Source organism: Anastrepha ludens, chromosome 4 (assembly GCF_028408465.1).
Source record: "Anastrepha ludens isolate Willacy chromosome 4, idAnaLude1.1, whole genome shotgun sequence".
NCBI lineage: Eukaryota > Metazoa > Arthropoda > Insecta > Diptera > Tephritidae > Anastrepha > Anastrepha ludens.
Window position 1 is genome coordinate 34572510 of NC_071500.1, and position 144179 is coordinate 34716688.

Genomic DNA, 144179 nt, shown 5'->3' on the forward strand with positions numbered 1-144179 from the left:
ACAAGCGGCAAGCTTTTCAAAATTTCATATTTACACGGTTTACAGCTTCTCGCCTTGAGCAGTCATCAAAATGGGGGGGGGGGGGGGGGGGGGGTAAACATACACACAAGCATTCCCAAAATTCCAGCAGTATTAAGAAACCAAAGGAAAATATTGGTATTCACATCTTCATATTAACTTAACATTTTTTATTTTTTTGCTTAATTTCTTCATTCAACTTCATACATATTTCACTCACTCGTTTTAATATTCAATGTTCAATTTTTAAACTTTAATAAAATTCCCTTGCGGCCTTTAAGACGCATCACAACAACGCGACATTGTGGCTCGTAGACACAGAATTGGCCCAATGGCCTAAGCAAATTTCGTTTGCTATTACTGCTACACTTGGCTTTGTCTATGTTTGCTATTGCACTGACTGCCTTTGCTTTTCCGACGTCTGCTTACGAACACTCAGCCAGCGCCTTTTGAACTGATCTGTCACTAGAGTTTGGTGTATTTTAGTCCAAACATCATGGCAATGCGCCGTTCTTCCTGCCTCTTTACTGGCATTGCATTGTGTGCTCCGTGAAAGTTCGTACTTTTTGCGTGTGATAAACAACATGTGACAACATTCGTATTTCCTTTCAAGCTCTCTCAGCTAACAGTAGTTACGGCTAAATTAGCTCACTTCATGAATGAAATATGCCCGCTCGCGTGCGCAAACTCGCTCTAACTTCCATTTTCACACACTCTCTCCAACTCTTTAGGGATATTACTTTTACAAATTTTCCCTTACAAATCACTAGTGTGAGTCTAGGGAAATTTTAAATTCCCAGCAATCAGCTGTACATGAGTACAATTTCTCTTTGATTCATTTGAAAAGAGCTGAGCAACAAATACCTTGCAAAAACTCCAAAACGTTCATATTTCCATCAGTGAGACACAAAAAAATAAATGGGAGGCAAAGCAATAAATGGCAATGGACTATACTGCTAATAAATTCTCGTTCTAGGAACTTCAATAACTTCGATTAACTTATTAAGTGCAATTTTCGCTTATTCCGAGCTAGAGGACTTTGGATCATGGCAAACATCAAATAAAAATTAGACTAATAGATCAGCTCTTCTCATTTTTAATTTATCTATTTATTTATAAGAAATATAATTTTAAGTAATTACATACAGGAGTGGGACAACTAGCAGCCTGGTCTGATTTCAATTAAGATACAAAACTTCCCTCCTTATGTACAAGTATCTTAAGCATACATTTTCAATCTGGCCCTCAAAATAGTGGCTTACATATAATACTTGATCGAAAGGGTGCAAAACGCTAGTTAAAGAAAAACTAGATTGTTCTGCCAAATTAGTAATATGAATATACATATATGCAGTTCCTGGCATTAATCACCAATCTGATAGGCTTTACCGATTTTGGATTTGATCGATTAAAAGAGAACTTAAAGAAGGCATTTTCCACACTGACTTCTAAAACCCTTTTGATGCTGTTGCGCAATCATTTATTTATTTATCTATTTATTTCTTTAATTCCTTCTTTTTAATTCCTTCAAAGAAATCTCTCGTCCAATATTCGAAATAATTTTCAATGACCGATATTGCAAGCAGCTAAAATGGTGATATAATTATGACTAGAGCCTGGAAATAGGAAAACCCGTGAACAAACTAAAATTTGCTCACAATTCAGGCTTCTTGTGACGAACATTCTCAGCCAAATGCTTCAGCACACTGACGTAATAGTTCTTATTAACTCTGCGGCCTGGCGGAAGGAGTTCGAAATGAGCCACATTATGGTAATAAATTAAAACGAGTAGCAACTCCTTTATTTTGATTCAGGTTTCCTTGATTTGGCTAGCAGGGTATGAGGGACATGAACAAGAAAAAAAATCGATGAGGCAGAAGGAGCGAAAGGGCCAACCTAATTTCTTGCCTTTAACAAACACAACCTAAAACAGGAAACCAAAGAATGGACACAAATAAAAACCAAGGATTTCTGGAACAACAGAAACGGTCTTATTCACTCCAGAAAGTTCCCGAATTTTAATACCAATTGAGCAAAATCTGCTCTAACCCTAGACAAAAAGGGCCTCAGCTTATTCTGTGGCGCACTTATCGGCCAACTTGCCTGCAAGAAACATTTCATTCAGAACAATATAACTATCTAGCACTAATTTCTGCAATCTCTGCTGTGATGGAGAGAGGAGTCCATGGAACCTTTAATCACCAATTGTGAAGCATAAGGTCACAGGAGACAACGAATCCTGGGCTCGTACCTAGTAGGGGATGAAGACTTACAAAAGCTCCCTCCTAAGGAGCTGATTCAATTCCTTGCAACATTAAATTATTAAAATTAGGCACTTAGGGGCACATAATAGATCAGTCTGGTCGGTGTGCATAAAAGTCTTCGCCTAACCGATACAACCATTACCATTTTGTATCGTCTATATCGTGGATTTTAGATTTTGGCCCATCTGAGAATCGACATTCCTCTTCTTCTTGTCTTGTTTCAATCGCATATTCATAGACTCGTGACAGGTGTATTTTCTCACACCAGAGAAACATTTATAAAGCGAATACCACAAAAATGTATTTTTGCACTCTTGTCAAAGGCCGCGTCTTAACACAACTTCTTGGCCAAGTTTAATAAAGCGCGTCAGTCGTTTCATTCTCGTGCTAACCGGCGCCAGTTGCCAAGTCCTTCTCCATCTGATCTTTCCAACGCAGATCTTCCGCCTTCCTCTGATACCAACAGCTGGTACCGCATTGAATACTTTTAGAGCCGGAGCGTTTGTGTGCATTCGGACGGCATGACCCAGCCAACGAATCCGCTGGATCTTTATTCGCTGCTCTATGTCTATGTCTGCGATACTCGCCGTTGCCAACGTGCAAAGGTCCAAAAATCTTACGCAGAATCCTTCTCTCGAGCAATCCAAGCGTAGCTTGATCGGATGTTGTAATTGGCCACGCTTCTGCGCCATACGTTACGACGGGCATGAGGAGAGTCTTGTAGAGTGTTAGTTTTGTTCGTCGAGAGAGGACTTTACTACTCAATTGCCTACTTAGTTCAAAGAAGCATTTGTTGACAATAGATAGTATCCCTTGGATCAAGGCTGCCATTTTATCGCCGTTAATGCTGGTTCCTAATAAACGGGGTATCTTACAACCTCAAAACTGTCATACCTGTCAACAGAGACTTAGGAGTCGATCCACGAGTGTGCCGACTGTTTGTTTGATGACAGGATGTACTTTCGTCTTAACTAGTCACTTACCCGAAATATTGTCCATGAAGATCTATACTCATCCAAGTAAGGCAATATCAGTTGTTGTCCCGATGCCTGCACAGCGATATTTCAATGCAATTTGCCTCACGTTGTCAGTGTCTTTGCCAGTCGCAGGGATGGATAAAAGAACAGAATGAGGCAAAACAATATCCGAAGACCGGGTTGTAGAGTCTAGTCTGGCATCGCCTTTAGTCAGTCTTACAATGAGTACCCACTAAACTCGCAATTAATTAGTTTTTTAATAAAATATTAAAGAAACCTTTTTTAAATGCATGTTTAACATGGGGAAAATACTTTGCTTATAAAAATTAAAAAAAAAAAAAAAATTAAAAAACAAGACTTTTTAGGAAATGTGAACTAATTATAATAGCCTGAAAAAGTGGTTGTTATTTTAGTACTTCCACCTGAGTCTCACAGAGATTTAGAGAGCTTTTACTTTTTATATGAATGATTTTATAGGATTCTAATGCACCAAATATCCCTATACCGCGTGGTATTAAAAATACTGGGAAAGCATTTATTGAATAAACTGACTGATTGTAAAATATTTCTGCCAAATGAATAAATGAAACGAAATTAAAATATTCCTATCAGATTTTTCATAGTGGAATTAAAGCCAGATAACAAAACTGAGTCACCGTAAACCCAGAACCAACCAAAAATTTTACTGACTACTCTTCCAAGTGCGCAGCTTGGAATCTCCTTGCTTAAAACACCAAAAGAAAAAAAAGCTGGTTCTAATAGCGGTTGCCTCTCGGCAGACAATGGCAAGCCGCCGAGCATACTTCTGCCATGAAAAGACTCTGTATAAGAAACCACCTGCCATGCGAAGACTGTGAACCTTTATATTTGTGGAACAACTTAAAGACACACACCATAAATAGGAGGAGAAGCTCGGCAAAGCATACAACAACCGTTTCGTACTCCGTACCACTTCCTGGAAAAGTGATGTCGGGATTGCATTAAACTCGCGAAAAATATTTCCTTTTAGTGATAAGATGGTGGCTGAGTTTGCTTCATTGGCTCTCGTTTTGAAGTGTCTCTACAGAAAACAGTTCATAGAGGTAAAATTGAGAGACCTGAGTGGGCAGAATATGTCCACGAATCATATAAAATCATCATGGTCTCTCTGGCCGCGTGTGCAATGGCGTCAAAATGCTTACCATATGAAATCGCTCAATCATTTCCTTGCAGAAACTTTTATGCAAATTGGAATCGTTACGTGAAGCACTTGTATGATTTGAATTTTGATGTGGTGAATATCATTCCTCAATATTTCACGCACATTCGTTTTTGGAAGACCCATGGAGCCGCTCTATTGCGTGTGAACTGTTCAATATTCGCATTTATTCTCGGTGTCCAATTGGACCTCGGCTGTGGGCGGTGTACCTCCGAACTTGTTTCTGTCCACTGCTAACACAGTCTCCTTATCGCTCATACCCTCAGCGGTTAGGGAAAAACTTCAAATTTAAAACCTAATTCTGCCACCGGACAGCCTGTTTAATTATATACCCAGCAATGGCTACTTATTTCATATTAATTTCAAGCCCACGTTTAATATTAATATTCCCAGAAATCCCAATATTCTATAAGGAAGCAATCCTTTCGGCACCCTTCTAAAAGAGAGCTATAGCGTAACGAGTTGCCTTAGTTAGGTTTGGACAAATGATGAAAGAGTAGGTAAAATTTTAACTTTTTACATTGTTTTCAAACATCATAGTAAATTTGATACGGTCACTTAATTGCCAGTAAACTCTGCTCTTGGTCGAATTCGATAAAAAAAAATGTTTATAAAATTTTTGTTGGCGATGCAATTAAAAAAATTGTTTTCGTTGGAAAATATTGAAGTTTGAGCTAGTTACAGTGAACAACTGGAGATGCCTCATCTATAACAAAAAGAAAAAACAAAGTGCATTTGATCAAAGAGTTGTTTCTCGAGGTATCCCTGGGGTGATTTTTTCGATTTTTCAATTTCTCATGGCACTTGAAAGCTAAAAGCCCGACTTCCGCTAAAATAAAAACAAAATCGGCAAATTTGTTCTTGTTGTAAGATTATATAACATATATTGTTGCTAGATTATATAACATATATATGATTATATATATAATTGGCACGTACACCGTTTTAGGGTATTTAGCCGAGCTCCTCCTCCTATTTGTTTTGAGCGTATTGATGTTGTTCCACAAATGGAGGGATTACAGTTTTAAGCCGACTCCGAACGGCAGATATTTTTTATGAAGAGCTTTTTCATGGCAGAAATACCATCGACCGCTATTAGAAAAATATTTTTCTTCATTTTGGTCTATCACCGAGATTCGAACCTACGTTCTCTCTGAATTCCCATTCGGCTACAGCGGCCACTCGGCTTAAGGCCATGGTTACAAAAACACAAAAAGACAACCCTCCAGAGATTAGCGAGTGAATTATAAGGAAAAATACTGTGCAAAATTTTAAAACGATTGGCCTAGTAGATTCTGAGATAGGACGTGTACAGACTTCAAAACTCCAACCTGGAGAAACGCAAGCTCAAATACTCATAGATTTATTTTGTGAAATTTCCATTTAACATTTTTTATTTGGAATAAAACTCAGCACGACAAGCTTGAATGTAGTTTTTATTATGATCCGATTACTAAACATCTGCAACTACTTACACTCTTGCGCAGTCCAGCTTTTGAATATTACGTATAATAAGAGTAATATATTATATAGTAAAGCTGTTGAGCAGCCCGGGCGTATGAGTAACGAGTACCCGCACACCTATTCAATGCGCACTACTCGTAAATTTTCGATCTTGAACTCAGTATTTCAAGTTTTTTCGGGATGTTGACTGTTTCGATTATTTTTAATTTTTTTGTCAGCACTTTTTTGAAGTTTTTTTTTTTCTCAATCAAACTCTCTACTAAAGTCGCACAATGGCTCAGCCCCATACATTTTGTGGATAAAACTATAAAAATGAGCGTAGTGCATTTGCACATTTTCGTATTTAACTTTTAAGCGCATAAATAAAAAAAAAAATGAGAAATGGGTGTGATCGGATTATTTTAAAGCACACCTCTCATACAAATCTAATCTCAAAACGCCTTGAAAATGTAATACAAAAGGTGCTGATGAATGTAGGACTCCGAAATTTCGTCTATATGTTTACAATAATATAATAAGTCCACATGCAAAAAAGTAGCAAAACCGATTTACATTAACGGACACCGCCCTTAAAAGCTAACCTCAGAAACACCTATAAATTTCATAAAAAGCGCTCAGAAAATTCGCATTCGAAAGCTGAAACTCTATATGTAAAGGGTGATCAGATTGGAGACACTCTTTCCAATAGGGTTTTTTTTGACAGATCACGCGCAATCACTGTCAAGCAAATGATTTTTTTCAGTATTCATTGACATTTCATCATGGAAAGGCTTACGCCTCAACAACATTTACACGACGTACAATTAAATTACGAAAATCGACGCTTTGTGCAAAGTGTTTATCGCGCGCTGAGACCCATTTCTGGCTTAACGGATACGTCATTAAGCGAAATTGTCGTAATCGGGCTGAAGAGCAACACGAAACTATTCATCCACTGAAAAGAAATGTGTGGTGCGGCTTTTATGGGAGAATCATCGCCCAGTGAATGGCGAACGCTATCCCACCTTAATAAAAAACTTTTTTTGTGGGAGTAGTAAATGTTTTATGAATAAACCAGCTTCGATTAAAGCATGGGAAGCCAACATTACTAAAGTTATTCACGATATATCGACCGAAGTCCTCCAGCGAGTCATTCAAAAGTGGTGTTTACGAATGGCCGAATTACGGCGCCGTTGCGGCCAACATTTGGAAGGAACTATCTTTAATAAAATAAATGCTATGAATGGTTATACACAAAAATAATAAAGATTGCCCAATCAGTTTGAGTTGTCGTTGTTTTATTTCACTTTAAAATCCGACACCTCTAAATTGATCACCTTTAAATAAATGGTGGCTCACGGTTGATAACATTGCACTCCCTCAAGTTAAAAAATCACGCTTTGATGGGGATTATTGCGAGACGCTCGACCACCGGAGTGAACGACAGTACTTGGCGACGAAGTCTCTCTCCCACAACAAATCCGACACCGAATTTGCTCTCCTTTACATGGCAGCTATAGTAGACGTCGCAAGGTCCTATGTTTTTTTTACCTTGCCCCGTCCATCGCATCTCTTGGATGTCAGCCTTTACTCTCACGAGGACATCAACCAGCCGGGCAGAGGCACCTTCCCCATTATGGAACCGGACATTCCAGGTGCATGCCCTCAAATCATATACCTTATTTCGTTTGCAGGGGTCGTCATCAGTAAAGGCAGTTCTCATCCGAGGCTTTGCAGTTCTTTTCATTGGGGGGGATTTTTAAGTGGCGGGTCCCAAACCCAGCGCAAAACCAGCTATCCTGGATTTCTTCCCCTTCTCACGTTAGCTCACCCCCGAATGGGTGTTCGGAAGCTACCCAGAGGATACGTGGGCTAACCCGGACGTTGTGAGCTGCTTGAACCATATGCAGAAGAATCGTCCTAGCCACTCCCAAATTCAAATTATTCAAAAATTCGAAAATTTCGAACAAACACTTGAACAATTAAGCAATGAACGAAATTCAAGCGATTATTGAGCTACTACTCTAGCTAGACTACTCGATGCCCTGGTATCTAGAACTATAATACATATCACTTATATATACATACAAAAATTTATCGAGAACATTTTCGCTGCGGATTGTATTTACTTACCAAATACTGCGAATCTCCTACGATTCTAAACACACCAAATACTTATATAAGATGTGAAGAAGCAAGAATATGCAAACTAGTCCCGTCCTGATTATATTTCATCATTTGGTGATATTCCACTTCTAATAATTTTGATTGCCTTCTACTAAAACAACGACGTCAGAATAACCAGTAATAAACTCAGAATATTTTCTTTGTTATTTTAAATTTGTTTTTGTTTTCTTTCCAAATCACTCTCCAAATGTTAAGTGGTGACCTTTATGCAATATGTAAACAGCATTCTAAAATTTTAATTCAAAAGTGTAAAATAAATTGGCCAGACCTCGAAAAGCCTTCATTTAATGGTCCTTGACATGCAATATTTATTTTGCCTTCAACATTCCTCATCAAGTGGCCAAAGCATCTAACAATATAACCATAACACAATCCCCAAAATCAGTAACCAATTAGAGACACTCGAAGTGCTCGAAATGCACTGAAATGGTTTTCAATTCGACTGTAGGCTACGTAATTTTTGCCGAAGCTTTCCATTAATCTTGTACAACTTGTCCCTGGCCTGAGTCGCAAGGTGTACCATAATACATACAGCCTGTCTAAAAGAAGGCTGACCGCTATAACTTAAAAACAATTTGACTACTTCGATTGTAGTCGATTGCATTGCATGGGCTTATGATATTTAGTAAACGCAACATATTCATTCAATAAAATCTATAGCCAACGCATATAGCTACGACGGCTTCACATCCTCAAGCCATATTTGTGTTAATTTCTAGGCAAGTTGTGGAGGTAATCGGCTCCAAATTAGCTGAGCTTACCTTGATAACTGTTCGACCAACCATATTTGTTTTCCTTTAAGTTTTTGCTTTACTACTTCCCAAACAATTTCCATAAAGTTGGCATCAGGTGACTCTGAAGGCCAATCCAACATTTCATCCCATTTTGCACTTTCCACTTACACTCTTTTGGTTTCAATGTTTATCCCAAGCAAGTTGTCTTCTTGTAAAATCCAAAGTTGACTCGTTATTCCAAATGTATATAATGAATTTTACTAAGTTTTATTCATCCAAACTGCATTCAACTTGAAGATAAACACAAATAAGAGGGGACGGCTTTTAGCAAACGGTTAAGGTTTAACTGGATGAAGTTCATTGAAGTTGTCTGTTACAATTCGCCTAAAAGAATGATCCATCCGTGAATATTACATTTACCCAATTCCGTTTACAAGTTTCCTTAGCCCTTGCAAGACTTTTTTCAATGTGTCATAATGAGAGCAGCGGATTTTTCAATGTGCTCCGGAATTTGAAGTCCTCTGCATGTAAACGTCCTCGAGTCATGTTTTTAGATACACCAACACCATCATCGTCATCCATCACTTCGAAATTATTCATTAAAAATAGTCCCCTTTGGCCTCGATACACTGTTTTGCGCGATCTAAAAGCTTTTCGGAAGAGTGTTTCAGACCATTGACTTGAATGTCCTTCAGGATGTCGGTACAAGTCTTTTGGATGGCCTCTACGGACGCAAAACGGTGAGTGATTGATGGTCAAGATGCGATTCCTAGTCAAAAAATTTGTCACAAGGGTGGATCGGTGCATTATCATGCAATAAGCGCCAGCTTCCTCCCTCACGGTATTCAGGGCGAGTTCGGCGAATGCGATGCAAGAAACGTTTCAAAACGCCAAGATAGAAAATTTCATTGACGGTTTGGCCCGTTGGCATGAACTCCTAGTGGACAATTCCCTTAGAATCGTAAAAACAAATGAGCATCGACTTAATTTTTGACGTCTCCAAACGTGATCGTCCCGGGCCTTTCATTCGGCTCTTTCACGGCTCCGTCTATACTTGTAAAGTGCTTAAAGCTATGGCTATTATGCATTACGTTTACTTTTTCTATATATACCCGGTATCCGATTTAAGAATTAAAAGCTAAAAAAGTATTACTAATGATAAAAATTTATTTAATTTTTTTTTCTTCTAAATGTTGACCGTTACGTCAAATACACCATTGGAATCTGACTTCCGTATTCCATGTTATTCGCTGAAGAAGTGATGCCGGGATGCCATTAACCCCACGAACGATATTTTCTTTTGGTGCTGAGAGGGTCGCTGGATTTGTATCAAAGACTTTACTGGAACTCTGAATGGTACGATAGATGGACAGCGAGGTTAGGTTAGGTTAAATGGCTGCCCTAGCTAAAGGGCTCACTTGGACAAATGTTAGGAAATTCGTCCGTTGTGGTGCTATACATGGGAGAGGAGGAAGGAGATGGGAAGGAATAAGGAGCCTTGGGATTAGATACGATGATGACCATACATTTTTACGACGGCGCCGACGGGGGCTGATTTGCGTTCGTAGTTAGCCGTAACAAGCTACTAATGAACTTCACCAAATTTATGATATCTACACCGGCTATATCCGCAGGCGTAGCGAAAAAGTGAGAGCCCAGATTTCTAAGCCTTTGCCAGACGAGAGCAGGGCAGCTGAGAAGGAGATGTTGAGATGATTCCACCCCGTCCTCCAGACAGTTTCTGCAGAACGGACTTGAGGCAATCCCAAGTCTTACGGCGTGAACACCTAACGGACAATGTCCGGTAAGGATGCCCACCAAATTTGAGAGCTGGGGCTTTGTTAGCCTTAGGAGTTCCCTTGAGCGTCCCCGATCTACCCGTGGCCAGAAGGATCTCGCGACCTTGCACGTTTGCGCACTAGCCCAGCGCTCGCTGAGTTGACTCGAGGCCCATCTTTCCAGGAGCAGACCACAGGTTGTCAGGGGAACGCCAATTCTCTCATTTCGCGACGAAACCGTCTCCAAAGTTCCCTGTCTAGCCAGCTCATCAGCCCAGCAGTTTCCCTCTATGCCGCTGTGCACGGGAACCCAAATGAGCCTGATGATGAGTAGTCGGATGCAATCGAGAGAGAAGCCAGACATTCCCCGACCAATCTCGAACGCACAAACAGCTGGACAGCGAGACTAATACCCAATCTTAAAAAGTGAGTAGAAAGAATGCACGGTGGGTCCTTTCGTAAGTATTTGTGGCGAATGGGAAAAGTGAGCCTACCAAACTGCATATGTGGAGATACTAAGTATGATGATGCGGAGCCCACCTTCTTTAATTGGGAGAGGTAGAACATAGAGAGAACAGGTCTGCGACGAGCTATTTGTGTATTTATACCTGAAGAAATTATCGAGAAAATGATGATAGACGAAGAAAGATGGAATGCCCTCACAGATTTCGTGGAGGATATTATCCGAAAGAAGAAGAGTGAAATGGAAAGTTATGCTGAAGAGCATTGAGCATAGGTGTCTCAAAACAGGCAACCCTGGACTCAGGGTGAGTAAGTAAGTATCCTTTTTAAGTCGCCGTCTTGGCCCTCTACCTCGAACCAATGCGGAAGCAGTCCCGGAGTGGAGGGAAAAATCTAAGAGAAGAGGAGGGATATTTTTAGTGGATTCACCACATACGTAGTAGCGACGGTTACTATATGGTGCGAAGGCAATTTTAACCGAACCTCATCGCCAAAAACAAAAAAAACAAAAACAAAGAAAAGACTTTACTTTTCAAGCACCCCGGCAAAAAAAGTCCTTGGAGAAAAGATGGAACAATCTGCGTGGGTAAGATATATCACCTAAACGGCTTATCCATTTGTAGGGAATAAATTACGCAGTATCGCCATGCTGCCTCTGGCCATGTGTAGCGGGGCACCATCTTGCTGTACTGTGTTTGCACACGTTTTTGTACTGAAGAAAGGAAGCTCTCCCATTATTGACAGATAATAATCGTTCAACATGCGCCGTTATCAGACACTCTCCACAGAAATTGTCGTTGCGATTTTAATGGCGAGTTTTCTAGTTTAGGTAACTAATAACGACAACTACCATTTAAATGAAAATGCGCTTCATCACTCCAAAAAATAGCGTTTATCGTTCCTTCATTGTCTAGACGAAGTTATTACGAACATTTTAATCTTTAGACTTAAGCATCTGGATCGCGGCCGCGGGCTGTTTGCCACCAAACTTGTTCCCGGAACCTTCGCGCTCATAAAGGAATCAAATCTTCACTAGGGGCATCACGACAATATTGCAACTGGACGAGAACTCTACGACGAGAAATTGCACAATTGCAATCATAGGCCTTGAAATGCGTTTCGTTTGCGAACACACCTTGTTCACGCGCCTACTGCGATATCGTAACTAAATAACACGCACGAATAACGAAGCTAACGCGGCCCCTTTAAGGAAAAGGAAATTTTTTAAGTTAATAAATACTTATAAGAGCAAATACTCTTGTATCTAGCGGTATAACTTGTAGAATTTGGTTGTTAGCTGAATAGAATTTGCGAAGGACTTAGTTAAAAATGGCATGTTTTTTAGGTTACTGAAGATTTGGTTTCTACAGGAGGAGTATTTTGAATAGGTTTTTAGTGAGGAATCGTATTCAATTACCGCTATTATTCTGCCGATAAAATGCCGGCTTTTTAACTGGAGTGATGGGACTTCGGTTTTTCTCCAGCCAGTTGATTGAGGTCATATTTGACAAAAGCTGCCTTAATCTACAGTTAATAACTTGAAATCCAGTGGAAGCTTTCTTAAAGCAGAAACAATCCACGTTACATTGCTTAAATCACTTTTGTATGGACTAGTATATCGATATCGAAGATATTAAAAATACTGAATTGAACTCAAACTTAATTAAACGCTTCATTAATAAGTCACTTTATTTAAAATCTTAAATAATTAAAAAAAATAAAATTTCACATTCATAATGACAAAATGACTGCTAAGGTAATTTGTTAATAAATATTTTTCGCCCCCCAAAGTCCCTGAGTCATTCACTGTCGTCATCATCAACTGTCATCACATCTGCCAAAATCCGCCCACTTCGAAATCCATATGCCTCTGTCTGCAAAGAGAGAAAAAGAAAGTAAACAATTAAGGAAAAGTTTTATGAAATGGCAAGTAAATTTTCAATATTCTCGGTAAAACACACAGTTAAAAAGATTTTTGCTAGCACCTAATTTTATTCAAATCTGTAAACATTTCATCATTAGCTTGCAAATATTCACTTAACTGTCACTCACGTGCATAAGTGACTGCCAAAGTAACGAAAGCTGATGAAACTTTTGCTGTCAACTGGTAATTGCAACTTTTTACATTCTATTATCTCTTTGTCTGGGAGTTTTCAGACAATACATTTTTATATTTGATGCTTTGCGCTTTTTATACCCGCGTGCGCTCGTGCACAAGGGCATTCTAATCTTGCTCACGTAACGGTTATATACGAGCATAGCAGCATAAAGCGAAAAAAGTGAGATAGATATAAATATATACGGGTATATACCAAAATGCTCAGAATGTTTAGAGACCATCCTTGGCTTATTTGTAGGCTTAAGTATAAGAAGCAGTGAATGGAAAAAAAGAAAGAAATTAATAATTTTGAGATCTATTTAATATTGAAAATTTTATTACAGTGCTCTTGTAAGTGAAACATCTTCGGTTTTTTAACGTTTTTATATTGTATATTAGAAGTTTTTTTTACTTTTTAAATAATATATTAGGGAAAAATAATATTTTTGTTCTTTTTTAATTTTTGTTTTTAACAAAATAAAAATGTGTCGGAAAAATATTTTTATTTTGTGATTTTTGTTGAAAACACCTACCCTCAAATTTTTTTGTAATTTGCTCATTAACAGCTGAGACAATGCGCAGTAATCTCTAAAAGTTTTATAGTGAAATTCCCATAACTGTGGCTTAATAAAATTCGCCCAAGTCTGATACACGTATTGCTTCCAAAAATAAATAATTGACGCGTACACTTCTGTTAAAGGTTTGGCCGAACTTCTCCTTCTATTTATGACGTACCTCATGATGGCATTCCACAAATGGAGGGACATTTAGTTTCAAGCCGACACTGAACGGCAAATGGTTTTTTATGAGGAGCTTTTTCATGGCAAAAATAAAGGGTGGTTAAATTTTAAGGGCCGATGTTGAATGTAAACCACACCTAAACGTCAGGTTTTCTTTGGTATTTCATTTGACATTTCTCAATTTCAGACTAACTCAATTTGAACCGTGGAAAGATACACAATCGAGCAACGCGTTAAAGTTACTCAGGCTTATTATGAAAACGGGCGTTTACAACAAAATGCATATCAAAGAAAATAGTCTGCAGTGATGAGGCACATTTTCACTTCAGTGGATTCGTCAATAAGCTGAATTGCCGCATTTGGGCGAATGATAATCCAAGAGTGATTGCCGAAAAACCAATGCACCCACAAAGAGTGACTGTTTGGTGCGGTTTATGGGCCGACGGCATCATTGGGCCGTATTTTTTCCAAAATGAGGCCGGTCAGACAGTTACTGTGAATAGTGTTCGCTATCGTGAGACGATAACGAACTTTTTATGGCCCGAGTTGGAAGATATGGATGTGGACGATATGTGGTTTCAACAGGACGGTGCCACTTGTCACACAGCTAACGAAAAAATGGCTCTTTTGCGCGAAAAATTTGATAGCCGAATAATCTCACGTCGCGGCGATGTCAATTGGCCGCCAAGATCATGTGATTTGACACCGTTGGACTTCTTTCTTTGGGGCTATTTGAAAGAAAAGGTGTACATCGAAAAGCCAGCAACAATTCAAGAGCTAAAGGATGAGATAATTCGACACATTAACGGCATAGAACCTCAATTATGCCTCAGCGTCATCGAAAATTTGGACCATCGGATGGAGGTGTGCCGCCGAGGCTGCGGCGGCCATTTGGCCAATATTTTATGCCATACGTAATTGAGCCATACCAATATTATCATAATAAAGAGAAATGATAGTAATTTTTTGAAAAAAATGTACTTTATTTAAAATCAATACCGGCCCTTAAAACTTAACCACCCTTTATAAGGAGTGATTTTCTTTTAGAGCAATAATGGCAATGTGGTCTAGAAGTTGGTCTGCAAAAAAACGAGGTGGAAAAATGTTTATCTAATTTGGATGATGAAATAATGGATGTTGATGACGCTGATAGCATTCTAGACTTGTCAATATGTGACGTTGAATGTATTACAAAAAGTACGCGAACTACACACTGAGGCATATTTCACCCAATAACTTTTTTAGATCTGCATAAATCCGGTGCCCACCAACTACTAAGGACTTACTGTGATTGCTGCTGTTTCATGATCTTTATTTTATATTAAATTCAATTAATTACAGTGGTATACTAATATATTGCGGCCGCCGTAGCCGAATGGGTTGGTGCGTGACTACCATTTGGAATTCACAGAGAGAGCGTATGTTCGAATCTCGGTGAAACACCAAAACTAAGAAAACGTTTTTTCTAATAGCGGTCGCCCCTCGGCAGGCAATGGCAAACCTACGAGTGTATTTCTACCATGAAAAAGCTCCTCATAAAAAATATCTGCCGTTCGGAGTCGGCTTGAAACTGTAGGTCCCTCCATTTGTGGAACAACATCAAGGCGCACTCCACAAATAGGAGGAGGAGCTCGAAAAAACACCCAAAAAAGGGTGTACGTGCCAATTATATATATATATAATATATATATAATAAGAAATAACAGAACTACCACTATAACATAAGTTGTCAATCGGTGATATAATAAATAGAAAGATTATTTTGGCACATAGTTAATTTTTTCTTCTTCTTCAACATTACTTAAAGAGCAAAACTAACGCTAAACTAAAAATATAAATAGAAATATAAATTAGTCAGTATACAAACAACAACAAGCAAATTATGAGAATTTATTAAGAATAAGGTTCCAGTATTTGAGGCAGCTTGATAAGAATTTGTACAGAGCTTTGAAATAAAATCTTTCAAAATCATATAAATCTTTAAGAGATCCAATGTCTTTTCACCAAAACGTACACAACTAAAATTTGTATAGGCAGGACAGCTCCCATCACATGCTGAATATTATCTGGGACATCCAAGTTATGAACTGGACAAGCGGTAGAATTTACTTTTCTAAAAGGCCTTGCATTTTGTTTAAGGAGCTCACCCCTTGCACTAAAGATCAGTCTTATAGCATAAGTAGACAAGTCGTAACTGAAATATTTAGTTCATGCTTGTTAGAGACAGACCAGGATAAAAATCGTGAGGTGTAGATTGTTTAACTGAATTTAAAAATACCGAGAATTTTATGAGATTTAGTTTTTCGATAAACTGTGGACAAGTCAAGAAAACAGAAGAAAAGGCAAGGTTCTATTTATATATTCAAAGTTCGCGATAAATCTTTCCATTTTTTACTCAGTGTACACCCAGGCGCACAGCCTCTTTAGCAAGGATATACGGAAGTCTGCAAGGCATGTGGAAGGCATGCAAATATTTAAAACACAGCTAACGGCATACTTCGAGATGTTAGAAATACACAAACCACAACCAATCACAAATTTGTTGGGGTAACTCACACCCCAGGGCGTCTAACGAAGCCTTTAAACAAAACATTTATTAGACAAAAATATCAAATATTTGCTCAGCGCCTGTCTCTATGGTATTTTACACATTAAATAAATTATTAAAGCTCAAAAAGTCTACTGTTTATAACTTTTTTAAGCTCTGAAAATGCACACATACATGCATGCAAGCGTGTATATACACGCATACTCATGACGCACTCAAAATTTTAACTTTGCATAAAATGTAATTACATAGTATTCATTAGGGCGGGTCGATTTAAAAATCGGTCATCAGAATTCGTTTTAGAGGTATGGTTCCTTTGGCAAAGTTTCTTATTTTGATCCCTTGAATATGATTTTCACAGAGCAATGGGCGATTTTTTTGCCTCCCCACAAATCGACCCGGCCTAGTATTCATGTATTTCAAGACTGTAGGTCCTTCCACATAATCAAAACGTAAACGATGTATGCGACAATCATTTATATATACCATATACATAGGTATATATTTATATGTGTGTGTGGTGGCAAAACAACAAAATGCTAGACACATAATAAAACAAAGCAACAGCTGCCTTGCTACACACATACATGTGGGAAATAACGGACGCGACGAACGGAAATAATAGCAGACAGTAGGTATAGTGGGTAACCAGACTAATAGGGATAACAAATGTGACGCAACAAAAAGGACTGCACTCGCCATACAGTGAACACAACCAACAAAAGACGTTGACCGTACGAACGAAGGACAGATTAATCAGTGGTCAAATGATCACATCAGCGAACGTACTACTCGTCACTGAAAAGCGCATATTTCGTACTATGACATATGGGAACGAAGGGATGTGCGTACTCACTGTCATTCGAACACCGACAGCCGCCCGAAAACCATCGAATTTAACCAAAGATGTAAGTAAATTGTAAAAATACAAAAAATATTAAAAATATTTTTTTTTCTAATAAATTTATTATACGATTATGGGGCGAATTTTAATAAGCTCAATACGAAAAGTTCTGATGTGGGAGTATATGGCCAACAAACCTAGCTTGGCCAAAAATAAGCTACCGAATACAGCGCAAGGTAGAAGTACCTACCACAAATAGGTTTTGAGAGAATGCTATTGGGCCACCAGTTAAAGATGACAAGATGTGGAGGAAGGTGTGTATATAAATTACTGTCTGAATTTTAAAGGAGTTTGGATTCAAAATTGAACAGACTTGTTCTAGCTCAAGAGAGAATGCTTGCAATAAAAGAGACTGCTACTAGAAGTCCTACGCGGCAACTTAGGGAAATAAGTACCTATACGGCCACTGTCCCGCATTTTACAACAGAGGCATGTACTTCGATACAACGATCCTCTTCATGCCCCTTGACTCCATGCAATCCAGAGTCGTGCTTGACAAGAGGTACAGTGTGGTGCTGCCAGAGGCTCAATTGTAATCAAACTCAGAAAATGAGCCCGGCAAACACTGTTCTCGCATTTTAACGGATGGCTCCAGGACCGAGCACGGCTCCGGCTCTGGGGTCTACGAGGAATTCAGCGGGACAAAACTGCACTTGACTTTTGGAATGCGTGCATCTGTGTTTCAAGCGGAGGTGTATGATGAGCTTTGTTGTGGAAAACAGATGGAGAGGCAGATCTGTATGTGTCTACACCGAGGCCAACGTCCTTGGCCCGGAGCCCGTTCTGTCACTCCTTTCTGCAGCCATCAAAGCCACGGTTAGCAAACAGGTTATTCGAACCCACAAGCGAGCTTTGCAGGCTGAGAGAGGTTGCAGATGGATAACGAGCGAGTCCTGTTTTACAACACAGAAGAAGGCCCAAAAAGATACATACATAGAGAGGAGTCCCACAAGGATCCGTTCTAGGGCCAACACGGTGGAAGGCAATGTACGACGGGATTCTTAAGATTGTGATGCCAGCAAACGTAACTGTGGTGGGTTACGCAGATGATATTGCTCTAGTGGTAACTGATAAATATAACGACTGGTTGAAGCATGTGGGAAATGATGCCGTTGCGAGAATCCAATGGTGGTGAGCAACGCTAACCTAGAGCTGGCAGCGCAAAAAACTGAGCTGGCCCTTATCAGTAAATGTCGGCGGAGCGAGAGCCTTACTATGTCGGTTGGAGGGCATGTCATTGCATCCCAAACATGGATAAAGTACCTTGGAGTACACATCGAAGAGAAGGTAACATTCAAGGAGCATCTGAAAATAACCAGTAATAAGGCAATGAGAGTGAATAACGCACTCATGCGTATGCTAACAAACGTTGGAAGACCCCAAGAAAGTAGAAGAAAGATTTTTTCAATGGTTACTGACTCTTTTCTCCTATACGCCGCCCAAGTGTGGTCTGGAGGATGAACGAGACGTTCAAAGGAGGTGATACAAGCTAACAGACGAACGTACGCTAGCAAAATGGCAAAATAGATGAGATCACTCCTCTAAAGAATTATGGGTGCATAAGTTGTTCCCCAAACTAGATGAATGGATAAGCAGAAAGCACGTGCCTGCCCAGAGTGCCACAGCGAAGATGAGAGTACAGAACAGGTGACTTTTCACTGCGCCAGATTTTATGAAGGACATCTCGAATTCCCAAAAGTCCTCGGCGTCGTCCCAAACCAGAAAACCTTGTAACGCAAGTGCTGAACTCGAAAGAGAAATGGGAGCAGTTTGCAGCAAGGATATTAATAAAACTGCGAAACTTAGAATGGAAGCGCAAAGCGGAAGCAAAACGAATACGACCGATATAGAATATCCTAGAGGTGCCTAGATGCGTCACCTAAAGAAGCCATTTTGAAGCAGATCTCCTGTGGGGATGACTCCATTGATGGCAAACCAATGGATACTATCGATAGCTTATAACCCCAATACGCACTTAAGAGAAAAACCTGAACGCAGGTACACGGTGTGTCTAAAGGGCATAAACACGTATCCACCTTGATGAAATTGTTATAGGGTTAGTGGGAACATGCCCCACATACTATTGGAGTGATGGCGCCTTTGATGGGGTTTCTGGCAAGGACATGGAAAAGGTGGGCATCTTAAACCGTGCACTGTACCCAGCATATAGAGAGGAGAATTAGACGGCGCACCACTTTCTGTGCGCCTGTCCCGCCTCCGCTCGAATCAGGCTTGAGGCCTTAGTCTGTCCCGTCAAGAAAACAAAACAAAGGTGTGCCAAAGGATTACTCTCTTCTTAGCTACCTCCGCACTATTCTTTCAACTCCATCCCTTTCACCAGAACTCATATCTCAAAACAAAGTTAGATCCATGGTTCTATTTGAGTTGCATTTATTAAATGTTGCAACAGTTTTCACAGTTCAATGTCATTGTGACCTAAAAATGTGATACAAAACATTGTGGAACTTGAAAACTATTTGAATTCAAAATAAGTTTCGACGTGTAAAATGTACCGTGGCGCCACAATGAAAAGTCTGCCGCATATAAACAAAACAAAAGCAGATGTTCTTGTTGCGAAAGCAAATATTTATTTCGTTCTGCATTAAGCGGTTTTCGTTTATCGTAAAATATTTATATTGTAAAATTAATTCCCATTGAAGTGAAAGAAGGTTTTAATAGAACTTATGATAGTTGTGGTAGGTGCGAGCATAACTTGAAGATCGGAACGCGCATACATTTTTCAGGACAACTTGGTTAAGCCTAAGTAAGCCTACTCAGCCATGTAGCCTACTCAAACAGTTTAAATCTATTAATAAATCCAAAAACAGTTGTAGCCTTAACTTCCACCAGGAGGATTGGAACTATAATCATCACCGCTTCCCAGGTAATTTAGTCTGCGTCTGCCACTGCTGGGCAGTAGCATATAATATGCTCTGTTGTTTATTGTGCCTCTTTACAGAGTCAACAAAAATCCATTTCTGCCACACCAAATTTTTTCATGTGTCAATTGAGTTTACAATGGCCTGTTAGTAGTTCATTGTAGAGTTGTATGTCTTTTTTGCTGAGGTGAAGGATTGCATCGCACTTTATACGTTCTAGATCAATGAGTCTTTTCGATTGCCGCATGTCTGTTTGGGCCCTCGATTAAGACCCGTTATTCCTGCTCACGTAAAAACGGTCTTTTGAAGCTGTTGTTTACCCCGCAGAAAGGTTCTGGTCCAACGAAGGGAGTGTGCGCCCCCTTTTTCGCTAAAGTGTCCGCAATTTCATTATCTTCGTGCCCCTCAGAGTAACAAAGTTTGCTGATGCTAGAGTTTCGAGAATTAAAACATACCCGAACCAACTTTGATTGAAATCAGAGGCTATCTACCGATTTTAGAGCTGCTTAACTGTCAAAGAGAATGTTGGTATTCCCTGGCACACAACTCGGAGCCGTGGCGGAGGTCGGAAAAATAGAAGTCGTTTTTTCCCATTGCAATAGCCTCTTCGAAGTGTGGTCCGAATTTTTCAGCCCCGGTACTAGTGTTTTCTATTTTTGATCCATCAGTAAACTACACCTGTGTGCACTCGAGATATTTTGTTCTTCCTTAAACAATTGTCATTTTGCCGCACTTTCCGTAGACCAAAAGTTGAAAGTTGCCAGTTTTTGTGTATAGTGGCGTTGTGGTGCCTTCAACTCAAAAACACATAATCGATTTTGCTGTCAGTCAAATTCGTTGCCGCAACAGGCGGGCCTATAATACAGGCCGCCTTCAATTTTCAGCAAATATAACTGTGACACGACAGGATTTAACTGCTTAGAAAATCCAATATTTATTTCATAAGAGGCTGTGGGTAAATACTTATATGTGTACATATATACATAGCACGAAAATCATTGTTTTACTAAAAACATACATATATATATATGTGTATACACATACACACAAACATGCATAAAATTCAGATTCTTATCATCTTTTCCGCTGTCAACAAACTTCGAGTTGATGTACATATATCATTGAACTTTTCTACACCAACAAAATTTTCAACACCTTTCGCTTTGTCGCCGTTCAACAGATTTTGCGACAGTCTGTTGCTGAGTGTGTAATAAAAGTATATTTGCTGCTTGGATGTAATAGGGTGATGCTGACATTATGAATGTTGTATTTGTTGTTACTAATGTTTCTTGGTACGCCTGCATTTGACATATCACGTCGTCATATTGCTTTGACACATTCTGCGACTTTGGAAAATTTTCTTACGTAAGTATGTACCTATGTAAGGAAATAAAACTCTATGTGTGTATGTTGGTATATTTTGCCTTCAATTCTTAGGGAATTTTCGTCAGCAATAGATTCTATCTACCAACGGGGAACCTATATAAATATGTACATATATATATAAAATTGTGCTCACTTGCAGTGCCTTTATTGAATGACTGAGTTCATCCCTTCAACCCACCTCCCAGGCCCACATCAAGCTAGTGTATGAATAAGGAAACTATTTGACAACCCAGTCAAGACCAAGGGATAGGCAAGGTCACACTTCAAGCCTAAATTCTGCGCTCTGGCCTCTCTTTCTATCTACTTAACTTTCGTCATATCAGCGTCGTTTGAAAAGTTTTGCTTGCATTCGCATTTCGAAACTGTGTGGAGGAAATTAAGCTGGCACAATTTATCTTTTCCCAAAGTTGAAGCATTTGCGAATAGTGAAGTACATAATTACGTACTAAATGCTTGGTAAAAGTCAAGTAAATCGTGCTGTAACTAAGTAAAATATTGAACTTGAAGGGTGAAGTTGAAAATTTGGAATTTTTCAAAAGAATTATTTAATGTTTGAAAATTTACGATTGCATCTGAACTCCGGCAACAGCTCCTTATGAGAGTCAAAAGGACCTCACGTGGTGGAAAATGCATTTATACTTAACTGTCTAAGAATAAATAACTACATGGTCCCTCAAGCTTGATACTCCTCTTTCCATCAAGTTAAACACACATTTTTTATTAGTTTGAGGCTTAGAAATGGAATACCCAGGCGGCAAAAATCAACATTTTCAACACCTGCTCTTCTTTGGTTTTCATCGAGGTCAAAAAGCTAGCGAAGCAGCCCGGGTCATACGCAAGTTGAGGCGAGTCTTCAGCACGAAAATGGTATGCAAAGTTAAAAAAGGCGATTTTGACGTCGATCACACGTCCGCAGCGGAAGGTCTTCTGAATTCGATGAAGGATGCCCCAAAACACTTTGAACGAGAGCGATGGCCAAGCCAGTCGGAAATAGACGGAAAAAATGAGCTGCGATCATAAAACGATTCTCAATCACCTCCACTCAATGTACTAAAAAATTGGGAGCCTGGCTGTCTCACGAGCTCAACGAAAAAAACAAAAAAGTCGCCTCCAAGGTGCTTCTCTGCACCTCGCCCTCCATCGAGCAACTCGCAGTCATAATTAGCGCTTTTTGTACTGAACCGACATGGGAGATCAGAAATGCTGCCTATACATCGAGATGTAGCAAAGAAAGGAGTGGATGGCTGCAGAAGATACGCCAATACCGATATTCAAGTCGAATCTTCATCCAAAGAATTTTGTTTGGGTAGGCTATGAAAAGCTCGAAAAGAATGTCACGGTCAACAAGGAGCTCTACATTGCCCAGCCTCTAACGGTAGTAATTTCCAGTGATCCTTTTACCTTTTTATAAAAAATCCATGAGAATGACACCGTTCGCATCCCAAAAAATCTTCGACATGACCTTTCCGGTCGATGAGACTGTCTTCATCTTCTGTGCAGCAGATTCACAGAAAGAAATCCATTGTTTCGATTGCTACTTAGTTTCTGGTGTGTAATGATGAATCCAGGTTTCATCAACGGTGACAACTCGATGCAAAAATTCCTTCAGATCTCGCTTAAATTGCTCCAAATAATGTTTCGAAGTTATCAGCCGGATCCGCTTGTGTCCAGCGTGAGCAATCGCGGCAACCATCGGGTCGATAATTTTTTCATCGACAAGTTATAATGTAAAATATTAATTGTCGTCGAAACACCTATGGACTCTGTTACTTCGCGTACTTTCGCTCATCGATTATCGAGAATCCTGTCGTGGACTTTATGAATAATTTCCTCGGTAACCACGTCTGCGTCTGAAATCAGTCTGAGATTTGTTTTGCCGTCTTTTGATAGATGGCAGCACTCGATGCTAACACCAAGTTCCCTCAGGAATGCCCTTTATCATCAAACGCGGGTACACATTGACTGACCCCAACTAAAGGATCATGGCGAGGAAGAAGAAAACTGAGCCTGTTGGCTAAAAATTTGTAACTGACTATTTCATTCCGATCGCTGTAAAGCACTCATAACAACCCAAAATATTCACAATTCCAAATTCGAAATCGAACTCATTTTAGTAAATTACATCTGTCAAATGAGACGCCATTGAGGAGTAGTTAGAACTCACCTCCACTCACTCTGTAATTCAATCATAATGTCCGCCCTTTTACACCTCACAGGCATTTGTGTAATGTCTCTGCAACAAGGTTTAAAAAATATGTACATTTTCTGTGAAAAAGTTTACACCCAACTATTTTTAGTTTTCTCGTTCTTCTTCAGAAAACGTAATAACTTCTGTGTACCATATTTTGTACGAGTATCAGCAATATTACTTGCCAACTTTATTTATAAATTTACACAGCTTTCATTCACATGCATACGCAGAACGAGTTTCAAACATTTGCAAATATCCACTACTATAAACTAAAAGTATCGATTTCTTCAAAGTTCTTCGAATTTGTTTATTCCTTGTAAAAGCTGTGGGCTTGCCACAATAAATACAAAGCAATTCAAACTTCAACTGCTAGAACGAATCGAATCGAAAATTGCACAAGCCTGCAAGGGAAGATTTGTATGTAAATATGTGTATGTGTAAGTGTGTGTAGAATTGTAATAAAAAAACACAAAATATAAAAAACATTTGTGTACAATTTCCACTGAGGCAGTCAAGGCCTAAAATTCTAAAGGATAAATAATAGTAGGCAGCAATTTAAGAGTAATGCTAACATTCGGGGAATCGACAGTAATTGTTCAATAAATATTGAAAATTGCAACTGAAGTGTTCTAGGCAAACAAATGTTAAATGCGAGGATAAAGTTAAATACTTAAGGGCTTCGAATTTAAAGAAAAACAAAAAATTTAATCTGTCTGCAAATATTTTACTCAAAGATTTCCTGTTGAATATCTTTACTAAGAGTTATTGTGTAGACGGTCGAGTAAATTTCATTGTAAAAAAATTATCTAAAAATATTAAATTCAAATTTATTTGTCTTCTTCTTCTTTATTAAAGGACTAGCGGACCCGACAGACTTCGTTCTGTCAAATAGATTTTGAATATGGCAGTTTATACTTCGACCTTAAGACGTTTTTACTCTGCTGACCAGCCTATCTTCATGGTGACGGTTCTGTTCAGGAGAATTAAAGAAAAGGGTTAGCTCGGGTGACCTAAGTATCTTCGCTTCCACGAACTTTGGCCACCCTTTTGGGACCCACTAAAAACCCCGACTGGGATGTTTGCCAGAGGGCTTCAAACTAAGGGGGGAACTTAAGGTTCAAACCTGATTGAAAAATAATTTAAAGGGATAGTGGGGACAAAAAGGTGACAAATATTTATAAAGTGGGTGCTTCAATGAAAAAACATAGAGATAATTAATTATTTATTATTATTATTAACATAGGGTTAATAACCGATATAATAACGAATAATGAAATAAAACGGATATAAGTATTTTCAGTAATCGCTTTATTGTAAATCAAGTGAATCATAATTATTAACAAAAATCTGTTTTATTATTATTGTAGTGCTTTATGACCTACAATGTTTTTTGTTTGATTACCTGGTGAATATGCAAACAAATCTGATGGTTTTCCAACACGGGAACAGACAACATACAGTTGACCATGTGAGAAACATGGGTTTTCTAGATTTGTTAATAATGTTTATCTGTTGTTATTCATAAAATATGTTTGGATTTGTTCAGCCCTGCATGATTATTCTTAAAATTTACTTGACTATTTTTATTTATTATTTGTGAATGAAATCATTCCTTAACTCGTTCTGAAACTAAAACAAAAAGAAGAAATATTGCGAGACCAATCAACCCTATAGCTCTTACATTTATTTACTTCTCAAGATATTATCACTTTTGTGTGAACGCATTAGATCCTCCAACGCGAACACACACACACCCACGAACGCGCAATATTTGTATGGGAAAAAAAAGAGCTGTTTTAGGGTTTTCCCGGAAATTATTCAAATTTTTCTCGCCGTAAAAACCATCCTTGGACTCCAAGGAACATTAAAAAAAAAGAATTGTTAAGATTGGTCCATGCGTAGTTAAGTTATGCGCTTACCAACACATTTTCCGATTCATTTTTATATTATAGATTAAGTCCTGTTCATCAACAATTTTACACAGGAAATACAATTTGTTTGGTTATAAATAAAAGATAAGTAAATAAATACCAATTATCGATAGACCTGGATGTCCAACACTCATTCTAGAATTTGGTAGGGTATCCGGATGGCCCGGCAGTCCTCGGTTTTCCCCTCATTGCAGATTTAGCCAACCTATTGTCAGGCGGCAGTCACCGAATGGGTTGGTGCGTGATTACCATTCGGAATTCACAGAGAGAACGTTGATTCGAATCTCGGTGAAAGCAAAATTAATAAAAACATTTTTCTAATAGCGGCCGCCCCTCGGCAGACAATGGCAAACCTCCGAGTGTATTTCTGCCATGAAAAAGCTCCTCATAAAAATATCTGCCGTTCGGAGTCGGCTTAAAACTGTAGGTCCCACCATTTGTGGAACAACATCAAGACGCACACCACAAATAGGAGGAGGAGCTCGTCCAAACACCCAAAAAGGGTGTACGCGCCAATTATATATATATATATATATGTATATATATATAGTCAGGCATGCGTAGCACATGATTTTTCTACTCCTTCTTCGTCTTCGGCTACGCCTGAGAATGTCTTGCGTGCCACATATCTTCCTAATATCTTCGCTTCGCTAAAGATCTCTGGGAATATATCCTGTGTTTGATGTTGCCATCTCAACCTGGTGTTGGTTATTTATTTAATTATTTATTCATTTATTTATTTAATTATTTGTTTGTTTATTTATTTATTCATTTATTAAATTATTTTTTTTATTTTAGTCATTTTTTATTTTTTTTCTTTATTTATTTATTCATTTATTTAATTATTTTTTTATTTAATTATTTTTTATTTATTTATAATAAATATTTTTAATTTAATTATTTATTTTATTATTCATTTATTTATTTGTTGGTTTATTTATTTATTCATTTATTAAATTATTTTTTTTATTTTATTATTTTTTTGTTATTTATTTAATCATTTTTTTATTTTATAGTTTTTTATATTTTTGTGTATTTATTTATTCATTTATTTAGATATTTTTTTATTTAATTATTTTTTATTTATTTATTTATTTATTTTTTATTTATTTATAATGAATATTTTTTATTTAATTATTTATTTTATTATTCATTTATTTATTTTTTATGTTTATTTATTTATTCATTTATTAAATTATTTTTTATTTAATTATTTTTTTCTTTAAGTACTTTTTATTCATTTATTTGGTTGGTTGGTTGGTTGGTTTAAGGGTGACCCCGCATCGGAATGCCACATAGTCCGCAAGTTGGGTCCGTTGTGTTGCCCTAGAGCTCATTATGTTATATGATTTCCCCACCTAACCGAGATTTTTATTGTAGATTTTGGTCAAAGATATTATTTCGCTTCGAGAATTTGATGAGAGATTCGATTTTCAGGTTCGAGAGTACAGAAAGATTGTCAATTATTGGAGAGCCTAGAAGAGCGAGTCGACTTCTGGCTAGACCGGGACAACTGCACAGCAAATGTCTGCTCGATACTTACTCATCTTCGTCCTCGCAGTATCTGCACAGGTCGTTTAGAGGAACCCCGAGCCGACGTGCGTGAGTGCCCAAAAGGCAGTGGCCGGTGATAAGAGATATTATATGCCTTAGTTCGTGTTTCGAAAGACTTATAAGGGTTTTTGTCTGTTTCAGATTGTAGGATGGCCAGATTTATCTGGTCGTAACGCAAGTAGTTTCCACTCGCCACCTCCGATCAGCAATGCTGTGAAATTTTCGATTTATTCGAATTTATTTATTTCATTATTTTTTTATTTAATTATTTTTTATTTATTTATTTATTATATTTTTTTATTTAATTATTTTTTATTTTAGTACATATTTATTTTATTATTCATTTACTTATTTTTTTATTCATTTATTTATTTATTTTTTTTTTTTTTTTGTATATATTTATGTATTAATTAATTAATTTATTTATTTATTTATTTATTCATTTATTTGTTCCTTTATTTATTTATTCATTTATTTATTTATGTATTTAGTTAATTACTTTTTTATTTATTTATTCATATGCCTTATGTAGACAATCCACTATGACTTTATACAACAACAACGAGAATTCCAAAAACACTCCAAAAAAGTCAAAACTAGTCGAAATGTTGATATGGTATCAAATTAATCAAAACTTTTCCCTAATGAAATTGGTTGTTTCCTGGCTGTTCAAGGGCCAATATTTGCAACATTTAAAATACCATTATTATCACCCTCAGCCACGCCAACTGATATTTTTGTAATTTAATTCTAATTTTACAGGCATTCTGGCATTTTAAGTTTTTATGCCATTTCAAATTTGCTATTTTAATATTTTGAAATTCTATAAAATTTTAATATTTTCAGATTAAAAAGAACTTTCCAAATAACTATGCAAATAACTTTGTCTCAAAGCAAATAATTAGCTAAGTATGGACCCATGAATCAACAAATATATGTACATGTGCATGCATACACATACATATGCATATTGATGCTTCTTCTTTAAAACCCTTTCATTTCCAATTTCCCGCATGCTACACAACACTAAATGCACCAACGGCGCTAAACTAACAAATGCGCATGCATATGTACATACATATAGACACATTCAAGCCGATATTGTTGAGGGCGATTATTACCGCTTTCGGGCAGAATCTTTCATTGTCTTCCAATTATACACAAAAGGCCAATATGCTTATTTTTGCATTGAAATGGCGTTTAGTCCACATAAGCGAGAAGCCATTGCCCGAAAGCCAGTGCGTACGCACACGCATGTAGTTGGGAGTACACAAATGTATTAAGCACATATGTAAGCACCCATTTATACACTTTGGTACCTCCATACATGCATGTATAGGCATGCGTAACAAACACAGCGCCAGTAGCAATATTGAAAGTAGAGCAGAAGCGCATAGTGCTTAGTTTCAGCACAACTAAACCTGACTAAAGTCATTACGCTAGTGGAAATATGTCTTTGCATGTAGGTATGTAAATCAGTAGTGAGCGCAATTATGGATGAGAGTGCACTGAATCACAATGTTTTACACATAATATATATTACATTAGTACAAATACACTTACACATACGTAGGTTCACACGGTATTGGTACTGCATCAAAGAGCCGATTCAATTTTCTTTGCACACAGTGTTGCTCATTCCCTGGTCCTCTTTTGCCAAATGGCATTGTCTTTTTAATAAAGAGAGAGACAACGGCTACATCAGTGTAAAATGACACGAATAACTCCAGTGATTCGAATACCTCAGTGTGTTGCCACTCACTCAATTTTCTTTGTGGTCAAAAATATAGCAAATCTGACTGAAATGTAGCCAAATTTGTGTTCAACCTAAAATTCCTATTGAAAAATATTGTTGCGGTAAATTTGTTTATATTATAAAATTTATGTTTAACTACTTGTGAAACTTCTTCCTTATCATGACAGTCCTGGATGGACCACTAGATTAGATTAGATAAGATTTGTGAGGGGTTGGACAAGTCCAAGCCCTCAGTAAGGCAGACCAATGTATTACACCCAGGTAGATGAGTGTGGAAGAAATATAGGGACAGGATAGATACAGTAAGATGGTAAGACGGAGGGTTGGGGGTCACTCTTCCGCGCACCTTTTAGATTCATTGGTGAATCTTAAGAGGTCAAGAAGAGGAAGAGTACGAACTTTATCCATGCTCAGCACATCGCACCCATACAGCCTAAGTCTGATTCTAGAAAACGCCGGACAGTTTCAGAGAAAATACTCTGCAGTGAGGAGGTAGGCATATTGGGTCGTCAATGATTGCCATTGTAGCCATATGCTGACCATAGACATTGTTTTCTACTAAATTTTAAGTTAAGAAAGGTAGCTAATTTCCTGTTTGGTTCTTTCACAAAGCACTTAGCTCCTCTGCAGGAGCCCAATTCACACCAACGTATTCTTGGCATACGTATATAGATATCAACAAATAAATAATATTTTCAATATTTTCCAAAACCACTCAAATTTATTTTAAACAAAACAAACAAATTTCAAAGTTTTCCACATTTAAAAATCATAAAATTATACACAAAAAATAGGTCATTATATGACGTGAATTGGTAAGTTTTAATTTATTTCTTATGTTTTGTTTCTTTATTAATTTAGAAGATGAAAATTTTCTCTCTGCTTATAGTATACGTGTCAAGCGAGTACAAATGCCGGCATAAATGCACAGCAGATAGCTATAGCCTCAAGGCTCTCCACCATTGATCACCACACAAGTAGGTGCCAAGATATACATACGTATTTGAGCAGACTCTTCACCCGTTAACCCTTTCACAGCAGTTGGTTGTTTTACTGCTGTGCAATGAATGCCTCCTATACTTTAGGGTATTACATTAATTATGGATATCTTATTCTCTCCATGTCAATTAAAGGTGCTGCGAGAAAGCCTACAACCGCTTTTGTATTGGCAAAGGATGGACAGTGCAAGCATACAGGGTATTTTAAGCTCGAGTTTCTTTTTAACCGCTTTTTCTTTTGGCAGCTGTCACAGTTCGATGACTATTTTGGTTGATAGTAAGTGGAAAATCTACTATAAATGGGACCGATTTCATAGAACAAAAATGATATAAAATACAATACGAAAATGATGGACCTGAAAAATGTATTATTTTCGAACGTTTTAATCCTTCACTACATATATATACAGGGTCCGGCACTCGATGTACTGATGTACGGGCATAAGCTGTCTACACATAAGTAGCTACACGATAGGGTTTATTTGACCGACCGATCATACGAGAATTTTAGTCATCGATTGACGTCGTATCGGGCGTCCATGGATGTTTCAACAAGACTCGTCACCGTCCAAGAACCAAGAATAGTATAACTTTTTTTATATTAATCGCAAAAATATTTTTAAAAATGGATTTTAAAGCTGAGTAGTAGTACTTTGCGATACCGTTGTGGAAAATTAAAAAAAAAAACTTTACCTTGCTCAAAAAAAAATTTTTTAAATGGCCAAAACCTGCATTTTTTGACTATTTAACCTCAAATTCCAGAAGTCCTGACGTGCTGGAGCATTTACAAGGTCATATTCGTTTTCAGCATAAAAAAACCTTCAGGAAACACCCATAGAGGTTTTAGAAACTGTACCTCGCAGGAGCTGAGCTACATTTCCCTCTCCAATATTGAACCATTCTGAACGTTTGACAAAACGTAAAAGGTTGTTGACACCTAAATTGTATAGATTATCTATATTCATTAAGAAGCAGGATTTTAAAAATCGGTTCCTGCTTCTGGCTAGAGCTGGGCATGGGCAAAAAAAGGTGTTGAATTGTTTCCAACTCCTCCCCATTTCTGCAGCTGCGACAGAAATCATGCATGCATCTCCTTGCATAATTTCCTATGAGACAATGTCCTGTGAGAGCCCCTACTAAGGTCCTAATTTGAAGTCTTCTCAATTTTATAATATTCTTGGACAGACACAGATTTAACCTTGGCCATGTTTGCCTAGCAATTTCACAGGTGTTAACGCTAATCCTTCTTTGATTTACTTCTAATTTGAATTTGAAAAAAAAACTCACACTTGAAAGGCCCTGTATTTTTATAAATGCAGACGAAATCATACGAGTGAATGTGGCTGCCTGGGGAAATTACGTTTAAGTGCTGAATTCGCTTTGCTATTCGAATGGTAAGATGCGATTATGGAATATGTGGCCTAAGTAACTACATTGAATCTCTAAAAACGCCCACAAATAGAATATTTGCCCAGCATGAATTTTTCAAATATTAATTTTAATTTTGATGAATAGGCCAACTCAGTCCAAATGCTATGGCATAATTCACTAAAAGTGGTAATACCAATTATTAAAATTAGAAAAAAAGATACCCTCATTCATAGCTTATTGAATTTTTTCTTCAGCAGACTATATATATTATTTTGTTGCTGCTATTATATTTATAGCATATTCCTGTCCAGTTCAAAGTGTTTGCAAATAAAATACCGTATACCTCTCATCGTTTCCATAGTTGTCGAGATGCGCGTAAGCAAAGTAATCCTATAAGTGTCCACAGCTTCGGGCTTCTCAATAACCTTCTTCGATAATATCCCATAGTAAACGAATATGGAATTAACGAACTTTCTCTATTTCATCTGGAAGAGGGAATAGCTCAAAAAAGGTCGAATTCCACCCCGAACAAGCTCACTAAACTCCAAACAGAGGGATGAGAACAACGCTCACCGCGACTCTCGCGGCACTTCTGTGACATGACCCATTTTAATAGAAAATGCAGAGGCTAAAAGCTAATAAAACCCAACTACTCTCAGATCAATAGATCAGAAGGAAGGATTTCGCAATGCTGCTGTGCTTAACGGTAAACTTCATAGACAATTATAAGGTCTTCTTCCAAAATACAAGGTGAAGGGCAAACCAAACAAGACTGGCGTCATAAAAATGTTTTTGATGGCGCCTTCTTTTTAACGAGTTAGTGCGTTGGAAGTTACATCACTAGCTGACTTCCAGTAAATGTTTGGTGGCATTCGGTTATTTATTTACATATTTATTTATTGGTAGATATAATTTTACCACTTCGAGACTCAATGATCAATAACCTTCAGTGAAAGTTTGGCAGAAATTGATTCACTTAATTATCTTGCGTAAATCTTTATTTTCATCTTTGCAGACTTTTTGAATTATCCCGCGGCTAAATTCGCTTAAGTGTTAACGATACTTGTGTGAACAATAAAGAAATTGGCGTCACTGACCCATAAAACGCACCAGTCACGCAACAGTCCAATGTGAGATTTTAAGATTAAAAAACCAAGTCGCCCTAAAGGCCTGCACTTGAACACAAATACTTAGCAGTGAAATTGAATGTAAAAAAAGGATCACAATAATCCGCAATATGCTTCGCCATAAAACCTGCCATTTCGGGCGAATCCTTAATTGAGTGAAGGGACAAAAAATAAGAAGGCAAAAGAGAAGACAATTGAAAATTAGTAATTCGTTAAAGACAAAATTCTTGGCACGTTGTATGTGTATGAGTGTGTAGGGATGTGTATGGCTCGTGTTGGTTTGTAGTTAATATTTGCTTGCATGGTGAAGGGCTGAAACCTAAAGCTAAGCAGACAAAAAAATGTACTTACATATAAAATATTTCCATAAATGACAATCAAATGTCGCACACAACCGCAGCTGGTTTAACTCACTTTGCGTTGGTGGTATCTACTTTTGTAGGTTTAATTCAAATAATTATGAATAACAAGTTGGAACTGTTTCTAAACAAAACAAAAACAAAAAAAATCTACGCAGCAACCGCAAGGCATTGGCTGTTGTTAAATTATAAGAAAACATTTTCTCTAATTTGGGTTTTAAAAGCCGAGGTCAGGCTACCACCGGCTGCTGTTGTAGCAGCATCAACAGCTGGTTGCCATCGGTCAACATGGCTGCTAGTCCATGTACCAAAGGCTGCGAATATTCGGCTGTTTTATGGGCACAGTGCAGCAGGCACAGTTAAAAAAAAAATCAAATATAAGAGGAAAAAGGTGAACAAAAGCGAACTAACATTTTAAAGTTCAAAATTTTTAAATAGTATCTGTTCAAAGTGGTCGTTATGAGAATTAAAAAATGCTGAAATTAATAAATTTGATACGAGAAAGTCCGCATAGTCAGCTGAATTAATTGAGGCCTGTGCTCCAATCTATTGGAGTAGGTTAAAATTGTTCAAAATAATTTGTTTATGAATCCTTGTATCATAAACAATAAATACTTTTCACTTTCACTTTTTAGAAGCAGTTTTAAGCTCAGAACCCTGCCTTGTGATTACGACATAGGTTGCACACAATAAAGACTGGAAAGCGTTTACGGAGCTGATTTAATTTAATTTAGGAATCGAAAGCATCTTAGAAACAACTAACGAAATTGAGACAGCTCTAGCATTTTTTCCACAACACTAAAATTAAGTCAGTCAGTAAGTCGATATTGAAGATTATTCAGCAACACTTTGCGCTTCAGTTGCAATATTCTCAGTAGAAGTCCAGTTTTTGGTCTCCCAATCCGTTTTCTATTCTCGGAGGAAGCAGTTTCTTGAAATTTTTCCACTAACCTTTGAATTGTCGACGCATTCGGACGATTATTTCCACAAAAACAAATCATGAAACTTGCACTATATCATTCGTAAATATTAAAATGTTATACAAAATTATGATAAAATTTCATATAAATAAATAAAAAAAATATTTTGTACGTGAGGAGTAGTACTTGGCAGCGAATGGGTAAAAAAGTCGCTTAAAAAAATTTTTGGATGTTTTTTTTAGTTCACATAGAAGAGAAAACAATACTGAAGATAACGCACTTTGAATGAAATGGATAGCTCGTTTAGTTTTTTTGCAATCGTGTACATAAATTAGGTAAAATCGTGAAAATGAAAAGCCGAGAAAACGCGCTTCAAAGTCAATGGTCAATGGGCGGAGCACTACAACAATAAGCGCACGGTTGCTCGACGTCGCACTACGCTCGGCTCTGTAGCTCTGCAAATACTTGGAATTTAACTCTGAAAATTTGTGTCTCATGTTCTTGAATATCTAAGTTATTGATTTCAGGAAAAAAAAAATCGATTTTTTTGACCTTTTAATTGGCCCGCCGGCCTTAAACGATAGTAATAAGTATCACTAAGCTATGGGAGAAATGGCAATTGTTTTCAAAACGAAAATTTTTGCCATCCTAAAGGTATCTAAATGGATAATCGGGAGGAAGTGGAGCGGGAAACAGATTGGAGTTTTCAGTGACAGTCAGGCTGCACTGAATGCCCTGAGGGAAGTGAAGCAAACCTCAAAGATTCTTCAAAAATGTAAGAAGAAGCTTAATTCTGTCGCATGGCAGAACAGGCTTGTACTTATATGGGTTCCAGGACACTCCGGTGTTGAAGGAAACGAAATTGCCGATGAATTGGCCAACCGTGGATCAGCGGTTTTCCCACAAGGGCCAGTGCCAATAATCGGAATCAGTTTCGCAGGAATCATGAATTGGATCGGCAATTATGTATGCAATTACATAAAGAGCGATGGTCCGGTCTAAAACGTAACAGATCTGCAAAGTGTTTTGTGACAAGTCCGAACTGCAAATTGACAAACTTTCTACTAAAACTTGGAAGGAAAGACGTTCGGTTGTCGGTCGGTATTATTAGAGTACACAACACATGGGGTCAGTATATGGCCACTATAGGAATCACTGAGGACCCAGTGTGCCTGTCGTGCTTGCAGGAGGCGGATAGCACTGAGCACTTTCTCTGTGAGTGTCCTGCCTTTGCTAGAGCTATGCTACGAGTTTTGGGTTCCGATGTCGTTCTCTAAAACTGGAGGAAATTTACAGATTTTCCAAAGAATCTGGAAAGTTCTCACAGAACTAACTACCTCTGTCTCTGTCTTCATTCTTTCCTATCTCTTTCTCTGATACTTTCCTCCTTCCCTCCTTTACTATCTTCCCTCTTTCCAGAGCTCTAAATACAATGAGCTTTTTAGCCTGAGTGTTTTAGGAGGCACCAAATCTCTTGGTGCTCCTTGGCTCGACCTATTCAAATTTAAATTTTCAATTTCATCGACCAAACAATTTAAAGTTTATGCTAAAAAAATCTTTTTCTGTTTTTTATTTCTTCCATTTAGTTGTGAGTTACAGGGTGATAACAATGGAAGTCGACATAGAAAAAATTCGGTACATTTTATAGTTTCTCTTCGATAGAGGCGAAAATGCAAGCCAGGCCATTTACCATATGGCTGTAACAGTGAATGGCGTTTATGGTGCCGATGGTGCTAATTACGTACAATATAATTTTTTTTTTTCCATTTAGGCATTTTTGATGCTAAAGATAATGTCGATAATGTCGAAAATGTCGATGAAATCACAGCAAGCATCGCCTTGGAGCTAAAGATCTACCATAAAACAGTTTTAAACCATTTGCGCAAAAATGTTACGCAAAAATAAAATATTTCTTTTTCCTCAAATTAATATTTACCAGTATTTAATTTGAAATGCAAAAAGTGTTTGTGAAACCTTACAAAAGAAAGTCGATGACATAAAGACACCATAAAGTATAGTTTTAATACAATTTTATATTTTACCCTACACATACCTACTGAACCAATTAATTGTTTAGAACCTAGCTTGGAGCACTCTCTAATAAGGTAGTTAGCTTATTAGATCTAATAAAAGTACACGATGCAATCTCGTTAGTTTTTGTGGTTGTATGCCAGTATCATCTGCAATGCTAGTAGGCTAACACGAATGAAATAGTTGCCTTAGCAGTGCTAGCGAGGTGGCTGAAAAGTAGTAAGGCAATTGACTTCTTCCTAAGATATGCCAACATTAGCTTCGCCTGTTGTTTACAAGGGCAGTACATATGTAGATTGGCGCGAGACTAGTGATGACCGGCGAAGTTTAGTGAAATCGTTGCTACAAAACCAGCTACGTTCATTGCAGGGTTGCTAGACAGCCTTATCTGCTGCTCACCACAGGTGGCATACACACTTTGTAAATTTGCATACATTTAGGCGTGAAATAACAAATAAACGCCCCAGCATGGCTTAGATTTACTATTGTCTTCAAAATTTACACGCATACCCACGCGCACTTATGCACTGGGGTACAATAATTTTGTTCACGTAACGGTTATATTAGCAGCGCAAATGAATCAAGTTAAATATAGCACAAAATGCTCAGAATGCCTTGCATGCGCTTCCGTCAGTGGGCACAGAAACTCGGAGAAAAAATTAATATAATTTAATGAAACTGATTACATATTACACTTATATAAGGCAAAAAGGTAGTGAAAATGAGCGAAATCGGCCACCTCCCTTTGAATGATAATTTTCAATAAATCAAAATAAATGGTATCTGTTATAAACACAGCAAAATCACTCATATTTGGTAAAAAAGATGAATCGAAAAAAGGTGAAGGGTGGTTAAGTTTCAAGGGCCGGTATTGATTTTGAATAACAGACAATTTTTTTTAGGAAATTATTGTCATTTCTCTTTATTATGATAGCTCAATTACGCACAAAACAAAATTATGAGCCAAATATCCGCCCCTACCTCGGCGGCACACCTCCATCCGATGGTCAAAATTTTCGATGACGCTGAGGCATAATTGTGGTTCTATGCCGTTAATGTGCCGAATTATCTCATCCTTTAGCTCTTGAATTGTTGCTGCCTTATTGATGTACACCTTTTCTTTGAAATAACTCAAAAGAAAGAAGTCTAACAGTGTCAAATCACATGATCTTGGCGGCCAATAGACATCGCCGCAACGTGAGATTATTCGGCTATCAAATTTTTCGCTCAAAAGAGCCATTTTTTCGTTAGCTTTGTGACAAGTGGCATCGTCCTGTTGAAACCACATATCGTTCACATCCATATCTTCCAAGTCGGGCCATAAAAAGATCGTTATCATCTCACTATAGCGTACACTATTCACAGTAACTGCCTGACCGACCTCATTTTGGAAAAAATACGGCCCTTGATGCCGCCGGCCCATAAACCGCACCAAACAGTCACTCTTTGTGGGTGCATTGGTTTTTCGGCAATGACTCTTGGAGTATCATTCGCCCAAATGCGGCAATTCTGCTTATTAACAAATCCACTGAGGTGAAAATGTGCCTCATCACTGAAGATGATTTTCTTCGAAAATTGATCATTCACTGTTGCCATTTCCTGCCACCATTCTGACGCTTGAAATGATCAAGAGCCTTTAGTTCTTGAGTCAATTGCACCTTGTAAGCGTGTAAATGCAAGTCTTTATGCATAATGTTCATCAACGACGAGCGTGGGATGTGCAATTGTTGGGCACGACGACGAGTTGAGGGGGACGGCTCTTCAACCACGCTATCGCGACCAGCAGCAATATTTTCTGCAGTGCGAGCTGTACGTGCATGCACTGAAATTTTCACATCTCCTATAGGCCCGGTTTGCTCAAACTTTTACACAATTTTTCCGATTGTACGCGCATTTGGACGATTAAATTGACCGAAAAAACACGAAGTGCGCGATATGCATTTTGATTTGAACGACCGTTTTCATAACAAACTTAAATAACTTTAACGCGTTGCTCTCTTGTGTATCTTTCCATGGTTCAAATTGAGTTAATCTGAAATTGAAAAATATGAAATGAAATATAGAAAAAAATTGAAGTTTAGGTGTGGTTCACATTCAGCATCGGCCCTTAAAATTTAACCAGCCTTTAATAGACGCAACCCATTTGGATTTCCTATATTTTACATAGAACTAAATTTTCGTCCGAACCTCTGATATTGCTATATTATAAATTTAAAAGAGACGCCTAGATGCCACGAGTACTAGACGGTACCTTTTTTATCTCATCTTTTATATTTCTCAAGTAGACAGACCTAACATTTTACACGATAGATCACCGCGTTAAAATTATAGGACTTATTATGAAAATTTATTTCATTTTCTCCCCTCAATAGCAGGCGTACCGTTGGTGCTCTCTGGCAGAGTTAAGTACCTGGAACTTATCCCTGATAGAGGACTAACGTGAAGCCCAATCGGCAAAAGATGTGGCCTCTCATCAAAGTTACTTTTTGGGTTTATAACACAATGGAAAGGACGGCATCAGTTAAGAAGCTAGAGAGGTTCCAAAGGTCTGCTCTCTTTGGAATCAGTGGGGCGCTTCGGACTAACACTCAACGTTATGCCGAATTGCCGGACATTGCAGGAAAAACTGCTGCTGCACGCGCCGCAATCAGACTCAGGTGTTCGGGCCATTAACTAAACTTAAGCTACGGATACTCAAGCAGTCTTAAAAATGTTGGGTTCATCCCCATGGTACTGGATCATTAGTAGACCGACTCTAGGTCCAAGCAGAACTTCTTCCATTCATATTCCTTTAAGGGAAGAGTGGGCGGGTTATAAAATTTGGAGACAGGGCATGGCAAACATGTTTACGGATGGCTCGAAGTTGGACGGAGAATTGCTGTGGGCGAGTATTCCACGAGGTGCTCACCATTAAGCTCAAGTTTAGGCTTCCGGGCCACTGTAGTGTTTCCCAAGTGGAAGTAGTGGGAATTGGAGAAACAGTGAAATGGTTACTTGCTTCTGTAATTACTGCAAAGAGGTAAACATTTACTTCGACATCCAACCGGCATTAGCGCTTGGGGCTCATTGTTTGTGCGTTTGAAATTAGTCGAGGAATGTCTAACTTCTCTCTCGATTGCATCGGGATACTTCTATATTAGGCTCATTTGCGTTCCCGGTGACAATGGCATAGAGGGATACTGCAGAGCCGATGAGCTGATTACTCAGGGGAACCTCGAAACGGTTTCACTTCGAAATGAGAGTATTGAGGTTCCCTTGGGAACCTTTGGTTTGCTACTGGAACGATGGGACTCGCGCCGACTCAGCGAGCGCTGGGATAGTGCGCAAACGTGCAAAGTCGCGGGATCCTTTTGGCCTCGGGTATATTAGTTACAGGAAGAGTCATCACTTTAACAAACCAACCCACTAGGTTGGGGGCGCTCGAGAGCGCTTCTAAGACTAACAAAGCCGCAGCTATCGAATTTGGTAGGTATCCTTACCAGACATTGTCCGTTAGGTCTCCATGCGGTGAGGCTTGGGATTGCTTCAAGTCCTTTCTGTAGAAGCTGTCTACAGGAGAAGAATCACCTCAGCACCTTCTTCTCAGCTGTCCTACTCTCGTCGGGCAAAAGCTTAGACATCGGTGGTTCTGAAACTAGTTCTGTCGCGAATAAGAAAAAGAACTGGCAGACCAAACAATGTTGAGAATATTGCGGCTACAGCGCAAATTGGGGCCGAATAAACCTGTAGACGTGCTCAAGGTGGTTGTTAAACTATGCCACTTTTTACTTATGGTAAATAGTGAGAATATAATATACATACATATGTATATACATTACGCGGCCTCGGTAGTCTAGCGTAAGTGCACTAGCCGGCCATCCTAGAGGTTGTGGGTTCGAATCCCACGTAAAACACGGTCCTCGCACTTTTCCAAACTTACCTACTTTCCTAGTTTCTAAAACAAAAAGTTGCATTCCTCAATCCTAAACACCTTGTCCTTCCAATCCTTATTCCCACAAAAAAGTTAGCGCATTAATTGCATTGTGGCTGCTAATGCAAGCAAAAAACAAAGAAAAAGACACAGTTGCACATTTCATCAGTGGTGCCAGCAAGAGCAAGCGGGCAATCGCGGTAGAAGCGCAGACACACTAATATTTAACGAAGTCCTCAACCATCTGTTGTGTGATCCTTCTGACAGAAAAATGTGAAACACAGATGGCGCTCTAAACAGATAGTAGGCATTGTTCCCAAGCAACGGCAGATGACGCTCTAGACAGTTAGAAGGCGTTGTTCCTAAGCAACGGCAAGTGGGCATTCCCACTATTTTGGGGTTGGTCGGAAAGCAAAATAGATTAACGAAATTAACGCGTTTTGTCGAGGCCCTATGCTCCCGAGTAGAGTGAACAAGAAAAAAAAATTGAGTATGTATATTTGAATAAAAATAGTGAAACCTAACAGAATCTAAATTTTTGGATCTTTTATTTGATATGTTTTGAATGCCCCTTTATTATTATATTCCGATAATTCTCATATGGCGCCTATGCACCCGCGCACATATAGAATAAATACTTCCAAACAAGTGCAGCAGCACATTACTGAAATTTTCGTTTACGCACGAAAATGAATTTCTCTTTTTTCTTTGTAGTAAATATTTCATAGGTGGAAGTAGTTATTCACTTGTGCGCATAAGATATTTCCACAAAATGCAAGCGTTATAGATTCAAGCAACAAAAATGCTCCAGTAAAGTTGCATACATATATTTACATATAAATATATGTATTGAAAAATACCATGTACCTATATACGAATGTACAAACATACATGTGAACGAGTATGAATTTTTCCAATTTATGTGCACAGTGAATATCTGTGCAAGGTATTTACTGTGAATGATTGCCTCAATATTCGTCTATCTAATATTGTCCTCTTCCTATCATTTGTTTGCTGTGCTGGCAGTAGTGAGCTTGCCACTGATCGCTGAAATATGTCAACAATTCGTAGCATCATAAAAAAATAACAAAAAGAAAAGAATATTCCTGTAAACTAAAGCATGATGGATGTAGCATTTTTCGGTGAACCGCGTATATGGTGAGAGAGATTGAGTGCAATTCCAAAAAGTTAAAAAAGTAATTTATCAGTGACTGGAGGTAGATCAACTGCAATGTAACTAATACGTTTCTATTACTCTTTCCAATTTGTCGTATTTAAATAACTTTAATTTTGCCCCTATTACTAGAGCTCTTGTTGAGCTTAATAAAATCTATAGTTCCCTTGGCCTCGATTTGGCTATGCCAAAATTTTGGTTTGTGCCTAAGATTATATCTCTATAAATTTTAAATTAATCGGTTCAATTTTAATGGCCGATGTTGAATATGAACCACACCTAAACGTCAAGCTTTTTCCAGCATTTCATTTAAAATTTTTCAATCTCAGACTAACTCAATTTTAACAATCGAGCAACGCGTTAAAGTTATTCAGGCTTATTATGAAAAAGGGCGTTCAAATCAAAATGCATATCGCGCACTTCGAAGAAAATCATATTCAGTGATGAGGAACATTTTTACCTCAGTGGATTCGTCAATAAGCAGAATTTCCACATTTGGGCGACTGATAATCCAAGAGTGATTGCCGAAAAACCAATGCACCCACAAAGAGTGACTGTTTGGTGCGGTTTATGGGCCGGCGGCATCATTGGGCCGTATTTTTTCCAAAATGAGGCCGGTCAGGCAGTTACTGTGAATAGTGTTCGCTATCGTGAGATGATAACAAACTTTTTGTGGCCCGAATTGGAAGATATGGATGTGGACGATATGTTGTTTCAACAGGACGATGCCACTTGTCACACAGCTAACGAAAAAATGGCTCTTTTGCGCGAAAAATTTGATAGCCGAATAATCTCACGTCGCGGCGATGTCAATTGGCCGTCAAGATCATGTGATTTGACACCGTTGGACTTCTTTCTTTGGGGTTATTTGAAAGAAAAGGTGTACATCGATAAGCCAGCAACAATTCAAGAGCTAAAGGATGAGATAATTCGACACATTAACGGCATTGAACCTCAATTGTGCCTCAGCGTCATCGAAAATTTGGACCATCGGATGGAGGTGTGCCGTCGAGGCCGCGGCGGTCATTTGGCAAATATTTTATTCCATGCGTAATTCAGCCATACCAATATTATCATAATAAAGAGAAGTGATAGTAATTTCTTAAAAACATTGTATTTTATTCAAAATCAATACCGGCCCTTAAAGCTTAACCACCCTTTATAATAGAATATTTATAAAAAATCGAGTATTATTCGTCAATAAAAAGTTACAATTACAATTACGGCGGCCGTAGTGGCCGAATGGGTTGGTATGTGACTGCCACTCGAAATAAATTTTTCAAATAGCTTCGAGGGTATATCTGCCATGAAAAAGTTCCTCATATAAACATTTTGTCCTTCGGAGTCGACTTAAAACTGTAGGCCCCTCCATTTGTGGAACAACATCAAGGTGCACACCCCAAATGGGAGGAGGAGCTGGGCCAAACACCCAACAAAGTGTATGTAAATCAATAAGTGAATGAAACACAGCTAATTAAATTTTGAGGAACATTTCACTATCGATGCTGGATGCGCGGATATCCAAAAAAAAAGAAACTAAAATAAGGTAATCTTTGCCCTAGGTTTGGACACCCTTGCTTACGTTGGCCGCTTCCCACCCCGTTTCCCCCAATGCTCACTGCTCTTCAGTAGCTACCCAACTCTTCCGATATCTCTCATCGCTCATTTTCAAAATGCTTATCGATTTAAAAATTTGATCAAAACTACAAAACTAAATGACGTTCCCGCCTTTCCAGATATGTGCTTATCAACGACATATCCCGTAATTTTTCATTGCAATATCGACCCAGCTCAGACCTGTGTATTTTAAATATATTTTTCTACGTAGGTTGCGTTTTAACAGGGTCGCCTGTGCAACATTACTTGTGATATGCAGTAGTTTGATATTTTTATTGAAAACTTTGGTATTTGTTTTAGCATAAATTGACATATAGCGGTTTCATTTACCAAACTTAGAGTTTTTTTTTTGTTTTGGTTTTTCAGTGAGTAGAAAAGTTCATCTTGCCCAAAAGTTGGTATTAGATCGTGAAAATTTTCGTCCAATAATTTATTAAGATTTTCGACTTGGACTACCAAGACAGGAGTGCACCCCTTTTCATTATTATTTTACTATGTTTACTTTATTGGGCGCGAAATATAAAAGGCAAACCTCTTAAGCCTGAAGGATGCAAAAGCTTGCCTCGACCAAAGAGCTGTAGCATCTCTTGTCAGATCGACTTTAAATCTTTAGCTGTAGAAAAGCGGTGTCTGCACATTATAAATTTCTCTAGAATGATGACCGAAAGTGGCGTTTGGAATGTAATAAAATACTTTTGTATCATTTTCGGAAGTTTTGTCCGCCTATTAGTTCGCTGGTCTGCTTGAACCTGTGAATTCACTAATCTCGGAAAATACTGAATGCATATTTATCGCGCTTTTACTGGGGACTAGACAGTCACCTTTGATGTCACAATGAATATTTTTTTATCGTAATCGGCACATGAACAAAAAATATGCACCAATTTAAAATTTAACACAAAGAAAATTTACTTTGAAAAAAAGAGGTTGTCTGTAAAGTCGGTTTACTGACGATAGTTTAACGTGACAACGTCATAAGAAAATATTGATGGAATGGTTGCAATTTTCAAAACAAAATTTTAATTTTATTTGTTTGATAGATATTTTGTATGGATATAGAGGAGGAAGTAAATGGAATTGCAATGGAATAGGTCAAGTTATATTACATTTACACAAACGTGAAAAATGACGAAACATTTATCAAATTCATGAAAGATATCTTCAATTTCGATTGTGCATCAGACGTTAATAAGTCAACAACACTTAGAGGCATCATCATCGATTTGACTTTCTCAAGACACATTACACTTGAAACACTCCCTTTCATTTCCTATTTTTCCTATCATCGTTTATTCTCAACAGAGAATTGGTTCATTACCATGCACACAGGAAGAAGGCATATGCAAATACAAGTATGTGAATTTATATACAAATGCGCATATACATATATATGCTCACTCAAGTAGGACAGAGCCAGATGTCGAACGTTGCCGAACGCGGGGGCCGATTGTGCTTTTTGTCGTTCGTTCCGCGCTCTCGCTTGCAGTTCAAGCACATTAGCTTACATTTGCGTACGGAATAGATTCGTATATTTGATATGTCCATATGATTTGTATGCATCTTTACATATAGATTTATTCTTTTTGAAAATTGCGCGAAATTGTATATGTATATGCATGTTTATATACATATATTAGTATACAACATATCTTATAAGGTATGTGGTAAATATTACCATACATTTTTTCCTTCATATATAATAAAAAAATTAATAATAATAACATTAAAACAACAGGTATTATTAACAAACTTGGTTTTATTTTAAATTCTTCAAGTAAATCAAATTAATAATAATCAATAAGAAGGCATATGCAAATACAAATACGTGAATTTATATATGTACATATGCGCATATACATACATATATACGCTCACTTAAGTAGGAGAGAGCAAGATGTCGAACGTTGCCTTTCGTTTGCTTTGTTTGCTTTGTCGTTCGTTCCGCGCTTTCGTTTGCAGTTCATTCAAGGTAACGACAATAAGCAAGGTAACAACAAATGAGCAAGGTAACGGCAATGAGCAAGGTAACACTAATGAGCAAGATAACGACACATTTGTTCGTGCGTGCAGCCTGTTAAATCGAATTATAAGACTTTATCACGTCAAAAATTGTTTTGAATAAAATTAATTTTTTTTCTACGGCTTTGCTTTTCTGACAACGAGTATCAACGACATATCGACCACTACAGGCATCTACCGAACAAATAATGGACTTATTTTTCCCCAATCAAATATTAATCTATACTCTTTATTTCCCTGCTAAGATGGTCGCAAGATACATTTCGTAGACTTATGTTTTTTATAATTGGCCCTTACACCCTTTTTGGGTGTTTCGCGGAGCTGCTCTTCCGATTTGTAGTGTGCGTATCGACGTTGTTCCACAAATGAAAGGACCTACAGCTTTTCCATGGCAGAATACACTATTAGAAAAAACTTTTACTTCATTTTGGTCTTTCACCGAGACTCGAACCTACGTTCTCTCTGTGAATTACGAATGATAGTCACGCACTAACCCATTCGGCAACGGCGCCCGCTAGATAGAAGTTACTGGGAACGAAATGGCAGATAATTTAGCGAGGAAGGGTATGGAAATGCCCCTCAAAGCAAAGGAAAGATAAAGAAGGGCGTAGTGGGACAATCTACTGGGTTTATCACAATAAATCGCATTGCGTGGAATTAGATAAGAATTATTTTATAATTATCACAGGAATTTTAAGAGGGAATCGTGGATTGAATCCTCAACTTACTAACCTGGTAATATGCTCTAACGAGGAAGATGATGCGCAAGCAGAGAAACCATTTGGGTTATTTATTTAAGGGATCCCGTTGGACTAGAGCTCGGAAATTTAGGATATAATATTTTCAGGAATTTTTTTTGCAATAAAAAAATGAAAAACTATATTTAAATTCTTGAGGCTTTTTATTTAACTTGTTTTACATACCAAAAACGAAGAAAACTTTTTTTTTTAATAATTTAAAAACTGGCGCTGAATTTGACCCTCCCATAATATTGGACCTGGACGGTGTTGTCCATTTTGGGTCTTCTATTTATCTGAAACACAAAAACCAAAAAAATTATAATCAGTATGACTGTTGCTATGTCTCGCTACTAGAATAATAAAAAAAAACAATTTACAAAATGGCGCGGTTTTGAATTTGACCCTCGGATTTTTTCAGTTTTCCAACCAAAAAATACTAAATAATTGAAATAATATGTGATATGATATTAATAGCGCAGTTAGCCATTGTTGTTGTGAACAACATATTAACATTTCAGACGATTCGGCTGAATAGTTTTTGTTTTTGACAACAAAATGGGTTTAAAGTTTGAGCGCGCGGACTGCTCTCTACCTTGGGTTGTAGAAGCTATAGTATTGGGAATTTCCGCATGAAAATTTCACAGTATATTCTTAAGATACTAAACTTTTGAAATATCGAAAAGACAAAATCGATTTTTTTTTTTATTTCTAGACCATCGGGTTCTCTTAAGGAAGTATTTTACCAGAGGAGGAAATAAAACACCGCTGTAAGTTCTGCCTTTTCCAAACTGGATAAAGAAGCAATTGAGTCTGGTGGAGTACTTCTTGTTATCAAACAAACAATCGGCACACTTGTGCATTGGCGTCACTATTGACAGTTATGATTTCGAGGTTGTAAAAAACTTCGTTTATCTAGCATTAACACCGATAACAATGTCAGCCTTGAAATCCAACGTAGAATCTCTCTTGCCAACAAGTGCTACTTTGGACTACGTAGGCAACTGAGCGGTAAAGTCCTCTCTCGACAAACATAACTAACACTCTGCAAGGCTCTGATCATACCCGACCTAACATATGCCGCAGAAGCGTGGACGATCACAATATCCGAAGATGCGTCATTTGGAGTGTTCGACAGAAAGATTCTGCGGAAGGTATATGGACCATGGCACGTTGGTGACGGCGAATATCGTAGGCGATAGAACGATGAGCTGTATGAGCTTTACGACGCCATAGATATAGCGCAGTGAATAAAAATCCAGCGGCTACGTTGGCTGAGTCATGTCGCCCAAAGTATGCTAACGCTCTGGCTCTGAAAGTAATCGATGTGGTACCTGTTGGTGGCAGCAGAGGAAGAGGAAGGTCTCCTCTGCGTTCGAAAGATTAGATGGAGAAGGGCTTGACATCACCTCGTGTTTCCAACTGGTACGTAAACGGTTATCGCTCCAATTAAGAAGAAGAAGAAGTATGGAAATATTTTGCTATTTAAGTGCAATTGAATACGGAATTATTATATTTCTAGATAGAGCTTCCATCTATCTAAAAAATTGGGTTGAAGGGAAACCAAACTCAAGAATAACCATTGTAAGCAAAGTTTTTGAGTAGAGTTGCGATCTTATTTAATAAGACTTTTTTTTATTTAAACTTGAAAGTACTAATTAATAATAAAGTTCCTTTTGGAAGTAGTTAAAGAGTAGTTAAAGATTAAAATATATTATCTAAATCGGGGCAGATAACATACTTAATCTTATTATTTCAGTCCTCTATGCTCAACATAATAATAATAAAAAACAGACTAAGTCACGACGAGACGTGGGCGGGTACTGCGGAATGTGTTTTGTAATCAGTACTCATAGTTGAAAATTAATGGAACATAATTACCAAAAGTTAATCGCTTTAAAATTTACCAGCTGAAGTTTTGTTGCATTTTTTTTTTTCAAATTTAATAAATGGCAAAACAACAAAGACTGGAAATTATGATTTAATGATGGCAGTTTAAGAATAAAAGCCCTGCTAAGTACATAGTCCTACATAAATCTTCTGCATGCTTTGGCCTTTGTTATATCAACACCTCAAGCGGCGTCAGGGAATACAGAATGCTTGTGCGCCTGAATATAGGCAACATTTAATACTTTTCCCGAATGCTTGCAATAATTTTTAGGGCAAACAGAATAAGTAAACATTAAAGCGTACTCGTAACAGTTTGTGGGCGAAGGTAAGAATTTATTTTCAATCTTTCACAGTTTTGTTTGGCTTTTGAATGTATTTTTTGCTCAAATAGCGTTTGTTATTCCCAAGAAAATAAACAGAGACAGTGTAAATAAGATATGAGAAGTTAAGTGTAGAAATGAAGGAGTAAGTGTAGAAAATGTAAAGATATACAATACAAAGTGAATAAGTTTTTTGTTTTTTATTTGGTTAAAAGAAAACAAGAAAATATTTCACTCTTCTGGCAACGTTTACCTTGTACTAAGTGTATCGCTTATTTTGTCAAATTTAAAGGCTTCGATTGTAAACAAAGAATAAGTCTCTCATACTTACATATAACATAGTACTTCATATAACATAGTACTTCATGGCAGTAGGACAAATAAAAACATTTTCAGTGCTCTAAAAGACTTAAAAAAGTATTCGCGCCAAATTTAAATAATCACATACAATTTTTCATTAGATTATCTATATATTGGACGTCTAGATACCCTAATATCGAGCAGTGCAAGTCTTTCTATACTCGCTCGAATTTCATTCATTGCTCGCCTGCGCTAATGCTAGTTCAAATTTCACGAGTTTTTGATCAATTTGAACAGCTGAACAGAAATTGCCAATTTTATTTGTTAACTGTGCTTTCATAATTTTAAAATTTCAAGGAAGTGCCGACAAAACGTTTGAAATAATCAAAACGAGCATCGCTCGAATTACTTAAAAGAACTCGATATACGCTTGAAAACTTTCAAGGAATGAGTATTGAGCATCGAACAAGTATGCGGCTACTCGTTGCTCATACGCCCAGGTGGTTAGAAAATGCTGATAAGAAGTGAATTCAATAAAAAATTGTATTTTAAGCACAAACTCTGGTGGGTTGGTTGGTTGGTTAAAGTGGTGATTCTTCCAGAATCCAACTAGCGCTTCCGCACCATTTTGTTGCCACATCCTCGTTACCAACTTGTTTAACGGTAATTTACAGCATAACTATATCCAGTCAGTGCGGTTAAGGAACCTTATTAGGTTGTTAACGTCTAAGCCAGATAGTTGTTCGAGATTCTCGAACAGCGGGTGGCCCAGGGTTAACATTCTGTCCTTCCATAGGGCAGGGCATTCACAGAGGAAATGGAAGATTGTCTCCTTTTTCTCCGGTTGTTTGCAACTGTATGTATGTAATGTATTGTGAAGGATACCCATTTTGGCTGCTTGTTCTCCGATAGACCAGAAGCCAGTTAGGACTGCCGTTAGTCTCCAGGCGTCCCGTCGTTTCATTCTTATTAATGCCGACGATTGCTTGAGATTGTAGGTGAGCCATAACGTTCTGCTAATTTTGCATTTCGTCTGGACTTTCCACCTACAGTCTGCGATTCGGAGGTATTTTAGGGAAATTGTGCTCTTGACTGCACCTAATGGTGTGAGTACCGATTCTGCAAGAGCGTTATTCATGGCAGATCCCCCTCTTGCCAGTTCATCTGCTTTTTCGTTGCCTTCAATGTTCCGATGTCCCGGGACCCAGATTAAGGTAACTTTATGGTTTTCACTCAAGATGGTGAGGCTATTCCTACTTTGTTCCACCACTTTGGAGGTTGTTGTGGCCGAACCCAGTGCCTGGATTGCAGCTTGGCTTTCCGAGAGAATAGCGTTATTACCCTTAAAAGAGAAATCTGCGATTAGTAACCTACAGGCTTCCCCAATTGCCAGTACTTCCGCCTGGAAGACACTGCTGGTATTAGGGAGGCGCACATATTTCTCAATTTTAAGTCTGTGAGAATATATACCAGCTCCAACACCGCAGCCCATTTTACTTCCATCCGTATAGACTGTAGTGTCGAAGTTGTTTAGAGAGAATCCCTTATTCCATTCTTCCTTAGTTGGAAAGAGAGTAGCAAAATTCCTATTGAAAGTTACCGTCGGGACGATGTAGTCAGTTCTCACCGAGATTAACTGAGTTTGTCGCAATAATAGACTAACATGACCATAAGTTTTTTCTCTCCAGCGGCCCGCTTCGTTTAACCTAAATGCACTCATGGTTGCCGTCTTCTTAATATGTAGGTCTATTGGAATAACGTGTGTCAGTGCATTGAGAGCCTCTCTAGGACATGATCTGATTGCACCGACCGTTATTGCACATGCTGATCTTTGTATTCTGCCCAGTAGTTTGGTATTGTACTCTCTCCCTAGAGCCTTCCACCAAACTACCGAACCATACGATAGAATAGGTCGTATAACCGTCTTATACAGCCATAGTGTAAGCTTAGGTTGAAGACCCCATCTTCTTCCAAGCATACGTTTACAGGCATATAAAGCAATTTCTGCCTTCCATACCCGTTCTTCAACATTTAATTTCCAGCTTAGTTTGGAGTCCAGAATTACCCCTAAGTACTTTGCGCTGGGTGATAGTGACAGAGTTTGTCCGTTAATATTTGGTAGGGTAAAAGTTGGTACCTCATATCTGGTGGTGAAAAGCATAAGCTCTGTTTTACGTGGGTTTAAACCTAGGCCACAGCCTGTGGCCCAAGAGTTAAGCTCGCCTAACGCTCTTTGGATGATCCCATTGATCGTATTAGGACACAGTCCTGACGCCATTAGCACCACATCATCAGCGTACGCCACCGCTTTTACCCCACCTCTATTAAGTTTTGTTAAGACTTTGCTAATAACACATAACCAGAGAAGTGGAGACAATACTCCCCCCTGTGGGGTGCCTCTGTGGACCTTCTTTGTTATACTGATATTACCCATATTAGCTTTGATGATCCTGGTTTCTAGCATAGAGATGACCCAATTACTGATGCAATTGTCCACCTCTAAGTCTATCAACGCCCGTTGGATCGCATCTGTACTAACATTGTTAAAGGCGCCTTCTATATCCAAGAATGCCGCCATGGTATAATGTTTGTTCTCTAGAGAGCCCTCTATTGTTCGGATTACCTCGTGAAGCGCTGTCTCCGTAGATTTGCCTTTAAGGTACGCATGTTGTGCAGTAGATATACCAGAGCTCTCCAAAGAGCTTCTAAGATATATATCCAAAAGTATTTCAAAGGTTTTTAACAGGAAAGACGAAAGACTAATTGGCCTATAGTCCTTCGCTGATTCATGTCCCCTCCTGCCTATTTTTGGAATGAAGACTACCTTGACTAGTTTCCAGCTATCTGGAATATGACCTAGGTTTAAACACGCTTTAAAAATTTCCTCTAGCCATGGTAGGATACAGTCCAAGGTTTCCTGTAACATCTTTGGGATGATCCCATCTGGCCCCGGAGATTTAAAAGGTGAAAAAGATTTAATTGCCCATGCAACTTTCTCCTTTGTAACTATTTCTTTTGCGAGGTGCTGTGGATTATATTGGCTCCGCCTGATACTTCCCCTCCCACTTTCGTGGACGCTGCACCCCGGGAAATGCGTGTTTAGCAGAAGTTCTAGCTATTCCTCTGTCGTAGCTGTCCAAGTACCATCAGGCTTCTTGACCCAAGAAGCCATTGAATGATCTTTGGACAGAACACGGCTAAGCCTGGCAGAATCCCTGGTGGATTCGATTGACGAACAAAATTCGCTCCAGCTCTCTTTCTTGGCGGCCCTAATTGCCTTCTTGTACTGTCTCCGACTCTCTTTGTACAATTGCCAATTTCCTGTCGAGTAGCTGAGGTTAAACGTTGATCTAGATTTTTCCCTTAGTTTTGCGAGCTCACTGCTTCACCAAGCGGGATGGGATTTTTTGCTAAATTTTATGGGGCAGGACGTTTTGTAGGCCCTACTAAATGCTTTCTCCAGTGTTGTGACCCTACTCTCAAGGTTTTCGGTGAGAGTGATTTTGTGGATGGGAATCACTCCTATCCTTTTATTGACTATGTTTCTGAACCTTTTCCAGTTGGTTCATAGTGGATTTCTATACGGTAAGGGCGAACCAACATTAAGATCCAGATCGTACAGGATCCAGCTGTGATCCGAAAAAGACCTTTTGTCAGAGGCCCTCCAATTGTCTAACCTTACTGAGCTGTTTTCAGACATAAGGGTAACATCGATCACTTCCTCCCATCCCCTGAAGTACTCCGTACTTGGAAAGGTGAAAGTGGGAGTGTTACCCCTGTTACATACCGACAAGTTAGTGTTAATTATGAAATCATAAAGAGACTCACCTCGGTCGTTTGTTTCGGAGCTTCCCCATAGGGCATGCCTTGCATTGGCTTCGCATCCGAGAAGCAGGGTTTTGTTCGGGTTTTCCTGCACAAGTTTACGAGCCTCCTCAGGCGGTGCTGGTCTTTCGTGTGCCATGTATATAGAGACAAGCGTTATTCTGACTCCGTCAGTGGCTTCCACCTCAACAGCCGTCACATCCTGTGAACTATATAATGGAATTAAAAATGTGTTTAAATGTTTTTTAGCTACAATACATGTTCTGGGATTACCTTCTATCCGTTTATAGTAGATATTGTAGGTCTTCCCAGTGAACCCTTTCACCTCGGTGCTCCGCACCCAGGGTTCCTGAATTAGTGCGATGTCCACGTCCTCCTCCGACAGGAGAACGGTTAGGTTGTCCGTTGCACACTGTGAGTGCTGCAGATTAATTTGGACAACCTTTAAACCCATGTTTATTGGTTTCCTTTTTCGGACTCTGTGTCATCTAGCTGCATGCCAGTCAGCAATTCGGTGGCACCATCGACCTCATCCTGCTCCTCTTCCGGGTTTGCGGAACGGAATATCTTCAGCTGGGTCTTCCTGATCCCAAACTGAAGTTTGTTTCCCACTTTCTCAACGACAGCTTAAAAAAGAAAAACCCCAAAAAAATTGTTCATTCCAGGTGGCTTACTATAGCGAATAGAATAAATAAATTTATATTTTTCCAGTAATATAGAAATGGTCTTCATTTACTCCTTTTGCATATTAAATATATTTTTAAATATCACGGTAATCGTTCTTAAGGAGTAAACTCCAGTCGCGTGTCGGAGCTGACACACACACCTCTTTTTATTTACTTTTTTTATAGTAATAGTATATTTTAACATCAGAATATCTCAAAAATATTGCGTCAAGCCTGCTAGTTGAGCTTAATCAAATTTACGAATTATGAGTATTTGAACGTCCATTACTGCAGCTCGGGTGCCTGTACCTGCTTAACTTCTGAAATTTTCTATTTTTCAAGTTCGAGTCTTGTATTCATATTCCTTTCCTTTTATTTGTTTATAACAATTTTCATACTTTCACTAACAGATTAGCCAAAAATCAGTTTTCTTGCTTTCAAGTATTACAAAAAATCGAAATATCGAGGCCACTTCTTCCAGTGATGCTTCAAACAGTATCTTCTTTAAGAAATGCATTTTATTAATTTTTTTTTTTTTTGCTTCAGCTAATTATGTATGTTGCAAGTTATGATGTGCATTTCAAAATAAATTTGTTTTTGAGGCGCCTCTGCAAGTCCACTATCACTCACTCAAATTTCGATATTCTGCAAAGAAAATCTGGGAAGATTGTTGTTGATTATACGAAAATTTACTAAATAAATTAATGTCATCAGAAAAATGTCTTAAAATATTGTCTTTCTACACCAAGGTATGCAAATTAAAAATAATTTACCGATAAGAGATGACCAAAAGGAAATATATTCGGAGCGACAATATCTTATGGATGACAAATATTAAGTTTGTTATGTCCTCACACATTGGGTTTTTTCCATTAGAATATTTACTCCATTTTTCAATAAATTTTTATATTTTTCTTATATTTAAAGCACACACTCGTGCAATTTGCCACTATCTCTTCCGGTTGATTTGAGTGATAAATAACATTTTTTCCTGCTTTCTAATATCTTTCACTGCTTCGAGTTTGATGGTAGTAGAAGAGATAGAATCAACAATATTTCCGACAATAAACTACGTAAGTAAAAGAAAATCAGGCATACTGCTGTAGGTATACTCGTGTATGTGTGTGTGAGCAAAGTAAACGAAGCTGCTACCGGTTGGCCGAGGTTTGCCAGTTATTGCGGCGTAGAGGGACACACACATGCATTTAACATATATACACCTGTGTTCACAATAATAGCAGCGCGATCCATTTCAAAGTTTTTACTGTTTTTTTTTATTTTTTAATTCAATTTATTTCTTTTAATTTTTTTTACAAAATATACTATACTATATGAAAAGCCATATAACGCAAAGTTTTAAACTTTGTTAAAAATTAAAAAAAATTCAACAAATATTTATCAAAACTTCAAATTTTTAATCAGAATTTTTCAGAAAATTTCGAGCACGCAATTCAATAGCTCATTAAATTTTTTTATAACGAAATGCCAACTTAAAATAGCTCGAAAGTAGCATTGATTTTGGAAATTATTTTTTGTTAACGAAAACTGGATATTTTTTTTTTGGGGGAGAAGATGGTATAGACCGCCCGAAAAAAAAAATCTCAGTAATTTTTGAGCGAAATTAAGCCAGAGATTAAAGAGTTTGAAATTTTGTTGAAAAATTGTGTGATTTTATTTAATTTTGTGCAAAATATGAACTAAATTTTGCAAATAACAAAAATTTAACAAATTAAATTAAAAAAAAATAAATAAATTATCGAAACGTATTGCACATTTGCGCTGCTGTTATTGTGAACACAGGTGTACTTTTATAAGTACAATGAGAAAGGACATACACAAATTGTATCGTTTGCGGTTGAGAAATTGCAATTTCTGTTAAGGAGCAGCGAGAGTGCACAGCAGCGGTGAGCTTAGTACGCAAATTGATTTAACAGGCGGCAGTTGGTTGCCACACCTATGGCAACACAAATACGGGACAACAACAACAACAATAACAATGACAACCTACCAACGAATGCTGCCAAGAATTGTTTGGTGTAAGGATGTCAATACTCGTAAAAGGGAAAACAGGTTTTTAGTGAAGTGACAAAAGAGAAAAAATAGTGGCTAAAGAGACAACGGAGATACCCAGTGAACCAAAAATAACGTTAATTTTTTCTTAAATATAACACCTATTTCATATTTTATATAAAACATTACTTTTTTGATACTTTTTGCTTGCTTTTGTGAGGGGAGGTTAAAAATTTGCATTAATTGCTTACCTCTGTTTATTTTGTTCAAGGACTATGGCTGCAAACTGTAGAAAATGGTTTTAAGCAAAATTTGTTTACGCCGAACAACGACAACAATTTTATGCAGCAAATTCTTTATGGGGATTTGCCTTTTATACGTACATACATCCATAGACTGCGTAAATTGTTTATTGCCCTGGGATTTATTGAAAAGTTATTATAGTTTATTTGTTTCATATTTTTTTTAATAATTTTTTTAATTAAATATACTTCATTCTTCTGCAAATACAATATTCGACAAATTTTCATAAAAACTTAACACTTTTTAATTAGAATTTCCAGAAACATAGGAACGTAGCTCTATCCAAAAATAGGAATACTAGAAAGGCTACTAAAGGGAAAAACATTTGTGTAGCACGAAAATTTTAAAATTTGAGAAAATATTTGAAGAAAATTAAAAAAACTGACGGTGACCGTGAAATTACTACGATTTAAACAATAAATAAATAAATAATTGGCGCGTACACTTCTGTTAGGTGTTTGGCAGAGCTCCTCTTCCTATTTAAGGCGAGCGACTCGATGCTGTTCCACAAATTGAGGGACTTACAGTTTTAAGGCGATTCCGAACGGCAGGTATTTGTATGAGAAGCTTTCATGGCAAAAACCCAGGGTCCAGCACTCAAAGTATAACCAATTAAAAAAGCCATCAATTTAGTTTGGAAAATTACTTGTATTCAATTCAAAGTAAAAAATGTGTGAAAATAATACAAAGTTATGAATCAATTTACTTTTGCGATAGTCCAGAAGCGAGTCGCAAGCTGCCCGAATGTGACTTTCAGGTATTTTGGCCCACTCACGGACAATGGCTTTTTTCAGCAGCACGAGACTGCTAAATCTTTTAGTTCGGACCTTGCACTCCAAAATGGCCCAAAGAGAATAATCCATTGAATTCCCCTCTGGTGAATTTGAGAATCATTGTATGGACACTACGAAGTTCGGAACGTGATTTATTTGCCATTCTTGGTTCACTCGAGCTTTGTGAGACAGTGCCGAGCTCTGTTGAAACGTCCATGGTCTGGCACCGAAATGTTTGTCTACCCGCGGCTTCACAGCAACCTCCACAATACTTTCTCGATAATATTTCGCATTTACCTTGACGCCAGGCTCGATGAAAACGATTGAAGAGCGCACATCTACGATTACAGCGGCCCAAACCATTACCACAGGCGGGTGCTGTCTCCGGGTGCCATTTGCTGACTCAAATTCTCGTATGAACGGCCGGTCGAATAAATGCTATCGTTTAGGGAGTTTAGGAATTGCTCAATTTGAAACATTTTCTCTTTAGAAAACACAATGCTCGGAAATTGACCGCCTTCAGCCAAGCGAAAGCTCTCTCAAGTCTGACTTGTTGCTGCTTTGGTGTGAGATCATGCGCCTTTTGAGTCTTGTAAGGCTTGACTTTGAGATCATTTTTCAGTATGTGGCGGATGTTACGGACAGGCATTTTCAGTTCTTTCGCCATTTGATTGGCACTTCGTCAGAGATTTCGCTCAAGTCGCTGCTTCACTTTTTGAACCGTTTCACTTGTCGTTGCAGTCTTTTAACGACCACCTCCATGACGTTTCGCGATGCTACTATTATCATTGTAACGAGTAATGGTGCGATAAACAAAAACTTTATTTACTTTAAGGTGCTCGAGCTCACGAACAATCGCTGGTTGTGATTTTCCAGACAAATAATCAGCAATCGCACAATTACGTTTACGATCCATTACTGATTTCTCATTTCTTTTCTCGCGTTTACTCTCGGCAAAATGCTTCCGCGCGCTTGTAATCAATACTCGAGACTGTCATTTAGCCAACTAACAGAGAGCTGATACCCGTGCATTAGCTGCGCGAGCGGTCTTAAGTTGGTTCCACTACGAGTGCTGAATCCAGTTTGCCAAAACCTGCCGAGAGGCAGCCGCTACTAGAAAACACTTGTTCTATCATTTTTCTATAACTACTGACATAAATGGCTTAATCTGAAATTGTTCTAAACTTCAAACTTCCATAACTCCGAACTTTGTAAACTCAGAACTTTCACGTGACTCAGAACCCTCAGGTTAATTTTTTCTTCCAACCCAAACCATGAAGAAAACATAATAAATTTCTTTAAATCCGATTTATTTATTCAAATACATTTAATGACAAACTAAATAATACAAATAAATATTCAACACAATCCGAAATCACAGCATACCTAATAAAACTAAAAGTTTTAGTAAGAATTTTAATTTTAAGCTTACTTCTTTATCAAATAAAATATTAATAAATAAAAACAAAAACAATCGAATAAAAAAGGAGAGAATTACAGATGTGCAAATATTTATATTTTTCTGCAACATTATTATAATTTAAAATTCATTGGTTGATTTGATTTTTAACAGCAGCTTTCGTTGAAAATTTTGAGATAAAGGTTATGGCTCCACCCCGTTATTGTAAACTCAAATGTGAATTCAGAGAATAGAAATAGCAATCAACAGTAAAAGCATTTGCTTGTTCCTTACATATGCACAAAATCCCATTAGCCTATTTACAACAACATAATCATATAACCAACAGTCAGCCTTTTTGATTTTTACGCTTGCAATCGTACGTAAATCAATTTGTATGGGGCAGTGAGATCTGTTTATATGTATACTTATATGTATATAGAAATGGCTGGGCAAAATGCCAAACCGTATTCGGGGAAAGATGATATGCACCAAGAATAATATTAGTTAGTGGAGGAAAGGATTTTTCCCATCTAAATACCTATTTTGGTCGCACATGTGAATGTATGCGTGTGGCATTGTGTGATACCGCAGCGTGGCGCATGGCTTTGCAATTTGGAATTTTTTTGTGCAGAGATTGCCATGTTCCCTGGCATTCTGCATGTATCTTGCTAAATATCAGATTGAGGTGGCTCACAAAGGGCCCTGGGATGTCATATTGTCGTAAAGTCGTAAAGATTTTAACGTTTAAATAATTGTTTAGAGGACTTTACATCACAACTAACTATTTTTAACTGCCTGAAAATTCTTAATACGACTTGTATGACAGCTTGCGAACACTCTAAATATAGTTTTAGTCATATGAAGTTTACGACATACAACAATGCGTCACTTACGACATTCTTGTTGTGTTAGACGAATTTCGTTACGATATTTTATTCGAATTTGATTGGGATGCCAAATGAATCGTTGTGCCATGTTCATTTGTTTATAAAATAAAATAAAATAAAATAAATAATTGGCGCGTACACTTCTGTTAGGTGTTGGGCCGGGCACCTCCTCCTATTTGTGGCGTGCATCTTGATGTTGTTCCACAAATGGAGGGACCTACACTTTCAAGCCGACTGCGAACGGCAGATATTTTGTATGAGGAGCCTTTTCATGGCAAAAATACACTCGCAGGTTTGCCATTGCCTGCCTGCAGCTACGTCGGCCGCTGCTAATAGGTAGTTTCCCCTTATTATTCCGACCTCATTACTTTGTTTTGGCTAAAGTTGAACGCAGCCATCAGTATTTCATATATGACTGTCCTTTCCGAAGTTACGTAGTTTGATGTCCCACTTAAGCCTACAAGGTGAAGTCCAAAATAAATAACACTGAGCTAAAGTAGAAACGACGGGAGCTTTGTTCTAATAACTTCGTGTTTATTTATTCAAAATAGTCCCCTCTGGCCTCTTTTCGAAAGAGTGGTTCAGACCTTTGACCGTCCATCAGGGTGTCGGTACAAGCCTTTTGGATGGCCTCTGCGGACACAAAACGTTTTCCTTTCATGTCCAAATACAAAATTCCGAATAGGTGGAAGTCACAGGGAGCCATATCAAGCGAATATGGTGAGCTATTGATGGTTAAAATGCGATTTCTAGTCCAAAAATCAATCACAAGAGCGGATCGATGAGATGCTGCATTGTCATGCAATAATGGCTGTACCCAGGCCTAATGCGACGAATGCGGTACAACAAACCCTTCAAAAAGCCGAAATAGAAAATTCCATTCGAACAAACTGTTGGCTCGAACTCTTTGTGGACAATTCTCTGGGAATCGTAAAAACAAATGAGCATCGACTGGATTTTTGACTTCTCCAAACGCGATTTTTGGGGTGGTGGCTCGTCTGGGGCTTTCCATTCGGCACTTTACCAATTACAATTTTGTAAACGAAGTTCTCGTCTCTTTAATGAGGTCTTTCGAATGTTGAATTCTGAACAATTTTTGGTCCTCATTTAACTTGTGCGGAATAAAACGTGCACAGACCTTTCGCAAGCCCGAATGATCAGTTAAAGTGCGTTAAATCGATGTTTTGGAGATATTCAACTCCGATTCCAAACAATTTCGATGGAGTTTTCGGTGATTACTAATTTTGGGAAGCCCGTATGTTTATTGTCATTTATGTCCTCACAACCACCTCTGAATCGTGTAAACCACTCATGAACTCTGGCAGGATGATTGTCTATCGCCATAAACTTTGTTCATCAATTCAAATGTTTCGGTTAACGTTTTATCGATTTTAAAACAAAATTTGATATTAGCTCTTTGTTCGAAACTCATTTTTGTACCGTTGACACAAACACCTGACACTTTAGACGCAAAAGCTTCGCTTCTCGTTGAACCCATATGGGTACTATTCCATTCATTCGTATTACATTTATGTCGCATTAATTAATTCCAGCACAGATGCCACCATTGGAAGGAGCGGGACGCTTCTGACCACTCCTACTCTAGAGCTTAAGGCTATGCAGAATGTGGTACCCGCGAACATCGAACAACATTGAGGTGTTCGGGCCACAAACTAGACTTACACTATCCTTACAAATTCAGAGTCCATACCCATAATGCTTAACCATATACACCCTCGCTGGGCCCGAGCGGTATTTTTTCCATGCATATTCCCTCAAAGGAGGAGAGATAACTTAAAGTTTGACGGAAGGGTGGGTGGGGGAGGAGCTCTCCATCAAGCTCAAATTTAGTTTACGGGATCACTGTGGTGTTTTCCAAACGGAGGTAGCCGCAATTAAAGAAGGAGTAAACTACTTGCTTACTTCTGCAATTACTGTAAAAGAGGTAAATATCTACTCCAACAGTCAGTGGAAATTATGGCGCTGGGCTCGTTGTTGCTGCGTTTGAAATTAGTCAAGGAATGGCTAACTTCTCTCTCGACTACATCCAAATACTTCGATATTAGGCTCATCGGGGTTCCAGGTCACAGTGGTATAGTGGGAAACGGCTGAGCCGATAAACTGGCTATACAGCGGTGCCTCGAAGCGGTTTCACTGCTAAATGAGAGTGTTAAAGTTCCCTTGAGAACCTGGTGTCTGCACCTGGAAAGATGGGGAAACTTCGGATTGTCTCAAGTCCTTGCAGTCGAATCATCGCAGTACCTTTTTCTCAGCTACCCTGCCCTCGTCGGGCTAACATTCATACATCTGGGTTCTCACTTTTTTGCTACACCTGCGGATGTAGCATAATGTAATTAGGAAATTCCTTATCAGTTTGGTATGTGGTAATACCCGTTGTATATTACACCGACCAAGGTGAAGCATTGCCACAGGCACAACTTTTCTATTATTTAGTGTTTCATCGCTGTGGTGCAGAACCCAAGCACTATCGAGTGTTAGTCACGCACCAACGCATTCGGCTACAGGGGCACTTAAAAGGTCAGATAATTTCAGAAAGGTGAGTATTCGCTAATTTTGAAAAACAGGTTGGTTTTCCATTACTATCACGAAGGTTTTGCTAATAATGCCTAAGTGCGGGGACCTAATTTAGAAAGTATTGCAGACAAATGTAGCCAATATATCAGTCTTTTGGTTTATAGTATTTTTTATAAATCAACAGTAAGCGTTAATAGGAAGATCAAACGTTAAAAATGCTTATTTTTTGCGTATTTAAAAAAAAATGCCTATTACACGCCCATTTTACTTAAATATTGTATAAACAACGAGAAGGAACAACATTCGCTTATAAACAGTATTTATTGGTTAGACGTATGATTTAAGCCTTTTTTTACTAAATAAAACTTCGTATTTTATTAAAATTATATTATTACAAATAGTATTCTCAACAAAGTAAACGTTCGGACGAACCATGAAAGGAGCGATCGCTATTGGTGTATCATGGACTTTCACCTTTAGCAGCAGCTTGACCTCTTTCTTCGGTGTGGTAAAAAGAGTCGCCGTGGATTTAGTGATGGAAAGTGGAGATTCCTCGCAGTGAAAAAGCAAAAAAGACTAGCGAGATCAAGGCGAATTGAGTACTGGAGGCGGCGCCTTCAAAAAACAGTTACTTTACTCTGGCGTCAGCTCGCTTCGCAATACAAAACAAACGGAGCAAACAAACAAAAGAAGGAGAAATTATATATGATTGTGCTTCTTCTTCACACACAAGTAATTCCCCTTCTTTTTCTTTGTTTATTCATGGACTCTTCCGACACAGCGAATTCGGAAGGCGCAATACATTTCTCTATCATTCTTGTGGCGAGATAAACGTTGGCTTTGGAATACAAGTCATCGATGTCCCCATAAGAAACCAGTGAAACTCTCTCTGGTGATTGGAGAACATTCGAGACATAGAAGTTGAAAAGCAAGGGGGTGGGACACCATCCTGCGGCACACTACAACACTGATAATTCGCGGAGCACCTCTTCAGTCCCGGCGGGAAAGTCGGCCGTTGGATATCATCTAGTAGAGTGGAGTGGCTGACTTAATCGAAAGCCTTCGACAACTCCAATGCTACAAGGGCAGTCCTCTCACAGTGGGTTTGGTTAAGCTCGCGGTTGATCTGGGCATTTATGGCGGTGAGTGCTGTGGTTCTACTGTGCACTCCACGGCAGCCATGTTGATGTATTTGGAGTCTTTAAATGAGGTTGAGGGTCTTGGTATTTATTTCGATTCAAAGTCCAACTCGATATATTACGCGTTTCAATTATATTGGGGACAATGCGTTTGTATGTCACAATAGCTCCGCATTTTCTACATATTACTTATTACTATATACATCCACCGTAATAGGCTTTAATCGGTTCAGCCGAAATTTATTTATTACACTTCGAGTTCATTCGGGTTGCTAATTAATGAATTGAATGCGTTGGAGAATTGCAGAATTATTGTCAATTTCTTTTATTAAAGATTTCTTTATTGATGTTATTTCTAGTAATGTTGATTGCCCGGTAATGCTGAGCAGATTATATTTTAAAGCTTCGAATAGAACCTTGCCTCAGGTTGATCAATGTCAGCAAATACGCCACTGTAAATAGAACTTTGATTGAAATAAATACCGATTGATGAAATACAGAAATCTTTAGAGGGATAATGCAACACATTAGCGGTGTAGTCACAGAACCATAGCAGCGCACTGAGTGCATTATACTTAGCGGTAGGTCAGTTTCTTTGTTCGGTTAGATGTCCTGCTAACCAGGAGACAATACAAAAGTGCGCGCATAAAAAACGTAATTTCGACGCACGGCAAGCATCACGCCACCACTCGTAGTAAGCTGCAGCGAAAAATCACACCACCATATATCACCGTTTTGCATTTCGTTTTCATCACTCACCATTCTTTGTCATCGTCTACCTACTGCTAATATCATAGTTTTAGATATATTCCTGTGCTTTAATTACATTCAATTGTAAAGATTTTAATAAAATACAAGAAATAAATTCCTAATAAATTTTCTAATATTCAGAGCTAGAATAATGCGACTACCTCCCATTCATTTCAGCTGCCTAGAACTTCGTTGTCAAAGTGCAGTTTTCAAAATCGGCTTAAAGGGCTTAAATCTAATTTATAATATAATGCCTAGTAAAATTTTCTAGTATGTATCGTCTCTAAGAACTTTTGTTCATAGGTTTAACAATTAAATAAAAGATATTGTTTTCTGCCAAATCACCATGCCAACTAAACACAGTTTGAGTATACGGGCGCAAATCTATCTAACACGGAATTGATTTATTTTTTTTTATTTCATTTCATTTTTTACTTTTCTTATTATTTTCATATTTTTCTTGTTTTTTTTTAATTTAATTAAACATTATTTTAGTGTATTTAACGTAGATGCTGATAATTTTCAAATTCAATCAGTTCAACAGTTTTCTTCCAATGTTGTTGATATTTGCCACACTAAAACTTTAAGTTACAAGTGAACATCACCTTTCAAAGTTAGCTGAAAATTTTCCAATGAGAAAAAAATATATTTTTGTGAGAAATATCTATGGACGTACAAAGAGTTATGCAATATAAAACCACACCACCCAAAGCGAAAGGAACGCTCACTTGTTTACAAATGCTTGCATTTAAAGGAAACAAGAGCATAGCCAGTGTACGCAATGCAGCGTAGCAGTTTGTGTGGATGCGCTTGATTGCTGTCCTGTCAACTGTAACCGTACCGGAGCCAAACAACAACTGGTGGTATACATATGTATATTTGCGTCTCTCTGACGACTTGCACATTTGTTTTTTATTCAAACGTGAGGATGGTTTGTAAAAAGTCGGAGTTTGTAAAAGCAAACAAAAAATTCACATGTGAATCGTTGACATGTCGTTGTCAAATGCTTTGTCAAGCAGAAGACAAAAAAAGCAGGTTAAGTTGGCATGCCTTGCTGCCCGACTAACCTGTGAGAAGGCTCAGTAGCTGACTGACTGACTCTGTTTCAGCTGCATATACGTAGAGGGTGACTCAAATTTGTATTTATGTATTTTTCTGATCTGAATTAAATGTATAAATTACCACCTCAATCAAAAAGTTCTTGGAATATATTCAGAAAATTGAAAATGCAAATTCATTCCTCAAAGTTATATTAGCATTCAAAGCACTCCCCATCAACTGCAGTATTTAATGCATCTCTCGAAACATTCGTCGAACTCTATTTCTGTACCTATTTCACCATTACTTCCTTTCGGCTGTTAAAACACATTCTCTGTAGCACTTTTTAGACTCGACCAAACAAAAAAAAAATCATAACCATATCAGGTGAATTCGATAGCTGTTGAATGGTATTTGTTTCGTTCTTGGCCAAAAATTCACAGATAATGATGGCACTGTGCGAAGGTGCGCCGGTGCGATATGGTGGTGCAAAACCCACGAGTTGTTTTTTTTACAAATCCTTCCTTTTTTGTCAAATTGTTTCACGTAAACATCTCATAATGCCTAAATAATAGACCGTATTAACTGTCTGATCTTCGGGCAAAAATTTGTGGTGCACAATTTCGTCTTAATTCATAAAAACCGTCAGCATTGATTTCTTGTTGACTGAAACGACGTAATATGTTTTAGTTCTCTTGGTTCTTTCGGAGCTCCCACTCATTCGCCTGATGCCTAAATTGCGCGTGGTACTCATAAACACACGTCTGGCTCCAATAACCATGCATTTTATGAATGTCGGTTGGATTCAGCCTTAGAAATCATGACTTGGGTTATTTCAATGTGGTCCCTTTTTCGCATGAAATTCTGGTCCTTTGGAACCTACTTCATGCAAACCCTACTATGTTCTGTACGGAATCGTCAGTAATGCTCAAGTCTTCGGACAATTTTCTGATGATTAATTTGCGGTCTTTGCTCCAGTTTCCTTTCACTTTATTGATGCTTTCATCAGTTTGCGATGTCGACGCCCTGCACTACAATCGCCATCCTCGATAAATTCGCGATCTCTTCAGGACTCTCGTCAACAGCTGTTTACTTTATGGTATCATTATCGAAAGAGTTTTCCCACATTTCTAAGATTTTCACACCATTGAATTTATTTCTGGCGCAAAGTTTAATACAAACTCTTTGTCACAAATTAATATCCATTTTTAAAACAGAAAAGAACCAAAAACACGCTTAGATAGATTTACTCAAGGCAGCGTAACTTTTACAAATGTCAAGTAATGGCGATGCAATTTTGGTAGCATTGTTAATAAGAGACTTGGAAACTTAACAAAAAAAAAAACAGTTAGAGCGTCACCTGGCGGTTGTTCCGGGCACTATTTGATCAAGGTGGTATGATGAATTCGATTTCAGTCGGATAACCTACAATGGCACGTTCAAATCATTATTGAGATAACCAAGGCCAACAAGGTCTCGAAAAAGTTGCTTGACAAACCTGCGCAACTGCGAAAGTAGCCTGATGAATAAACTTTTAGCCATTCATAATATTTTTTTTTGTTTATTTTTCTATTATTAAATTCATTAAATGTCAAAAGAAATTTTTTCACTTTTTTAAAAAAGATACTTGTGTATGGATCACCCCATATGGCTGACCGAGTAACTTCGCTGCCATCATCCGTAACGGCATTTTTAATCTAATAAAAATACACTTTTATGCACACTCGTATTCATATATATTCATAAATGCATACCGTTGCAGGTTGTTTTGCTTGTTTGTGTGCTGATAGATGGATACGATGGAATTTGTACAGCAGACAACTGGTTATAACAGGAAATTGGCAAAAGGTAGTAACAGGTGGATTGCAGTTTGCGCTTCATTTTAATTGGAAATTGAAAAATGTCAACCACATTTTTGCAATTCAAGCTTTGCTGACCTTCGAAAAACTAACAATAAGAGTAAATATGTATGTATCGGGATATGCATATGCACTAATGACATATGTACAATATATGAAAAATTTATCTCCATTACCGAAATGAGAGTTGAACTCGAAAAGGATCGCAAAACTGGCAGCTCAACTTCGCAGAACTGGAAGTAATAATTAACTTAAAAAGAATTAAAAACCTTCTTGGTTATAAAAGTATATGAGAATATGTCGAACGGAATCAAATAAGTCTACAATAGTATGTCTTTACTTCTTATGAAACTTCAACCTCCACTATATAAGTCTGTAATACGCCTACGAGTTACTTCCTTTCTGTAAGGCCCTCGCCTCATTTGAAATGGTGTTTTTTGGGTGTTTATTTAAAAGCGTGAAAAACCGAAACGAAATATATTTTTTGTTTTCAGTATTTTATTTTTTGATCCATTGGTAAACAACAAACTTTTTTTTTTTGGTCATACGAGGTTCGTTAAAAAAGTTGTCAGCTTTCAAAACATGGTCTTCCAAAAAAGGTATAAGGATTCCGGGACTCACAAGTGTCTGAAATCAAAAAGACAAAACGGTTATTGTTCATTATGAATGTCGTTATAGTGTAAACTACGATTTAAAAAAAATTAAATTTGACAAAATGGCGGAGGTTCAGAGATGAAAACCCGTTTTTGACCCTTTTTGTTTGACTTTAAAGGTACGAAAAAATACTACAATTTTTTTCCATGATCGTAATTCACACAATAACAGCATTAATTCTACGTCATTTATTTTATCAAAATCAGTCCAGTAAAACCGGCTATACCTGTGTGAAGTTTTGGGCATCATGTCCTATAACCAAATTAATCAGAAATTAACCAAAAATAATATCTAGGACGACTTCCTGGGCAGCTCTTTATATGGTTATCAAATATGTTACAGATCGGCTAAGGTCACTAGATTCCTGCACAGGGGGACGCCGCAGGGTAGTATCATTTCGCTTCGTCTTGGGCTAATTGCGATTGACGAAATTTGGATATTGTTAAATAAGGGTGGAGTTAATGTAATAGCAAATATCGACGATCTGGTCCTAATGTTATTGGGACCATTTCCCTCAGTCAAGCGTGAGATTTTGGAAAGACCATTTGCCGTACTCAGTCGCTCAGCTGCCACTTGCGAACTCAGAGTCAACTCTGATAAAACGTAGCTGACGTTATTTACCAGAAAATACAATATAAGACTCGGCACTTTAGACTTCCCAATTAAATAACCACGTTCTCCTGCTTTCATTGGAAATTAGGTATCTTGGAGATTCATTGGAAGCTACACATCGAGTAAAGAAGGCCAATATAGCTTTCCACTCCTGCAAATCTATGTTCAGCGGAAAATGGGGACTCAAGCCACAGGTCGTGCTTTAGATGTACAACGTAGTGGTTCTGCCAATTTTAGTGAACGTATGCCTAGTTTGATAAGAAGCTCTTCGGAAGGACTATAATATCTCTAAACTGGGGAGGATGCAAAGAGCTGCTTCAATTTCCAGTTTACCGGTCATTGGGCAATCGACACACACGCAGCAAAACTGGGTTTACCATTTAATCTCCCTTGTAAAACCTGTTGGGACCTTTCAGAGAAGGAGACTGTTGAGTACTTTTTCTTAAAATATTCGGGTTCGGCAGCTTGGCCATTGAGGTCACCTAAATCCTATCTGCTGTTTACTGTTTTCAAAGTATGACCCAGGGCATTGACTTGAATTGCATGTTTTAACCATACAGGTCTTCAATGATGGGTATATTTTTTCTCGTTTGCGAGAAAGCGGGAAGAATATTTATGATAGTGGGATATAGCAGGTTAAAATGTGCTGCAAAAATATTTCTCGAACAATTATACTATAAAAAATAACACAAACAATGTTGGATTCAAGTTTCTGAATGGCTTCTGAAGTGTCGGCGTGACCTTGGCTTTAACAGAGAAATGAGTTCGATGTAGTTGATGCCGTTCCACCAAAAATAACCTAGTCTGGTATCAATGAAGTTGTTGAGCCAGTTTTTAAGGATTTCTAAGTTAGCGAAGGTAACGCCCTTCATATGGTTTAACAGGGAACGGAAAAGATGGTAATCGGTCGGTGCAAGGTCGGAAGAATACGGCGGATGCTGAAGAACATCCCATTCGAGCTCTTGGAGTGCGGTTTTGACGACTTGTGCAATATGGAGCTTGGTGTTGTCGTGAGGGAGTACGGTTTGACCATATCGATCAGGTCTTTTCAGTCCATAAGCCTCACTCACGCGGTGTAGCTGGGCAATGTAGAGCTCGCTGTTGACCTTGGCGTTATTTTCGAGCATTTCCCAGTGCATCATGCCCTCCCAGTCACACCAAACACATACCATGACGTTTTCGGATGAAGATCCGGCTTGACTCTCGGCTTTGGCGTATCTCCTGGGGCCATCCACTCCTTTCTTTGCTTGTTATTGATGTATAGGCATCATTTCTCATCTCCCGTGACGATTCGGTACAAAAGGCGCTGTTTATGATCGAGCAACAGATGGCGGGCGAGATGCTGAGATGCAATTTGAAAGTGACTTTCTTTGATTTTTTTTCGTTGAACACGTGATTTTTCCGTTCGTTTCGTTAAAAACTCCCAATTTTTCAACAAATTACAATTGGTTTGGCGACCGTTCTCCTTCAAAAGTGATTTGATATGTGCTTTATCGAATTCATAAGACCTTCCGACGCGGGACGTGTCATCCACGTCAAAGTTGTTATTTTTGAACTTTGCAAATAATTTTCGTGCTGTAGGCTCGCTTATGGCCGGCGGGCCAATTAAAAGGTAAAAAAAACCGATTTTTTCCCCCCTGATATTCAAGAACATGAGACACAAATTTTCAGAGTTAAATTCCAAGTATTTGCAGAGCTACAGAGCCGAGCGTAGTGCGGCGTCGAGCAACCGTGCGCTTATTGTTGTAGTGATCCGCCCATTGACCATTGACTTTGAAGCGCGTTTTCTCGGCTTTTCATTTTCACGATTTTACCTAATTTATGTACACGATTGCAAAAAACCTATACGAGCTATCCATTTCATTCAAAATGCGTTGTCTTCAGTATTGTTTTCTCTTCTATGTGAACTAAAAAAAACATCCAAAAACTTTTTTTAAGCGACTTTTTTACCCAGTTGAAGAGTTTTTTTTTCCTTGAAAAACCACTTTTTTTTCTAATTCGAATTTTACGTGTTTCTCCCAATTTTCTTAGTTCACATCGAAGATAATTACATCAAAATTAATAATCTTTTTTTTTTTGTTTTCAGATGAAAATTGCAAGTTGTATCTTGTACAGAAGTTGGATACTTCAGTGGCAAGGCGCTCTGGGAATCTATTGATAACTCGGCTTACAATATATTGTTGGAGATTGTACAAATTTTTTTTTTTAGTTCAAATATATATTAAACTATCCCCAAAACTTCATTTGGCTAATTGTTTTTTTTCTCATCCTACAACGCTTCGCGAAAACTACTGAATTTAGGACATCTAATTGGCCCGCCGGCCTTATGACACCTTTTCCACACACGTGGCAAATGTTCCCTTCTACTTCAGCAACTTTTTGAACTCGATGAGGAGCAAAGAAGAGCAGGTGTCGAAAATGTTAATTTTTACCACCTGGATATTCCATTTCTAAGTCTCAAAGCTAATAAAAATTAAATAAATCAAAATTACAATTAACATAGTTTTAGAGCAGAAAGAGTTCTATCGCATGAATATTTACTTTTTGCCAAACAGCAAACAAATCCTTGTAAAATAAAAGAAAATATTAAAATGCTACGAACATATTCCCCAACTCAATATTTAACTCCATTTACCTTCGTTACGCATAATTATGTACATAAGTTTATTCCAAGCCTGGGAAAACTTTCACAAGTTTGTTCTTCTAATTACCTTTATTTTATAGTGAAATTTTATGAAATGAGGCAGGTCTACAAAATTTATTTATTTTATTTTTATTTTTTATGATAATAAAATTATGAGCAAACTCAAGCCAACTCAGCGCTAGCAGCAGAGGATTTCGGTTGGACTACAAAATTTATTTTTTTACCGTATGCACGTTCAGAAACCACTGTTATCAAACAATGAAAAAAAGACATGTGGATCGATGTAATTTATATGTTCAATGTGGCTTAGGTAATTCTAAATAGTTTTTCACCATAATATTCCCACCAACATCAAATTAAACAAATTAGCAAAGTCACATAATTGAAACTTTATTTGCTTGTAAAATTCCATTCCAGTAATGTTATTCACACTCAAAATGTTAACGCGAAACATAAATAAACACAATGAGTGTGCATTTTTCAAGTTTTCAAATGAAAAAAATTGCAAGGCTGAATAAAAAAATTGCAGTTAAAATTTCAGCAATTTCAGCAAATGCAGTTTAAGCACCAAAAATGGCACAACTGAATTAAGTTTTTCAAATTTGCCTTTGTTTTTTGCGTTATTCGTTGGCTGTGCTGGCCCTCTCACTCAGCTTATTCCCAGCGGATACTAAATTGAGCCACTCGGCAGTACGGCGAACAAACGCGAACAGCAGCCAACTGGCGCGCGCCTTCTATCCACACTTGATTGCTTCCATAGCCATGCACGTGAGCTTGAGCTTGTGTGTGCACTTGTGTATGTATATGTATTTGTATTGTATTGAACACATATTTACATGAGCAAGCAAGCCGCATATCCTTATTTACCCACAAATATGTGTGTATGACTACCCAACAATGCATATGTAGTCGTATGTTTGTGTATATGTGAGGAATTGCCTGTGCAGGAATATTTGCTGCTGTGAGCTCGACGCATCCATAGTCTTGCTAATAAATTTGCATATTCATGGCAATACGGTGGAAATTGTTAAGTATCTAATAAAGAATTCCATTTCAAAAATTTATATGAGCACATGAAAATCGCATCAGCGTATTTTTTTTTTTTTTTTTTTTTTTTTTGATATTTTTCGATTTCGTTGTCATTTAACTTTTTGGCGCTATTCATTCTTATGGTATGTAAAAGCATTTAAAAAATGGCACATATACAAGCACATCTACCAGAAAAGTATTGATATGGGCAACTGTATTGTTTGTTTATTTGTATTCGCTGGAGACACATTTATTCTTTACACGAGTATGTGCCCATGAGAGCGTAAGTGATTTTCTGCTGAGTGAAAATTTATTATCTTTGATGGTTCATTTGAAATCTTTAAAGAAGTGTTACAATGTAATTTAATTTAATAAGTAATTTACTTATTTTCGTTGTATATTTTGTAGAAGAAATTACAATAAAAACTAGGTATGGAACGTGGCAGAATCCGAGCTAGTGTTTTTATACCAATGCGTACTTGCGTAGGAGTTATAATTTTGCTGGGTGTTATAATTTTCCTGGTGTTATAATTTAAATGTTTAACAATGGGCAGTATTACGCGCGCGTTTACACCCTGTGCGTATGTGTGATATTCGAAACTCTAACTTTCATTGACTATGAGTTTGTTTGATTTTAAAAATTAACAGCCAGTCAAAATTAAATTTTACTAAAATGTGCGCGGATATAAAGGGTGATCAGATTGGAGTGACTTTTTCCAATAGGGTAATTTTGACAGATCACGCGTGACTACTGTCAAACTAAATACATAGTTTTTTTTCAGTATTCATTGACATTCATCATTACGCCTCAATCACGTTTACAAATCGGACGATTGTATTACGAAAATCGCCGCTCAAAAGTGTTAATCACGCGAAAATTTAATCAGGCCAACTTATGGTGTGCATAACCGTCCTACAGACAACAGCCGGAAACATTTAGAGCCATTTTATATTATTATTATATTATATAAATGAAAAGAATATTGCGGCTGCAAATGAGACTTTTGCCGAAGACCCCAAAGAATCGATTCGGCGCCGATCTCAACAACTTGGCCTATCTTACGGCAATACTTGGACAATTTATTGGGCAAAGATCTTGCTTTGAAAGCATATAAAATACAGATACTCCAAGATTTGAAGTCAGCCGATCTTCCAAACCTTCGTAACTTCAGTCGTAGGGCTCTTGAGAAGATTCGCATTTGGAACTCGAATTTTTTTTCAGCGATGAAGTACATCTTTGGCTTAATGACGGCGTCAATAAATAATATTTCCGTATTTGAGCTGAAGAGCAACACGAAACTATTCAAGAACAGCCATTACATCCATTGAAAATAACCGTTTGGTGCGACTTACGGACTGGAGGAATCATCGGCCAATATTTCTTCAAAGACGGGGCAGGCGCCAATGTAACAGTGAATAGCGCACGCTATCGCGTTATGATAAAAAACTTTTTGATGCCGGAGAATTGAAGTTCGTGATCTTCACAACATTTGGTGCGCTAATTACCATACAGCCCGTGAAACAATGGATTTACTGCGTCGTCGTTTCGGTGAGCAATTTAACTCTCGTCTCGGTCAAGTGGATTGGCCACCAAGATCGTGTGATATCACTCCTTTGGACTTTTATTTTTGGGGTATGTAAAGTCTAAATGCATTGTGGGTAAACCAACTTCGATTGAGCATTGGAAGCCAACATTACTAAAGTTATTCACGAGATACCGACCGAAGTCCTCCAGCGAGTCGTTCAAAATGAGTGGCCGGATAGGATGGCTGAATTACGGCGCAGTTGCGGCTAACATTTGAAAGAGATCATCTTCAAAAAAATAAATGTGATGAATGATTCTACAAAAAAATAATAAAGGTTGCCCAATCAATTAGAGTTCTCGTTACTTTATTTCAATTTAAAATCCAATACCTCTAAATTGATCACTCTTTATAAAGTTCAGTACGGATCGAATTTAGCACCAGAATTGTGTTGTTCACATACAATTTAATTTTTGTAACAGTTTGGTTAACCGTTAGAGCAAAAATCATCCGAGGTTGATATTTCGAAAACTTGTTTTTGCTGTCGGGAGCACTCTATGTGTGCATGTCTCTCTGCTTTCTAATCGGTTTTTTCTTTAGTCTGCTCATGCGATTCCTCCGTGGCAGATTTTGACTTGGCTCGCAAGCTCTCTGATTGTGAACTGTAAACAAGCCAATGTATACCAGCTTGGAACTCGCTGGCATCCCAATGTGCTGAAGAAGTGTATTCGCCGGCACGTGGCAAAACATACATGCTACGATATCCTACTTGCGAGTAACTGAAATTATCGTTTTTAATGGATCTTGCGGAAGACTCCAAGAAATTGGAGAGACAGTTTTATGAAATAGTACAATAGTTGGTGCTCGGTAGGCAATGGCAAGCCTCCCAGGGCATTTCTGCCATGAAAGAGCTCCTCCTAAGAAACAAATTATCTGCCGTTCGGAGTCGGATCTTGGCCAAACACCAAAAACGGATGTAAGCGCCAATTATATATAATATATATTACGGGATGGTACCCAACGCTTGTGCAAGTGATAGAAGAAGGGGATCTATTGAGGCGATTAAACTTTTGCAGATTATTCTTACTGCCGGACCCGATTTGCCTTGTCTCGTTTAGAGAAGCCGGATAACACTAAGCATTTTCTCTAGGAGTGTCCTACCCTTGCTAAAGCAATGCTACGAATTTTGGGTTCCAATGTCATGAGAATGAGTAAAATTATTTCATATTTTCAGATTTGCCAAAGATTCTGGAAAATTCTCACAGCTCTCACGGCTCTATGCTATAAAAGTATGTCGACCGTTATGAACTATGTACGAGGAGGTAGCAATAGTGGTTGAAGAACTCTGCCCGAACGATATACTGGCAAGAGTTATAGGTTCTTCTTCTTATTCTTATTTTTCTTCTTCTTGTTCTTTTCCTACTTTCGATTGGTGCGACAAACGATCACGTAATTTTAGCAGAGTTTTACAAAACGCCAGTTAGACACACCAAGTGAAGCCAAGTCCTTTTCCACCTGATCTTTCCAAAGCAAATCTTCCGCCTTCCTCTTCCTCTGCTACCATCAACTGGTACCGCATTGAATACTTTGAGAGCCGAAGCGTTTGTATCCTTTCGAACAACATGACCCAGCCAATGAAGCCGTTGGATATTTTTTCATTGTACTACGATGTTTATGTACTCGTATGTATAAGGCATCGTAAAGCTCATACAGCTCATTGTTCCATCACCTGCGATTCTCTCCGTCGCCAACGTGCAAAGATCCAAAAATCTTACGCAGAATCTTTCTCTCAAACACTCCAAGCATCGCTTAATCGGATGTTGTCATCGTCTACGCTTCTGCGTCATACGTTAGGACGGGCATGATGAAAGCCTTGTAGAGTGTTAGTTTTTTTCGTCGAGAGGGGACTTTACTACTCAGATGTGTACTTAGTCCGAAGTAGCTATTGTTGGCAAGTGAGATTCTACGTTGGATTTCAAAGCTGGCATTATCGGTGTTCATGCTGGTTTTTAAATAGACGTAGCCTCTTACAACCTCGAAATCAAAACTGTTAACAGTGACGTGGCTGCCGATATGAGCGTGAACCGAGCGAGAGAAAGGAGTTTTTAGTACGATGAGGTCAAAAGTAGATCGCACTCTTTGCAGATTTCAATGCATTGCACCACTCCAAACAAAACACAAAGTGTCTATGCGTCAGTCAATTACTGTTATTAAAACTGTAAAAATACTTAAAAACTCCAATAAACGTGCCATAAAAGTATACAAAAAATGAGATGCTTTAAAAAAAAATTTTTAATATTTACAATCATAATGGGATTAAAGGATGTGTCTGCAAAAAGGCAATTAATTTGAAAGCTTAATTTTTGATTGACTCAGTAATGCCATTGTTGGCTTGCATACCAACAATAATTCCAACAATTCGTAAACCAACTTCGAGGTATCGTTTTGCCAATACCCTCATGGGTAATAGCTTACATAGACCCACATACACATGCACATGCCAGCATGCATCCCTGCAGTTGTACTTATACATACATACACACACAATATGCATGGCAGGTTGCGCAACTGCAGTTACTGTCAAATGTTCAACTCAAGTGGCAACATCAGCCGCTGGCCATTGCTACAACTGACACCCTAGCTGCAGCTCACATAACATCAGTGGCGTTAGAGTAAATATACGCACACACACATGCACATACTCACATACATACATACCTAAGTATAATGCGCTGAACAGAAGGATACGGCATTACAAACGGCCTTTGTGCTAACTGTAGTGTTATTGTTGTTGTGCGTATTGTTGCTGCTGCTGTTGTGTCCATATCGCCATTGCCGTTGCCATTACTGTCGCTGTCACTTGGCTTTGTTTTCGTCTCCTGCCGCTAGTGTTTGTCCTCGCCAGCTGCTCTTAAGACAGCGCAGCGCACTGCAAGACGACCCAAATCAAGCTTCTGTTGATATTTCACTTTATGAACGTCTCTCTACTCATTCTATTCTTGCAGCTTCTACTGCATTTTTTGCTATTGGCATGCTCAAATGCCACTCTACTCGAATTCCTTTCTCGTTTTTGCTATTCTATTATATCTCGTTTTTTTTGTGCTATGCTGAGTGTTTGCGTCTACTGTGCCTATGCACTTTTGACCCAATTTGACAGTGCGCTGGAATGTTGCTTTTGCTTTCATTTAACTTTTTCACAATTTCCTTTTGTCCGTTTGGCAGCTGTCGTATGTCGTAGTTTGTAGTTAGTTGTTTAAGCTTAATTTTTTTTTTTTTTTTTTGTCACAGTTATTTTTTAGATTTTTTTTTTATTAGTTGCTTACAAATTTTTTATATTTTTACCGCTTACATACTCGTAGGTATATACAAGAAATAATTTTTTCCTTGTCGTTTTTTTTTTTTGTTTTGTTACTACCAATTAAGGCTTTTTCGGTATTTCATTTGTATGCCCACGCGCCCTTGTGCACATTGGTTTTCTAGTTTTGTTGACTTTTGTATTTATCCTAATATCACCGCTGACGACAAAGCCACACGTGTTCATAGGTTTTGCCATAATTCAATGAAATTTCATCACAAACTTATTTTTGTCCGTCAACCGCCTACAAGTGCAGAGTCAGCGTTTGACTTACTAACCGCAACACGCTTCGTACAATTGGCGTGTCGTTAAATCTGTCACATAAACTAAAATTCCCTGTGGTTCTGCTCATGCGCACTAAACCGTTTCATTTTTCTCATTCTCAAACATTTCCTCCAATTTTGACACTGTTATACCGCGGACATGTTATGCAACAAATACGGCAAGTACATTTAACTGTTAAAATCACTAAATGCGAGTACGTTTGCTCTCCCGCAAATCAGCTGTTTGTCAGAGTACTCGTACCTCTCACAACCCGCAAATATTCGTGACAGCTGATGCTAGCTAACTACTGTAGCTTTTTACAGTTTGAAGTTAGAGCTTTTTAGCTGTGAGTAATAAGCATCCCCATTAATCTTTTTTGCTCTCTAGGCAATATTTTGCACCTAATACTTTCAACTAAAAATATTGGGAAAATATCTGCCGCCTGCGTTGCCTTGCGCTCTGCAAATCTGTTTGCTCGTTTGCGTTTACCCTGATTCTCTGATTTATAAAATTGAGTGCGATTCTCTTTATTATTCGTTGTTAGCGAGCCAATGAATTGCTTCTCCGCCAGAGGTAAAAGCAGTTCGACGAAATTTAATTTAATTGTATGCCAATTTTACAGCCAATTCAATAATTATGGAAATTGAATGCATGAAATCTCCTTCATACAAATATGCATATTTGCTTATAAGAAAATTATACAACTACAGCCAATGCACAAAGTTCTTTACCTTGTGACATACGAATGGCATGTAAGCCGCATGTGACGGCACCACACATTGGCTTTATTCACTTTTCGTTGGCCACATCAATCAACTCGCATATGCTGGGCTTTTAGGGGTCTTACTATTTCTTCCAATCGCTAATAGCGAGATTCGTAATTCGATTGCTGTCGTTCAGCTTAAAACAACTTTCATCTAGGATTGGGTAACAAATAGATGCCGTGCATCCGAAGATCGTAAAACTCAAGCAAATTGCAAATTATTTTACGGTGTTTTACTTTCAACGTAGTAGAGTCGCATTTCTTCCGCCAGAGCTATAAAATTTTTGTTTACTCTTTTCGAGATGTGTAACATATTTGTAGGATAGCGTTTTCTTTTCTCAAACTATGTTGTTCAGCTGATTTTTGTTTACCTGTGTGGAGAACTTCGTCAAAATATATATAAAAAAAATTTTAAATGTTACAAAAAAAAAGTACAAATACATATCCGTTTTTCTAAACTAATATTTACCGTACAATTTAATCTTGCTGAAGTCAAAATCCTTAAAACTTCTTCAGAAAGTCATAACTTTCCAGGAGCCCAAACACCTTATGGACCGACTTCAATTTATTACATCGTCTCGATCTCTCAACCCACTTAGTATGAAATACAGTTGCCTAGTAACAAAACCTCAGTTTCTGATTCTCACTGTCTGTCTTTGAAACCCCCTACCCCGCCACTACCACATAAAATCAAAATAATATATTAATTAGAAATTAACTGCTACATTACTTTGCCACCATGGCAGAGAGCACAAATTAGTACATGTCTGTACTCCGTATACTTCCAAGTGCATAACAATAACAACAAATATATAATTTTTTTTCCAATTTGATTTTTTATTCAATTCTTAATAAAATAAATAATAACACAAAACCAATTCTAGGAAATAAGCGTACAAAACGTGAAAATTTTGTACTCAATTTTCCTCCTTTCAGCAATTGTACGGATGTAGTATGTTTTTTATGTTTTTTCCATAGACCTCTGTTACATATGACATTTTCCATGCGATTTGGCATACCCCGCACTAAATTTTGAATAATTTCAGCGGGTACAGTTTAGCAGTCGTGCTTTACAAGCCGCCGTAATTCGGCTAAATTTGCTGGAGCTCTTTGATATTGTCCCAACCATCTTTTCACGAGTTGTCAGTCGGATTGAGGTCAGGACTTTGAGCGGAGCACTGCATTATCTCGAAATTTTGCACAGCTAGCCACTCTTTTACGATTTTGGACGTTTACTTGGGGTATGTATCCTGTTGAAATAGTATTTCTTCTTTAAAATAGTCGGCTAAGTCAACAAAATCTGGAAGATGAGTCTGTGGAATATGCAAATAGTCCTCCTCCCTCATTATTCCGTCAATTTTTCCGTAATTGGCCCAACGCGCCACCACGTGAAACAGCCCCATATCGTGACGTTTCCGCTACCGTGCTTCGCCGTTTCTTTAATATTGGTGTAATTGTATGGTTTCTCCGAGACGGCGCAGGCAATACTGAAACCGATTGAATTTTTATTCATCTGAACAGATTACACGCTTCCAGTTATCTTCAATCTAATTTTGGTGTTCCTTGATGAACTTCAACCGTTCCTTAAGGGGTTACATACATCCAGCAGCGTTTAGAAGGGATAACAATAGAAATAAATATAAACATTTTGTACATTATTTATTATGATAGTACTTAAACCTTATTAAAAAATTTATTAATTTTAATTTTTCTTTACAAATCACGTGACCCAAAGTACAATAAAAAAAAGTTGCTCCACGGTCTGCACCATTTCTCCTTGAAATGTTGATGGATCTGTAAAAAATAAAAAAAATTCTGGTGAAAAGTAGTTTCGAGAAAAACGAGTTTAAACTTTCAAGTGCATTTCGCTCGAGGTGGTCGACCAGTTACATTTTCTACCATAACTTTGTATCTATGGTACATCTTTATTTTCCCCTATTCTCTTCTCTGCTATTTTTATACATTCACAACTTCAACATTCTTTATATTTTATATCCTACTGAGTCCCTCTGCTAACTCCACATACATACCATAACTTTATGCTCATGCTCTATGTTGTTATTAAGAATTGTATTCATAAATTCAAACACTGTAAAATAACTTTTGGTTGTATGCTTGATAAACAAATATGTGAATAAATAAATAAAACAAATCTAGTGATAAATGTCCAAAGATTGTTGATGTTATGGAGTGGGCACTTCCCCACCTAATTCTTCCAGTCAGTGCCTGTGTAGTTGACCATCGTGTTTTCAAACCGACACTACCTTACACGTCGTTAGCTCGTCAGTATTTTATGCTTTCGCTTTTCAGTCTCTGTTTAACTTTTAGCAGTAAAGCTGTGGCGCATGTTTAAAACACAAAAGCACCATTAACCCAAAAGTAAACGTCCATGCTAACTTTTGCACTTACGAGTATGTATGTGTTTATAAGTAACTATTATTATTATTATTTATTAGATATATCAAAATGCTTATATCTAAATATAAAGGAGTACTAGCTGCCAGGGCTTACGACTCTTTCTTTAAGAATATAATACCTGAGTTGATTTAGTTCTAATTATGGAGTTTAAATAATCTTTATTGACTTACATTGATTCAGAAAGTTATAAATTTTATGAATGTTTTCAGAGGAAGTTTTTTCAAGAAGTGCGGAGGGTTTAATGTCGCCAAATATTTTGATCCTGTGGCTTCGGAGATTGTGGCATTCATCTAGTAAGTGGTCGACCGTGGAAAATGATCCACACCAAGGACATGTGTTTTTGGGTTTCCCTGTGAGGAGGTGTTCGTGTGTCAAGAGGATGTGCCCAATGCGTAACCGTATAAAGGTAGTGGTTTGGCTCCGAGTGTTATTATTTGGAAAGTGGGGCTTTTGCCCTGATGGGTTAAATTTGCTGTACCAGGATGAAAATTCTTTCCAATTCTTATCTTTCTCACTTTGAATATATGCTGCAACCGTCCTAATCGAATCGTGTTTTTCAAATGTTGCAAAAGTAAGGCAGGGTTGGAGATGGATTTGTTTGGCGGCCGCATCTGCTGCCTCGTTACCTGGGATCCCAACATGACCCGGGACCCATAATAAGTTGATCTTTTTATGATGAGTATTTAGTGCTGCTTTAATATTTTTAATTAGACTACTGGAGGTGTTTACGCTTTGGAGTCCACTCAAGCATGATAAACTGTCTGTGCATATTACGAATTTCCCCTTCAGTTTTGTCGCATATTCAATAGCAATTTTGATTGCCAGTGCTTCGGCTGTGAAGACTGAGGTTCCACCGAAAAGCCAGCCACCTGATATGATTAATCCTGTGTTGGAAACTACGGCGAATGTGGCAACATTATTGGTTTTGGATCCATCTGTGTAGATGAAGCTCCAGTTGTCTTGAGTATACTTTTCAAATTGTTCGCGAAATAGAGCTCTGTAAACTTCAGGACTAGTTGCGGCCTTTTTATACTGATGTAGGCAAACGTTTATGGCTGATTTATTAAAGATCCACCAAGGATGACGTGATGGTTTGTTACATGTTTTCGGAGGCAGAATATCTAATTTTTTGGCGAATGCTGCGCAGCGCCTTAGGACGGATATTTGTTTATACAGCCGCTTGTGGGTTAAAATGTTTTTAAAACAATTAAATTAAAGTAACTATAATAAGAACAATATACTACAATGATTTCTGTACAAGCGAATTTTCACTTCAAAAGGTTATTTTCACGGAAAGACTATTTTTATATTTAACTCCTAACTCACTCCACCCCGATGCAGAAGAAATGAATTTCTGTAGTGAATCAAAAATAAATTTATTTCAAAATGATGTCCGAATTAAAAAAAGAAAAGTATTATGAAATTAAAAAAGCACTACTTATTATTGCTTTGTTCGTTAGCTGGGTTAGTTGTGGCGAAATTTTATAACGACCTTTTAATTTCAGAGATGAAGCTCAGCTGTTCCTGAAGCAAATTAATACACCGGATCGGCAAATGGAATCATCAACGAAGATTTTCTGTCAGAACTTCATATTTATGTTGCTCTCTGGTCAAAATAATGACGCACGCATTTTTTGTTCGCCCGAAAAAAATGTTTTTCAAGATTTATCGGCAATTTTGTTTTTCGGCTCAAAACCGATTTTTTAATTATATAAGAAAACTTTTTTTTAATTGCTCATAAATTAGTCAAAAATGAACCGATTTTAATGGTTCTGGGTTCGAAATGATCGTCATTACTTGCACGAGCGACTTCATGTACAAACAATAGCAAAAAAGTAGTTGAAATTTTTTATTTTGCAATAAAACAAAAAGTGTGAAATTTTTTCGAAATTCAATATCTCAAAAAGTGTATTTTTTTTAACATTTTCCAAATCAAGAGGATACCTCAAACTTTAATTGAACTGAATACCCAGTTGCTAAAATCAGTTGTTTTTGAGTAATGAATTTTTGAGTAAAAACCTGTTTCGCGCTTTTTGCTTTTTTGCAAAATAAAAAATTCCCAACTACTTTTTCCCTATTGTTTGAACATGAAGTCGCTCGTGCAAGTAATGACGATCATTTCGAACCCAGAATCATTAAAATCCATTTTTGACTAATTATTAAGCAATCGATTTTGAGCCGAAAAACAACATGATCCTTCTCCAGTCAACACTTTGAGAAGGCGCACCTTTCTTTGGGATTTTCACAAATATGTCGTGCATCCAGTCTAGCGGTAGTACTTCAGTTTCCCAGGTGCTTTGAAACAAGCGAAACAGCATCAGCGCTGAAGGTTTTAGGTCAGCTTTTAGCATTTCTGCTGTGATGTTATCCACCCCGCTGGATTTTCAGATTTCATACTACGAATAGCAATTTCAGCCACAGTTGGGTGCTGTGAAGGCACACCGCAGACTCTTTGCGAGCGACGCGCTGGAGTTGGCGTCGTTGCTGGCTCCATACTTACAGGTACTTTGACTACTTAATCAAAGTATTCTTTCCATCGCTTAAGTTGCTCCTGACTTTCCCATATTTACCTTGAATAGGCATTTTGGAGTGACCTTTATATTAGTTCATTAATATATTAGTTGGCCCCCCTTAATAAACTACCAACAACTTGCGCAACTTTCCTCACGTTAAAGCTACAACACAACCCGAAAAACTGTTCGGAAAAAAGTAGGCTTTGTTCATTGCACAGGTCCGTAAGTAAAAGCACTCCCAGCTGGTTGTTAAAAAACGTCCCCAGCTGAGATCAGCTGATCACAAAAAGCGCTTTTATGTAACATAGTTGCATGAAAAATGATTCAATTTCATAGAAAATCGTATCAAAAAGTCTAAAAAATTACATACAAATTCAGATATTTCTCACTAAAAGGCATTATTATTTATAGCTAAAAAAATATATTAGAAATATTTATTATTGTAAATTTTCCAAGTCAAAGATATTATCATTTTTTTATAATTATTTTAAATGTTACCATAAAAATTCTAATTTGGCATAGCAACGCCGCCAGTATGCAAAAATACCAGCACTCACACTATCACACACTTGACTGCCTATCAAACTCACATCAAGTGTCCTTGTCAAAAAATAGGAAGAAGAAGAGTGTTTTTTTACTTGTATTTTTTGTACAATGACCTTGAGAGTGATTTTGTAACAATAAAAACCTGAAAAACTCTTTGAAACTATCACAAAAGCTATAATAAATATATGGAGATATAATTTTAATTGAATTTACGTAATGAACAAAAAGCTAGAATAAATTGCGAAATCAAAAAAGTATAAAAAGGCAGTTTAATTCAACAACTTAAAAATCAAGTAGCAAACACAAAGGCATCAAGGGACTTTTATAAAAGAAGAGCTCCTTCCACAAAAATAACCATATAAATCCAAGTTTAAAATTTTGTGCAAGTTAAAAAACATCTCAAATTTTCAATTTTTTAAACAAAATTTTTTGAAACTTTTCGCGTATATAGAGTTTTGCAGCCATGCAACTATACTAGCACTTGCATGCTGGCCACGGTGCTCATTATTCCTTTTTTCACACAAAAATTGTCAATGAAAAGAACATTTGCATACGAAAAAATTTTGACGCGATTCGAAAGTGTAATGAAAACGGAAAACAATTTTTCGTTACACGTTTACACAAAATGATAATCGAGCCCCTGGTAAACGCACCATCGACCCATTTTAATAATACAACCAATTTTTGAAAATACCCAAAAAGCCGGTTTGACAACCTAGAAATCCAACAGATAATCTTTCAGTGCAAGAAGACTTCCAAACTTTTCTTAATTTGACTAAAAAATATCATTGCATTTGCTCATTCTAAAATTATATTGTTCAAAATGAAACTTTCTTTTACGAACAGTATTAGCGCCCAATTGCACTATGAAGAAACTACTTAAACCAGAATTGAACTGAAGTAACACTAAATTGACAGTAATCGTTTTCTATTAATTTATTTTATTCTTTGGTATTAAAATCTTTCGATCAAAAAAGTACTTTCGATCAAGTACTTTTCCTCACTGCGTTTCCAATATTCAGCATTCTAATTGCAACACGTGCCACCATCAACGTCAGTCCAAGCGATCACAGCATGGGATAAAAAATATGACAATAACAAAAAGCAAAAATAACAAAAAATCAACTGCAAGTGCAGTAGATGGTAAAGTAGCTACGAAAAAAACTACTGTATACACCTGATTAAGCATTGCCTTCCATTAAGGTAATTAGAGCTAAATTGAAGCAGCACATAAAAATAATCCCAGCTAACTCGACGCTCAAAGTATGGATAATATAGGAGAGTAGTGGCAGAAAATTCCTCTACTCCTAAGCATTCCACAAAATGCAACGGAAAATCGCATTCAAACCGCCGACTAAAGTACCGGAATGCGACGCATTGCGCCTGCGGGAAATTGGCAGCAATTGTTGCATGCCGTTGCCGCCACTGTTACTGGAGCAGCATGCAGCATGAAAAACGTAAGAAAAAAATTAAAAAAACAAACGGAAATAAAGCAGAGAATGTAAAATTGAATTCCCGCCTACGCTCAGCTCCACTTCATTCCTTACATAAATGTGCATAAACTATTGAAACTTTTTCCGCCAGATATTAAACCCAACGCATTGCAACATGCGGCATAAACCGTGACGAGCATTCCTACATACGAGTATATCACAAAGCTAATCATGAAGGCATAGTATATTGTGCAGATATGTCTATCAGACAGTAAATTGGCGTTTGGGATGGCGCACCTATTGCCAGTGGTCAAAACATATATTTGAGTAGGCACACTTGCATAAAAATGTGTATGTAGTAACTAGGTTAAGCCTTGTGAGACGGGCACATGATAAATAGATATTTAGAAAGATAGAATACAAGTTCCCGATTTGTCGTAACGTCGGCACATACACAAAACAAGCAAAAAGAAGAGGGTTAATAAACGAAAGCAAGTGGAAATTAAATGCATTCGGAGGATTTATTATCAGTGCTTTCATAATTTAACACGCAGCACTTCATATTTATTATTTTGTTAAATATACAAATCAGAGTACGCACTAATTGATTCCCGAACAGGTAACTTTGCCCACAAAGGTTTGACGCTTACGTAAATTTTTCTGTCCCCAAAAGAACAAAGTAGCGGTTTTGCAGTTGACGTCACCTTCGTATTCTCTACATTGTAACTGTGAATAGCGGCCACTCTCTCTCTCTCTCTCTCTGAGCGATATTCACACCGGCTATAGTAACATTCTCTCCACTGTGAAGTGAGAGGACTCTATAACTGGTACACACGCGGTCAATTCTTATTTCTAGACTAGAATTGTTTTTCCGTCACGTACTGCTTAAGCGCCTTAACAAGTGATTTTTGGCGACATATAGAGAAAGTTTTCACTTCTACTTGAAAAATAATCCAAAAAGAGCATTACAAAAAACGACTAGTTAGTCAATCTCATCCCACTAGAGCCAAGGGGGTTCGCAAGTGAGTTTCTGCCATCAAAACGCTTCTCATAAAGATAATTTGCCTTAATGTATATGTACAGGGTTTGATTGAAAAGTAATGAGCCTTCCCGCGCGGAGCGTCTGCCAAGCGATCAACAGAAGCGGCTGGTGGGGGAAAATGATCGTTGGACCTTCCCTTCCACTAGAAACCGGTCCCGGTTCGCTGGCAACAGCGCTGTGAGTGTGCGGTAATATATGAGCATGTCCATCATATGGAACTGAAAAACCCCGTCATCTAAACCGTTTTTGTCGATTTTGGCAATTTAACTTTTTTTCTTGTTTTTCCGGTGGAGCTGCCACCTGAGGTATAACTTGAGAGATAGAGCATTACCCAGAGACAACCGCTCGCTACGAGAAGACATTGTGCGGGCTGCTCAACACATGAATACCGACGCTACGATGTGGAATCTGGACAGAAAGATTATGAAGGCGGCATTTGTTCACCTTAGCAATATGAATTGACGGGCCTTGCGGATTTTTTGAAGGACTTGCCATACCCTAGGGCAAGCCCATCCGTTCCCATTATTCCTACCCACTGCTTGTGCGTGACTGCATATTTGTGAGTAAATACTTATTCACATCTATCCTGCCCACCTAAAGGCCGTATCACTATTCGTCCGGTAGTCTGCAGCTCGGCCTCCGCAAAGCTCCACAATTCCACGGTTCCCCTTCTCCATAATTGATGGCCACGAAACTGGATCTCAAATGCGGATCTACTCAAAAGATGTAACCAAAGGCCAATAACTATTGAGATTAGGGAGAGTAAATAGCGCTCAATCGGACATACTCGTATTCTGCACAAACCAGCGCACGAAGTCGGTAGAGCTGCTTTAGACTGGAATCCACAAAAAAACACGAAATAGAGGACTTCCAAGTGGCTCAGCGCGACCTAGCAGCTTAATTGACTTCACCGAATAAACGAAAACCTGACATGGGTGCAGGTTAAGGCGCAAGCTGAAAACCGAAATCAATAGAAATTATTTGTTCTAGCACTATTCACCCAGTGATCGGCGTGATTGCAATTAATCATCCTCAACATCAGTAGACTTAACTTATAACTCTTAATTAGTCTTATAATTTGTGCCAAAGTTTATCTTGAGCAAATTTTTAATTTTCTATATAATTGCAAAAAACCAAAGCATTCGCACGGACAAAAACAGCAGCTATTTTCGCGGTCAAAAATTCAAGTGCGAATATCAGTGAACCTGAGTTAATATTTGTATGTGACTAATTTCAGAATGTTGTACAGTGGCATCTTTTAAAATTTTTGTTATGTACCTAAGAATTTTTTTTCATTTTTTAAACTAAATTTTAAAGAATGTCGCGCGGGACATATTGCACGTAGCATTTTTTCCATCATGACATTTATGTTGTTTCTGTTGCTCTTCATCAGAAATTATGTACTATTAAAACATGCTTAGTGCAAAAGTATTAATATACACGGCTTCGCAGTACTTTATTTTGCAATAGTGAATGGCACCAGTTCATGCAAAACTGTATGATAAAGGGTGATCAGATGGGAGGTACTTTCTCCAATAGGGTGGTTTTGACTGATCACTAAATGCATAGTTTTTTCAGTATTAATTAAGATTTCCCCATGGAAATATTTACGCCTCAGTAAAGTTTACAAATCGTACAATTGAATTACGAAAATCTGTGAAATGTGTTCATCGCGCGTTCATGCCAACTTATGGTGTATGGCGATGCGGCCCATTTTTGGCTTAATGGCTATGTCAATAACAAAATTGTCTTATTTGGGCTAAAGAGCAACCAGAAACCGTTCAAGAACAGCCATGACATTCATCGAAAACAACCGTTTGGTGCGGCCTATGGGCTGGAGGAATCATCAACTGGTGCCAATGTAACAGTGAATGACAAATGCTATAGAGCCATGATACCTGACGTTTTGATGCCAGAAATCGAAGCCTGTAATCTCCACAACATTTGGACGCAACCAGACGGCGTTACTTGTCATACAGCCTGTGAAACAATGGATTTAATGCGTCGTGGTTTCGGTGAGCAATTTATCTCTCGTCTCGGACAAGTGAATTAGCTACCAAGACCGTGTGATATCATACCTTTGAATTTTATTTGTGGGGGTATGTAAAGCCTATAGGCTTTGTGTATGAACCAGCTTCAATTGAGGCATTGGAAGCCAATATTACTAAAGTTATTTATGAGATGCTAACCGAAGTCCTCCAGCGAGTAATTCAAAAGTAATGGCCGCATCGGATGGCCGAATTACGGCGCAGATGCGACCAAGATTTGCACAGTATTATCTTTAAAAAATAAATTGCATAAATCTTTCTCCACAAAAATAATAAAGATTTACCCCGATACCTCTAAATCGATTACCCTTCATAACAATTTACAGAAAATTAAATGAAGCTAATATTATTTTTTTTATCTTTACTTTCTAATTAGCTAGAGTTATAGAATTACGCGTCATAATTAAAAGTTTTTCGTTCGTCTTACAATCGTTTCATTCGTTCCACAATCCACAAATGTTCCGATGAGCACGACATTTTAATATTCACTGGATAAGAAAAAATTCACTTCCACCTGTACTTTGGTTTCCTTACTTTTAACTTTTTATTTTCACTTGCTTTTTTCGTCTTTTCATACTCTACTAATTCAAACTTTACGCTCGATCGCATACAAACTATTTTTCTACTACACTTTTTTGTAATCTTCTCCTAATGCTTTTGCAAATCAACTAAGCGGTCGAGGAGCGGCCACAGGCATCTAAAAGTTTAGGGGGGCAAGTGGCTATTGAGTTTGCGAATCTAGCGTTACAATGAACGTGGCTCATTTGTTGAAATGTGGTTAAGTATCATTTTACTGTTGGTATATGTATGTATATGTGCTGGCAGTTTAGTAGTTTAGTTTATTCACTTTTCGCTTCAGATGCGAGGTTTTCACTTTGTGCATAATTTAATTCAATTCTTCTAACCGCTGAAACCATTCTCGAGCATTTGTGCGATTTATGTACTCTGAGTGATTAGCAATTTAATTAAATGAAGTGAAAATTTCCGCATACGACCAATATTGCGAATTAAATTTTGAGGGTGAATGATTGAAATGAAAATGGCAAAAAAAGTTCAACTAGACAAATTATTGTTTATAATTAAATTATGAATTAATTGCATTTTATTATGCCACATTTTATTTTATTTCACTTTATTAATCAAAAAAACACATACTTACGGACTATATGATAAATATAAACATAGCCGAGTAACAAATATAAATAAATAAATGTTATACGAGTAAGTATGTGAAAAGTGAAGAAGAAAAAAGAAGAGCGATAGTAGATAGATAGTTTTAGCAGCTCTCAGATAAAACACTTTATTACAGAGAAAAATACGTTGGAGAACAAAAAACATGTTCATGAGAAGCTGGGGCAATCACTGCATTGGCATCAAGTACAAAACACATTGACAAAAGAGCACAAAAAAGGCTATGTATAAAAGGCTATGAGCAAACTCTAATCGACTAGTATAAATTGCAAGAACAGGTTTCCAAATAATACCGTGTATTCCAGCCTGGATCGACAAAAAAGGTGTGCAAGAGTTTGAAAGTGTAAGGAGGTATATAAAGAGAACGAAGAAATTTTACAACGATTTAAGGCCAGTATTTCAAAAGATATAAAGAGATAAAAAAAAAATGGATGTGAGTAGGGAAATTAGGCTTAGTATCAAAATAGGTGCCTAGGTTTTTAAATGCGCTACTTAGCTACAGTGAGATAGTGGAGATACAGCAAGACGTTGGAACAAGTTTCAATAAATTAGCGTAAGAAGTGTAAGGGTATTTACAAGGCTGTCCATATAATGGTTTCTTTTAGGTTAGATTAGATTTTTGTGGCGGTCGGTAGAATGGCCAACTCACTTCGACTATGTAGGTCCGTTGTGATACCACTGTGTAACACAGAAGCCTCAGTATATATTCATCATGGAACAATTTGCATGCTCTTATGCAGCGTAGGATAGGTTTTATTCAAACACTGAATGATTCCGTAAGCGAGTCAAGAAAGTATTTTCCTAACAACCGTAGAGTGAGTAATCCTACCTAAGGCTGGGCAATTAAGCTGCGATTAGTGGTGTCATACCTTAGCCATAATCTTAACCATAGCAGTCAGCTGCTCTGATAAAATATATGAGCATCATTGTATACGATTATAGGTGCCGCACCATAACACTGTAATCATATCCGTAGCCGTATGTATCTTTTGAATTTTGGTTCTTCTCCGTAACCGTAAGCAGCTGTAAAATATCATACTTTACATTTCTTTTGATATTTGCGTTAGTAACTTGAATATGAGAAATGAGCAACGAAAAATGATTTGACTTAATGGAAAATTGTCCGTGTTTTTATGACAAAATGCAAATTTTGTCACTAATTCTACTTCTATATCAACTGTCTATAGTTACTCATGCCGTAACACAAAATGCGACAAATGCTGTAATGTTGCGGTTATAGTTATAGTTATGGTAATGGTTTTATGGATACGGCACCTCTAATTGCAGCTTTACAGAGGAAGTGTTCTAGTCCTCTTCTCTTCCTCGTCTCTACAACTTCTGCAGTATTCATAAAAAAATGCTCCTTGCCTAGAAGAGTGCCTACCTAACAGCCAATGATCGGTGGCACAAGCTACGGCCTTCGAGATATTCTCTCTTGAGAGGTTGCGGGTAAATGAACTTGAATTCTCCTAACCTTTTCTTAACTATTTGCGGCCAAATTAGCCTGGTTTAATACAAGTATTTCCTTCTCCTCATGACCTATTGGCCTCTTGGAGAATATTGTTTTTATCCTTAATTTAGTGTCTTTTTAAAATTAAAAAATAAAAATAAAAATTAACAAAAATCAAATTCAAGACCTTGTTGATGATTTCTAGCTAACAAATGGTTTGCTCGATATTCGCTTTAAGAGCTTAAATCGTTATTGTACTATTCGTGTGGCATTGGTTCTGTGCAGCACTACACACAAACAAGTCTAACGGTATCAAATCACAGTTCTGATGTGCCCATTTCGCATCGCCGATTCACGATTAGGTAAAATTGGCGCGCGAAAGATCGATTGTGGCATGGCATATTATCACGAAGATCATGGACCAAAGATCGTCCAAATTCATGTATTCAATTTCCGGCCACAAACAAAAATTTGGTATATCTCTGAAGCATTTCCTTTTGACAGAAATGGTGTTCCCAGCAGAGTTTCCAAAGAAAAATGGGTCAATGATGCCACCTCTGAAAAATCTGCCGTGAGTCTATGAGAATGCACTGGCTTCTCGAGAATCGTGTACGATCCTCAGATGCGGCAGTTTTACATAGCCGCCGAAATGAAAATATGTTTCGTCAGCAAAGATGGTTTTGACTTATTTTCAACCGACACATCTTTCATTTAAGAGTTAATTTTAATATATTTCGAAACTTTATTCATACTAAATATTCAAACGATACACATACAAAGGGAATTTTGTAAATTACCTAAGTTGATAAGGGTAGATTAAAGGATGCCCAATCGAGGGCCCACTTGGACAAAGAATCAAATTCATACATTGTGATACCATACAGAAGAGAAACAGAAAGAGAAAAACAAAAAACAAAAAACCGAAGAGAGGAGAAGATAGAAGCAGAGGCATTGCGATAGGAGAATTATGACCCAACAATGCCTAACTACATTGCGTTAACTGATTCAAGCTGCTCATACCATATACCTGGCGTGTAATGTTTAAACCTTCTAAATCCGCAGGTGTAGCAAAACAACGAGAGCTCAGAGGTCGGAATCTTAGCCCGACGAGCGCATAACTGTTGAGGAGGTGGTGCTGAGATAATTTCCCGCCATCCTCTAGATAGCTTCTGCAGAAAGGACTTGAGGCAATCCCAAGTGTCACTGCATGGATTCCTAACTGAGAATGCTCGGTAAAGGCATCTACGAAATTCGTGAACTGCGGCTTTGTTAGTCTCAGAAGCTAACTCGAGCGCTTCCGATATACCCGTGCACAGAAGGATCTGCCGACTTTGTACATGATCCATATCAAAAACATAGAAAGAAGACCACAACCCGTCAGTTAACCTACCGAGTGTGCATTCTATGGAAGGTTTTAGAGAAATCTTTCTGGCATTAACTTAGCATCCACTTTGAAAGGTTTTCAAACAATTATCCTTGAAAATAATGTATCCCTATTTAAAATATGGACTAGTGACTACAATTCGGTAGTGCGTAGGTTCAAATCTCCGTGCATAAACATCAAATAATAAAAAAGTTTTTTTTCTAATAGCGCACGCCAATCGTCAGACAATGACAAACCTCCGATTGTATTTTTGCCAAGAAAAACCTCTTCATGAAAACCACTTACCATCAGAATCGGCTTAAAACTGTAAGTGTCTCCATTAATAATTCAAAATAAAATAAAAATAATCACCCAAAATAAAACCATCTTTAGATAACTTTAAACCAGTTATTCGAGCGGAACAATATAATCAATTTAGAGTTTTCGGATTTCTCACATTCCGGTCATAGGCCATCAAAGTTTTCTTGAGCAGGAGCAATTCGCAGCCTGGCATATTTAATCGAGAATTAAGAGATGAATTGAAGGACTCAGGAAGTGGACCGGCGATTATGAATGAAATTTACATAAAGAGCAATGGTCCGGTCTGGAACGCTGCAGACCTGCAAGTGTTATGTGACAAATCCGAACAGAAAACTGTTGGACTTTAATCTAGAACTCGGAAGAAAAGACGTTCGGTTGATGGTCGGTATTATTAGAGGGCATAGTCCATGGAGCCAGCTTATGACCACCATTGAAATCATTGAGAGTCCGATTTGTCTGTCTTGCTTAGAGGAGGCGGATGGCACTGAGCATTTCCTCTGTGAGTGTCTTTTTCTACCAATTTTAGGTTCCAATACCATAGGAACAAGGAAAATTCGTTCTCTCGAACTGGAGGATATTATCAGATTTATTAAATTCTCACAGGCCTAACTACCTCTATTCCTCTATTCTATCCTATCCTTTTCCTTCTGTTACTTCCCTCCTTTCCTCGTTTACTATCTACCCTTTCACTCTCCAGAGCTTTAAAGACAATGGGCCTTTTAGCCTAAGGGTTTTAGGTGTTACCAAATCTCTCGGCGCTTCTTGACTCGCCCTTTCAAATTTCAAAAAAATTTCAAAATATGAATTTAGTTTATCTGTAGACTTGAGCAAAAATAAATACTAATCGGAAACCCACGGAATGCGCGATGTAGCGAAATGAGTTGGCGCGTGACTAAAACATTAAGCCGGATGCTATAAATAGGAGAGGGAGATCGGTTTAACACCCAAAAAATACAGAGGGTAATCGCCAATTATATATATGGGTATGTACTTACAATATATTATCTGAAACAAATAAGGACAGGAATTAATAGATTTGAGATTTATTCTATGCTGAAAATTTTGCTGAAGCGTTTTTAAGTAAAAATATTTGGTTCTTTTGTAATAGTTTTTTTTTTGTTGCAATTTCCCTTTTCTGAATAAAATTTACTTAAAAACCTTTCCTTTTTTTTGGATAAAATGTACTTAAACCAAAAATAATTTTTTTTTTTGTTTTTGTAATTTTTTAATTTATAAATTTTTTTTTAATATTGTAAAATATAATTTAAAACAAAATTAATTTTTTCGAGAAAATGTAATTAAAAAAAAATTTTCTTTTAATTTGCCTCTTTGAAAAACATCCCCCTAAGATTTTCTCGGAGGATGTAGAAGTCCACGCAAGTGGGGAAAGTTACTGATCGCCATTCACTTGGGAGTGGCCAGGACGATTCTTCTGCATATGGTTCAAGCAGCTCACAACGGCCGGGATTAGCCCACGTATCCTCTGGGTAGCTTCCGAACACCCGTTCGGGAGTGAGCTAACGTGAGAAGGCGAAGCATTCCAGGATAGCTGGTTGTGCGGTGGGTTTGGGACCCGCCACTTAAAAATCCCCCCCAATGAAAAGAATTGCAAAGCCTCGGATGAGAACTTCCAACACTGATGACGACCCCTGCAAACGAAATAAGGAATATGATTTGAGGGCATGCACCTGGAATGTCCGGCCCCTTAATGGGGAAGGCGCCTCTGCCCGGCTGGTTGATGTCCTCGTGAGAGTAAAGGCTGACATCACTGCCATCCAAGAGATGCGATGGACGGGGCAAGGTAAGAAAGCCTTAGGACCTTGCGACGACTACTACAGCTGCCATGTAAAGGAGCGCAAATTCGGTGTCGGATTTGTTGTGGGAGAGAGACTTCGTCGCCAAGTACTGTCGTTCACTCCGATGGACGAGCGTCTCGCAATAATCCGCATCAAAGCGCGATTTTTTAACATCTCGCTAATTTGCGCCCACGCCCCGACGAAAGAGAAGGACGATGCGACCAAAGATTCCTTCTATGAGCGCTTGGAACGTTCCTATGAGCGCTGCCCCCGCCACGACATAAAAATCGTGCTTGGCGACTTCAACGCCAGGGTGGGCAAGGAGGGAATTTTTGGTCCCACAGTCGGAAAATTCAGCCTGCACAACGAAACATCCGGTAACGGACAGAGGCTGATCGACTTCGCCGGGGCCCGAAACATGGTAGTCTGCAGCACCAGATTCCAGCATAAAAAGATACACGAAGCTACCTAGCTGTCTCCTGATCGAAAAACGCGAAACCAGATCGATCATGTTGTGATAGATGGAAGACACGCTTCTAGTGTATTAGATGTACGTACGATCCGAGGACCCAACATCGACGCTGATCATTACCTTGTTGCAGCCAAGCTGCGCACACGCCTCTGCGCAGCAAAAGCCGTACATCTACCTACGCAAAGAATGTTCGACATCAAAAACTGCAGTCACAACAGACAGCCAGAAGATTCGCCACTCGACTCTCACTCCTGCTCTCGAAGAGCACTGCCCAACAAACCAGCATGCGCGAGCAATGGAGCAACATTTCTCGTTCACTACGTACCGCCGCCGAAGAAGAAATCGGATTCCGGCGAGCCCGAAAAAACAATTGGTACGACGAGGAATGTCATTCTGCCGCAGAAAGAAAGGATGCCGCCTATAGAGCCACGCTGCGATGTGGGATCGCTACAGAGAGCTGAAAAAGGAAGAGAGACGTATTATCCGACAGAAGAAACGAGAGGCCGAAATACGTGAGTGCGAGGAGTTTGAGATGCTGGCCAATAGGAACAACGCCCGAAAATTTTACCAGAAAGTTCGGCGGCTTACAAAAGGTTTTCAGACCGGGGCGTTGTCCTGTAAGAACAAAGACGGCGATCTGGTGACTGACGTACAGAGCAATCTTAAATTATGGAGGGAACACTTCTCGAACCTGTTAAACGGTGACAGCTGCGCATGTCACAGAGAATGTGAAGATCCTGATACCTCAATCGTTGACGACGGATTTGTCGTTCTGTTACCCGACCATGACGAGGTGAGAATAGCAATATCACGGCTAAAGAACAACAAAGCCGCGGGCGCCGACGGACTGCCGGCTGAGCTATTCAAACATGGCGGCGAGGAGCTGGTAAGGTGCATGCATCAGCTCATATGGTCGGATGAAAGCATGCCTGCCGATTGGAATTTAAGTGTGCTCTGCCCAATCCATAAGAAGGGCGATCCTGCAATTTGTGCCAATTACCGCGGGATTAGTCTTCTAAATATCGCCTATAAGGTTCTAGCGAGCGTATTGTGTGAAAGGCTGAAGCCCACCGTCAACCAACTGATTGGACCTTATCAGTGTGGCTTCAGACCTGGAAAGTCTACCATCGACCAAATATTCACAATACGCCAAATCTTGGAAAAGACCCATGAAAGGAGAATCGACACACACAATCTTTTCGGCGACTTCAAAGCTGCATTCGACAGTACGGAAAGGAGTTACCTGTATGCCGCTATGTCTGAATTTGGTATCCCCGCAAAACTAATACAGCTATGTAAGATGACGTTGCTCAACACCAGCAGCGCCGTCAGAATTGGGAAGGACCTCTCCGAGCCGTTTGATACCAAACGAGGTTTCAGACAGGGTGACTCGCTGTCGTGTGATTTCTTTAACCTGATGTTGGAGAGCATCGTACGAGCCGCAGAACTTAATCGCTCAGGCACAATTTTTTATAAGAGCGTACAATTGCTGACGTATGCCGATGATATTGACATCATCAGCCTTAACAACCGCGCTGTTAGTTCTGCCTTCTCCAAACTGGATAAAGAGGCAAAGCGAATGGGTTTGGTGGTGAACGAGGACAAAACGAAGTACCTCCTGTCTTCAAACAAACAGTCGGCGCACTCGCGTATCGGCACCCACGTCACTGTTGACAGTTATAATTTTGAGGTTGTAAAAGACTTCGTGTATTTGGGAACCAGCATTAACACCGATAACAATGTCAGCCTTGAGGTCCAACGTAGAATCTCTCTTGCCAACAAGTGCTACTTTGGACTAAGTAGGCAATTGAGCAGTAAAGTTCTCTCTCGACGAACAAAACTAACACTCTACAAGACTCTCATCATGCCCGTCCTAACGTATGGCGCAGAAGCTTGGACGATGACAGCATCCGATGAAGCGACGCTTGGAGTGTTCGAGAGAAAGATTCTGCGTAAGATTTTTGGACCTTTGCACGTTGGCAACGGCGAATATCGTAGACGATGGAACGATGAGCTGTATGAGCTTTACGACGACATAGACATAGCGCAGCGAATAAAGATCCAGCGGCTTCGTTGGCTGAAAGTATTCGATGCGGTACCAGCTGGTGGTAGCAGAGGAAGGGGAAGGCCTCCTCTGCGTTGGAAAGATCAGGTGGAGAATGACTTGGCTTCACTTGGTGTGTCCAATTATCGCCGGTTAGCACGAGAAAGAAACGACTGGCGCGCTTTGTTAATCTCGGCCAAAATCGCGTAAGCGGTTATCGCGCCAATTAAGAAGAAGAAGAAGATTTTTTTAATAATTGGGAATATACTTAGTACTGTCTGAACGTGTCATAGTGTTCTTCGCCAATAATATATGTAAATATGTACAGCGAAAAAAAACCAATTGCTTACCATAAAAATTTTGTAATTCAAAAATTTTACAACTGCATAAATCTCATAAAATTCATTCCTCAACCCCAAAAACCTCATCGTTCCAATCTTTACTCCCGCACAAAATTCAGCGCATTACATTGTGGCTGCTAAAACAAGCAAAAAACAAAGAAAAAGACGTAGTTACACATTGCATTAGTGGCGCCAGCAAGAGGAAGCGGGCAATCGCGGTAATAGCGCAGACACACCAAAATTTAACTAAGTTCTTAACCATCTGTATGATCCTTCTGACCAAAAATCTGAAGCACAGATGGCGCTCTTAGCAGCTCGAAGGCGTTGCCCCTAAGCAACGACAAGTGGGCACTCCCACTATTCAGGACTGGTAGTGGTAGGCTAATCAGCTACCCTGCTAGAAAGCAAAATAGATTAACGAAACTAACGCAAGACTGTGTTTTTTCGAGCCCTTTACTCCCGAGTGGAGTGAACAAAGAAAGAAAAAAAGATCTCAAAATTATAAATCATTTCCTTTTATTTTTTCAGTTTACTTCACTTCTTATTATACTCAAGCCTACAAAAAAATCAATTTCCACAGAATTTTACGACAATGTCCAAAATACTTGGAACACTTGGTTTGAAATAGCTCACTGCGGTTACTATTCGTAATAAAAAGCTAAAGAAGAACTTATCCAAACCAGTGAAAAACAAGTTTTGCTTTCCACTGCTTCACTGTAACCTGGGCGCCAGAAATTAGAACTTTTTTCCCGCCAAAGTTTGCATTGCAATTTCCTTTCACTTTAGTTCTTTAAAATTCACCTTTTGTAACCTCAATTCCATTTCTTCAAACACTTTGCGCCGTTTTTCTCTTAGCTCTGATAAAATCGATTTATGCCAACTTTACAAGCACATCTTACGCCGCTTCTTCTTCGTAGCGGAAGTAACACTTTAGCTTAAATTTTATTTCTCTACCCCTAACTTCTTTACTACTCTTGCCGACAATGAACGAGACCAAAATTGGTTTCATCTAAGTCATTTGTGCATATGAAATTTATGGTGTCACCAAAGTAACTGCTCGAAGGTCAGGATCACCCGAAAAGCACTCGTTGGTGAATGTCACAAGCAGCCAACACATTTAACATTGAAAGAAAAGAAAAAGAGGAAAATGATTTTTTTATTGCAAGCGATATTACTTACACCCTTGTGGACACACTAAAGGCAGATGGCTTCCTTCCTTGCAAAGCAAAATATTTTTCCCCTATCAGACCTAATTTATATGTCAACCATGTTTGTCCAAAATGGTTAAGCAGCATACCAACTTAACTATGAAAAACGCAAAAAAAAATATTATTTTCAAACCTTTTTGGCTAGTCTCGTCAAAGTAATGGGGCACACGCCTCACATTCAACACATTTTTCCGACACTTCACTAGGCGTCCCTAAGTATGCCATGCAGGATGTGCGAGTAGATGCAAGTGTTTGTGACTAATTTTGCGTGGTTTACTTGTTTTATTTATAAGGTCCAGTCACCCTCTATTATCCCGATGATATGTGACGCCATTCCGCATTGTTAAAAGTGGCAATCGTTACATATACACATACATATGTACTTATTCATACAAGTATAAAGTGTGTGTCCATATGTATGGAACCTAGTCCTTGCATGCTTTTACGCTTAAGCACATACATACCTACATACATATATTTCAGCTATGCATATGTATGTATGCATGTTTGCCATTAAAATAGGCAATAAAGTAACGCATAAGCAATGAGTGTACGTCTCAAGTTCAGAAAAAGATAAAATATTAAAAACAAAAAAAAATAAAAATTCATGTTCGTTGAGGCGCAAAGAAAGCCATAAAATTAAGTCTAAACTGATTGGTGTAGTGGGTAGAACAAGCAAAAAGCCTGAAAGTCGTACATTTGCCTGATTTATTAAGGGAACGATGCTATCATTGAAAAGAAGTTAAAACAAAAACAAAGACCTACTACGGAACACTACAGAAATTCGCCTTCGTATCCAAATACAAGCATACACACATAAATATGTGCTTGTATGTGCGTGCACTAATTCACTTTTATGTACAAGTGGACGAGTATCTTGCCAAATTTTAAAGGGCATTGCAATTAAAGTGACCAGACAACCCAGATAAGCAATTTATACATAAGTTGACTTGAATGCAGACCTGACCGTGTCTACTACGTTTACACTTACAGCTATGGACACATAAATAGCACAAATTTTGAGCAAATATTGTGTTTGCGTTTTCTGTCATGAACTTAGTTTACATTGGAAAATTGTAAATGTTTCTATTTGTGTCTGTATACTGACTTAGAGTTGGGTTGGTTATTTATGTACACATTTGTGATTCTGTGGTGCTTTACTATTTTAGATAATTTTAAAGTGATTGATCGAATATTTTGTAAAAATGGGGTATGGTAAGCACTGCATACCGGAAAATAGAGCTTTTATAAAATGCAGGCGCGAAAATGGTGGAACACACGACGAAGAAACGAAAATAATGTTTTGCTCTCCAAAAATGGTATCGAAGCACTCGATTTAGTTAATGAAGACCCATCTTGCTTAAGCAAAATTGCAGGAAATTCAAGACCATGAAAAACGGATATTAGTGGTGACTGGATGATAGTGCCAGAACAAATCAGATTCTTTTAAGTCAGCAAAGCAAATATCGTTGGAAATAAATCAATAATTTGGTGTGGATGTTTCCAAGAAGACGACTGAACGAAGCGCAGCACTTTGGTTGTAAGGGGTGTTTTTAAGGGCTTAAAATTAAAAAAGGTAATACAAAACTGAAATATTGTTGGAACGATTTGTTTTTATTATTACTGGTAGATAATTTCATGGCATTTATTTTTGGATTATAATATCCAGCATGTTTCCGCCGCGACTACGAACTTGTAGTAACTACATTCGATCAGTCCAATTTTTGACTACTTTTCCCAATAAATCTGAATAATAAATCTAAATGAGTCCAATCCCCAAAAATGCTACACAAACAATGGCTTCAATTCTTGCATGAGCTGTACTTTATACGCACGGAACCCAAGATCTTTACATACAATTTTCCACAAAGCTAAGAGCGATGACGATGAATTGACATTTCGGTGTCTTCTGCAACACTTCGCGAACATATTTTTTTATTTCAAAGTTAATTTCCACAATTTGGAAGCATTTGTTCTGGCGTTAAACGATTCATGATAACTTGCCAAACCTTACTAAACAGAAATCTCCGCACAGTTGACATTCTTAGCTCTCAAAATATAGCTACTGATGTCGATAGTTCTCTTGCAGCGAAAAAAAAAACACTTTATATTTGCAGAAAAAAGCCACTCTTGTAGAAAATACACTTTAAATCTCGTCTCATGTTTGCAAAAACACACAGAAATAAGCTTTTGCAATAGTGGAAAAACGCATTAGGGGCCGATGAAATCAAGATGAATATACCATAATGGTCCAGATGGAAAAGTTCTGGTATATTGCCCAAAAAGTCAAGTGCTTAACCCCAACTTTACACAAAATGCGGGTAAGCACGGTGGTGGAAACATGAGGGTTGGTTGGTGTAGGTGTTGTCTGAGCGACACAGCCCAGACCCAATTAGCACAGAAGATTCCATTTTGCTACACACCTAGCAGAACCACTAATTCTTTATTAGTCGAACCATCTTGATTTGACTATGTCGTCAATTTTCTTTTCTGCAAATTCTTTCAAGTTGACCATCGTGAATTATTCCATCGTTCTATGTCGTAGAGCCCCCAGACTTGGGCACTTACACAGATAGTAAAAACTGTTTCTTTAGATTCTTCTTGATTGCAGCTTCTACATTTATTACTGAACGGCCACCCCATCTTCCTCGCATGGTCCCCAAAAAGCCAGTGGCTGGTTATTGTTGACATAATTCTGAAAATGTCTGCCCGTGGCTTTCTTAACCACTCGTCAGCTCTGGATTTATTGAAATTGCGCAACGTTTGTTTAGTTATTTTGCGGGTATCCGTGCCCAGGTATCCATCTGTCAACGGCCTGCTTCTGAAATAGCGAGAAGATCTCCCTTTTGCGCACGCCTTGGAGACAGCCTATTTCTACAACTTCGAACTTGTTATAGGATGCCACGTGTCTTGCCAGGTCTTTAGCTTTCTCATTTTCTTCTATGTTTCTGTGGCCAGGTAGCCAGATGAGAGTGATGTGAGTATTAAATTCTTCTTTGCATTGTCTGACGATTTTTGAATAGGTTATGGATGAAAACTAAAATGGATGCTTGACTATCTGAAAAAAATTCCGATAATTGTTGCGGATGGTTGTTAATTATCCTGCAATCTTCTCTTTCCCGAGAACTTCGCTTGAAAAATACTATTCCGAAAGGACTTGGAAGTTTCGAGGTCTTTCGAATATACACCGGCGCCACCTTGGATCCGTCATTGCAAAGTAAAGTCTCTTTGACCACTGAATTCAAATCCCATTCCTTTTGCGTGGGGAAATTTACCTTAAACTGTATTCTGAAGTCTAGAGTAGCGATAATAAAATCTAATAGGCTGCTAGTATGGCTTTGGCTGTTTAAGATAACAAGTAACCGAACGTCCTAGCATTCCAAAAACCACCTTCTTTTTCTGCACTGAGGAAGAGTAGTGCTCTTAGTTGGAAACAACTTAAATTGCGTTTTACTTGGGTTAACATTTAAACAACTGCTCGTAGCCCAGCTAGTAGCTCCTTCTAGTATTTCGCTAATAGTATGTAGAAGTAAATAAACCTGTTGCTTGAATCACGACGTCATCACTGTACAGGACTACCTTCACTCCCCCTCTGTTGAGTCGCAGTAAAATCTTGTTCAGAAGTAAAACTCATAGAAGTGGAGACAGGATCCCACCCTGTAGAGTACCTATGCCTACAAATTGGGTAATCGATAGGTCTCCGTTTGATGCTAGAATAATTCTATTCTCAGGCATACCTCGGATCCAGTTACTCACCCAATCGTTGACTTCAATAGTTACTAACGAATCGACTATTGCTTCTACTGATATACTCATACTGTTAAAAGTCCCTTTTATGTCTATAAAAGCTGACATAGTAAATTGTTTATGATTTAATGGCTTCCCAATATGCCCAATAACTTCATGAAGGGCTGCTCCGTAGATTTACCCTTCATGTAGGCGTGCTACACTTTCGACAGTAGGTGCCCATTTTCTACAGACCTAATACGTACATATATCTAAGATTTTTTCTAACGTTTTAAGGAAGAAGGAGGTAAGACTAATCGGTCGAAAATCCTTTGCCACTTCATATTTCTATGAAAACTCTTTTTCAGCTCTCTGGAATATAAGTTAAGCAAAGACATGCTTTAAAGATACTTAATATAAGAGCCAGATTTGCATGTGCTCCAAGAGCTTTTGAAGCATAAAAGGCATAATGCCATCTGAACCTACTGATTTATAAAGCTCAATTAGCAAACAAGAGCAATATTTTCTTTATTATATATAATAATAATATATAATAGTATATACAATAGTATTAAGTCAATTTCGAGTTCTGGAAATTTTTGGACATTCCAAATTCTTGGCATGTCATAAGAATATCGCTTCTAGTCATTCTTGTGCGCGATGGTATGTGAGGCGTTTTCTTGGCACTCCGTTGAGCAAACTGTGTGCATAAAATGTCAAATGGACCGTTTTCAGTATTTGGATATAAGGGGTGGTTAAATTTCAAGGACCGATGTTGAATGTGAACCACACTTAAACGTCAACGACACCATTGGACTTCTTTCTTTGGGGTTATTTGAAAGAAAAGGTCTACGTCGATAAGTCAGAAACAATTCAAGATGTAAAGTATGAGATAATTCGGCACATTAACGGCATAGAACTTCAATTATGCCTCAGCGTCATCGAAAATTTGGACCAGCGGCGACCATTTGGTCGATATTTTGTTCCATACGTAATTCAGCCATACCAATATTATCATAATAAAGAGAAATGCCAATAATTTCTTCAAAAAATTGTATTTTATTCAAAATCAACACCGGCCCTTGAAACTTAACCACCCTTTAGTTTAGAACAAAAGCCAGCCCTTTTTATATGAGTCGATAACATTAAGCTGAAGCTGGATAATCTTTCGAGTATTAAAATGAACAACAGTGCATTCTATGGAGATATTAATTCCATAGAAACCTTACGGAACGTTGACAAAAGAAATATCAGAATTAATAATCTCTAAAAATGTAGGACCCTAATCTCAAAATACCCTATCCCAAAGGCAAGATCCCAATATCTTTTGCAGAGTACGGGGCAAACGAAATACAAACAGGGAAAACATTTTTTAACGCTAAATTTCTTCTTTGAATAATGGTTCCCATTCATTTAAACTATTTTCAGATTGTGTTATGTATGTGTCCATTGCTGTACCTCTACATAAATCATAAACTCAAAAAAGTTGTTGTAAATTTTTTTAGGTATTTATCATTGTAGGTGTTTTTCTTCTTTTATTGCACAACTGTACTCTAATTTGAGAAAGAAAAATTAATTCAATAAATTTACTGGCTCGTAACCAAGGATATGTGCCCTCTGTACAAATGTGATACGATACTTAAATTGAAGCCCAACAACAAAAGCAAAAATATCACCAAAGTCCACACACGGGGAATAAGTTAAGCTGAGAAACTGAGTATTGCTAACTACATAGTAAATAAAAAAACAATGATGCGAAAAGTTGAGTAATCGGAGCACATCTAGTGGAATTAACTCTCGGCTTTTCGCATTAAATTACAAAGCCAAAATGAAACTGCTGAAAGACGTATTTGAGAAAAATTTAAAAACAGATACGAACAAAAATTATTTACTCAACAGAAAATATTTAATGAGAATGCCTGCAGTTTTATGTACTTATCTATAAGTACAATTCGAATAAAAGGCGAAATTGGTTGGTATGGAGTGAATTGAAATGATGCGACGTCAAATGATATAAAATTAAATGAAAACAATTTAAATTAAGTAGAATTAAAGAAAATAGTGTCAGACTTAAATGAAATCAAATAAAATTAAACAAAATAAAAATTGGTCAAAATAATATAAATTAAATAAATCAAAATGTAATTGAAATAAAATAAAATAGGCCGACGCCGTTGCCGAATGGGTTGCTGCGTGACTACCATTCGAAATTCAGAGAGAACGTAGGTTCGAATCTCGGTGAAAGACCAAAGTGAAGAAGTTTTACTAATAGCGGCCGCTTCTCGGCAGGCAATGACTAACCTCCGAGCGTATTTCTCTGAAAATAATCATCATGGAATTGGTGGTCATAATGGACAAAGAAGCGTTAGTACGTTTCAGGTCCCAACTGGCGTAGATCTTATTATATGGGTTCCTGACCATTACGTTATCGAGGGAAGTTGTAGGCCGATGAACTATGGACGAGTACTACATGTCTGTTCCGCTCTTTAGAAATTTGTAGGGATAGCGAATAATAGGTGGCGGGGCGAGCCTGGGAGCAGAATTAGCCGGTGGAGCTAACTCTCAGTGCTAAGGACACAGCATCTCTGCTGACCTAAATGAAGCACAGACTTAGCACACTAATTTAAAATAAAAATTTAAATTACGAAGATGAAGATGAAGATACAATTTTTCATCTGTTGTACCACTGTCCTGCTCTCTCCAAATGATTAGTAATCACTCTACCTAGATAATATAATACTTTAATGAATTCGAAGATCTCAACAAGTTTTAGATCAGGTCACATTGGTTGTAGAAAAGATCGGTACATATCTCTCATGCGACATCCCAACGAGCTATAAACCTGAGAGTGTTCCACAGTGAACAACCAAAACAATCTAACCTAAGCTTTTGCTGTTGACCAATAAATGTAGTTACCTAGAGTTGTGTGCCATTTTCGCACTTACTCTTCTCTTTAATGTAATGAAGGATGTTAGTATGGCACCTTGATCAAAAAGGTCCTGTAAGTTTATTCCTCAAAAGTGATATTATCACCTTCAAAGTACTGCCCACCAACTGCAACGCTCTTATGCCAGCGTTTGATCCAATTCTCGAAACATTTCTGGAACTCTATTTCTGTCTTTAGTTTTCAATGCTGTTGGATGGTATTCGCTTCGTTTTTGGGCCTTTTTCAACTCTACCAACAATGCAGCAATACGCCGCAAACCGAAATATTTAACTACAATCTCCTAAACGGATCCACAATCAATGCTCAAGTCCTCCGCCAGCGCTCTGATGGTAAATTTGTGGTTATTAATCAACATTTATTTCTCTTTATTGATGTTTCGATGTCGACGGCCTGCCACAATGTTTGTCATGCTCGATAGAATCACGATCTCTTCTGAAGCGTTCATTCCACTTGTAAACGGTTCTTTTCTTTAGAATATCATTACCGAAACAGTTTCCCAACATTTCTAAGATTTTCACAGCATTGGGTCTGTTTCAACGCAAGATTTAACACAAGCTCTTATACTCATATAAAAATCGAAAATAAGTAAATTTACTCATGACGGCGTAACTTTTACAAAGAATTTAAGTTAGCTGACTTAGACGGCGGTTGTTCCAGGAACTTTTTAGCCAAACTAGAATGTACGGGGGCGCTTCTATAAATACCCGTGTTTGTTGACAGAGAGCGTTTCTGAGGGAATTTGGTATTAGCATCGTATGCTGCCATCTATCAAACGACGGCAAAACAAATTTCAGACTGATTGATTGAGTTAGACGTGTTTCGTGATTTTCGCTATGTTGACACAAGAGCAGTATCGTTCAGTAATTCGCTTTTTAATGAGAGTGACCAGGACGCTCGGCAGACGGGGTTAACGAGGAAATCATTCAAACAGTTCGCGATATGATTCTCGCTGATCAATGAACAAAAGTGCACGAAGTAACAGTGGCCATAGGTGTGTCGACCGGAACGGCAATTAATATTTTAGATAATAAATTGGGGAAGAAAAAATTGTCGGGCCGATGGGAGCCGCGATCGCTCAGGGTGGACAACAAGCGGATGCGACTGTTAACTTCGAACCAATGTTTGGCGCAATTTAAGCGAGATCCGAAGAAATTTTTGCGCCGAGTTGTCACCGTTGATGTAACCTGGATTCATCACTAGACAATAGAAACTAAGAAACAATCAAAACAATGGATTCCTCCAGTTGAATCTGCTCCAAAGAAGGCGAAGACAGACCTTTTTCTTGTTCCCTAACATGAAGAAATGGCTCGCGGTGAAAAATTTGGTTCAAACGAGGAAGTCATCGCCGAGACCGAGGCGTATTTTGAACAGTTCGACAAAACCTATTTTTTTGAGGGGTTACAAAATTTTCCGGAGCGTTGAGGGAAATTAATCTTTCTAAAAGGAGACTATGTTGAAAAATAAAAAAAATTTATTTTTTGAAAAAATGGTGTCAACTTTTTGAACCCCCCTCGTATCTCGCGTGCTCTACAGTACGGAAAGGTTTTATAAGGTAGCAGGAAGAGAATTGAAGTAGCTCAGCATGTGGCCAGAATGGAATATAAAACATTGGCTAAGTTCGGAATACTAAATAAGCTGACCATTTGGTTGCTTATAGGCCAACACAGCCGTGTTAGTTTTGAAGGTATTGCGACATATGTATGTTGGAAAAATAAAAAATACAATTTTTTGAAAAAATGGTGTATTGATTTTTAACAAGGAAGTATAAGGGGTTCATACTTACATGAATTTAGTACCAAACTGTAAAAGAATTGATTTCAAAATATTTTAGAGATCAGTGGGGGTCAAGACACAGTCAACAGGAAGTTGCTGAGAGCAAAACGAAGAACAGCAATGTTTTTGTACAAATGTTCAACGTTCCTTGCTAATTGCTATTTATAGTAAAGTGCAGTTCAATTAATTTAATTTTCTTTGTTTTTTATGTGAAATGTGAAGCCTTTAAATAGCATTCTCGAAGTTTCGTTTAATTTACAGCTTTATATTTAATTACAAGAGCCAGTCGTAAAATTCGTAATTATGTATTTAAATAAACTGGCATATATGTATCAACAGAAAATAAATAAAAGCCATTGACTTATCCGATTAAATTAACCACGACGAGGCATGCACAACACTCGAGCCCATGATTGCATGCGACATGCGCCACCGATAGGTTTGTTCTGTTGACTTGCAACTTGCAGCTGCCAACGTGTCAACATCTGCGGCTCTTTAGTGCCGGCCACAACAAGATCCTGAACGTTTCATTAAGAAAGCCATATCGAAAGCATGAAGAAGAAAATAAGTGTAAAAGTTATAAAAAGGATTAAGCTTTATTTCATCCTTAATTATTTTTTGCGCTTGTTCACCTCCGCCCAATGGCCGCAATGCAATCAACAACGAGTGCTCATTATATCTGACTAACTTTGTGAGAGAGAGCAATGCAACAGCTAATTAAATAACAGTTTATGTTGTGCGGATATGCATGGCCCAAGAGCTGGAAGTAAAAATGAGGTAGAGACTTTAATGATAAGCATTTATGAGTCTTAAGCGAAGGCAGCGAAAAATGGTCAACATGTTGTAGACTACACTTAATTCGCAGTTTGTAAGTATAAATAAATAATTACATATATTTCAACGATATTACGAAACGTGCCATATGTTTATATGCGTTTATTTTATTTGTATTCGGGTGTACTATTAGGGAGAAACAGTTTCGCTTGGAAGCGGTCGCACTACTTTGGCCATATTTTAATGTTTGTAAGAGACCTAATAACGATTTTACGAAATGAATTGAGTAGGCAGACTGTCTTACAAAACGGCACATAATCTTAAGCCTCTTCTTCTTCTTGATTAGCGCCATACCACTTGAGCGATTTTGGCCGAGTTTTACAAAACGCGCCAATTGTTTCTTTCTCACACTAACCGAAAGTGAAGCCAAGTCTAGGAGCCGCTGAATCTTTACACGCTTCACTATGTCTGTGTTGTCGTAAGGTTCATACAGCTTATCGGAAAAGGCAGAACTAACGTCGCGGTTGTTAAGGCCAATGATGTCAATATCGTCGGCATACGCCAACAATTGTACGCTCTTATAAAAAATTGTGCCTGAGCGATTAAGTTCTGCGGCCCTTACGATACTCTCCAACATCAGGTTAAAGAAGTCACACGACAGCGAGTCACCCTGTCTGAAACCTCATTTAGTGTCAAACAATTCGCAGAGGGCCTTCCGAATTCTGCCGATGCTGCTGACATTAATAAATAAATAAATAATTGGCGCGTACACTTCTGTTAGGTGTTTAGCCGAGCTCCTCCTCCTATTTGTGGTGTGCGTTTTGATGTTGTTCCACAAATGAAGGGACCTACAGTTTCAAGCCGACTCCGAACGGCAAATATTTTTATGAGGAGCTTTTTCATGGCAGAAATACACTCGGAGGTTTGCCATTGCCTGCCGAGGGGCGACCGCTATTAGAAAAATGTTTTTATTAATTTTGCTTTCACCGAGATTCGAACCAACGACCTCTCTGTGAATTCCGAATGGTTATCACGCACCAACCCGTTCGGCTACGGCGGCCGCTGACATTAAGCAACGTAATTTTGCGAAGCCGTATTAGTTTTGCGGGGATACCAATTTCAGACATTGCGGATATAAGCAACTCGTTTTCGTACTGTCGAATGCATCTTCAAAATCGACAAAAAGATGGTGTGTTTCGTTGCTCCTTTCACTGGTTTTTACCAAGGCTTGGCAGCCCTTCTAATTTAATCTAATTCGCGAATGCTGAAAGTGGTTCCATGGTTCCATGGAATTTGGTTCCATTATTTTGAGTTATTTTATACAAGGTGGTGCAAAATTAATCACCTTATCGAAAGATTTGTACTTTTCGTAAATGTCATCGTAAATCAATCGCATTTGACACTTGTGGACTAGACAGCTGCAATATACACACAGACAAGCAATGCAGCGCGTAAAGGTCAAAATTAAGATTTCCATGTCCGCGAATCATTTTTTTTTATGTTAATAAGTGATTAAAAATCAAAATTGGTTGCTTAATTTTGGGTCACCTTGTGTTTAGTTGCTTTGGCTTCGCCTTTTTAATATTTTCTGTTTTCTTCATCATTTTTCCGCCTCACAATCAAAATTATTTGAGAATTTGCTTTCCACTTTGTCTCTCGTACTGGTAAGTTGATGTTTACAGGCATATCCATATCGCTACATGCATGCAAGTATCTTCATTTCAAGCAAAAATGGTGCATAAAGCTCAAATGCGAAAAAAAATGAGCATTTGTGCTTAACTTATGCGCAAGTAAGTATCTCACCCATTTCTGTTGTAGCCCACATTTATTGCATAACATCTACGTAGGTACTGATGTAGTAAAAATGTAAATGTATTTGTAAAAACATTTGTTTAGGTAAGTATTTACATATCGATGGAGTTCATTAGAATGTGCTTACCTATTTATTTTTGCTTATGTACGAGTGTATGCGTGCAGAGGATGTATATTTCGAGGTACTGTAAGTTTAGTCCTGGTATTAACTCAGAGATTGGCAAACAAAACTAAAAGTAATATTTCCTCTTTTAGTTGGGTGTTAGACTAGTCAGTAAATTAGTTCACACAAATTCACTTGAAGCTTTCACTTCAAACTTTCACTTTAATCTCAGACTAAACGCTGCACTTCGCTTTATCGCTCAGCTTTGTATAAATGCGTGCTCGTACACTAACGTATATTTGTATGTATGCATGTATGTATAAAGTACAAAATAATTACACTCTAAAGGCAATTGAGCTATTTATTTAAAGTCAAATGTTCAATTAGTATTATGTGGATAATTAAACCTTTAGCCGAATAGTAGATAAAAAGATATCTTTGAGGGTTAAAAATTCTTACGAACATTATTGGTGGATTGTATTAGATTTGAAATATATTTGAAAAATCTATTGAAGATGAAAATGCGAGTTGTTTTGGGTGATATATGTACACTTGGCACAAAAAATACTGAAAATTCAATAAGTACAACAAAAATGTGTAAAATTATTTTCCTCCACCTTCAAGTAAAATCCACATATCCTCTCTTTGAATTCCCTCTCAGTATAACTTCTAACAATGGTTCGTAACACATTGATTCTTAATTAAGTTAGGGTAGTCAAGTTATTTGTTTCGACACTTGGTGGTCCTAAGGCCCATTGTGATACCTGCATTTGTTTTCCTTCGCCTAACTAAGTTGCATAAACCACTTAGATCTTTTTAAGAAAGCTTCTTTCAAGTGCAGGACATTAACAGAGGAGGTGTTGTACCGACTCAATTTCTTTTTCATCTCCACCGCTCCTGCAGAAGTCATTGTGTGGTACACTAATTCCACTGGCTAGGGTGCCAATAGTGGAGTGACCACTACTGAATCTTAAAAGGATAACACCTAAATCCAAGCAGACATTTTGTCCTTTTAAGATTCAGTTTGGGCCAGAGCGCTTTGGAGCAGTCCGACCACCTTCTATTTGTTTCCGCTATTACGCTCATGTCAATCGCAGAGTATAATTCGTTTAAATAAAGAAAAAATAAATAAATATAATAATTGGCGCGTACACTTCTGTTAGGTGCTTGGCCCGGCTCCTCCTCCTATTTGTGGTGTGCGTGTTGATGTTGTTCCACAAATGGAGGGACCTACAGTTTCAAGCCGACTCCGAACGGCAGATATTTTTATGAGGAGCTTTTTCATGGCAGAAATACACTCGGAGGTTTGCCATTGCCTGCCGAGGGTCGACCGCTATTAAAAAAATCTTTTTATTAATTTTGCTTTCACCGAGATTCGAACCAACGTCCTCTCTGTGAATGCCGAATGGTAATCACGCACCAACCCATTCGGCTACGGCGGCCGCCGTTTAGAGGAATGTTTATATCCTCTACCACTCGTTGAAGGACAAGCTCAGAGTCTATCCTTGCACACTCATCCGCTCTTTCATTTCTCCCCACTCCAGAGTGTCCGAGAACCCAACAAAATGTGGTGTTGTATTATTGGATAAGCGAAACCATCTTCTTGCTTTCTTTAACACATCTTGAATTGATGCGCATTGAGGTCAGTACCTTGGTCACTGCTTGACTATCAACAAAAATGGTAAGGCTTGCTGGAGGTAAGTCCATCAGTCTTTTTGGTTTGGTTTTTGGTGCTTGGTTTATATGGTAGATCTCACCTTGGAAGACGCTGCACCAGTCTGGGAGCCTTAATGAGTAATTTACAGATAATCACCCCGAGTAAGCCCCTGATCCAGTGTCATTGTTTATCTTCAGTTCGTCCGTCAGTATAAATATGGTGACCACTATCACCTGATATGACTCAATCCTTCCTGTCGGGTATTCGTATTTGATACTCTCTCTTGCTGAGGCATAATTGAGGTTCTATGCCGTTAATGTGCCGAATTATTTCATCATTTAGCTCTTGAATTGTTGCTGGCTTATCGATGTACACCTTTTCTTTCAAATAACCTCAAAGAAAGAAGTCCAACGGTATCAAATCACAAGATTTTGGCGGCCAATTGACATCGCCGCGATGTGAGATTATTCGACCGTCAAATTTTTCGCGCAAAAGCGTCATTGTTTCGTTAGCTGTGCGACAAGTGGCACCGTCCTGTTGAAACCACATATCGTCCACATCCATATCTTCCAACTCGGGCAATAAAAAGTTCGTTATCATCTCACGATAGCGTACACTATTCACAGTAACAGCCTGACCGACCTCATTTTGGAAAAAATACGGCCCAATGATGCCGCCGACCCATAAACCGCACCAAACAGTCACTCTTTGTGGGTGCATTGATTTTTCGGCAATCACTCTTGGATTATCATTCGCCCAAATGTGGCAATTCTGCTTATTGACGAATCCACTGAGGTGAAAATGTGCCTCATCACTGAAGATGATTTTCTTCGAAAATTGATCATTCACTGTTGCCATTTTCTGCCACCATTTTGACCATTGACGACGCTTAAAATGGTCAAGAGACTTTAGTTCTTGAGTCAATTGCACCTTGTTAGCGTGTAAATGCAACAATTGTTGGGCACGACGACGAGTTGGGGTGGACGGCTCTTCAAACACACTATCGCGAACAGGAGGAATATTTTCTGCAGTACGAGCTGTACGAGCATGTACTGAAATTTTCACATCTCCTATAGACCCGATTTGCTCAAACTTTTGCACAATTTTTTCGATTGTACGCACATTTGGACGATTAAATTGACCGAAAAAATCACGAAGTGCGCGACATACATTTTGATTTGAACGCCCGTTTTCATAATAAGCCTGAATAACTTTAACGCGATGCTCGATTGTGTATCTTTCCCTGGTTCAAAATTCAAAATGTCAAATGAAATGCAGAAAAAACTTGTCGTGTAAACCACATCACATTCAACATCGGCCCTTAAAATTTAACCACCCTTTACATACACTTTAATATTCAGTACAGTCTCCCTGAACATCAAAACACACTAGTTTCCACGAGATTCCAATTTATGAATTCGATCTCTGGATTGAGAATTTGGCAGGGCTGCAAAATATGCTTCCACAGCTGTTGTGACCTCATCATTTGATGAAAAACGCTTTCCATGCATGCACTTTTTTAGGTCTGGAAACAGATGGCAGTAACTAAGGGCCAAATCTGGTGAATACGGTAGATGCTCCAACAATTTGAACTTTATTTTATAGATTTTCACTGTCCTGATGAAAAATAATAACGAATTTTTTTCTTCAGCTAGACTAAACGGTTACAATAACATTTAGAATTTATTGTTTTACCAGTCTGCAAGTAATTTACAAGCAAAATTCCTTTCGCATCCCAAAAAACTGATGCTAGGACCTTCTTGGCCAATTTCTGGACACGAACTCGTTTCGAAGCCTAAGACCCAGACTTACTTCACTCTTTAGCCTCTTGTTTTGATTAAGGATGATAGTGAAAGATCCAAGTCTCATACATAGCGATGAATCGACGCACAAAATCCACTTTATCCTTTCGCAAACGCTCCAAATGTTACTGCGACAGTGGCGTTCGAATGTGTTTTTGTTCCATTGTTAGCGAATGTGGCACGCATTGTACACACAGCATTCTGAAACCCAATACTTCAGTCAAAATATTGCTCAAATGCCCAATGAGTTGCCTAGAGTTTCTAGTAATTCCAATTCGATATCCTCAGTTTTTTCTACGATTTCTGCTGTTCTTTTACGTGGATCGTCTTCAAGGCCTGTAAGACCACGTTTAAATTCAGTCATCTTCTGATCGAACTTTTACACATTACTGTGCCATCAAAATATTTTCATACAACTACATACATATCTACATATCCAGCTGTTGATAATCTACAAGCGAGTTTCAATTTCTATAAACTTATGGAGTTATACATACACAGGCGAATAAGTGCAAAACAGGAAGCATAAATAAAGTAACTTTGACAAGCAAGAGCTGCAAAACCAGCTCCTCTAAGATCATGACTCTACTTGTATATGTTTGGTTAGCGCAAGGGATGTATATTCCAGCGCAAAAGATTGTATGCTTTGAAAACATTTTCACTTATGAAAATGTACTATATATAAATTTATTTATATGTTTTTTCTGAATCCATACTTATAATAAACATATGGATAAGCATATTTTTGTTTATGTACGTTAAAATTTCTTTACTGCTTGTGTCTTTTCTTGCATTACAAGCAGAAATTTTCCGTTTGCAGCCGTATACATTGTGTAAAATAAGTACCCGGAATTTAAAAAAAAAACACATTTTTTCATATTATTCATCATTATTTGTTGGATCGCCTTCAAAATAGGCTCCTTTTGAGCCGATACAAATATTCCAACGAACAACCCAGTCATCCATGGCTCGCTGGTAGGCCGGCGCCGGGATGGCCTTCAGCTCCTTTAGCGATTTTTTTTTAATGTCTTCAATCGACTCAAAACGCCATCCCCGAAGACGATTGCTGACTGGTTTGCATATCGTGCTCGTAGACCCACGTCTCATCACCAGTTATTATGCGTTTCATGAACGTAGGGTCTTCAGAAACCTCCTTCCGATGCTCTTTTTGCAAAAAATTGAGCTCTTTCGGAACAAGCCGAGCGGCGACGCGGCGCATGCCCAACACACCAGTCAAAATGTTCTGAGCGGTCATGTGAGAGATGTTAAGCTCACGACTGATCTCTCTGGTACTCAAACGACGATTTTCAAATATAATTTTCTTAATTTCTTCGACGTTTTCGTCGGTCGTAACGATCGATGGTCGTCCGGAGCGAGGCAAATCTTCTACCACTTCACGGCCCTCTTTGAAGGTCTTGTACCACTCGTAGGTTTGTGTTTTGGATAAACACGAGTCACCATAGGATTCCCGCAACATATTTAATGTATTGGCACACGTAATTTTGTTCGCAACGCAAAATTTAATGCAAACCCTCTGCTCCACAAGTTTATCCATAGTAAAATTCGCCAAGTAAACAAAAGATCAACTCACTTTGACTGCAGAATAAAACACACTAAGTAATAGATCCCGTTCTAATAAGGCTTGTGCATTCCAGGACATGTGTACCAACATGAAAAAACCAAATTTGAAGTGTCAGGTATTCCCGGGAGAGTTTAAATTATAAATTCCGGGTACTTATTTTACACAATGTACAAAATGGCTCTATGTAAACGGGATCGATGTAGACATATACAAAAAATTAACAGGAAATATATGAATTATCACCTGAAAATAGTGGGCGTACCACAAAAATATATTCATCTGATTAATATGACTCTCATATACTCAAACGCTAAAGTAATAATGAAGGGTGAAATATCAGGCGAGTTTTGAAATGGAACCCGCATACGCGCATATCGTCATCGTTACAGGAAATAGGGAGCCTCTTCAGAACGTTTACATGCGGCTAGTGCAAACTACAAGAGTAGCGGACCTTAAGATAAATGAAGAAAAAACTAAGTATATACATGACACGATCCTTTTCAAATAGTCAAATCAGATGCGGAAGTTATATAGGAATTAAGAATAAGCTCATATAGGAATTTAAATATCTGGTGGTGGTACTTAGCATCAGTTTATGAGTAAAATATGGCTAGGAAGAAGCACGCCAAATGATTGGAATTTCAGTGTCCTTTGTTCACCAAAATGACTACGGCGGGATCAGCTTTATAACCACCTCATATAAGATTGTGTCGAGCTTATTGTGTGAATGACTAAAACCATATGCCACCTCACTGCTTAGAACTTATCAGTGTGGTTTTATACCACTTGGAAAGCCACCACCGATCAAATCTTCACACTTCGCCAAATCCTGGTAAAACCCCATGAAAAAGATAACGGCATAACTCATCATATCTATGTCGATTACGAGGCTGCTTTCGATAGCCCGATAAGGGTTCGCCTATACGCCACAATGTTTGAGCTAGGTATTCCCGCAAAACTGATTCGATTTTGCAAAATGACATTGAGCAATACGTGCAGCTCTGTCAATGTAGATAAAGAGCTCTCCGAACATTTTAATACCGAGCGAGGATTCAAACAAGGCGATCCACTATTGTGCGACCTCTTTAACTTCCTCATGAAAGGGGTACTACGGAGAGCTGGTGCTCATCGAAATGGCACTATTTTCACCAAAAGTGTCCAGCTCCTTGCAAATGCGAGATATTATCGCAGCATTTTCCACTATCGAAAGAGTGGTAATTAGAGTGGGCCTGGCGATTGAAGAGCGCAAGATAAAGTATATGCTGTCCACTAAGAAAGATTGACGGCGTTTTAGATCTAGCATTTCTGCGGACAACTATACCTTTAAAATTATCAACGAATTTACATATCTTGGCGCCGTCATCACAACAACAAACAATATTAGCCTAGAGATAAACCGACGAATTCCGCACGCTAATAGGTGTTACTATGGCCTTAGTAAATCTTAGTAAGCAAATGTGCAGCAGAGACCACTCTTTCCCGACTAAATTAACACTACAAGACGGTCATCTTATCCATGCTGCTCTATGGCGCTGAAGCGTCGGTTGTGTCGCAGACTGATGCAGCCGCTCGTGGGGCATTCGAAAAAAGGTACTTTCATGGTGGCGATAACTACTACCGGCGATTGAACCACGAACCACTTATGAAATCTTCCTTGTTATCAAAGGAATATAAACTGCAGATGTACTGGGTATGGCAATAAGTTTCCGCCCTCGTAAAAGGGCGATACTATTTTTGTGTTCGCTCTAGTAATATTCTGGGGATTTGAAGGTGTATAGGTCTCGATCGCAGTAGTTGGCATTTGTTTAGCGTTAAGGTCCTTTTTTATTTGACGTCACAAATGTCTACGATCGTCCCGCAAAACCAGCATTTGCGGGAAGTCGTGCTTCATTACTACCTTTGAAAGAAAAGTGCAGCGGAAACGTTCCGTACATTGATCAATATTTACGGTAAACGTTTGCGAGCGATGGGAGTGGTCCAGAAAGCAGGTAACTGGGTGTCACATCAATAGAAGGAGAGGGATATCGACAGACTTTGGTGATGTGTGAGATGCTTCTTGAACGGCAGACAATCGCATCGCCATTGTCGATGAAAAATGGATATATTATGATAACCCTAAGCGTCGCAAATGTTGGAGCCTGCCAAGTGAACCAGGTCCAGCGTCACCGAAAAAAAATATTCATGGTTCAAAGGTTATGTTATGCATCTGGTGGGATCAAAAGGGTGTCATCTATTATGAACTCCTCAAACCACTTGAAACCATCACTGGTCATCAATACCGACTGCAGCGAAATCGAGCTCTCAAAGTAAAGCGCCCGGAATGGGACGGTAGAGAAGACAAACTGATTTTGCTGCATGACAATGCCATTCCACATGTTGCTAAATCGGTCCAGAAATATTTCAAAGGACTAATTTGGGAAATTCCGTGTTCCCCAGGCATTGCGCCTTCGGATTACCATCTGTACCGATCAATGCAGTCAGCCCTTATTGTAGAGCGGTTCACTTCTACGAGAGCATCCCAAACTGGCTCAATGAATGGATCAAGTCAAAAGTACTAGAATTTTTTGTCAAAGGAAACTGTATGCCTTCAAAACTAGAAGGGGCGAGAAAGGGAAGATGTAGAAGATGATATAAGAAAGTTATATGAAAGATGAGAATCCCACAACATAGAGCGAAAGCGGAATATGGAGATGAATTGAAGCCTATTATAGAGGACGCAATGGTCCCCCCTCGGACTGTAACTCCAATATGATGATGATGATGCTACTCTTGGTCCATACTTTTACCTCCTTAAATATTTTATATTCTTTTTTTAAAACCCTGTATTTATAAATGCATATCTGTGACAGTATATTTTACATTTTTAAACTTTTTCCTCTAACAAAATATCAACTTTCCTTTTTCCGGTTTGTAACAGATTCCATTCATATGCTTATACATACAAACATATATTCATGGTTATCACAAATTTGCATAAGGAAAAAACGGAAACTTCTTTCATATATATGTACATATGCACAATTGTGTGTGGTTTAAAAAAGTTCAAAGCAAAAGTCAAGAACTTTTTTTTAATATTTTTGAGTGCAATGTGTCAACTGCAGTTGAATTGCTTCAATGCGCACAATAAAATTCAGTTTTGAGTTAAAGCTTTCTTACCACACACACTCTTTAGGATAAATCAGTATGCACATGCTTCAGTGTTGAGAGCAGTTCTCCTTTGACTTGTCATACCCTTTTTTCTTAATTTTTTGTGCTTTTAACTATTCACTTGTGGCTTTTTAACAATGAAAAATTTAGTGATTTTATAAACAAATTTCTGTTTAGTTGAATTTTTTATAATATTTCAACAAATCTTACTCGTACTAAAAGATATTTTTAAACATTTTAATTTTTTTTTTCTCCACCGAGAGTGAATAATCTAATGCTATTTCAAATCGTCCATTAAAACTTAAGAAATATGAAAAATTTTATAGGTTTGCCATATTTAAATTTAATTACAGTGAAAGTACATTTTCAAATTTTTAATAGAAGCGCAGGATTTCTCTCGGGAATTTGCTCTCAACGAGCAAATTAATGAATGGAAAAGTGCAAAGGCGATGAGGTCGTCAGGGCGTATGATGAACAGGAACTTTCCTGCTTATTAAAAAATTATTATTTATTTCTACGTTGGTATGTCCTGGATATTATTCAATTGTTTTATTTTTTTTTTTTTCAAATACGCTTTTTAACACAACACACGTATACGTGATGTCTGCAGCTGAAAAAAGCATGCCTCTGCCAAGCTTTTGCTCAAGGAGTAATTAATTTCTTCGTTAGACAACAAGTTATATTTTTCTAAAAACATAATGAGCATTCAAAAAAAACAAGAAAATTTTTAAAAACTGGTCCAAATGTGGATACTGCCCATCAACTGCAACGCACTTATGCCAGCTTTTGATCCAGCTCTCCAAACATTTCTGATATTCGAGTTTTTGATATTTTCGCTACCTCCTTTCGGCTGTTAAAACGCGTTCCCCGTAATGGTTTTTTGACTCGATCAAACTGAGAAAAAACGCAAGAAGCCATATCAGCTGAATTCGATGGCTGATGGATGGATTCATTTCGTTCTTAATCAAAAATTCACTGATAATGATAGCACTGTCCGACAGTGTGTCGATGCGTTAGCATGTTTCAAAATCCACGCGTCGCTTTCTTACAAATCCTTTCCTTTTTAAACGTCTCATAACGCCCAAATAATAGTCAGTATGAACTGTCTGACCTTCTGGCAAAAATTTGTGGTCTACAGTAGCGTTGTAATCCATAAAAACCGTGAGCATCGCTTTCTTTTTAACTGAAAATGATGTGGTTTATTTGGTCTTGATACATACTAGCTCGACTGATGTGCGTGCGTATCGCGTGTTTTACTCATAAACTTACGTCTCATCTCCAGTAATGATGCGTTTCCAGTGATTGAATGCATCAATCTCGGTTTCAGGCTTGTAAATCCTATAGTTGGACCAACTTTGCAGCTACACAGCGCACACCCAAATCATTAACTACAATGTCCTAAATGGATTCATAAGCAATGTTCAATTCCTCTGCCAGCTCTCTGATGGTTAATTTGCGGTTATTGTTCAACTTTCCTTTATTTTCACTTTATTGGTGTTTTCAATGTCAACGACCTGCCACTATGTTCGTCATTCCCAATGGACTCACGATCTCTTCTAAAGTCTTCATGTCACTCGTAAACGGCGGTTTTCTTTAGAGTTTCATTACCGAAAGAGTTTCCCAACATGCCTAAGATTTTCGCACCGTTGACTCCATTTCTAAAACAAAATTTAATGCAAACTCTTGTTGCTAGTTAATATCCATTTTTAAAACTGTGCAGAGGTAACAAGGCGGCGTGACATTAATAAATCTCAAACAACGCCCATGCAATTTAATCGCAGATGAGGAGGCCTAACAAAAAGAACAGAATTCAAATCAGGTGGCTTAGAGCCTCACCTGACGGTTGTTCCCGCAAATTTTCGATGAAGCTGGTGTATCATTTTCGTGCGTCACTGCGTATACGTAACCTATGTTCAATGAAGAAGCTATGTATATCAGTGATAATTATAATAACTTGGGACGCCACGTGGGAATTTGTGAAGCTACATAGTTTAGTAATAAAAAAATTTAAAAAATACTCTCAAAACCTGGACACAAGTTCAATAAACTGTTTTCCGGGAGTTCTATAATAATTTTGCTCATATTTTTAATACTTCTCTATCGATTTTTAGTTTTTATAGTAACTGAGAAAAGATAAATTATATATAATAATAATAATAATAACAGTAATATATAATAATAAAAACATAATAACAATAAGAAAGTGCTGGAGTGTTTTTTAAGGTATTTTAAATTTAAATTGAAATTTTTAAAGCGGTGAAGCTGCCCAGACGGTGGCCAAGCCTGGATTGACGGCCAGGAAGGTTCTTCTGTGTGTTTGGTGGGATTGGCAGGGAGTCATCCACTATGAGCTGCTCCCCTATGGCCAAACGCTCAATTCGGACCTGTACTGCCAACAACTGGACCGCTTGAATGCAGCACTCATGCAGAAGAGGCCATCTTTGATCAACAGAGGCCGAATTGTCTTCTATCAGGACAACGCCAGGCCACACACATCTTTGGTGACGCGCTAGAAGCTCCGGGATCTCGGATGGGAGGTTCTTTTGCATCCACCGTATAGTCCGGATCTCGCACCAAGTGATTACCACCTATTTCTGTCCATGGCGAACGAGCTTGGTAGTCGGAAGTTGTCCACAAGAGAGTCCTGTGAAAATTGGCTCTCCAAGTTTTTTGACAATAGGGAAGCAAGCTTCTATAAGAGGGGCATTATGAAGTTGGCATCTCGTTGGGAACTCGTCATCGAACAAAACGGCGCACATTTGACTTAAATCGCATTATTATAACCAATTTTATGAACAATTGAAAATTCAATAGAAATACCGCAAGACTTTTTTGACAGCCTTTAATTAGTTCCCGATAAGGCCACTAGTTTTTAAATTACTTTTTGGAATTTGATTCATAATTTTTTTCCAATCATCAACAACCAGCAATCAGAAAGATTTAGAACTGGCGAATACATCGGTGACAACATTTTACAACATGCGACCACTGCAGAACCATATTTAATGATTATGCCTCTCCTCAGTTATAGAACTTACTAAATGGCACTACCTTGATTACACCAAAAACAACGTATATCCTTCCAACGATATTTACACTGTATTTCTGAGAACTTTGTACAGATCTATCTTTATACGAACTGGAATTCGATGGTCGTGCCCGGCAAACTTTCCAAGTAGGCAGGATTCGAACATGGGAAAAATCTGTACGAAGCCTGGCACCTCTGTTTTCACTGACGGTTCCAAATTGGAATCGGGAGTTATAGCATGGGTTTTCTCTAAATCAGCCAATTTATCTATCTCCTGCCGAATTCTGCTAGTGTTTTTCAGGCAGAAGTCTTTGGGTTATTGCAGGCAAACAAGGCTCTTACGACGCCATCAGATCAAACTCCTCCAGGATAAGATCAAATCTCTTAGGTGTACCGATAACATTTTTCTGATCCGCGTGCCGGGACATACAAACGTAGAGGAATATGAAATTGTTGATGAGCTTGTCAAGAAAGCATAGACTGAATTGGTCTCAGAGGTCTCCCACTCGGTCAGCGGCATCTCCTTGACTGTTGTTAAACGGGAATTGTACAACTTATTTTTCAGGAAAGCGCAGATCAGATGGAACTCCATTTCTTCGTGCGCTATTTCGAAAACCTTTTAACCCCAGTACAATAGACGGAGGACTCAGAAAGTTCTGGAGACTCCACAACATTCAATTTCCAAGCTAGTAGCTGTGCTTGCCAGTCATTGGATTATCGGCATTCACGCAGAAAAGCTGGGTTTACCATTTAACGACCATTTCCGAAGCTTAAGTCCCATCAACCTTCTCTGTTGCATCAACAGCTCTGCTTGGGGAGTGGAAGTTTGGTACTCCAACCATTTCACCTATCTGCGTACCTATTCCGTTCTTTATTACTCAAATAATGTCGCAACATTTGCTTTGTGGCTTTTCAAGTTATGCTTTGCCCTTCCAATTTTGCTTTTATAGTTTAATAGATATGTAAATCTAGTGGTAATTCAAAAGTAATAAGAAAATGAGAAGTGAATAAAAAAAAATAAAACAAATAGAAAAGTAATCATCAGCAATAAAATATGAAAAACTTCATAACATCGAAATTCCTTAAGCGCTAAACTTAAACTAAAACTGTAAATAATATTAAACTAAATACATAAATTTTATTGAATTTTATCCATTTCACTTTTAAATTTAATAAGCGAGGCATATTTGAATTTATGCATATTAGAAAAAATATACAACATTTTATCACCTTGCCCAACTTTTCTCATATTCCAATTCGATTTGCTCTACCGCTATTAAGATAAATCACTCCAAGGGCAAGGAATGCCATGTTTTCATTGCACTTGCTTGCTTAGATACAGCTTTAATCAAGAAAAAAAAAGCAGAAAAAAATATCTCGGCACATGTGAGCTGGTAAATATTATAATTTTTTTTAAAAACGTCGCTATGTTGGCAAACATGTGGCAACACATATTATTGCATTTCCATGCTGCAATGAAAAAGAAATTTAAAGAAAAATTAGGGTGCAAACACATGCTTGTGCACTTGCATACCTATACACCATATTTCGAAATAATAGCAATGGCATACAGTCGGATTTTGTACTCAACAAAAAATAACTCAGAACGAGATTTCATCTAGGATTTTTAATTTATTTAATTTTTTCATGTTTAAGTTTATAAGGAAATAAGTTATCAAGTGAAAATGAAATACTCCATTTTTTATAAAAATACTTTATAAACGCTTACACTTCTGTTGGGTGTTTAATCGAGCTCCTGTTGCTATTTGTGGCATGCGTCTTGATGTTATTCCATGAGTGGAGGGACCTACAGTTTTAAACCGGCTCCGAAAGGCAAATGGCTTATATGAGAAACTTTTTCATGGCAGAAATACACTCGGAGGTTTGTCATTGCCTGCCGACAGGGGACCGCTATTAGAAAACATTTTTTCTATCATTATCACAAAGTTTACTTGTTCATTATATAAGACGAATAGCTTTTATTATTAATATTTTGCCGAATGGCCCTTGTTGGTCACCACGAGGCATAAAATCCACTAAACGCCTACATCACTCAACGCTTTTCTCACAGTTCGATTCCAGAGAGAGCTCTTTGATATTTATGTGAATATTTTCGCCTATAGCTTCTTTAACATCTGCTCAAGTATTTTCAATGGGATTGAGATCAGCTGACCGAGCCGGCTACCTCATGATCTCAACCCCGTTTGCAATGAATTAATTGTTTTCCAACTTGCTTGTGTGTTTTGGGTCGTTGTCTAGCATATATGGCCATTGCAGAGGCATCTTCTATTTCTTAAGTGGGAGCATGGTCAACTCCATTATCTTTAGGCACAATTTGACATCCGTAATTTCTTTTGTCTAATATACTGAACCAGTACTGTAGTAGAACTGAGGTAATCACACGTTGGATTTTGGCATCTGCGTTCTTTACTGTCCTTGTAGTCTATTGAAGCTTAAGAGAAGTATTATGTATTTGGACTTTTTACAAAGTGTCTACACCTTTTGGAGCCAAATAAAAACAAAATTGGTTTCTTTAAACCAAAGTGGCGGAACATCATTTTTGACTGGCCAATGTCATCAAATCAAATGTCAAATTTTATTCTGGCCCATACATGTCGTGACTTCAGTAGTGGTATCTTTCTCGGGCTTTCATTTCTTAGCGGTAACAATCATTTTCGCTGAACAGCCAAGGAAATCTTAGATAAACTTGAGAATTTTCCTCTCCAACAGCAATTTCTTAATAAGTGTCCGCTTTTCAGTCTTTCGCATTTCGAAAATTCCAAAAATTGGGTAAATGAAAAATTGTAATCGATGTATTGTTAAAAAATATTTGAAAACAAAACTCAATTTCGCTTGAACTCGCTGCTTGCAGAGCTATTTTTCTACACAGTAAAATAACATAAATAACACAGCATAAAAATTAACGCAGCGATATTTAGGACGACAATCTGGCACTAAAAAGTTTCATTAACATTCACAATCGAGAAAATTCAGAAGGTATGGCCAACGTCAGACCGTTAACCAGCTCTCAGTGATTTTAAAGGAATCAGCTGATTTGGTGATCTAACAAAGAATGTGACTAAAGTGAAATTGTGTTGATGGTATGAGAAAAAATCAACGTAGCCAATTCGCATGTTACTTTGTTGCCGTCTAAACAACGACTGATTCAAAGATAGCAAGAGCACGTATTAAATGAGCGGGCACATTTATTATAAACCAACTAAAAAAATCACGTGTTCGAAAAAGAAGGGAAAAATAAAGCTTTAGCAGTGACGTTGCGCTTGTGACACTAAGTTTGTTGAGGAGATGTTGCAAAGAAAGGGAGCAAAGAAAGAAAACAAAAATAGTAGAGTGATTGGGTGCGGTAATATTTGGTAAGATATAAAGAGTTTTTCAAAAGACGCGCCTAGAAGTCATTATAAAATAAAACATTTAAAAATTTAGACTCTTTCAAGTCTGACTATTTTTAATCAAAGTACGGTTCTTAACAATTACATGTGAAAAATGGTATCATTTAAATATCCACTATGAGAATTCAAATTTTACAGGCCTCGCTCACACTCTAACGCGTTGAATTCAGCAGTCTCAATCGGAGTATTATGTTTCAGCTGGGGAATCATTTTTGGCTTATTCACATAGACTGAACAAGAAACTTCAGTCTATTCCGTTTGTCCCTTTTCTATACTCAATAGAAGCAATTTCTTGAAATTTGTTCACCAATCCTTCAATTGTCAACTCAATCGGATGATTATTTGCACCAAAGAAATCACGAGTTTTGAGATGTGTTGTTCTTCAAGATCAACCATTTTCAAAATAAGTTTGAACAATTTTAACGCGTTGCTCTGTCGTGTAAAATTGTAATTTGTCACTTGACAAATGCCGCAGATGATATAACAAAAAGTACTGATATCTAGGCGGCACTTTTGAAAGATCCTAAGTAAAATTGAATAAAAATTAACAAAAGGTGCTTATGAAAAATTTGATGCTTATGAGGAAAAATGATTTACATTGGAATGACAGAAGGGCTCGGTTTTTCAATGTGGAAAATGTAAATTAAATGTGAGAGAAAAACGAAATGTAAACCAAACGGAAAATTTCAAAATCGAATCACTAAGTCACCAATTTTTTTCTGAAATTCGATCACAAATACACATGCACAGTTCTACTATGATATGAAACCCACTATGATGTGGCAGGCGAAGTTACTTTAGTTCTGCTACGAATGGCCAAACCTTGTATTTTATAAAGCTTGGTTGTTATTTAAGGGTGCGACCAGAGTGAGCGCTGAAAGCCGAGCCGAGATTGTCAGTGCGATAAAGATTGTCAGTGCGATAAAACTGATTACATACAAGTCAATACAAATAAGCTTGTGTATAACACAGTGAACGCCGACAAGAGCAGAGAGCAAAACCGATGAGTGCGAGAAAACAGTTTCAAAGCGTTTTGCGCGCTTTTTTGCATTGTTGATGTTTACTTTTTAGAGTGCAGTTGTGTTTTTTAATGGTTTAAAAATAAACAAAAATGGATATCGATCAAATAATAAGTGAAATTTTTTTCCGGCCTGCTTTGTGGGACCAAAAAAACATTACCTCAGAGTCACTATCAATCTTTCGCAAGAAGTTACTGGCACCTTAATAAAATTTGTCCAGTTTTTGTTTAGTTTCACACCTATCTTGTCCAAAATGTAATCAAATGTTTCAATTTTCATTCGGGTATATTGTTGAAATTTAGCTGGATATTTTCTTAAATCATTATATAATATAAATGATGAAATTCACCAAATTAATTCCTTTTTAGTGTAATTGGATGTTTTCCAAACTCTTTTGTGTTAATAATTGCATTAATCACACTAGGAGAACAAAATACTCGTCATCAGATGAATCCATTACCGTGTACAGCAATTTTATAAACACAAATGAACAACAAAATTAAATGACATAAGAGCAAAACACATGGAATAAACAGAATTTCAGCGCTGATTCTCGCATTCACTGTGTTATATACAAATTTTCTTCTCGCATGAAAATAAGCGTCAATAAGCTCGGCTCGGCTCCGCTCGGCGTCAGCGCTCACTCTGCTCGCACCCTAAATTACAAAAAACTTCTAAATATTTTTGTTATATACAGAATTGTACTGTGTAAATACACTACAGTGAAAATCCGAACTTCTTCTTCTACTTGATTGGCGCGATAACCGCTTACGGTGTTTTGGTCGAGTTTAACAAGTCACGAACACACCAAGTGAAGCCAAATCCTTCTCCACCAGATTTTTCCAACGCATAAAAGGCCTTCCTCTTTCTCTGCCACCACCAGCTGGTACCGCATCGAATACTTTCATAGCTGGAGCTGCTTACTACTACTACTAAATATTCTTGTTGATGGTCTGCTATTTGATGAAAAAAGGCATACCAGTTCGAGAGTGACCAGAACTGTATCAGTATCAAAATGGCGTACTTGAGGTTCTGGTATGTGACACAAAATATTCATCCCTTAGCCGCGAAATAGTATGTCTTGTTTCCTTTTTTTTTAATTTTCAATCATCTTTTATAAATATACAGATCATTCCACAACAAATATCACATAAGGTTAGGTTAGGTAGTGCTGACTGATCTGTAAAACGATTAGACGTCTGGGGTCCATTGTGTTGCCAGTGCTATATATCGGGAGTCGAAGATATCATTTTATATACTTCGTAATACACGTCTTCGCAAGTTCTAACAAGCCATTCTTTCAAGAATAAAAAATATGTTGAGCCTAGGCAGATTTGTCAAGTATTGCAGAGAGTAAGGCAGGGGCAAAGTAGGTGTTCCAAAGTGCCATAGAATTCGCTTCGTTGCATGTGTTATGCGTATCACTCTAGATTAATCCCATTTTGGCTGCGTGATGTGGGGTAAAACAGTATCTGTCAGCACTCCAACCAATATTTAGCAGTCTTTCCTAGAAAGTGATAAAATGAAATTGCAGGTTTTGGTATTCCAAGTCCTTAGCATAATTTTGGCAGTTTTGTACGAGGTTGCGTGTTCTCATATCGATTGCGTTTCCAGAGTTAGTTCCTCATTTAGCTCCGTTTCCAGAAAGGGGAGTTATGATGGGTGTATGTCTGGCATGCTGAATCTCGACAAGCGAATACTTGCCCGAGCGAGCTGATCAGCTCTTTCATTTCCCTCTATACCTTCTAGTGTCCAGTAAATAGTGACCTGTCCATTTCCACAGAGTTCATCCATTTCGGATCTTGGCTATTGAAAGGAGCCATAATTGCTTTAATAACCGCTTTACTATCAATGCAAATGTGTATGAAAATGAATATAAATAAATATCATATCTTAAGCCAAAATTTCAAATTTTGTTCAAGGTTTTAAAAAACCAACAAATTTCCATCATCATTCAAACTTTTTAATCAGAATTTAAAAAAAAGGGTATTCTTTTTTATAGCTCATTAAATTTTATATTAGTACAATAACGCGCAAATTTGAGGAGACTTAAAATTCTCGAAGATTTTTGATATTTTTTTCCCCTGCCGCAATTTCTCCAAACAACGACTGCACAACATTTTTTCCTAGTTCATTGAGAGCTATAAAGCTGATGTAGTAGCTGACAACTGACATTTTGTAAGACTTTGCTATATTAATATAATACCATTGAAAAAACAAATAGAAGGCGAACTACTCCAGCTACAAAGCAAGCTGATAGTGAGGCAATGGTAATGGTAATGGTTGTACGGGTTAGCCTAAGGCCTTTATGTACTACAACAAGATTGATCTATTGTGAGCCTCTAATTACTTAATTATAATTATTTAGTATACCGAGGAATCGAACCAGCTCCTTAGGAGGGAGCATTTGTAAGTCTTCATCCCCTACTAGGTACGAACGCAGGATTCTGTGTCTCATGTGGCTTAATACTTCACAGTTGGTGATTAAGTATTCCATATGATCTTGTACTAGATAATCCTATTGCGTTAAAGTGTTTATTACAGGGAAAGTGACCTGTAAGTGCTCCACAGAGTAACCTGAGGTCCATTTTATCTAGGGACAGAGCAGATTTTACTCTGTTGGCATTGAAGTTCAAAAACTTTTTGGAGTGATTAAGGCCGCTTGTGCTGTTCCAGTATTCACAGATTTTAGTTTGGATCCATTTTTTGGTTTCCTGTTTTATATTATTTTTGTTAAAGCCAAAAAATGGGGTTGAACCAATAAATAGCCCTTCTGTTCCTTTTTGGCATACAAATCTGCTTTCTCGTTTCCTTCGTGCCCCTCATGCCCTCGTTCCCTAATCAGTGAGACCTGATTATGAGTGGCCAGTTTTGTTGAGTGCATTGTTACACTCTATTAGGACTTTTGACTTCATTGTGAAGCTATTCAAGGCTTTGAGAACCGGTTGACTGTCCAAAAGTATTTTTAATTTTTACTTTCTCGAACCCTCTTTTGTATATGATTTTCACTGCTTCCATTATGGCGAAGAGCTCCGCATGCAAAATCTTGGTGTCCGTAGTCGTCCCAGTGTTAGGGATTTGTGTGCTCTAGGCCCCGCTATTCCTGATCCTACTCCTTGGAGCATTTTGAAACCATAGTGAGATAACTCAGAACTAGTACATATGTAGATGCTTCCACCTGTATTTATAAGTGTTTGCATGTGTGTGTTCTGATGAACACTGCAAATTTGTGCTGCCATCGTTTTCTGCTTCATTTTCTTGATTGCCTGTGTACATTGCCGGTTATTGTGCAATTTTCCAATTTATCATTTGCGGTAATATTTGCTTTCCCTTTCTAGGGAGACATATTTACACAACACACGCTTACATTTTAAGCACATTTGAAGTTGTGCTTGCACGAAGTGGGATGTGCAAACTTCAAGGTATTGTGTAGTTGTGCCCTGCTGGGGCTTGTAATTGCCACATTTAGCGCTGTTAGGTTTTGCCCCAACATGCACCGGTAATCGCAGTAGCAGCGTATGAAAATTACGATTCTCTCTCTGCCACTTAGGTAAACATTTCATAGTTTTTTCTTTTTCATTCTCTTTTTACTTTTCTTTCGTCACAACTTTGATTTATGCAAACTTTGTATGTCGTTGCCGTAAAGGCTGCAGTTTTTGCAATAGTTACATTTTCCACACAATTTTTGCCACTAAAAGTACTACCATCTCACATTTATATCTATTAATACATATATACATATGAAACGGGTGTATGTTTAGCTGCATGAAAACTATCTATATCGACAACTATGGCTTGGGAGCTTTGAATGCCAAACTGTGTTGACATATCTGTTCAGTAAGGTGACTTGTCAAACCTAATGAATCGTTTGACGCCAAAACAACGTTCTCAAATTGTGAACATTTACTTAAAAAAAAAAATTATCTATTCGCGAATTTCATAGAGCGCTGCCGTCATCATCGGTCGTTAATTCTTTCGACATGATAAATGAGCTGCCGAGCAGCATATTTTTTTATATCCTTGTTCGCTCCGCTCGGCAGCACAGGGCCTCGACAAAACTCTTCCGTCGTACACGGTTCTGGGGTGTTGTTTTTGCATTGTCCCATGTGGTGTCGGCATCCGCTAGCTCGCGCTACATCGACCCTGGTCAAGTGATCTTTGGCACCCGCGACCACTGCTTCCTTGGGGGTTCCAGTCCAGTGCCATTCTCGTAATGCTATCTGATTGTTTTCTGAGCGCATGGCCTATCCATTGCCCTTTCTGCATTTGATTTATCATAGGATGAGCTCGTCATTGGCTGCTTTCCACAACGCGTAGTTGCTGAAAGTGTTTGGCCAGAATATTGTACAGATGATGCGGAGGCATTTATTGGCGAAAGATGGTAGCCTCTGTGTAATGATGTTGGAGAGCAGCGATGGTTCACTTCCGTACAACAACGCTGGCTTCACACATGAGCTGAACATTCACAATTTAATGCGCCTGGAGATTTGTGAACTCGCCCATACTGTATGCATTCGCCCGAACGCTACCCTTACTTTGTTTAACCTTAAGTTGACATCTTCATCTGCTCAGCCGTCTGTCATGATAGTGCAGCGAAAGTCGCAGAAGCTTTCAACAAACTTCACCGTACACCCGTCAACCATTACAGGTCTTGCTTAGATGTGGGTTGACTCTCATAGCCTTTATCCTGACGATGTTGACCTCCAGCTCGACAGTGCGCGCCAGCGTGACTAGTGTATCTGCCTTCCTTTGCATGTCAGTGATTATTTGAGAGAGGAAGCAGATGTCATCGGTGAAGTTCAGGTCCTCAAGATGTCTGGTGAAACTGCATACAATGCCTCTTTTATGCAAGATTAATTGGTTTATAACGTCGTCTAGGAGGACGGCGAAGAGAAGGGGCGAAGTCCCCTGCTTTACGCTTGCGTTAGTGGTGAATACTTCGCTGATGCTGCCGTTGTGAAGCACTGCCAGTTCGAAATTGTGAGCAGCATCTACGGTGTCATATTCAAAAAATAAATACCATGAAATTATCTACCCGATTATTATAAAAGAAAATTCATTCCAACAATATCTATGCTTAGTATTATCATTTTGAGTTTTCAAGCTCTTAAAAAACACCCGGTACCAAAAATTGGGACAACCTCATAAAAAGTCTAGTGTTATTTTGTGGCCTTTCTTCAGCCAATGAAAAATAGAAATGTGGGAGCGTTCATGGCACCACGGACCGTACTACATAATACCCAAATGCATTTAAATTAGGGAACAATGATTGTAAAGTGGGAAGTGGTTTAAAGTGAAAAGTATTTACATCACTTCTGTTCGTGGAAGTACCTAGAATTTATCAATTAAAAGAACCGCTCTTGAAATAATAATTAAATTAAGAAAATATTTTTCTTTCTAGATTCGTATGCCGCTTGAGTCAGTTCCCTTCAATGTATCATTAACTTCTTCTTGGTCTAAGTAGAATTGCCTAGAGTACCGATACCTGATTTACTTCAAAATAGGACATCTTTCTAAGAAACGTGCCAAGTTTTCTAATGCGTTCGCATCTTGTTTTGGAAATCCAAAAGATTTTATAATTTTTAACCGTTTCTTGGAAATAGTTTTAACAATATAAAGATCCAGATCCTTGCGAATACTTCTCAAAGCTCTTTCCCAACAATCTCTGTTTATTCGTCGAGCCCACAGTTGAAAGAAGTACATCTATGATAGTATTCCACTCCTTCCAATCTGATATGTCATAAGTCAGATTTAAATTTAATTTCCTTTCTAAGTCCTGAACTGTTTTTCCCCAAAAGATTTGTCTTTATAAGATAATTTTTAGTAATCTTTGTGACACCTTGATTGCCACATATCTATTAGCATTGACTATGATTAAGTCTTTTGAATATGCTTAAGCGAAGTTTTAATACATACAAATGACAATTGGAAAAGCAGAAAAAAAAGAAATCCATAATTTTTGCTTAAAATTTTGGCGCAAATGGTTTAAAAATGTTTTATGGACGATCTTTAGCTCTTGGGCGATGGTACGACTACTAACATGCCAATCCACTGCCATTATTTCTGTGGTTTTATCAACATCATCGACATTTTCTTTAGCATCAAAAATGCCTGAACAGAATACCAGATAGATACCTATGAAATGAGACTTTCAGCCATTAGTCCATAGATGTCACTAGGAGTATTTTTAAACCTTCCCAAATGTCTTGTTTTTTTCGTCTGTCATCTGTCAACAATATTCAGTTCATTATTTGTTACGTTTCATACAACAATACATTTTTGTCGCTCTTAAAAATGTCGAATTTCGAACTACGATTTGCGGACATCGTTGATTTTCTGTTATCAATTGAAGAGCAACACTTCTCAAGCTCATCAAATGCTTATAGAAGCTTATGGTGGGCATGCTCTAAGTAGAACACAGTGCTTTAGGTGGTTTGAAAAATTCCGAAGTGGTGATTTTAGCGTGGAGTTTGAGGTCGCCGAATTGCAACCATTGTTGGATGAAGATGATGGTCAAACGCAAGAAATGATGACGGAGCAGTTGGGAGTGACCCAAAAAACAATTTCCAAACATTTGGAAGACATGGGCATGATTTTAAAGGTCGGAAAATGGGTGTCACATGAACTGACTGAAAGGAAGCAAGAAACCGAAAAATCACTTGTGAAATGCTGCTCTCCCGGTTCAAAAGGAAGTCTTTTTTGCATCGAATCGTTACGGGTGATGAAAAATTAATGTATTTCTCCAATCCCTAGCGTAAACGATCGTATGGTCCACCCGGCCACAAGCCAAAAACAACGGCAAAACCAAATCGCTTCGGCCGCAAGGCAATGCTGTGTGTTTTTGGGATCAGCGTGCTATGATTTGGTACGAGCTATTAAAACCAGGTGAAACAGTTGACGGTGCACGCTACCAACGACAATTGGCCGATTTGAGCAGCGCTATATACCGAAAACGCTCAGAATATGCCGATCGCCGTCACAAAGTAATTTTTCTTGATGACAATGCACCGCCACATCGAACAAGAGCGACCCGGGAATTGGTGGAGACGTACGATTGGGAACCGCTGGTACATGCGGCTTACTCACCAGACTTGGCGCCTTCCGATTATCATATATTTGCATCGATGGGCCACGCACTTTCCGAGCAACGCTTCAATTCTCACGAAGAAGCCAAAAAATGGCTCGACGATTCGTTTGCGGCCAAAGGTGGCCAATTTTTTTGGCGCGGCATCCACAAATTGCCTGATAGATGGGAAAAATTTGTCTCTAGCGATGTAAAATGTCACCTTGACAACGAGCATAAACTTTAAATTGTTTAATCGATACTTTATAGGATATCGATCACTACAGTCATCTGCCGAGCAAATAATTGATTTTGTTGTCGGCAAATTTCTTCGCACGTACTGTTATCGCTAAATAAGCGCTTTGTTTGTACGAAAATGTTCTCGGAGGCATCATTATCGACTACAGACTGAGACGGTCAAACTACCGTTTGTTACTGCTATGGAATTGATCATCATCACGAAATGATGTTTGCTTAGGGTAGACGCCGTTAAAAAAGCTAGAACTTTTTTGCAATCCAGAAATTTATTTTATTTTGAGATTATTTATTCATTCAAGATTTCTCCTAAGTATTGCAACCTTTTTTCGTATAACTCTGTCATTTTTTAATTCTACAATCTAATTGTCGTACATGGCTCCCGCTTTGCCAAACCTCTCCCCATTTTCTATGCTCGGAGATCAGCCAGTCTGCACGTTTGCGTATTGAGCAATAGTGGAATTTACTCCGACAGTGCTCTCATACCCATCCCAATGAATAGTCTCCATTTAGCTCAATGAATACATGGTTAGAGGCTTTTACTTCGAATATAGAAGATTTTACAACCATAAAATTAACTTGATACATTTCATTCAATTCTCAAAATAGTAATATTGATCCAGAATAGAAATAACAATAATATAAATTCCTTCTGACAGAAAAATATGAAGCACAGATGGCGCTCTAAACAGTTAGAAGGCGTTGTTCCTAAGCAACGACAGGTGGGTATTCCCACTATTTGGGACTGGTAGTGGCAGGCTAATCACCTACCCTGCCAGAAAGCAAATAGATTAACGAAACCAATGCAAGACTGAGTCTTGTCGAGGCCCTATGCTCTTGAGTGGAGTGAACAAGGAAAAAACAATTTTAGCTAACTCTCGAGTTTCTTACCATCAAGCCATTGCCTATCTCATTTATTACCCCAGTCACCAGTAGTTGAATCGTGATAAGAGAGTAATTCTCATTCGAATGTGAAGAAAACTTTTTCTCCACCTACTCTAATTGTGTTTGTCTCGGAGTTATTACTAGGCTATTCTGCACTGCGACCAAAGTAGATCTATTGTGCAAATCCCTATATTTTAAGGTTTTTTTTTAACCAGGGCTAGGCTTATTGTTCCCTAGTTTATATGACGGCAGTATCGCCAAGGTGCCGTAGCCATTTTCTGCCTAGTGCAGGACATGTACAAAGAATGTGTTCTGAATTTTCAGTGTCCATTTCACAAAATCGGCAGGTGATGGTCTCAGAGAGGCCAATTTTGTTTAAATGATATCTCATGCTACAGTAGCCTGTAAAGAAACCAGTTAAAAGTTTTAAGTCTACTCTGCTAATTGAAAGTAGCCTATCAGAAATTCCTTTGTCCGACGTGAGGAATTGACTGATAGTATTTCCCCAATGTTCAACGAATTTTCTTCACCTCCCACCTCTTGATTATTTTGTTGATGTGGCCCTTTGTATGTCCACAGAAGGATTCAGGACCAATTAGAGGCGTGTTTGCCCCTTGTTTTGCTAGATGGTCCACTATTTCATTTCCCTCGTGTCCTTCGAGTCCGGGAACCCAACCCAATAATAATGTGTTGAAGCTCCGTAGCAAATTAAGAAGATTCAGGCAGTCATTTACCATTTTTGAGGTGATTGTTGTTGATAGAAGGGCTTTCAAAGCCACCTGACTATCTAAAAGTATGTAAATGTGAGTTCCTCTCATTTTTCTATATCACACATATCTCAATGGCATGTATGTCTGCCTGGAAGATCGTTGAGTAGAGACCCACTGGAATCGATTTTTTGAATGTAGGTGTATTGATACCATATCCAGGCCTGAACGTGATAGCATTATTTTTCTCGGACGTACGTTCATTAATAAATACTTGGAAGTTCCTGAAGAGAATGGGCTTGGGAGATAATGTATTCACCCTATTAGGAATAGGAGTATGACGGAAGTCTTCTAAGATCTTTAAATGTCCTTTCGTATCTCCACTTTTTAGGTTGGAGTTGCCTTTTAGTCTTAAGGCGGTCAAACGTGCTTCTTTTTCAAATAAGATGGGAAGCGGTGGTATGCAGAAGAGCACACCTAATGCGTCTGCTGGGCATGTTTTCATTGCTCCTATTTTACCGACGCAAATGAGACGGTACAATGTGTTGAGACCATTTACTGCCTCTCGTTGCTTAATTTTAGGCCACCAGGCAAGCATAGATGACTATAGGTTTAACAACAGTAATGAATGTCCAGTAAGTCTTTCATGTTTTTCCAAAAACCTTGTACAGGCAAAGAAAGCACTTGTGGCTTTCGCAGTAACTTTCTCAAGATGAGAGCTCCAAGTGGGCGTTTTGTCAAAGTTGATACCAAGGAAGTTCGCTCCTGTAGAGAGTTGAAGAGTCGATTCATTTAGGATAGAACATTTAATGTTGATGTTCCTTTTCCTGGTGAACGGCACTAGCACAGTTTTAGATGGGTTAATAAAAAGCCCTTTGTCGGTGCACCATTACTTACTGCATGCAGTTAGAGATGGTCTCCTCATGCCAGCCATCAAGTCATCAGCATAACAGTGAGTGTGGAGTCCTAGATTGTTCAGGTTGTGGAGAAGTTCTTCTATTACTATTGTCCACAGAAGGGAAGAGAGTACTCCCCCTTGTGTGCAACCTCTTGTGTTTTTCTAATTCTGTACTAATCGTTTTGGACTCCAGCGTCAATGTAATCCATCTTATGATGGGTTTAGGTACGTCCTTATGAGATAGCGCATTGTTGATGGTCTCATAGGATGAACTGTCTAAAGTTCCTGCTATGTCAATAGAACGCAAAGTGCGATTTGTTTTGGTTCAATTAATAGTAATTGTTAATTGGCAAATTGAAGTTGATGCAGTGGGAAACTAACCAAGTTGTTCTCCCCTATGTGCTGGTCCAAGATTTTTTCCATAGTTTTGATGAAAAATAAGCTAAGGCTGCTCGGTCTATATCACTTAATAGGAGATAAATCTACCCCACATTTATGCGTAAAATGCGTCAATGATCGTGTTACTATTTTCATTGTAGGTGATGTCATTGAACCCGAACACATCCCAAAACACGGTGATCATGACTTCGTTAGCCGACTGTCGCTCATTGACTTTCTTCGATTTTTATTTACCACGAGAAGTTCACAGTCTCGTTTATTTCATATCCTCATACTGTGCCCGTGGTAAGGCAACGTAAGAAACTCATTGAACCTACGTTTGAAAATAGCCACACACTAATGTTGTCAAATAATTGTTTTAAGTTGTCAAACGATTGCCCCAAACAAATGTGGCGCCCATCTGGCAGATAGATTTTTCATATATAGATATTCATGTAAAATAGAAATCACTGATACAAGAGATGAATTTGCTACCTCATTTATATCGCACACCTTCAAACACTGAAAAAAGTATCTTGTAAAGCAAATCGGATTTTAATAGCAACGCCTTCTATTCCAATGTTCAGGAGCTTATTGACCTATCCTCCCATATGTTTACTCAAACAAAACAGGAATTATCTCATTTTTTTCTCTGTGATGACGCACCCACGGCGATTCACAGCAGTTTAACGCCATCAAATTATCTGTAGCACTTTGTAGGTGACTGCTTCCTACAATTCTTCCTATTCACTTTCCTTTGTTTTATTTGGCACTCCCTTTTTACTCTTAGATCTGTGTTTTTGTGCGCTAATTTACATTTCTGCCTCATTTTCCACAGACACTGCCACAAACACACTTGCAACTGCACAGAGCTGCAAATTTCCCTTTTTGTACGCAAAATACAACAATGTAATCCTTTCACACACAAAGATACCTGCACATACAAAAAAACCGTCAGATAAATGGCAGACGCGATCCCATATTTGAAACTAAACTTTTTTGTCGCCACTTGCACTCGCAATCACTTACAACATTGCAACAAAAATAAGTAAGGAAGTCCTAATTCGGTCCGAACGGAACTTCAAGTACCCGCGCATATTTTAGTAAAATTTAAGTCAGGCGGGCTGTTAGTTTTTGGAATCAAACAAACTCGTAGGAATGAGAGTTATAGCGAACTGGCGGAAATTTAGACTTAACAAATAAAAAGTGGGCGGGGTCAATAATATAGGGTTTTCCAATAAGAGATGTTATTTTGACGTTAAAAAAATGATATTTTTTAATGTAAATGATCGGATGTTTATTTCATTATAAAGAGGAAGGTACGCCGCTAATAGTGGAAAATAACATCAGGCAAATGACCACCACGACCACGCTTATAGGACAATATCCTCTTTGTGAAATTTTCCATAACCGAATTGCAAAGTGGCTGCCCTATGTCCTCGATGCCTTACGAATTCCATCTTTGAGGTCTTGAATCGACCGTGGGCTGTTGGCGTAGACCTTCTCTTTCACGTGGCCCCAAAGAAAAAAACCACAAGGTGTTAAATAACAAGATCTCGGTGGCCAATTGAGATCACCTCTTCGACAGATAACATTGAAATTAAAATTTGAAAAGGTCGAGTCAAGGAGCCCCAGGAGATTTGGTGGCTCCTAAAACACTCAGGCTAAAACGCCCATGTATTTGAAGCTCTGGAAAGAGGGTAGATAGTCAAGGAGGGAAGGAGAAAAGTATCAGAGAAAGAGATAGAAAAGAATAAAGACAGAGATAGAGATAGTTAGTTCTGTGGGAATTTTCCAGATTCTTTGGCAAATCTATAACTATCCTCCAGTTTTAGAGAACAAATATTACACATGCTCATCGGAGCCCCATCCATTTCAAAATAACACCTGTTATTGGAAAACCCTTTATTTAAGTCGTACATAAATAAAATAAGTATCAAGTTTGCGCGAATTGTATTAAATCGTTCTCGAGATATTCGCATTTATCCTAAAGTAGCAACACACAGTTTCCAAAAATTGTTGCATCGAATTTTTTTTCTATGTTCATCATTACGAATACTGTATTAGTTGCCTAAAAATGCTACCAAGTGTCTAGAGACTGCTACCATGCCTCCAGAGGTCAACCTCCTTTAGCCTGATTGGCGATAGAAATAACATAAAAGTAGATGGGAAGTTAGCGCAAAACGACATTAAGGGCAGCACTGGGAGAAGTTCTCCAGCAGTACTTTGCGCCTTTCTCAATTTAGTATATTAATATTATAGTCCTTCCTACATTGTACATCCAAAGCACGAGCTGTAGCTTGAGTCCCCATTTTTTACCGATCATATATTTGCAGGCCTTCTTTGCCCGATTTTCAATGTGTAGTTTCCAATAGACCTCCAAAGTACCTAACTTCCGATGAAAGCGGAGGAACGTGATTTAATTTGGGAAGTCTAAAATCTGGAGGTTTATATTTTCTGGTAAGTAGCAACCGCTTCGTTTTGTCAGAGTCGGTTCTGGGGCCGCAACTTGCAGCTCAGCAACTGACTACAGCCAATGGCCTTTCCAAAATCCCATCCATAACTGAGAGAAACTATCCCGATACCATCAGGAAAACAACATCGGCCTATGCTATTACCTTTACTCCACTCCCATTTAAACGAGTAAAAACTTCGTCAAAAGCAACTAACGAAATAAGAGACGAGAAGACATCACCCAGCGGTGTAGTGCAAATCTAGTGATTCTGATCGATCCCAACAACGATTTAATTTCCCTACAACCTAACAGGGACGAGATCCAGAGACGGATAGATCTTCAAACAAAAAAATAATAATTCATTATAAATATCATTCCCTGTTTTTAGTATTCTTCGAGATCACACAATAAGAAAAGCATCACTGTTTGGATTTTTTATTAATTTATTAATAAGCACATCAATTAAACGTTTTCAAATGGTGTAAAATTAACCTGTCACAATAGTTTGATTATGCCCGGTTTGAATAAAACAATCAATGAAATTGTCTACAGATGTCAAATCCTCAAATCCGATGCGCTATGGAACGCAGGCGTCGAGCAATTTGGGGAGCTTTTTGAATGCAGCTTTTTGCGCATAGACAAATCCACTTGGGCATTACTGGCTAACTCAATAGACAGAATTAAAACTAGACTGCAAATGTGCGTTTAATGCACTACACTGCGTTATGTAGAGGTATTTGCTAATGGAGCTTGAACCGTCAAATAATCAGAAATCGCCAAGTTGAGGTTTTTAACTCCACACTTAGTATAGAGACTTTTGCTTCAACCGTCATTATATGCCAAAGGTCTTCATGCTCAAAATTTCTTCATTATCTCTACGGATCATTTGTGGAAATCAAAGAACTCCGCAAAAATTTCATTACATTAAGATTTTCATTTTAGAATTATTTTTATTATTTGATTTGTTCCTTTAGCTCCTTTTGGAGCATAGGGCGTTTATAGAGTTTCGTTTTAGTTTTGTCGAGGTTTCACTGTATCTTTTGGGTACTAGTGCGCGGCGAAATAACATTCACATTTTATACAAGTAGATGCACTCATTCATACACGCCCACATCCACATACACACGCACGCATACACAATCACCCTATTATTACCCTTTTTCGGTTTTATCGCATGATTTATAATAAAATTATACAGTTTAGTAGGGCGAAAATTATAATGCCACACAGGCACTCGCTCACTAGCTTGCCCACACTGCAACTGGCTTCTCACCAACTATGGCGCAGTGGATTTATGTACCACACATGCAAATTGCATGGTGTGTCCTCGTAATTGAAAAGCAACACACCTACTATTACGCATATTGCTATCATTAGTTTCAATGTTGCAAGTGCTCATCGTGTGCAGGATTATTCGTGGCGCGCAACCGTTAATTTTTGGTTAATATGTAAGTATCGTAGAATTTTTGATATCCATCAGTGTGAAATCAATTTCGTGTGGTGCGGTAGTGTAATTGAATTATGAACAAATTTTATTAAATGGCAAATACTCGAGCACACTGGTGGGAATATCACGTGTGGATCCAATTTTTAGTGGAATCTTATTTATGATCACTATTTGGGCGCGCGTTTAATATTTTCACTTTTATATTTTTCTCTTTTCTCGTCTGAATTTTTGCTTGAGTATGTGGGTGCGATATTTAACGCAAATATATGGTTAGCTTCATTTATCATCTCTGGCCAAGCTGGTACTTTTCCAGAATTGTACCGAATAATAAATAAAAGGCTAGCGAATTGGGTCGAAGAATATAACAAATGAAGGGAGTTTCAAGCCGGTTTCAGAAAACAATTTTCAAGTGTGGACAATATTTATAATTTGGCGGCCATTGTACACACGCGCAAAATTCAGAGTCCTCAGAAAGCTGTTGCTATATAAACTACGTCAAATAGATATGTAAATCAATATCGTAAATTTTATCGAAAATATTTACTAAAATACCAAAATGGGTTTGTGCACAGGACAAGAAGTGTCTGATTATTTTAAAACTGCCACAGAAGTGATGCAGAGATGTTTTGCTATCACCACTCTTATACAGGGTGGGTCATGTAAAATTTGCTTTTTAAATCGGCTATAAAAAAAACAAATATTTTTTCAAACTTTTTTTTTATTTTGAAGATTAAACATTGTCATTTATGAATAAAAAATAATATCGTTCAAATGACTGCCATGACTGGCTTTACAGTAGTCCATTCGATCAACCCTATTTTTAAGCACGTTTTCGAATGTTTGGGCTCCAATTTCATGAATGGCAACTTCGATTTCGTGTTTTAAAGCATCAATCGTCCCTGGATGGTTCGCATAGCATATGTCCTTAACGACTCCCCACAAAAAATAGTCCAACGGGCTTAAATCACAGCTCCGAGGCGGCCAATTGATATCGGAATTTCGGCTGATTATTCGGTTTTCAAAAACGTTAGCCAAAAGTTCGAGTGTAACTTTGGCAGTGTGACAAGTTGCACCGTCCACAGAAACCAAATGTCGCGGTAACACTCGCCATTTACTGTAACCGCGGCCCCTCGCTCATTTTCAAAAAAAATGGCTGGCGGCATCATCGCCAGACCAAAAACCGCTCCAAACAGTGACTCGTTGTGGATGCATTTGCTTCTCTACAGTAACGTGTGGATTTTCTGAGCCCCAAATCCGACAATTTTGCTTATTGACGTAGCCACCGATGTTAAAATGAGCTTCATCAGAAAACCTGATTTTTCGGTAAAAATGCTCATCTTCGGTCAAACGATTTTCTGCCCATTGAGCGAACCGAAAACGCATTGGATGGTCATTAGGCTTCAGTTCTTGCACCAATTGAACTTTGTAAACCTTCATACCGAGGTGTTTATCCAAAATTCTCCTCAAAGAAGTGCGTGAAATGTTCAATTCTTGAGAACGATGACGAGTTGAGGTTGTTGGATGTTCACGCACATTTTCGGCTACAGCAGCAATAATTTCGGGTGTACGCACTGTAGGAGCACGTTCACGTGTTGTTTTATCCATTAACAATCCACTTTCACAAACACGATTAACAAATTGATCCATAAACTGTCTTGTTGGCAAATCTTTTTTTTGGAATTTTTTTTTTCAAATTTATCACAGTTTGAGTAGAAGACTCAGCACTTTGGAAATAGGTTTTCAATATTTCCCAATTTTGTTCAAGCGTATAGCGTCCCATTTCGTAAATGTCAAACCTGTAAGTAAATTATGAACACATTTGGCATGTCATTTGTGTTACCATTCTCAAAAAAATAGGTGGTTCAAGAAGCAAACGCTATATGGCCCACCTTGTATATGCTGTACCTGAACGACCTACATAATTATTCGGAAAATGGTCTAATGGTTGAAAATATTAATAGGTATAAGTCTACTGCTCACGGTAGGCAGGAAGCATCGATAGGTTGCACAAAAATGTCGACAAAAACTGCAAGCTGGATTGTATTTGTTGATGATTAAAGGTGCAAAATCCGTTGGAATTGAAATCCTACCTGCTCCTTTTCAAAAGTTATTCATATTTTTATATTTCAGGTTGGGACAATTTGGAATCAATATCAACAGTATAATCTCGTTTGAATTTGTATTATGCAAGAGAATAATAAAGAATCTTACGTAAGTTTTTAGCCGATTTTAATCGTTTCCAAGGTACACCACGTGGAGGTAACTTACTTTGTACCTTTTTTTCTATGTTTTTTCAGTTTTTTTTCAGATTTTTTGTTTTTTTAGATTTTTTTTTATTTTTTTTATTTTTAGATATTAAGATGTGTTACTATTTCTGTATATATTATAATAAAATGATTGAGGAAAATTATGTAAGCAGTGATGACAAAAATCTTTATTTAAAGACCTACAAGCATTTAAAAGATGACTACTCTAAATTCAAGAGCTTGGGTAATGACAAAAAAAAGTCTAAAGAATGTCGCAGTACAGTAAATCACCCTTTATTAATTGAATACGGCACTACTGAAGATGATAACTTGTACGTACTTCAGAAGTGCATTCCTCCTGAACTACACCTATTACAAGGGTTTGTCAACCATCTTTTCTGGGACGGTATAGTTAAAATTGAGGAAATTGGAAAATATAGAGCGTTATTGTGGCCGAATAAATTAGATATATCTCATAAGAGCTATCAAGGAGATATGTTTGAAGGCAATCAATGTCGAAAATTACTTAAAGAGGCCGATAAATTGCAGGATCCTGAAATTTACGAGCTTGCAGGACCATTTCGTTTACAGCCTTATATTGCTGCATTTAAAGCTATGAATAAAATTGTTGAAAAGTGCTTTGCTGCCAAAAAAGCTGATCTTACTGACTTTAACAAAAATTTAAAAGAACTCCGTGAAGCCTTAAAAAGTACTGAAATTTCTCAAACACTAAAAATTCATATTATCCTGGAGCATTTGGAGGAAGCAATCATATTCTTGAATAATGATGACTTAGGTTTATGGTCCGAGCAGGCTGGAGAGTCAGTTCATAGCGAGTTCAATTAATATTGGAATAGATTTAAAATAAATTTGCTAGATGAACCATCTTTTATAAGTCGCTTAAAGAAAGCTGTCGTTACATTTTCATCACAGCATGTTTAAATTTACAAACTTAAGTTTACAAATTCTAAATAATATATACAGAAATAGTAACACATCTTAATATCTAAAAATAAAAAAAATAAAAAAAATCTAAAAAAAACAAAAAATCTGAAAAAAAAAACAAAAAAACTGAAAAAACATAAAAAAAATAGAAAAAAAGGTACAAAGTAAGTTACCTCCACGTGGTGTACCTTGGAAACGATTAAAATCGGCTAAAAACTTATTCTCTTGCATAATACAAATTCAAACGAGATTATACTTTTGATATTGATTCCAAATTGTCCCAACATGAAATATAAAAATTTGAATAACTTTTGAAAAGGAGCAGGTAGGATTTCAATTCCAACGGATTTTGCACCTTTAATCATCAACAAATACAACCCAGCTTGCAGTTTTTGTCGACATTTTTGTGCAACCTATCGATGCTTCCTGCCTACCGTGTGCTGTACGCGGATGATATTGTGTTGTTAGCAGATAATCTAACTGTCATGCAAACTATGATATATAAATTAGAAAAATATTGCACTAAATGGAATATGGAAGTAATCCAAGTATATCGGAGTGATATGATTTTTAGAAAAGTAGGCCGAATATGGCAGTTAGAAAAGTGGTGGTATCATACAATGGCGAAGATGTAAGTTTTGGGACCGAACATCGATATTTGGATGTCATACATATACCGAAAATGACATTCGGAAAACATTTGGAAGCCAGAAACAGCGCAGCCAAGGCAAGCAATAAGTGCACCTGGAAGGACTTTCTTGCTAAATCGTCAGAACCGTAACAAAATAAATGTAAACTTTTTCACGTTGTCTGTAGATCCATATGTACAATCTTATGCTGCTCCAGTATGGGGCTATACATTATCGGACGAAGGCGACAAACTGCAAAGATATTTCAAAAACGGATCCTAAAGATACCAGACTTCACGTCAAACTACATATTCACTTTTGCTAGAAACCACAGCTGAAGAAAGCCACTTTTTTTACATTGCGGCAGACTCCCACGTAAATTGTCGGTTTATGTGGTACGAAAAAATATTTTTTGTTATAAACATCTAAATGAAATGGGCTCAGAATTTGGATTAACTTTCGACGAATGCATCAATAGCACGCAGGGGCACAGCCTTTGCATACAGTTGCTGACAGAAGTAAAGGCCAAACACCCCAGAGAACTTAGCGAAAAGGCACTTGCAAGGGCACCAAGTACGAGAGTAAACAAATACTTAGAGCAAACTAAGGGTTCAAACCACATAAGAGAAGGAATGCGGATTGAATATATCTCATTATTTTAAGAGCACGATATGGTCTGCTTATGTTAAATGCCAAAAAATTCGGAATTAAAAGGAGAAAACGATGAAAATTGAGAAATACACAGGCCTGCGAAAACTCGCTTTTTTACAGTTTCTAAAACCGCTATGGGTGTTTCCTGAAGGTTTTTTTATGCTGAAAACGAATATGGCCTTAAAAATGCTCCAGCACGTCAGGATGTTTGGCAATTTGAGGTTAAATAGTCAAAAAATGCAGATTTTGGTCATTTAATAATTTTTTTTTTAACCAGGTAAAGTTTTTTTTTATTTTCCACAACGGCATCGCAAAGTACTACTCTTTAGCATTAAGGTCATTTTTTAAAAATATTTTTACGATTAATATAAAAAAAGTTATTATATTTTGAATTAGAGACTTTTAGATATGCAAATTCAACCTTTCTAACTCTATAACGCCCCTGTAAAGGGCGAATTCAAAATAGTATAATTTTTTTTATAGTAATCGCAAAAATATTTTTAAAAATTTTGGGAAAGGATTTAAGTGTGAAGCCTTTCAAAATACAGCTGGAGCAAGTATTTAAGCCGAACGACCTACCGCAATGCAGAATTTTTGGTGAATGGGCTCATGGAAAGTTAGCCAAAGATCCACTTTTTTATCGAAGAATTGTGTTCAGCGACGAAGCTCATTTTTGGATCAATGGGTACGTAAATAAGCAGAATTGTCGATTTTGGAGTGAAGATCAGCCAGAAGAATTACAAGAGCTACCAATGTATCCAGAAAAGGTCACAGTTTGGTGCGGCTTTGGGGCGGGCTGGAGGTATCATTGGACCGTACTTCTTCAAAGATGCTGCGAATCGTAACGTAACTGTGAATGGTGAGCGCTACCGTGAAATGATATCCAACTTTTTTTGCCCAAAATGCAAGAGCTTGACTTGCATGACATGTGGTTTCAGCAAGACGGTGCCACATGCCACACAGCACGGGTAACAATGGTCTTGTTGAGAGGCGAGTTCGGTGAACATTTTATTTCACGTTCGTGACCTGTCATTCGGCCACCCAGATCGTGCGATATAACGCCTTCAGATTATTTTTTGTGGGGCTATGTTAAAGCTCATGTATATTCAGACAAGCCTGCTTCAATTAACGCATTGGAAGACAACATTAAAGCATTTATATGTGAGACACCGGCCGAAACATTGGAAAGAGTATGCCAAAATTGGACTAAGCGGATGGACCATTTGAAGCGCAGCCGCGGTCAACATTTACATGAAATAATCTTCAAACATTAAATTATATGGACTGTACTATCGATTTAAATAAAAATTGCAAGCATTTTTCTGAATTTTACGTGTGTTTTTTTGAAAAACTTTCCTATAGCTCTTAAAATATCACCCTTTAGTTTCTTCATCTATTCGCCACTTGCGAACTTTTGCCGAAGAGAACTTAACTGTGAATTAAATAAGTGAATAATTGGCGCGAATACTTCTCTCAGGTGTTTGGCGTACACTTCTTCTCCTATTTGTGGTGTGCGTCTGGATGTTGTTCCACAAACGGAGGGACCTACAGTTTCAAGCCGACTCCAAACGGCAGACATTTTCTTCAGTGTAGTTTTTTTTCATGACAGAAAATACTCGGAGGTTTGCCATCGCTTGGCGAGAGGCGACCGTTATGAGAAAAAAACTTTTTCTTCATTTTGGTGGTTCACGAAGACTAGAACCTAGATTCCCCGAATGGTAGTCAGTCACGCACCAACCCATTCGGCTACAACGGCCGCTGGGAATTGCCTGATTGAATTTAAAGTTGTAAGAATATTTTTTTTTTTTTGAATTTTGCGCCATGCCAAAGCGACTAAGCCTAGCGTGGCCAGTCTTTTTCTTCAAATGTTATTATATTATTATTATCAAAAGTTATTTCACAGCAGTGACAACAATCGCACAAGTGCAATTAAGCACAAATTTTAAGCTACGGCAACGTCAAGTAATAAAATAAAATAATTCAAACTTATAAAACTCTCAAACAATCCTTATCGTGCCACTCGAAACTTGGTTGACCAAGTTTACCTATTGGCAGCATGTGGTTGAAACACAGCCAAATATTTTCATATATCAACTCTTAAGCGAACAGCTTGTCGATTGTTGTGGCTACACACGGCCACTCACACTTACACAAACGTAGTGCAGTGCTTTCATGAACGCAGGTCCTCCAAACTATTTGCGGATGTACACACCACATTTTGTATAATACATTTGTATGTATTTATTTTCCTCTTTCCAGTATGTGCATGCATACATTCGTACTCGTATAAGTAGACAAGCATTCTTATGCCGCCATAAGAAACGCATTTTCAACTTCCCTCCCAAACCTTTCCGCGTTATGTCTTTCAATGCATTGACTGCACTCGACCCTTTTCCGAGCGATTACACTTCGTAGAAATATGCTTGAGTCGAAACAAATGACTAGCCGGCCGGTGAAAGTGAATGAATTGGGTCGCTATTGAACGGGAAAGTTTCGAGTGGCATACTTGTACGAGTATTCGAGAAAAACCACTAAGCCATTGTGAAATTACTCGTATACGAAAAGGGAAGGGCTGTCGAATTTCGCAGTATGAGTAGCATCAACGCTGTCATTAGCAATGCATTGAAGTGGCTACGAAGATAACTTTAAAATATACGTATGTATGTGCGTACTACTTATAAATATTTGTATGCAGTATTGCGAATATATCAAATGTAAGAGATACTCATTTGAGAAGCGCAAAACCATGGCATGGACGTTTTCTTTTCAATTATTCATACGCTCACTACATAGAATTTCTAGT